Source organism: Oncorhynchus clarkii, chromosome 12 (genome assembly GCF_045791955.1).
Source record: "Oncorhynchus clarkii lewisi isolate Uvic-CL-2024 chromosome 12, UVic_Ocla_1.0, whole genome shotgun sequence".
NCBI lineage: Eukaryota > Metazoa > Chordata > Actinopteri > Salmoniformes > Salmonidae > Oncorhynchus > Oncorhynchus clarkii.
Genome location: NC_092158.1, coordinates 82,795,650 through 82,901,806, shown reverse-complemented (window position 1 = coordinate 82,901,806; position 106,157 = coordinate 82,795,650). Strand labels below are relative to the sequence as shown.

General features: G+C 44.6%; 5 protein-coding genes across 8 annotated transcripts; 4 read left to right on the top strand and 1 right to left on the bottom strand.

The window, feature by feature from the left end:
- Nucleotides 1–9,960: 9,960 nt before the first annotated feature.
- LOC139421515 (voltage-gated inwardly rectifying potassium channel KCNH6-like) lies at nucleotides 9,961–48,592 on the top strand. The gene is made up of 17 exons (XM_071172478.1): nucleotides 9,961–10,646; nucleotides 13,555–13,785; nucleotides 19,243–19,395; nucleotides 19,547–19,650; nucleotides 19,852–20,191; nucleotides 20,292–20,342; nucleotides 20,935–21,149; nucleotides 36,217–36,642; nucleotides 36,808–37,225; nucleotides 37,763–37,962; nucleotides 39,264–39,516; nucleotides 45,039–45,232; nucleotides 45,597–45,684; nucleotides 45,816–46,100; nucleotides 46,225–46,414; nucleotides 46,840–47,047; nucleotides 47,259–48,592. The coding sequence occupies exons 1-17, from the start codon at nucleotides 10,571–10,573 to the stop codon at nucleotides 47,538–47,540; spliced, it is 3,714 nt and encodes a 1,237-aa protein (XP_071028579.1). The 5' UTR covers nucleotides 9,961–10,570; the 3' UTR covers nucleotides 47,541–48,592.
- A 2,407-nt stretch (nucleotides 48,593–50,999) lies between these two features.
- On the bottom strand, nucleotides 51,000–64,958 carry LOC139421495 (DDB1- and CUL4-associated factor 7-like). The gene is made up of 7 exons (XM_071172449.1): nucleotides 63,951–64,958; nucleotides 61,940–62,098; nucleotides 61,617–61,728; nucleotides 60,599–60,717; nucleotides 59,602–59,811; nucleotides 59,365–59,482; nucleotides 51,000–52,418 (listed from the first exon to the last, which is right to left on the bottom strand). The coding sequence occupies exons 1-7, from the start codon at nucleotides 64,086–64,088 to the stop codon at nucleotides 52,246–52,248; spliced, it is 1,029 nt and encodes a 342-aa protein (XP_071028550.1). The 5' UTR covers nucleotides 64,089–64,958; the 3' UTR covers nucleotides 51,000–52,245.
- Nucleotides 64,959–65,268: 310 nt separating this feature from the next.
- On the top strand, nucleotides 65,269–69,908 carry LOC139421494 (PAT complex subunit CCDC47-like). The gene is made up of 12 exons (XM_071172448.1): nucleotides 65,269–65,472; nucleotides 66,434–66,729; nucleotides 66,856–66,948; nucleotides 67,128–67,424; nucleotides 67,511–67,576; nucleotides 67,716–67,817; nucleotides 67,944–68,054; nucleotides 68,242–68,327; nucleotides 68,494–68,552; nucleotides 68,675–68,784; nucleotides 68,937–69,104; nucleotides 69,252–69,908. The coding sequence occupies exons 2-12, from the start codon at nucleotides 66,442–66,444 to the stop codon at nucleotides 69,330–69,332; spliced, it is 1,461 nt and encodes a 486-aa protein (XP_071028549.1). The 5' UTR covers nucleotides 65,269–65,472; nucleotides 66,434–66,441; the 3' UTR covers nucleotides 69,333–69,908.
- A 2,556-nt stretch (nucleotides 69,909–72,464) lies between these two features.
- LOC139421493 (histone-lysine N-methyltransferase SETD1A-like) lies at nucleotides 72,465–86,771 on the top strand. 4 transcript variants are annotated; one of them, XM_071172446.1, is made up of 21 exons: nucleotides 72,465–72,496; nucleotides 73,379–73,523; nucleotides 73,619–73,717; nucleotides 73,827–74,097; nucleotides 74,266–74,390; nucleotides 74,557–74,813; nucleotides 74,981–76,694; nucleotides 76,831–77,775; nucleotides 78,662–78,835; nucleotides 79,053–79,134; nucleotides 79,230–79,390; nucleotides 79,701–79,737; nucleotides 79,856–80,054; nucleotides 80,215–80,270; nucleotides 80,376–81,694; nucleotides 82,078–82,423; nucleotides 82,838–83,019; nucleotides 83,442–83,552; nucleotides 83,903–84,022; nucleotides 84,207–84,344; nucleotides 84,566–86,771. In XM_071172446.1, exons 2-21 carry the CDS (start codon nucleotides 73,386–73,388, stop codon nucleotides 84,737–84,739), a joined length of 6,648 nt encoding a protein of 2,215 aa, XP_071028547.1. In that variant the 5' UTR covers nucleotides 72,465–72,496; nucleotides 73,379–73,385; the 3' UTR covers nucleotides 84,740–86,771. The 4 variants fall into 4 exon arrangements, with proteins under 4 accessions (XP_071028547.1, XP_071028548.1, XP_071028546.1 ...); XM_071172447.1 differs by having other exon boundaries at nucleotides 72,472–73,168; XM_071172445.1 differs by lacking the exon at nucleotides 72,465–72,496 and having other exon boundaries at nucleotides 73,211–73,523; nucleotides 82,081–82,423.
- Nucleotides 86,772–94,691: 7,920 nt separating this feature from the next.
- On the top strand, nucleotides 94,692–105,655 carry LOC139421492 (3 beta-hydroxysteroid dehydrogenase type 7-like). Its single transcript, XM_071172443.1, has 6 exons — nucleotides 94,692–95,557; nucleotides 98,992–99,147; nucleotides 100,477–100,585; nucleotides 102,427–102,526; nucleotides 103,099–103,261; nucleotides 103,443–105,655. The coding sequence occupies exons 1-6, from the start codon at nucleotides 95,398–95,400 to the stop codon at nucleotides 103,853–103,855; spliced, it is 1,101 nt and encodes a 366-aa protein (XP_071028544.1). The 5' UTR covers nucleotides 94,692–95,397; the 3' UTR covers nucleotides 103,856–105,655.
- The last annotated feature ends 502 nt before the right edge of the window (nucleotides 105,656–106,157 follow it).

Here is a 106,157-nt window from a genome sequence, read left to right as displayed (position 1 = left end):
CACGGCAAGCAGTACCGGAGTGCCAAGTCAAGTTCCAAAAGGGTTCTTAACAGCTTCTACCTCCAAGCCATAAGACTCCTGAACAGCTAATCAAATGGCTACCGAGACTATTTGCATTGTCCCGCCCCCCCTCTTTTACGCTGCTGCTACTCTCTGTTTATTATCTATGCATATACACTTTAACTTTATCTACATGTAATGTGTACATTACCTCAATTGCCTCGACTAACCAATGTCCCCACACATTGACTCTGTACCGGCACCCCTGTATATAGCCTCGCTACTATTATTTTACTGCTACCCTTTAATTATTTGGTACTTTTATTTATTTTTAAATTACTTAACACCTACTTTTCTTAAAACTGCATTGTTGGTTAAGGGCTTGTAAGTAAGCATTTCACTGTAAGGTCTACTACACCTGTTGTATTGTGCGCATGTGACAAATACAATTTGATTTGATTCGATGTGTCTATTTGGCCTGGCTCTTGTCAGTGGACTGGCGTGTCTCAGGTCTGGGATGGAGGTGGCCTCGAGCTGAAGGAATTCTGGCTAGATAAAACACTCCCTCCACCAGGGTGTGGGCCCTGACGCCTGGCCCACTGAAACTTTTCCAGCCAATCTTTCAGAGGTGGGGGTAAGGACTGGTTACTATTGAAGAGCTTTTTCTCCTCAGCAGCTATACGTACTGTAGAACTACGAAGAGAACGGGATGACAATGAAGAGACATCTAAAGAGTGTGCTTCTCAAAATCCTCCACACTACATCCTCTCCCTTGTTGACCCCAAACATTACACAACCCTGTACAATCCAACCATGGCTTGTTGACCCCAAACATCACACAACCCTGTACAATCCAACCATGGCTTGTTGACCCCAAACATCACACAACCCTGTACAATCCAACCACGGCTTGTTGACCCCAAACATCACACAACCCTGTACAATCCAACCATGGCTTGTTGACCCCAAACATCACACAACCCTGTACAATCCAACCACGGCTTGTTGACCCCAAACATCACACAACCCTGTACAATCCAACCATGGCTTGTTGACCCCAAACATCACACAACCCTGTACAATCCAACCACGGCTTGTTGACCCCAAACATCACACAACCCTGTACAATCCAACCACGGCTTGTTGACCCCAAACATCACACAACCCTGTACAATCCAACCACGGCTTGTTGACCCCAAACATCACACAACCCTGTACAATCCAACCACGGCTTGTTGACCCCAAACATCACACAACCCTGTACAATCCAACCACGGCTTGTTGACCCCAAACATCACACAACCCTGTACAATCCAACCACGGCTTGTTGACCCCAAACATCACACAACCCTGTACAATCCAACCATGGCTTGTTGACCCCAAACATCACACAACCCTGTACAATCCAACCACGGCTTGTTGACCCCAAACATCACACAACCCTGTACAATCCAACCACGGCTTGTTGACCCCAAACATCACACAACCCTGTACAATCCAACCACGGCTTATGCACTCACAGGGCTCCTGGCAATACAGACCTCTTCACTCCATGAGAGAGGATGTCTAAAATTACCCATCATTTGTACTCAAATAGTAATTATAATGAGGATAATGAGTATGCTGCCGTCTTCTTTCCCTGACACTTTTTGACACTAGTGTGTGTTTGTTAGCTCTCTACGCTAACAGAATCCATAATGAGCTCCCTAATGCATTTGTTTGTATCAGCGCAGAACATCAAGCACTCTTTCTCATCAATCACTACTCCAGTACTCAGCTCTTATTATGTAAAGGTACACAGAGAACTAATGCTGGTAATGAGATGCTAGATGTGTGAGCATCATGCACATGCCCTATCTCTGTGTTGCAGCCAGCACCCTTCTCCTCTCAGCCTCCTTGTCCTCTTCCCTCTTCACTACACATTCCTGCACTACTCGGCCCTGTCACCAAAGGGTCATGGGAAGGCATGTGTGCTTGTTGGTTAATTTTAGCCCTCATTTCATCAAGCCCATTGAGACAAAACACAGAACAAGCACGTCAACCCCTCCACCAAACACCACCACCCTGCAACTCTGTCTGTCTCTTTGATTCTCTAGCAGACTCCATAAACAACTGCAGTGACTTTTGACACACTAAGGCTACATTTACACAGCCTGCCCAATTCTGATATTTTTTTCACTAATTGCTCTTTTGACCAATCACATCAGATCTTTTCACATCAGAGGTTTTTCAGAGCTGATCTGATTGGTCAAAAGACCAATTAGTGAAAAAAATATCAGAATTGGGCTGCCTGTGTAAACTCAGCCACACACACACACACACACACACACACACACACACACACACACACACACACACACACACACACACACACACACACACACACACACACACACACACACACACACACACACACACACACAGAGCTACAGGAGACGACAGAGAGACATGTCAGTAACATCCACCTAAAATGATAGGTGATACTACATTTAAAGCAATGCACCAATGCATATGAACACTCTGGACACACAGGCACACTACGGACACAGACACAAACACACAAACACACACACTCACCAAGTCCATTAACACATCCAACTCCAGGCCATCTGACTGTTTAATAGTCACCAGTAGCCGGCCTCTGCCCAGTACCCTGCCCTGCCCTGAACCTTAATCACTGTTACTACCCTGCACCTTTGAGACTGCTGCCCTATGTACATTGTCACTGAACCCATTTCATATGTACAGTGCCTTGCGAAAGTATTCGGCCCCCTTGAACTTTGCGACCTTTTGCCACATTTCAGGCTTCAAACATAAAGATATAAAACTGTATTTTTTTGTGAAGAATCAACAACAAGTGGGACACAATCATGAAGTGGAACGACATTTATTGGATATTTCAAACTTTTTTAACAAATTAAAAACTGAAAAATTGGGCGTGCAAAATTATTCAGCCCCTTTACTTTCAGTGCAGCAAACTCTCTCCAGAAGTTCAGTGAGGATCTCTGAATGATCCAATGTTGACCTAAATGACTAATGATGATAAATACAATCCACCTGTGTGTAATCAAGTCTCCGTATAAATGCACCTGCACTGTGATAGTCTCAGAGGTCCGTCAAAAGCGCAGAGAGCATCATGAAGAACAAGGAACACACCAGGCAGGTCCGAGATACTGTTGTGAAGAAGTTTAAAGCCGGATTTGGATACAAAAAGATTTCCCAAGCTTTAAACATCCCAAGGAGCACTGTGCAAGCGATAATATTTACATGGAAGGAGTATCAGACCACTGCAAATCTACCAAGACCTGGCCGTCCCTCTAAACTTTCAGCTCATACAAGGAGAAGACTGATCAGAGATGCAGCCAAGAGGCCCATGATCACTCTGGATGAACTGCAGAGATCTACAGCTGAGGTGGGAGACTCTGTCCATAGGACAACAATCAGTCGTATATTGCACAAATCTGGCCTTTATGGAAGAGTGGCAAGAAGAAAGCCATTTCTTAAAGATATCCATAAAAAGTGTTGTTTAAAGTTTGCCACAAGCCACCTGGGAGACACACCAAACATGTGGAAGAAGGTGCTCTGGTCAGATGAAACCAAAATTTAACTTTTTGGCAACAATGCAAAACGTTATGTTTGGCGTAAAAGCAACACAGCTTATCACCCTGAACATACCATCCCCACTGTCAAACATGGTGGTGGCAGCATCATGGTTTGGGCCTGCTTTTCTTCAGCAGGGACAGGGAAGATGGTTAAAATTGATGGGAAGATGGATGGAGCCAAATACAGGACCATTCTGGAAGAAAACCTGATGGAGTCTGCAAAAGACCTGAGACTGGGACGGAGATTTGTCTTCCAACAAGACAATGATCGAAAACATAAAGCAAAATCTACAATGGAATGGTTCAAAAATAAACATATCCAGGTGTTAGAATGGCCAAGTCAAAGTCCAGACCTGAATCCAATCGAGAATCTGTGGAAAGAACTGAAAACTGCTGTTCACAAATGCTCTCCATCCAACCCCACTGAGCTTGAGCTGTTTTGCAAGGAGGAATGGGAAAACATTTCAGTCTCTCAATGTGCAAAACTGATAGAGACATACCCCAAGCGGCTTACAGCTGTAATCGCAGCAAAAGGTGGCGCTACAAAGTATTAACTTAAGGGGGCTGAATAATTTTGCACGCCCAATTTTTCAGTTTTTGATTTGTTAAAAAAGTTTGAAATATCCAATAAATGTTGTTCCACTTCATGATTGTGTCCCACTTGTTGTTGATTCTTCACAAAAAAATACAGTTTTCTATCTTTATGTTTGAAGCCTGAAATGTGGCAAAAGGTCGCAAAGTTCAAGGGGGCCGAATACTTTCGCAAGGCACTGTATATACTGTATTCTAGTAAAGGCTTATCCTATATAACTACTTCTGTACACACCTTTTCTATTCATATACTGTCCATACTGTCTATAAACACACCATTATATCCATAATGGACTCTGACATTGCTATTTCTGATATTATTTCACTTATTTTATTTTATTTTGGGGAGTTGTGTGTATTGTTTTGTATTTTTAGGTATTACTGCACTGTTTAAGCTAGAAACATAAGCATTTCACTGCACCTGTGATAACATCCGCAAAATATGTGTAATCAACCAATCAATCACTACGTGTATCTTTGTTGATTATTGACAACTCGACCGATCGTTATCAAGAGGTCATACAATAAGGAACTTTAGGTCAATCAATGTTGGGATGATTCATATTACAGTTTTTTACAATCACCTTGGCACTAATTTCAGAATCTTGGCGTCATTTTTCAGAACTTTAGACACAAAACTCACAACCAATGATCAAAATGAACATTTTTCAAAACTTTAACACTTTTTCCAATTGCTTGGATACAATACACATAAAGCTAAGATAATTTGTTAATTGAACTAAAATCACCTGTTCAAAATGACACAACTTAACATCAAAGTATTACCATTTCAAAATGTAATTCACACATTACATCTGAAATGACTGTCTATTCATTTCATTACAATGATCTAACTATCAATTGTACAACTGGTCAAAATGAGAAGTAACTGTTGCATTACTCTTAATGCATAGTTTTATGGAAACTGACAAACAATACTCCATGTTTAGATCATGAAAGTTTCAGGATAACGAGATCCATTGACACCAATTACCGTGGAACATGAACCAATTGGACTACATTATCTATGGATGTAATATTTCATCATCATTCCTTATCAGACCCTGTTTCTATGGTCCCATGTACCACTTTTCCAGACCATGTTTTCAGATTTGACATCATGTATACTCACTATATTATGTACACCTATCTAGGTGTGGGGGACCCCCTTTGCCTCTACAACAGCCTGAATTATTCACGGTGTTGTACGTTAAGAGATGCCCTTCTGCACACCACTGTTTTAAACGACTGTTATTTGAGTATTTGTGGCCTTTCTGTTAGCTTGAATGAGTCTGGACATTCTCCTATGACCTCTCTCATTAACAAGGTGTTTTTGCCCACAGAACTGCCCCTCACTGAATGTGTTTTGTTTATCGCACCATTCTCTGTAAACTCTGGAGATTGTGGTGTGTAAAAATCCCAGGAGGGCAGCTGTTTCTGAGATGCTGGAACCACCATGTGTGGCACCTTGTCCGTTCTAATGTTTGGTCAAACAACATCTAAAGCTCTCTACTCTATTACTCTATATATTGAGTTGCAGGCAGCCACATGATTCGCTGTTCGAAGGAGCAGGCTATTTGCGTTAACACGCAGGTGTACCTAATAAAGTGGCTGGTGAGTGTAAGTATGCATGCCCTTGTAATTTATTTTCCAATACTGCCAACTCGTTACTGATGATTGATTTCACATTGTGGTACGAGTATATAGTGAAATGAGTGGTATCCACCTACAACAACATAGCGATAACATGGAGCCGGCAGGTGATTCAGGCCACAATAGAGGTCAAGCAGTGGGAGGAGGAAGACGAGGAAGATGTAGTGGTCAAAGGAATGGCAGGGGACAAGCACCCCTTCTGAGAGGTGGTCGTGGGCCTCGTTTGAGAGGTGTGGGGGAACGTGGTAGAGGACAAGGCCACGGACCAAGCACCCCTTCTGAGAGGTGGCCGTGGGCCTCATTTGAGAGGTGTGGGGGAACGTGGTAGAGGACAAGGCCACGGACCAAGCACCCCTTCTGAGAGGTGGTCGTGGGCCTCATTTGAGAGGTGTGGGGGAATGTGGTAGAGGACAAGGCCAAGGACCAAGACAGCGGCAGCAACAGCAGAGAGTGTCCAATGAAATCTGAGCAATAGTTGTAGACCATGTCGTAAATCATGGCATGACAATGACTGTGTCAGCTATAATGATTCAACCAAACCTCAGAAGATCAACCGTGGCCTCAATCATCAGAACTTTCCGCAATGAGAACCGGTAAGTCTTCAGCATGCGCTAAACATTCGGCTACTCTCAATTGTCAAATGTCTGAAAACTGCATGCCAATGTGTACCACAGAGTAGGTGATGTGACTAAATGTGTTCTTACTGTCATTTTCCCTGCAGAATTGAGACTAGGCCAAATAGGGGAGGCAGAGGCAAAATTCTGACTGACCAACAAGAACGGGCTGTGGTCAATTTTGTTTGGGACAGAAATTACATTCACCTTACAGAAATTCGGCAGCACATCTTGAACAGTGACGACATGTTCAACAATGTGGAAGCCATAAGTTTGCTGACTATTGCACGCATGCTGAAAAGGCACCAGGTGTCTCCAAAACAACTATACTGTGTGCCTTTTGAAAGGAATGCAGACAGAGTGAAGCAACTGAGGACTGAGTATGTTCAGGCGTGTTTAGTTTCAAGATGCCTGTTGTGAAAAATTGCCCAAAAATTCCACATCATTGTAATCAGCAATTCTCTTTCCAAAATGTATTTTTAGAGGGTGATGGAGCTGGATGCTGATGAAAACCACCACAAATTCCTCTTTTTGAATGAGGCAGGCTTCAACCTGGCCAAGACAAGGAGGAGAGGTCAGAATTTTGATGGCCAGCGGGCAACCAACCAAGTACCTGGACAACGTGAGGCCAACATCGCCATGTGTGCGGCTATATTGGAAGATGGTGTGGATCATCGTATTGGATCATATAATGCAGCTCTCCTTGTAAGCTTCCTTGATGAGCTAAATCAGGTCTGTAGAGCTGATGGCGTGACCTATGCCATTGTGTGGGATAATGTCAGGTTCCACCATGCTCAAATGGTGCAAGCATGGTTTCAGGCCCATCCACAATTTACCACCCTGTACTGACCCCTTACTCTCCTTTCCTTAAGCAGATTGAGGAATCTTTCTCCACATGGGGGTGGAAGGTATATGATAGGCGCCCTCACGAACAAGCCACCCTTCTCCAGGCCATGGATGACGCATGCAATGACATCACGGCAGACCATGGATTCACCATGCAATGACATCACGGCAGACCAGTGTTGGGCCTGGATTCACCATGCAATGACATCACGGCAGACCAGTGTCAGGCCTGGATTCACCATGCAATGACATCACGGCAGACCAGTGTTGGGCCTGGATTCACCATGCAATGACATCACGGCAGACCAGTGTCAGGCCTGGATTCACCATGCAATGACATCACGGCAGACCAGTGTTGGGCCTGGATTCACCATGCAATGACATCACGGCAGACCAGTGTTGGGCATGGCGAATCCAGGCCTGACACTGGTATGTGAAAAGTGCAAATCAATCCCAGAACAACAGCAAAGGACCTTGTGAAGATGCTGGAGGAAACGGGTACAAAATTATTTATATCCACAGTAAAACGAGTCCTATGTCGACATAACCTGAAAGGCCGCTCAGCAAGGAAGAAGCCACTGCTCCAAATCCGCCATAACAAAGCCAGACTACGGTTTGCAACTGCACATGGGGACAAAGATTGTACTTTTGGGGAGAAATGTCCTCTGGTCTGTTGAAACAAAAATAGAACTGTTTGGCCATAATGACCATTCTTATGTTTGGAGGAAAAAGGGGAAGGCTTGCAAGCCGAAGAACACCATCCCAACCGTGAAGCACGGGGGTGGCAGCATCATGTTGTGGGGGCGCTTTTGTGCAGGAGTGACTGGTGCAATTCACAAAATAGATGGCATCATGAGGTAGGAACATTTGGTGGATATATTGAAGATCATAACATCTCAAGACATCAGTCAGGAAGTTAAAGCTTGGTTGCAAATGGGTCTTCCAAATGGGACAATGACCCCAAGCATACTTACAAAGTTGTGTAAAAATGGCTTAAGGACAATAAAGTCAAGGTATTGGAGTGGCCATCACAAAGCCCTGACCGCAATCCTATAGACAATTTGTGGGCAGAACTGAAAAAGCGTGTTGCGAGCAAGGAGGCCTACAAACCTGACTCAGTTACACCAGCTCTGTCAGGAGGAATGGGCCAAAATTCACCCAACTTATTGTGTGAAGCTTGTGGAAGACTACCTGAAATGTTTTACCCAAGTTAAACAATTTAATGGCAATGCTACCAAATACTAATTGAGTGTATGTAAACTTCTGACCCACTGGGAATGTGATGAAATAAATAAAAGCTAAAATAAATCATTATCTCTACTATTATTCAGATATTTCACATTCTTAAAATAAAGTGGTGATCCTAACTGACCTAAGACAGGGTATTTTTTACTAGGATTAAATGTCTGGAATTGTGAAAAACTGAGTTTAAATGTATTTGGCTAAGGTGTATGTAAACTTCCGACTTCAACTGTACATATATGGAAAAGTATCTATTCTCATTAGAATCTGAGACAAGTGTTGTTCGGGAACACACACCCCAGTTGGTCATCAGTGCCTGTCTCTTCTCTGGCACAGATCCCATGTGGGCACTTGAGCCCTCTCCTATGTCCCCTCAATAATCTACACCCGCGCCTGCTGCCACACTGTCATCATAAAAAAAAACTAGTGTCTGTGTGGGTGTGTGCATGTGTGGGTGTGTGTCTGTGGGTGTGTGCAAGTGTATGTCCAGGCCAGAGGAGGCTGGTGGGAGTAGCTATAGGAGGACAAGTTCATTGTAATGTCTGGAATGGAATGAATGGAGTCAAACCTGGTTTCCATGTGTTTGATGTGTTTGATAACGCTTCATTTAATCCATTCTAGACATTACAATGAGCCTGTCCTCCTATAACTCCTCCCTCCATCCTCCACAGGTCCAGGCCCTTGCCATATTGGTAATTAGCATGTAGTATAATGGTTAGGTTGGGGCCCTGCTATATACTGTCATCAAAACATACCCAGACTGTGTCTCTTGTTAAGTCGAAGTGCCCTCGCCGTTTCACATAATTTTCTGTGAATCTTCTCCAATCTTCTCAGCCGTCGCCAGTGTTATCAGTGACTGGTTTAAGGAGCAGAAGGTTGAAGGAGCTTTGAGATGTGAGACTGGAGAATTTGTACCAATGGTTTGACAGGATGACTTGAGGCATTCTACTTGATGTGTTGATGACACCTTCCAGCCCATGTTAAGTTTTCTCACCTTTATCTGTATCTTTTCTTATTTGCCTCTTGTCACATGACATATCAATGGGCTGTTATTCACCAAGTTGGTTCAGTGGCTGTTTATGAGGAGTGGATGCTGATTCCCAGAATTGTGATCTTGTTTGTATTTTTTAAATTAAAGGCCCAGTGTAGTCAAAAACGTGATTTCTTTGTGTTTTATATATATTTCCACCCTGTGACATTGGAATAAAACTGTGAAATTGTGAAAATGATGATAATGCCCTTTTAGTGTAAGAGATGTTTGAAAACACAGTCAGCAAAATTCTGTCTTGAGAAACGAGGAGAGGAGCTTTACAGAGGCCAAAGAGAGGGGGGGGGGGGGGGGGGGGGGGGACTATTTTGAGCGTAGAGACTTGTGATGTGCAGTGAAGCAGTTGATGAGAGTGTCTCTGCTCACTGTCAAAAAGTGGCAGGCGCGTCTGGTGGGATGATGACTCCCCCTGCCCCGCGCAGTGCTTGGTCAACCCTGTCAAATGGGGAGGGCATCCGAGATTCACCAAATAGTAGCTTCTTCTACTGTCCGGATGAAACGTAGCGGTTAAGACTTCGATTTACCCCTTTTCTTTCACTTCTCTTTTATCTTGTTGACGGGGAGGGCGGTGTTGGTTTTTCTCCTCTTCATTAGATGATAACGACTGGCAAGGCTTGACTAATTGTAGAGCCTGTTTATTATTTTGTAGGCAAAGTGAAACGTTTTTTACTTAGGAAATACCGTTTTTACACTTTCCTGTGTACCGCAAGCAAAACCCGGCTTCCAGTTCTTTCTCCTGTGGAGCGAGCGCCTTTTTTTTAAATCACCCTAGCAACTGGTCCTCGCCGCTGCTGCCTTGTGACATTTCCTTGTCGCTTTGCTCATCAGCAATCGCATATTGAATTGGACTTTTTGCACCCGCCTGTATGCGGGGCCATTTTTGCATAGGGTATTTCCCTACTTCGTCTTTAATTTGATTTATTTAAAACTCTGGAGGTTCATGCGTCGGAGAACTCTCATCTTTCTGCGTCAAAATGCCTGTGAGACGCGGTCATGTAGCCCTCCAGAACACTTATCTGGACACCATTATCCGGAAATTCGATGGACAAAGTAAGTGGACACACTTTACATTATGACTGAAAAAGTAATAACATAATGTGACCATGAGCAAGCTGTTATAACTGTATAATCCCAACAACAAACAATTAGAAATGAAAGTGAATGCCTTTTCCATGTAACCTTTCAACCATGCAAAGTGTAATAAAATGTAAAGACAAATGCATTTGTCTAGTGGTCTCTTGTGCCTCCCCCCACCCCAGTTTCTATTGATCCTAATATGAGTGCTACATGGCTGTTTCTGTAATCAAGCAGATGCTTCAGTTTATGTCTGCCTGCCTGCCTGCCTGCCTGCCTGCCTGCCTGCCTGCCTGCCTGCCTGCCCGCCCATCCGCCCCCCGCCTGCCTGCCTGCCTGCCTGTCTGACTGTCCGTCCGTCCGTCCGCCCGCCCGTCCGCCCCCCGCCTGCCTGTCTGACTGTCTGTCTGTCCGTCCGCCCGCCCGCCCCCCCGCCCCCCGCCTGCCTGTCTGACTGACTGTCTGTCTGTCCGTCCGTCCGTCCGCCCGCCCGCCCGTCCGCCCCCCGCCTGCCTGTCTGACTGTCTGTCTGTCCGTCCGCCCGCCCGCCCGCCCGCCCGTCTGCCCCCCCGCCTGCCTGTCTGACTGACTGTCTGTCTGTCCGTCCATCCGTCCGCCCGCCCGCCCGCCCGTCCGCCCCCCGCCTGCCTGTCTGACTGTCTGTCCGTCCGTCCGCCCTCCCGCCCGCCTGTCCGCCCGCCTGTCTGTTGGTGTAACCCCTGTACTATGGCCTGGGCGTTAATGGCATGGAACAGGTGTTACTGCATTGCCCTGTAAATGTCCAAGACCCTCTGGCGATACTCCTCCTATCTCGACATTTGATTTACAGTTTAAATTTAGGTTATGTCCGTATGCATGTGCTGAATATGCCAAATTGTCATGTTAATACTATAGGTTTGTGTGTTTAGTATGTCTTTGCACCTGCCTATGTTTTCCACATGTTGCATGAATTCACATGCTGCACTAGATTATATTGCATGAGTTAACATGTTCTCCATTCTTAAGATGGTCAGACCACTGGATCCTGATAGAAAGAGTACATAATGTCTTTGCTTTACAGAGTTTGCATGTGACCACTAACCACTACTACACACTCTGTTAGTGCATATAACTGAGTGATATCCTTCTTGAACAGGACCTTATGCAGCTCATCACAGCACGCTTTACACCCACAGTGCCTCTTCGTTTTCGTGCTTTTGTCTTGAATTAAATGGTATCGTAGTTGACTATTGCGCACTCAGAAACTACCCCACAATTTCTTTGCAACCCACTCAAACAAAACATTATTGATCCATTCAGCAAAGAAGAAATCCAGTTGTTTAAAAAAGAGGAATGGCTCTGATTAGCACTGAACTTCAATTACAGTAGAGGCCTATAACCTAGCTCAGTAGAGGCCTATAACCTAGCTCAGTAGAGGCCTATAACCTAGCTCAGTAGTGCCTATAACCTAGCTCAGTAGTGCCTATAACCTAGCTCAGTAGTGGCCTATAACCTAGCTCAGTAGAGGCCTATAACCTAGCTCAGTAGAGGCCTATAACCTAGCTCAGTAGAGGCCTATAACCTAGCTCAGTAGTGGCCTATAACCTAGATCAGTAGAGGCCTATAGCCTAGCTCAGTAGTGGCCTATAACCTAGCTCAGTAGTGGCCTATAACCTAGCTCAGTAGAGGCCTATAACCTAGCTCAGTAGTGGCCTATCTCTATGCTACTGTAAGTCTGACTGTGACTACTGTGCCTGTCACTGTCAGTGTTCTTCAGTCACAGTGTGAAGGCAGTCTGTTGACCACAGGGGTACGGCTCAAAATAACCTTCTCCACATTAAAGAGAGAAGATGCAATGTTCCACTTTTCACCTCAATTTCATGTTAAACGATTTCAGCTTGTTTAATTTGCTGTGCTGGCATGTGACATTTCGGAATGAATTGTGTTACTCTGGGATTTTCAAAGCTCCGTGCAGAGGGGTCCTCAGAGACAGGCCGATAAGTCCCATCAAACTGATGTCTTCCTTATCTCTGTGTGCGTAAGCACCCTGCCGGGTGATGCGTGTGCCAAACCACTGCTGCTTAGCAACAATCTGAGTCTGGGTGTCTGTGTTCTGAGGCATTGATAATGACTTAGGATAGGGTGTACTTTCCACCAAACGACCTCACCTATTTACTCTACACAGAGGAGCAAGGAGGGGGAAGGGGTTCTGCGTTTTCTGGGTGAAGCTCCAAATCGCTCTCCTCATATTTGTTTAAATGGGGAAGAATGAGAGTTGTGTAACTCAGTTTCACGAGGGGATAAAAAGAGGAGTAGAGACAGAGTCAGAGGCACAGATGTTTGAGCAGCTTTTCAACATAAACTGTACTGATTGAATATCACGCTGTACAACAATATCAGTGTAGCTGATGTGACTTCGAAGGCAATTGTCATTAGCGCTGGAGACAATAGCCACACTCATGAACCTAGGTAAGGACAGCTGAAACCTATTGCAGTATATTATAATCTTGATTGCGGACTGTCATTGCTGAGTCCAGCTGCTCCGTATTTGTCCCTCTGGGGCCATCTTGAATCATTGCACTGATATGATTTGTGCCGCAGAGGGACAGACTTGATTACTCCAGTTTCAACTTGATGTTAAGGTGAATGTGGTTAGTTGAATGCGATACTGAAATGATCACAGTCCAGACTTGAATTGGATCAGATTGAGAGACTTCTCCTTGAAATGATCATCACCTGAATATGATAACTGAATGTTTCTGAAGTTTGATCAACTTTGATTGTCTGATTTTGCATACTGCATTTGATGTAATAAGCCTTCAATTATAATTGTACTGTAACCACATTCCCACCATAATTGTACATTTTCATATCTGCTCTGACTCTCACCTTGGTTTCCTCCCAGATCGTAAGTTTCTGATAGCCAACGCTCAGATGAAGAACTGTGGCATTATCTACTGTAACGAGGGCTTCTGCCAGATGTTTGGCTTCTCGCGGGCAGAGATCATGCAGCAGCCCTGCACCTGCCAGTTCTTGGTGGGGCCTGGCACCATGAAGACTGCCTTGACACAGCTGGCACAGGCCCTGCTAGGGTCAGAGGAGCGCAAGGTGGAGATCCTCTACTACAACAAAGAAGGTAAGGAGAAGGTGGAGGGTTAGACTGAGATTCAGAGAGGAAGAGATGGAAAGAGCAAGAGAGTCAAAGTGACAACATTACTCCCCATCTTTATAGTGGGGAGTGCTGTAAAGGTCACATACAGAATATTTTGGTCCCTCCAAGTGTCATGGCTGTCTCCCTCTCACTTTTATATAATGCTACTTACTGTTTGATGCAGTGTTACAGTATGTGGAGCCAGATGCTGCAGACTCAGTGAACTCTCTTCTACTAATTTATCTGTCTGGGGAGTGGACATGGTGGAGCTGTCTTGGCCTGCTTACCTCACCTGCAACATGTTTATTCATCCCCTATAACAACACAGGGCAAGACCCAGATGCAGACACAGGAGGCAGATGGTTCGAGTCTCTGATATATATTAACAACAAAGGGCAGGCAACAGGCAGGTCGAGGACAGGTAAAAGTTCAGAACCAGGTCAGAGTTCCAAACGGTACAGGGAGGCAGGCAGGCTCAAGGTCATGGCAGGCTGAATGGTCAGGCAGGCGGGCTCAGTGTTAGGGCAGGCAAAAGGTCAAAACCAGGAGGACTAGAAAAACAGAGACAAGAAAAAGCAGGAGCACAGAAAAACGTGCTGGTTGACTTGACAAGACAAACAGAGAACACAGGAATAAATACCCTGGGAATAATTGGAAAGACGAGTGACACCTGGAGGTGGGTGGAGACAATCACAAAGACAGGTGAAACAGATCAGGGTGTGACATCCCCACTCCCCATTCCCATCCTGTGCATAGCTGCACTAAGTAGTTTGGGTTGGGGGTGCTGCAGGGGGAAAGGGGGGGGTGCAGATTTTTATTTTTTTTCCCGTGCTACGGAAGGCTACATAGGTCCGCTAATACAGGACAAGTAAAGGCCCAGTACTTTTGTGATTTTGTTTCATTAAAAAAATAAAAAATACTTGTATGCTCCTGTCTCTTGTACATGTACACAAGACCGAGGCTTTTAACCAAAATTATTTTCCGATTGTTTTGTTCTGAACAGAACCATATATAATTTTTTTCGTTACACTGTTCCGACCAGCAAACTACAGTTCTGCACCAGTTCAACCCCCCCAAAGTACCCGTTTATATCGTTACTGTTCCTTTTTAAACCTTTATTTATTTTCCATTTAGCTCGACATTAAATGACTTTTCCAATCATGCAGTATGGATAGAGCAGCTTTGTCACGACTTCCGCCGAAGTCGGGTCCTCTCCTTGTTCGGGTGATGCTCGGCGGTCCAAGTCACCGGTCTTCTAGCCATCATCGATCCACTTTTCATTTTCCATGTGTTTTGTCTTGTTTTTCCTCACTCCTGGTTTCAATTCCCTCAATCACTTGTTGTGTATTTAACCCTCTGTTTCCCCCCATGTCTTTGTGTGGGATTGTTTATTGTAAGTGCTTGTGCACGTGTTGATTGGTGCGCGACGGGCTTTTGTACCCAATATCTTGTTATTTTTTATGCCGTTGGTTTTGCTATTGAAGTGCTCCGCTATTACCAAGTTCAGCTCTCCTGCGTTTGACTGGTTACGCACCCCTTACAAGCTTGCTATAGAGTTGGCACACTATAGCTCAGTGAGTTGTTCACATGCGTTATGGAAAGACAAGTGTAGGGCGTGAATTTCAACTGAAATTTTGCGAGTGGGGAGACAGTGAGAGAGGGTGGAGGAGGAGGCTTGGCTTGAAACGCTGGGGATCTTGTGATGACATGCATTATCTGAATTAGGCCCACAGAATTATACTTACGGAGAAGCGGCTTCTATGGAAGAATTTTGAATGTCTTTGAACTTCAGAGTTGGCTTAACGTTGGACCAGAGTAGCTGGCTAGCCAACAAGCTTGTGTATGCAGAGCGGCACCTGAATTAAAAACACATCTTACCTTTTTATAGTTAATAAATCCAATGTGAACTATAGGATCCCTAACTAGCATTGAAAAAGTTAATCCATTATTCTGTAATAAAAAATCTCTCTCCCTATCTTGTAGATTATGTTTGTAATGTCCGCAGGCGACAGCTATAATTCTGAGGGGCAGATAGACTACACGCACACACACCGGCAAAGATTTTCAGCTGGCAGACTTTGGAAGAAGTTCATGATTGACAGAGGAAGAGCTTTGCATAGGCGCTTTGTTGCATTTTGTTTAATGGGACTTTTAAATAATGGTTCTGTTCCAGAACAATAAAGATAATTTTTGTTCCCTGGTCTGGTTCTGATTCTGTTCCTTAAAAATGTCATTATTTTCCAGTTTGTTTTGCGACCCCTGCAAAGGACAAGCAAACAGACCTGGCTAGTGAGGCTGTAGACACAATGCCCTTTACGTTGGTCATTTGGGCATGAGAAGTGCTGTGTCGGAGAGCTTGTTGTCATGGAAATATTGTCAGTGTGCCAGCTCAAATCCACTGAACATCTATTTATTTTGTATCCCAGTAATGCATACAGTCATGAATGCAGGTGCCCACACAAGCATGAATGAATTGTAAATGGGTACAATTTACAAAAGAAATGCATTATATTGTTGTACCTGATTGATCTTAATTGATCAATCACTGAATGCATGTGTTTGTTTGTTAATGTGTGTGTGTGAGTGTAAAACAAGGACATTTCCTGGGGACATTACTCCGGGGACATTTGCCGGTCCCCACAATGAAAATGGATGTTTTAGGCTAAGGGGTTATGTTTAGGGGTTAGGGTTACAATTAGGATTAGGGGTTAAGAGTTAGTGTTAGGGTTAGGGTTTGGTTAAGGGTTAGGTTTAGGGGTTAGGGAAAATAGGATTTTGAATGGGAATCAATTAGGCTTGGGCAGTGGACCCCGTCCGTATACCAGGGTATTTGGAAATAGCCACAGGATGATTTTTCAATATCGTCAATACCTTTGAAACTGTTTCTTTGAAGTTTTTCAATAAATTGTAATATAAGTGTCTGTTTTTTATGGAAGTACCTGCAGTCAACTTGTGCAATATGTTAGGAGAGCGTTAGGAGATAAAGCAGATTGTGTTCTTCTTTTCACCTGTTACTGTCACGCCCTGACCTTAGTTATCTTTGTTTTCTTTATTATTTTGGTTAGGTCAGGGTGTGACGAGGGTGGTATGTGTGTTTTTGTCTTGTCTAGGGGTTTTTGTATATCTATGCGGTTTTGGTATTGTCTAGGTAAATGTAGGTCTATGGTGGCCTGAATTGGTTCCCAATCAGAGACAGCTGTTTATCGTTATCTCTGATTGGGGATCCTATTTAGGTTGCCATTTTCCATTTTGGTTTTGTGGGTAGTTGTCTATGTGTAGTTGCATGTCAGCACTCGTGGTTATAGTGTCATGTTCGTTTTGTTAGTTTCTTTTAAGTGTTCTTTTTTTTAAATAAAAGAAGAATGTATTCATCACATGCTGCGCCTTGGTCTCATCGTTATGACGACCGTGACAGTCACATTATTTTACATTATGAGACTTACCGTAGTTCCCCAGAACATTTGAGCCAGTCACATGTTTGTTCGTGTTATAGCACAATGGGAGTAAGCAGGAACAGGTGAGTCCGTCTGTGTATTGACGGGGTTGTGTTTTATATTGAAGGTCAACAATGCCAAAGGTGCTTCAACAAAGTACTGAGTAAAGGGTCTGAATACTTATTTACAGTAAATGTGATTTTTAAGTTTTTTTATTTTTAATAAATTTGCTACAAGTTTTTGTTCTGTCCTTCTGGGGTATTGTGAGTAGATAGATGCGGACAAATAAGGCTGTAACGTGACAAAATGTGGAAAAAGTGAAGGGGTCTGAATACTTTCCGAATGCACAGTATCTAAGTAAGTGCTGAATTAATAAGGTGACGGAGCATCATATTGTGTTAGCTTTCTGCCAAGTTTGAGAAGTCAAAGCCCTTTGGATGAGTTATCTGTACCACTGCCACTGCTGTCTTTTGATTTTCTTGCGTTTTCTCGCCTCTCTGCTCTCGGCCCGTCTCCTCCCCCATTTTCTCAGAGCAGAGCAGGCAGGTCCGTTGCCCTAGCGACTCCGGACTCCACACAGACACAGCATATACACATGCTGCTCCTGAGCCAGTACTGTTTTTCCTTCAAACAAGCATGCGTCAAACTTTGTTCATTTGCACAATGTCTCACATTCACTTGTAAGTGTCCAAACTCACCCAAAATGTTATTCGTAAGCTTCTACCTACAGTACCAGTCAAAGGTTTGGACACACCTACTCATTCAAGGGTTTTTCTTTATTTTTACTATTTTCTACATTGTAGAATGATAATGAAGATGTCAAAACTATGAAATAACACATGGAATCATGTAGTAACCAAAAAAGTGTTAAACAAAACAAAATATATATTTATATTTGAGATTCTTCAAAGGAGCCAGCCTTTTCCTTGATGACAACTTTGCACACTCTTGGCATTCTCTCAACCAGCTTCATGAGGTAGTCACCTGGAATGCCTTTCAATTAACAGGTGTGCCTTGTTAAAAGTGAATTTGAGGAATTTCTTTACTTCTTAATGCGTTTGACCCAATCAGTTGTGTTGTGACAAGGTAGGGGTAGTATACAAAATATAGCCCTATTTGGTAAAAGACCAAGTCCATATTATGGAAAGAACAGCTCAAATAAGCAAAGAGAAACGACAGTCCATCATTACTGTAAGACATGAAGGTCAGTCAATGAGGAAAATTTCAACGTTTCTTCAAGTGCAGTCGCAAAAACCATGAAGTGCTATGAAGAAACTGGCTCTCATGAGGACTGCCGCAGGAAAGGACGAGTTACCTCTGCTGCAGAGGTCAATGCGGAGCATTTCAAGAACTTGTAGTAGGGAGTTGTAGTTTCGAACAAGCTGATATTCTACATAGTTTAGTGCATAAAACATGGTAATTAACTACAATGACTATAATCCATTGCACATCTACTTGTTCGGTCTGTTTCATTGACGCCTACTACTAATCGCTCAGTACTACGATTGATATGCCACTCTATTCCCCTCTCTTCTGTAGTTTTCTTGCTTTTTTTCTTCCTCTCTCTCTTTCTCTAGCTCTCCCTCTCGCCCGCTCTCTCCCTCCCCTCTTCCTACAGTCTGTCTACATTTTGATTGGTCTTATTCTCTATCTGTTTCTCCTATGCTAGGACATGTTGATAGCCCCTACCCTGGCTTCACTTAAACAGAAAGGAGGGTCTCATAAATGCCCTGGGAAAACATCCAGTCATGGAAAGAAACTACAAGGCTGTACTGCTGTTTGAAAGGCCTCTCCACATAAAACTGAAATGAGATGGCAGTAACAGCCCACCAACCATGAAACCTGAGACTGAGTCTAAATGTGTTCAGTGTTAAAGAAAGCACAGTCAGATAAGATTAAACAATATTTATAGTTACTTGAGCTGTCCCGAAGTCTACTTAGTTACCTTTGAGCCCAGGTTCGGATGGCCATTAGCAGCTTTATAATGTTATGTCTCTCCCCCCTGCAGGGACCTGCAGGCCCTGTCTGATTGATGTTGTTCCTGTGAAGAAAGCAGAGGGACAGGTCATCATGTTCATCCTCAACTTCCAGGAAATCATTGACCCCTCCCTCAAGAAACCAGGTCTGAGACAGAGGGTGGCCCAGGGCTGGGTATGGGCAGGTCAGTGTGGAAGTGTGTGTGTGATACTGTCTGTCTGCATCAACCTGTTTATTCCATGTTGAATGTAGCTGTGTTATAACATACAGAATGTGACTGGTAGTGTAGGTGTATTTATGTAAAGTGTATGTATAAGCACTCTGTGGTTTCTCAGGGCAGAGTCGCAGGCTGAAGTTGAGACTGCCTTTGGTACGTGCAATGCGTCGGTCTTCCCTCGCCAAAGACCAGTTTGAGGGGGTGGTGGTGGACTGCCTACAGGTAAGGTGGCCAGAGACTCCCATACACACACAGTACTCATCTAAATATGACCTTACATATAATATATCTTGATTATCTCAGTTCCTGTATCTCTTATGTTTTGTAATGAATATAGCTTCAGTCACATACATTTAGCAGTAAGTAGAAATCTAGTACAATATTTAACCTATGATTTGTCCTCTTCTTCCTTCCCTAATTCAGCCCAACAGTGAAGAGATCCCTCTGAAAGAGTTCCGTATCCCGTCCAAGGAGAGCTGCATGCAGTCTGAGACAGAGGCGCTGATAGAGCAGGACCACGAGTTCTCCCAGCCTGCAAGCCACTACTCCCCCAAACTGCTGTCCCTATTGTCAGAGCGGCTGGAACCCAGCGTGCCCTTCCTCCCCAGCAGCCCCTTCTCCAGTGCAGCCTTCCCCAGGACGGTCCTGCCCCGAAGCCGCTCCAGAGAGACTGTCGGCAGCCTCCGCAGAGCTTCCTCCCTGGATGACCTCGGCAGCATGAGGGCCGAGTCGGGCCGACCAGGAGACCCACACTCCAACAGCAGTGAGTTTGTGTGTGTGTGTACCCAGACATAAGTGTAGTCTGTTGCCATTTTTGTACCCCTTCTGACAGGAAGAAATGTGGCTGTCTCCTCTCCTCTCAGTTCCATCTGAATCAAAACAAACCAAGCCAAAGCTACCTGGGCCTGTTGGAGGTATTCTGTTCTCTAGAAAATGCGAATCCTCACTCCCATTCCTCAAGCACTGAGCATGTGCAGCAGTAGGGTCACTAATCAATGTCTCTAACCTATAGTGTGTGTGTGTGTGTGTGTGTGTGCCAGGTCTATAGGAGTCCCAGTCACTCAGAGGCCATCCTTTACTCATCACACAGCTAATACTATGGGCTATGGAGTGTAGGGCTGTGGACTTCCCATCTACCCCAGGGACATAATGTAGAGGAATACATCCATCCCTGCAATGCATTAACACACTCCCTCTCATTTCATTACTCTATCAATTCAATTTAATTGGCTTTATTGGCATGAGAAACATATGTTTACATTGCCAAAACAAGTGAAATAGATAATACACTTTCTCTGTATCTTTCTCACTTAGATGCTTTGCTCAGTATAAACCAAGATGTTTCTCACCTAGAGGAATGGAAATTGCATTATAACACATTATATTTTTAGTTCTGAATGTGTTACTTGCAGTTTAAATAAAGGATTTGAATGACAACATAATATGTAAACTAGTTGTTGAAAGTAGATAGACACAGCAATGAGAGATGAGTGTTGTTGTGTGCAGACCTGAAGGCCGGTACTCTGAGCTCCACCTCAGACTCGGACCTGATGCGACGCAGGACCAGCACTCGCAGGACCAGCACTCGTAACCCCCTCACACTCAGTTTCGCCTCCGACCTCTTGCGACCGCCCTCGCCCACTGAGATCGAGATCATCGCTCCCAGCAAAGTAAAGGACCGCCACCGAGATGTCACAGAGAAGGTCACACATGTCACACAGGTGAGACACATGGTCCTCACTAGCACTCATATCACACAACCATGTGATTGCCTGACTCTACCTGTATTCTGCTTATATATTAAGGGATTTTTAAAGTGAGCTTTTTCAGAACGGTATGTGCGATATTGTGTACACAGGATGTTGTGTAAAAGGAACGTTGGGTTATTGAGAAGTGGTGGATTGCATGTTGCAAGCTTTCTGCTGAAGAAGCAGCTGCATGTCACTCAGAAGTTTCCACATGCATCCACACACACAAACACACAAACAGGAACGATATACAGTATATAAAATTACCTTTTTTTTCAGTCACTGGTGCTATTTTCAAAATTATGTGGTGAATTTTCTTAAAACAAAACTCCAAACTGGTAACACTTGTAACAGGGCAAGTCTCATAAAGCGTTTTATTGTGCATTTATTTAGTTTGAATGCATCTTTCACCACCCAACCATTCATCCAACATATAAATGTACTGTCAAATACCATGTGAGCATTTATTTAATCATCAAAACACAACATATTAATATCTTCTCAATGTAGTTATTTTAACAGCTAGTTAATGGAAAAAGGAAACCGCACACTGCTCTTGGTAGTATCACTGATATTTAATAAGCTAACGTATCGGCCTCGCGGCCTTCGTCACAGCTAGTTAATCCAATAGATAGATACATGTTTCAAAATGCCCTTTGAATATAATATGCTACAGTACTGTTTTCACATTAGACAATACACTTGCACTATCTATTGAAATTGACTGAACATCAAATTTCAATCATTTCTATCCCATGTGTGACCTTTCACATTTGATGAATAAAATGTCTGTATTGTGTGTGTGTACTGTAATCAAATGAAAGAAACAGCATTAGTTTGCATCAAGCCTGTCTTGAGCATTTGGCCATTGGTTCTCATCGACATCGCAGTAAATGTACTCATTGTTCATGCACCTGGGGAAAAACCTTTTGGCATGGAGAATCCAAGCCTGACAAAGCCTGGATTGATGGCATTACATGATTCATTCATGGCCTGAAGGAGGGTGGTACGCTCATGGGGATGACAATCATAAATCTTCCACCTGTACTGTACTATGTATTGTACTTGTGTATTGTAGTTGTCCTGTATGTGGCTCAGTTCATAAGAGCATGGCACTAGCAAGACCAGAGTGTGTTCGATTTCCACTGGGGTCACTTACGAAAATATAAAGATTCACTGTTGCCACTTAGGATAAAAACATCTGCTACGTAAATGGCATGTACTGTACTGGCCAGATCACCATGCGCAGTGTCAAGTGTCGGCTGGAGTGGTGTGAAGCTCGCCGCCATTGGACTCTGGAGCAGTGGAAACGCGTTCTCTGGAGTGATGCATCACACTTCACTATCTATCAGTCAGACGGACAAATCTGGATTTGGTGGATGTCAGGAGAACGCTACCTGCCCCAATGCAACCCCATCAAACACCTTTGGGATGAATTGGAACGGTGACTGCGAGCCAGTCCTAATAGCCCAACATCAGCGCCCGACCTCCCTATTGCTCTTGTGGCTGAATGGAAGCAAGTCCCCGCAGCAATGTTCCAACATCTAGTGGAAAGCCTTCTCAGAAGAGTGGATGCAGTTTAGGCAGCAAAGGGGGGACCAACTCCATATTAATGCTAATGATTTTGGAATGAGATGTTCGACGAGCAGGTGTCCACATACTTTTCGTCATGTAGTGTGTAAGAGGATATTATCTCCTGTATGAACATTTTGTTGGCTACATGTATGGAGATGTTATTTAGCATCACTACTGTACTATATGCTCTTGTCTCTTTGCATGTATAAGAGGGAGAATGGGGAAAAGGCTGTTTGTATGTGTGAAAGAAAGATCCCACCTTCCATAGTGTGACATCTGTGCCAGCAGAAGAACTTTTCACACCCACATGTCATCACACTAAGTTTGAGTACATTGTCATAACCTGTAATGCCATGGAAACACTAACGCAGTGAGCTGGCCCCACAACACCACTGCATAGCACACTGACCCACATGTCTGTGGTGGGACAGTCTGAGTGGCCACCAGCCAGATGAACCCACACACTAACCCTGGCTGTTCTGACTTCACTTGTCCACTACAAGTGGAATAATGTGACTCAATATTAGGGATTTTTGTGGTATTACTAGATGTGTGTGTGTCAGGTGAACATACATGTCTTATGACAGTACATTTGAGTGTTATAACGGGGGTTTATATAATCAGAATTGAGTTGATTGACCGTGAACGGGCAGTTGGACTTGCTGCTAATGTTAGCATTGCTCTGAGTGAGAGGTGAGCTCTTTAGGTTGCCGTGTCAATGCCCCCTGTTGTCACGCCCTGACCTTAGAGAGACGTTTTATTTCTCTATTTGGTGAGGTCAGGGTGTGATTTGGGTGGGCGTTCTATGTTTTGTGTTTCTTTGTGTTTGGCCGAGTGTGGTTCCCAATCAGAGGCAGCTGTCTCGCTGTCTCGTTGTCTCTGATTGGGAATCGTACTTAGGTAGCCTTTTTCCTATGTTGTGGTATCTTGTTTTTGTACAGCTCTTGTAGCCTACGGAATGGTACGTTCGTTTTGGTTTCACTTTGTTATTTTGTTGCTGGTTCTCATTTAAATAAATATGATGACCACAAATTACGCTGCGCCTTGTTCTCCTTCAAACAACGCATGTTACACCTGTCTTGCTCACTGGGTGCACATGGGAGGTAATTTGGTGTGCCTCTAGTTCCTACCAATGGAAAAATTGATCGGGCCAATAGATGCCTCCCTCTCCACTTCCTCCAAACCTGCTCCTGGTAGAGTCCTCAGCTGCTGATCACTATAAATACCACACACATGTACTCTCAAATGATATGAGCTGTGGTGTTTGTTTTTTATTCACCCTCACCAACAAGTTCACACATCTAGAAGATAATTAGACTGGAGAAGTCATCGTGTTTGGCAGGACATGGAGTGGCAAGGAGTGAAATGTTAGCACAAACAGACTGGATTTCTCCAGGCTAATTATGTTGCCTTCCCAGGTTTGGGGTCAAATCCATTTCAATTCCAGTCAATTCAGAAAGTAAACCACGTTTCAATTCCAAATTGTCCTCATTGAAAAGCATTGAAGAGAATTGGAATTTCAGAGAATTCCTGAATTGACTGGAATTGAAAATGGAATTTACCCCAACCTTGTACCTTTCCAACTGATATTTGACGATTTCAACTATTTGTTTTAGAGATAATGTACACGAAACAAAAATATCAACGCAACATGTAAAGTGTTGGTCCCATATTTAATGAGCTGAAATAAAAGATCACAGAAATGTTCCATACCCACAAAAAGCTTATTTCTCTACAATGTTGTGCACACATTTGTTTACATCCCTGATAGTGAGCATTTCTCCTGTTCAAATATGACCCATCTACCTGACAGGTGTGGCATATCAATAAGCTTGTGCTGGGGACAATAAAAGGCCACTCTAAAATGTGCAGTTTTGTCACACAACACAATGCCACAGATGTCACACATGTGGGAATTCCTTCAAGACTGTTGTAAAAGCATTCCAGGTAAAGCTGGTTGAGAGAATGATAAGTGTGCAAAGCTGTCAAGGTAAATGGTGACTATTTGAAGAATCTCACAAAATATACATATTTTGATTTGTTTAACTCTTTTTTGGTTACTACATGATTCCATGTAGTAACTTCTCCCAACCATCCAGGAACAGTTTGGTGACGAACAATGCCTTTTCCAGCATGATGGAGCACCTTGCCAAAAGTGATAACTAAGTGGCTAGGGGAACAAAACATCAATATTTTGGGTCCATGGCCAGGAAACTCCCCAGACCTTAATCCCATTGAGAACTTGTGGTTAATCCTCAAGAGGTGGGTGGACAAACAAAACCCCACAAATTCTGACAAACTCCAAGCATTAATTATGCAAGAATGTGATGCCATCAGTCAGGATGTGGCCCAGAAGTTAATTGACAGCATGCCAGGGCTGAATGGAGAGGTCTTGAAAAAGAAGGGTCAACACTGGAAATATTGACTCATTGCATCAACTTCCTGTTATTGTCAATAAAATCCGTTGACACTTGAAATGAAATGCTTGTAATTACAGTGCCTTGCAAAAGTATTCGGCCCCCTACTGTACTGTAGGTCTTGTGGTTTGGAGCCACAGCCAGCCAATCGTTGATTGTGGTGATTTGTAAATAGGACACATCCTCATTTAACTTGCTGTTGATTCATGAGGTAACCTCCTGCTCTGACTGAGATATCTCTTGTGGATTTTGTTCCAGAGATGTGTTGTTTAGTTGGTTCATTAGGAGAGGCATGGGGACTGTTAAACTTTGGGCCAACAAAAATCACTGGCACTGTGAACTGCATTTTATTGTTATTCTCTAACAAGGGGGGGGTTCCACCAAGGGAGAGCGTTTTCATTCTATGCCGCAAGTGTGCAAGTATGCAAGCCTACACACACACAACACACAGACAGACACACAAACACAGTCATGTACCTGTATACTTCAGTATTCCATAGTAACATCTGACAAAAATATCTAAAGACACTGAAACCGCAAACTTTGTGGAAATTAATATTTGTGTTCTTCTCAAAACTTTTGGCCACGACTGTGTGTATAATGTATAATATATATATATATTTCATAATATCAGAGCACGATATACAGTATGTGGCTTGAGCCCTATTGTTAAGACGTGCAGTTCATACTCAATCCCTCCCTCTACTTCCCGTTCCCACGATTATTTCCCACTTTCATCAGTGACTGTGTATGTGAGTATTCCAGCTGTTCTGCTATCATGTGTCTGTGTGTGTTGCTGGTAGGGGTGGAAGGGGTCAAGGTGGGTGGTTAGGAAACATGTTGCTCTGGTAGGGCGGTGGCAGTCATGCAAATAACTGCCGGTCTCACAGTAATTGACCGTTAACTAACATAAAGACGTTTAGCATCTCCTGGCTTCCATGCATACTGTAGCCTACAAGCCACCGATGCATTCCTTTGGAACATGTACATTTTTAAAAAAGTGTCACGATCGTCGTATGGAGTGGACCAAAGCGCAGCGTGGTTAGAATACATTCTTCTTTATTTAATGAAAAACACTTAAACAAAAAAACGACCGTGACGCTATGATAACGAGTGCAGACACAGGCAACTACACATAGACAATAACCCACGAAATACCCAAAGAAGATGGCTGCCTAAATATGGTTCCCAATCAGAGACAACGATAAACAGCTGCCTCTGATTGAGAACCAATCTAGGCAACCATAGACCAACATAAACACCTAAATTAAAACAACCCCATAAATCTACAAAAATCCCTAAATGGTACAAACACCCTAGAATAAGACAAAAACACACATATCACCCATGTCACACCCTGACCTAACCAAAATAATAAAGAAAACAAAGAATACTAAGGTCAGGACGTGACAAAAAGTCTGATATATCCATGTAATATAGCCTACACCATCACAATAAATTCATAATTTATTTTAAACGGGTCTGAAGAAAATGTATATTTCAGAAGAACAGAATAGCATACTCTGGGTTGTCCTTATGTTAGGCCCTGATATGGGCTACACTAGTTAACAGACAAGATTTGCTTCAAATTCTGTGGCATTACATTTAATAGTATGAAGAATACAGTTGAACATAGCTTAATAAAATGGAAAGGATATTTTTCCTAAACTATTTGAGGGAGTGCTTACATGTGGCTATTCTGTGTTGAGCGGTTAACAAAGAATGTGGTCCTCCTGTACGCTTAATTTAGAGTTATTTATGCAACTTTAGTGGCGATACAAATGTTGGGCAAATGTTTTGATTTTTAATACATTCTCAGGCTGCATGATGGGACTCAAATTATGATTTGAAAAAAGGCACTTGAAAGGCATGAGCTCTGATTTGTTTATTGTGCAGGCTACACACTTAACCAGTCTCATTCACAATTTGACAAACACTTAATAATATTCTAACCAGGCCTCGGATTTCCCGGCGGCATCCCCCTTGTGTGGCAGTAATGCCCCCTAAAAAATCCATGCCTTTTGAAGGCCAAAGTGGCCGTTGTGCCCTTAGGCTGAATATAATAATTATAATTCCTGGCTGCCGTGCTCCGAAACACCTCTCACTCACATGGCTCTCTCAGATATTTCAAGGATTATTTGCCAATGCTTGTCATGTGAGTGGGTCCTTCTCACAGGCATTTCATCTAAGAAGGGGGCTACAAGTGAAGACACATCGGGGACGCAACTGTGTGAATTCCGAAGCGCATATTGAAGATGTTTAGAACAGTCCATATTTTCGTCAGCCAAGAAGATGAGTAGGCCTAACGAACAGCTAAATCACTAGCCTATGTTAATGCACATGGCAGTAGTCAATAAGTGTAAATGTTCCAAAATGCAAATTAGCGGGAAAACACTTATCGAAAATGACGGAAATGCGATAATGCATGTAAAGATTATCTTCCCCAAACTTGAAACTCATGCTCCGTGTATGTATGTCAGTTAGGCTCTAATCAAATTAAATCAAATCTTATTTGTCACATGCGCCGAATACAACAGTTGTAGTAGACCTTACAGGGAAATGCTTAAAACAATGCAGTTTTAAATAAGAAAAAAAAAATAGAAATATAATTAAGGAGCAACAATAAAATAACAGTAGCAAGGCTATATACAGGGGGTTCAGGTACAGAGTCCATGTGCGGGGACAACCGTTAGTCGAGGTAATTGAGGTAATATGTACATGTAGGTAGAGATAAAGTGACTAAGCATGGATAATAAACTGACTAGCAGCAGTGTAAAAATGGGGTGGGGTGGGGACAATGCAAATAGTCTGGATAGCCATTTGATTAACTGTTCAGGAGTCTTATGGCTTGGGGGTAGAAGCTGTTAAGAAGCCTTTTTGACCTAGACTTGGAGCTCCGGTACCTCTGGTTGTGTGGTAGCAGAGAGAACAGTCTATGACTAGGGTGGCTGGAGTCCTTTGAAATTTTTTAGGCCTTCCCCTGAGAACGGCTGGTATAGAGGTCCTGGATGGCAGGAAGCTTGGCCCCAGTGATGTACTGGGCTGTACGCACTACCCTCTGTAGTGCCTTGTGGTCGAAGGCCGAGCAGTTACCATACCCGTGCTCGGTCCTCTGTTTTTTTGTAGTCCACAATCATCTCCTTTGTCTTGATTACATTGAGGGAGAGGTTGTTATCCTGGCAACACACTGCCAGGACTCAGACCTCCTCCCTATAAGCTGTCTCATCACTGTCTGTGATCAGGCCTACCATTGTATCTTCAGCAAACTTAATGATGGTGTAGGAGTCGTGCTTGGCCTGCAGTCATGGGTGAACAGGGAGTACAGGAGGGGACTGAGCATGCACCCCTGAGAGTGATGTGTTGTTACCTACCCTCACCACCTGAGGGCGACCCGTCAGGAAGTCGAGGATCCAGTTGCAGAGGGAGGTGTTTAGTCCCAGGGTCCTTAGCTTAGTGATGAGCTTTGAGGGTACTATGGTGTTGAATGCTGAGCTGTAGTCAATGAATAGCATTCTCACGTAGGTGTTCCTTTTGTCCAGGTGGGAAAGGGCAGTGTGGAGTACAAAAGAGAGTGCATCATCTGTGGATCTGTTGGGGCGGTATGCAAATTGGAGTGGCTCTAGGGTTTCTGGGATAATGGTGTTGATGTAAGCCATGACCAGCATTTCAAAGCACTTCATGGCTACAGACCGGTAGTCATTTAGGCAGGTTACCTTGGTGTTCTTGGGTACAGGATCTATGGTGGTCTGCTTGAAACATGTTGGTATTACAGACTCGGTCAGGGTATTAAAGACTTGCCAGTTGGTCAGTTCATGCTTGGAGTACACGTCCTGGTAATCCATCTGGCCTTGTGAATGTTGACATGTGTAAAGGTCTTTCTCACATCGGCTACGGAGAACGTGATCACACAGTCATCCAGAACAGCTGATGCTTTCACGCATGCTTCAGTGTTGCTTGCCTCGATGCGAGCACAGAAGTTATTTAGCTTGTCTGGTAGTCTCTTGTCACTGGGGTCACGGCTGTGCTTCCCTTTGTAGTCCGTAATAGTTTGCAAGCCCTGCCACATCCGACGAGCGTCTGAGCCGGTGTAGTATGACTCAATCTTAGTCCTGTATTGACGCTTTGCCTGTTTGATGGTTCGTCGGAGGGCATAGAGGGATTTCTTATTAGCATCTGGTCCTCTGACCACTTCCATATTGAGTGAGTCACTGGTACATCCTGCTTTATTTTTTGCTTGTAAGCAGGAATCAGGAGGATAGAGTTATGGTCAGATTTGTCACCCATCAGACTATTCTTGATTTAATATTGTCTTTACATATACTAAATAGCATATTGGTGAAATGTGTTTTGATTTAGAATGGACCATTATCATGCACCTGTCTCGGAACAGGGGCAGGGGGAAAAATACATGTAATCAATGCACTTAATTAGCGAATGGAAAACGCTTTTCCCGTGGTCCCTTTTTATGCCAGCCAGGTCGACTATACTCCTGTGGTAAAGCGAAGCAGTGTGCTTAATATTAGGAAAGTTGATAAATAAATATAGTACGCCTAGCCTATAGAAAGCTGATGGGCTCCTCCTCTTTTTAATAGAGGCCATCAAAACTCTGTTTTCTCACACAATTGCATAGAATATATAAATGTTGCTCAACATGAGCTCATGGGCTCTCATGAAGTGTTTTATTTTTGATAACATTTGCATTGATGTCAGAGTGACTAGAGGGACAATAAAGGGCTCAGTACCAAGCAGTTAGCAAGTTTGGTAGGCTGCTAATGACCATCAGCAGCATCAGAGCTTTGAGAAGCCTAGTTACCGTGACTAGAGTCACATGGAATTTGACTGCGGTCATATGACTCGTGACTGCCGGTGTGATGGTAATACGGTCACCGTAACAGCCCTATTCTCTGGTGATGCTGGAAGGGGAGGCATTGGGAGGCAGGGGGGTATCGAGCGGCCCTCTGGTGATGCTGGAAGGGGACGCGTTGGGAGGCAGGGGGGTATCGAGCGGCCCTCTGGTGATGCTGGAAGGGGAGGCGTTGGGAGGCAGGGGGGTATCGAGCGCCCCCCTGGTGATGCTGGAAGGGGAGGCATTGGGAGACGGGGGTATCGAGCGGCCCTCTGGTGATGCTGGAAGGGGAGGCAGGGGGAGGCAGGGGGATATCGAGCGGCCCTCTGCGCGGCCTGACACTTACGATGACCTTGGCCTCTGGTACTAATGGAAGTAGAGGGCAGCAGAGGTCTCTCTCTCTCTTATCTGTCTGTCTGTCTGCCTGTCTGCCTGTCTGCCTGTCTGCCTGTCTGCTGTCTGTCTGTCTGTCTGTCTGTCTGTCTGTCTGTCTGTCTGTCTGTCTGTCTGTCTGTCTGTCTGTCTGTCTGCCCTCCACTATCTCCTTTATGTTTGTTGGTGTCTACAAGGTGTCAGTCATTATCTTCCATCTTCTCTCCTCTATCTCTCTGGTTCTCCCCTTCCCCTTCTCCCTTTCTCCACCTCCAGTCCATTCTCTCTACATGTTGTTCTTACCATATCCCTGTATCGTTTAAAGAGCTACAATGTTCTGAACAAGGAAAATCTCCACCATGACATAATGGTCTGTTTTTAGGTCAAACAGATCGTTATCACTGCAAGAGCACATTACAGAGGCTAACTACTAAACAAGTATCCATTGGTCAAAATAAATGGTCTGAAAAAGCAGTCAACATGGCAGTTACCTTATCTATTATGAGTATAGAATACATGTAGGATTTTGCCTGGGTTACGTCTCGTCACGCAACTGGGCTTCTTGGTAATCCCCTCTTTTATAATTGAATTTCGGTTTGCGCCTTACAAAAAGAGGGAAATAATCCCTGTCATTGATCTTTGCTGGTATTGATTAGTCTGCGTAAGATTAAGCACATTATGTGATTGACTGTACAATCAGTGGTCCGTAGAAGAGGGACAGATGGTGAATGTCAGTCAGTGAGAGAGACAGACCCTACATCTCCCCCCACTGCGCCCCCTGTCTCTGACTAAGTCTGTAGGGTAGAACAATTCTTACTAAAATAACTCCTGACAACAGGAGGTTGGGGGCACCTTAATTGGGGAGGATGGGCTCGTGCTAATGGCTGGAGTGGGATTGATGGAATGGTATCAAATACATCAAACACACAGTTGAATACCATTCCATCCATCCATCCAGCCATTGTTATGAGTCGTCCTCACTTCAGCAGCATCCACTGCTCCAGACGTTGTTTTTCTAAATGAAAACATGCTTCATGATTCTGCGTATACTGTATTTGTTTGAGTTAGCTATAGGTTTGTGTGCATTTGTGTGTGTCTGAGTGTACTGTATGTATGTGTTTGTATGTAAGTGTGAGTGTGTTGTGCATACTGTATTAGCAGCAGTGTTGCCGCGGGGCTCCAGCTGTGAGGGCTGGGCTGCCGGGTGCAGAGGGAGAGTTTTCTCCCGCCCTCTCTTCCAGCCACACTCCTCAACATGAGCCTGAAACAGAAACTCCAACCTGTGAGTACTCCAACTCTACTCTCTCACTCCCTATTCTCTTCTTTCTTTCTCTTCCTGTCTCACTCCTGTCCTTTTCTGCCTCTCCTCTTACCCTCATGGTCATCTGGTGGTTCGTAGCAGGCTACCTAGCTCCATCCTCCATATTGACAGTGAGGCAGGGACTGTGGCGGATGTTGTTAGTGCTGTTGTCACCTTGTTGTCGTCATAATTTGTCTTGTGTCACTTGTCGCCCACTTTTTTTTCATAGGTGATAATTATGTTGATGTTTTGTGGGCTCCAGGGTACTTTTTGGTCTCTGGAATTTGGAATGTTCGTTTGATTAGCATGAATCAAATGTAATTTTGTTCTGAAAATGAGTATTCTAATTTAAAGAGAACAGTTCACAGTGCCTGCAAGATGTTTGTTTTGGTGTATGAAATAACACTAGTGTCAGAGGTTTTTAATTCCATTGTTACTGGATTGTTACTGAAGTATTAACATAGTTAGGTGTTCTTTATGCAAATAGCTAGTGTTTGATTTTAATCTTTAAAAATATATTTGTTGTATTCTATGTCAGATGTCATTGTATTTTCCAATAAGGACTGTTAACTGTTATAAACCCTGAGTGGTTTGGGTAACACATTGTGGGCCAGACAGCATGGATCTTATTCAGGCTGTCATTATGAAACAGGACTGGAAATGATGTCAATAATCTGAAATGACCCAGATGAGTGAATCTGGTTAACACACACGCACACTGCCCATCCCTCAGCTTGCTCCCACAGGTTCATCATGTTAGATGTTAAACTCAGTCCTCAGGGGGAGAATCCTGATCGTTGGTACGAGAGCGCATCGGTCAGAGAAAGAGCACAGTGACATGTGGAATCACAAGCCTCATTTAGCCACAAACATTGGTAGCAATAAGGCCTAAGGTCCTGAGCCCGATGTAGCCCCCAGCAGTCAGGTCTCCTTTCATACGGTATGTAGCAAACAGTACTGCAGGTGTACAACCTTCATTTCATCATCCTGTTGCAGGAGAACTTTCCTGCAATGCAGAAAATGTAAAGCGAGTTGTGTATTTGAGGTTTAAAAAGGCTTCTGAAGTTTATAATTTCCACTTTGAAATGCCATTAATTATAATCCACATAATAATTCACATTTCCTGTTGCTGCAGAGTTATTTTCCTGCTGTATCGAACTGGTTAAAATGAAGATCCTACATCTGTACAGTACTTTAAATGCTCTGCTATGAGAGGTTCTGCAGTGCATTTTGACATCCCCAGTCTTCAGTCAATCGTTTCAGTTTGTTGTTTCAAATTGTTTATTCAGGGTAAGAAATGCATTAACTGAACTATCCATTTAATTAAAGCTCAGTCCTACTCGATTCCCAGTATTAGATTAGTTTACTGACTACTGGAGCAGCACCCCCTGGACTGGATGAGAGTTGGGTCATAGAGTGGGAAGTGGGCAGTGTGTAGTCTGGATGGGAATCGATAGGAGACTAACCATGTGGTGTCATTTTACCACCTCTAGGACTGACTGTATGTGGGGACTTTAGCCTTACAGGTTTGTTCTCTTACTTTGAGTCTGAACATCTTTTCCATTTCAGAATCAAAGCTGTGAGGGTTGAGAGAGATCAGATGTTCTGGAAAGAGATGGAAATTGTCATAGGAAGCTTTCACCTTGTACTCAGGTTATTTAGTAGGGCAAAAACCTTGTAGCACTGAACATGCCGCATTTAATGTACCTGTATTTTGTGATCCAGCTAAGTAGGGATATTGGAGAGGGTTGGCAGCAAGGGCACCATGGTAACGCTGTGTGTTATGACAGATTATTCTGTCACCATGGCTATGTTCATAGTTATGCAAACTATACATGCAAAGTAGTATGAGCCAGTGTTGGTTCCACCAGTCTAGCCTGCAGAACATGTTGACTGTGTAGGTTCCATCAGTCTAGCCTGCAGAACATGTTGACTGTGTAGGTTCCATCAGCCTAGCCTGCAGCACATGTTGACTGTGGAGGTTCCACCAGCCCAGCCTGCAGCACATGTTGACTGTAGAGGTTCCACCAGCCCAGCCTGCAGAACATGTTGACTGTAGAGGTTCCACCAGCCCAGCCTGCAGCACATGTTGATCAGGGAGGTTTCACCAGCCCAGCCTGCAGCACATGTTGATCAGGGAGGTTCCACCAGCCTAGTGTGCAGCACATGTTGATCAGGGAGGTTGCACCAGCCCAGCCTGCAGCACATGTTGATCAGGGAGGTTGCACCAGCCTAACCTGCAGCACATGTTGATCAGGGAGGTTGCACCAGCCCAGCCTGCAGCACATGTTGATCAGGGAGGTTGCACCAGCCTAACCTGCAGCACATGTTGATCAGGGAGGTTGCACCAGCCTAACCTGCAGCACATGTTAACTGTCATGAATCTTGAGTGAGACAACAACAGATTTAATTTATTTTCTATTGAACCTTTATTTAAATAGGCAAGTCAGTTAAGAACAAATTCTTATTTACAATGACAGCCTATCCCGACCAAACCCGGACGACGCTGGGCCAATTGTGCTGCACCCTATGGGACTCCCAATCCCATCCGGATGTGATACAGTCTGGAATCGAACCAGGGACTGTAGTGACTTCTCTTTGCACTGAGATGCAGGGCCTTAGACCGCTGCACCATTCGGGAGCCCATATGGGTGATATCAGAGAGCACATTGTGCACCATGGTCTGCCTATGTCCAGAGCTGTAAAAATACTTGAAAGCACTACTTAAGTAGTTTCTTGGTATCTGTACTTTGCTTAACTATTTATATTTTGACTACTTTTACTTTTATTTTCCAAAATAAATTATGTACTTTTTACTCCATACATTTCCCCTGACACCCAAAAGTACTCATTACATTTTGAATGGTTAGCAGGACAGGAAAATGGTCGAATTCACACACTTATCAAGAGAACATCCTTGGTCATCCATACAGCCTCTACGTCAAGCACACAGACAGTTTTGACCAATACTGCCCTCCTACACAAGCACTCACAAAAGGTGTTAGTGAAATTAAACCAAAATCACCCAGCTCTTTGCAACAATCCCTGTCGATTTGCTTGTAAATTAGGGCACTTACCCTGCTCTGCCATTGGCCGAGGGACAGTGCAGGGGGTCACATGGTGTGGCAGGTGAGCTGCAGCAGGGTCTTTTAAAAGGCCAGTGAGCGGGGTGGGGCGGGGGAGAAGGGTACAGACAGCCAGGCAGCCAGAGAGGGTCCACTCCCCAGCAGTGGTCTGTTAGAGCTGGGCACATAGGCACTGGGCCACTGGGTAGCTGATCTAGAGCATTGTGCTGGACATAGCGGGCTAGGATGGAGCAGGGGAGGACCTATATGTTCCGGGAGAGACAAGGTGGGCTGCTGGGGAATTTGAGGGGGACCAGGGTGTCGTGCTCCTCCTCCTCCTGCTGCTGCTGTGGTCGGGACCAGGATAGACTGGAGCTCCTGGATATGGAGGCTCTCATCGTTGTACCGGTTAGTAGGAGCACTAGGCTCAGACTGATTGAAATGGTCTATGTGAGTGTGTTCTTATGGGTTATTGTTGTCCATTCAGATACTGTGGTTTCGATGATGGTGTGTGAGGAAAATATACATTTTTAGGTAATATTATGGTCTGTGCTGTCACTATGAGAACACTATCACTAAGGTCCTCTCTGTATTTGAATTTGCACCTATAATTTACATACTGGTTATTATAGTTGATTTGGTTCCTACTTGGCTGTACTGACTGTGTTGAACACTCAGAAATCAGACCCCCGTCAACCATGTAGATATTTGTCTCATGAAAAGCTGTGCGTTGGCTTCTACATTGTTTGTGTTGAGTCCATTGAGACAGATATTGTTTATACTCCAGGACATAATTGTCTTCATGACAACATGACTGGCTAGCTGTGAGACTGAGAGATGTTTGTGTGAACATTTACACTCATTGCATTGTATTACACATACACACACATACACACACACACACACACACACACACACACACTCCTTCTCCCTCTTTGTCACTCACTCTCGAATACACATTAACTCTGATTGATTTGTGACAGGGCTTGAACAGCTAATGGAGGGTTGTTGTGTTTTTTTGTTGCTGCTGTTCTAGTTGTGCTGAGGTGATAGACATGTGGGTTGAAGGCCCGCGGTGTCAGACACAGTAGGTAGTTAGACAGAACACAGATGCTCCCCTTCCTTCCCCCAAAGGGCACAACAAAGACAATATCAGGTCCTGTTCTGCTCCTCTCTTCTGAACTGCCTTCTGCTCTGGTTCCCTGAACCCACGTCCCTCGGGTTTCCCGGCACAGTTCTCTGACATGACTCACTCTCTTTTCCATTTCTTATACTGCTTTCCATTTTGCTAAGGCTGTTTGGCTTAGCATCTCATATTCTTGGGGTTCTAATCAAGGCCTTTTCAGCAGGGTGGTGAGGGGCCATTGTGAAGATATTCCGTTTCAATTCTGTTTCACTTTTACTGCCCGTGATTAATCTAGATTCAGCAGGACTCTCTGACCATCTCTGCCCTCTCCCCGTTTAGGTACTGTCCCTAGGGGCTGATGTCCTGCCAGAGTACAAGCTCCAGGCGCCTCGCATCCACAAGTGGACCATCCTCCACTACAGTCCCTTCAAGGCGGTGTGGGACTGGGTCATCCTCCTGCTGGTCATCTACACGGCCGTCTTTACCCCCTACTCCGCTGCCTTCCTGCTCAACGAGATGGAGGACGAGCTCCGGCGCTCCTGTGGCTACACCTGCAACCCCCTCAACGTGGTGGATCTGGTAGTGGACGTCATGTTTATCGTGGACATTCTCATCAACTTCCGGACCACATATGTCAATCACAATGACGAGGTGGTCAGCCACCCGGGGCGCATCGCCCAGCATTACTTCAAAGGCTGGTTCCTCATTGATATAGTGGCAGCCATCCCCTTTGACCTGCTCATATTCCGCTCTGGCTCTGATGAGGTGAGATGCATGGAGGAGAAGGTGGATCATTTACATCTATGTGTAGTAATGGTCCTTTTTTTGCAGTGTTGGTCAGTGTACCGATTCAACAAAGACTCTCTCATAAATCTTCTTGTTCTTTCATATGAATTGCTTTATTTGTACATTGAACCTCTCTCCTCTCAGCCCCAGACAACCACTCTGATTGGCTTGCTGAAGACTGCTCGGCTGCTGCGATTGGTGCGTGTGGCGCGGAAGCTGGACCGCTACTCAGAGTACGGCGCCGCCGTTCTCTTCCTCCTCATGTGCACCTTTGCCCTCATTGCCCATTGGCTGGCCTGTATCTGGTACGCCATCGGCAACGCGGAGCGCACCAACTCGGCCCGCATCGGAGGCATGAAGATCGGCTGGCTGGACAACCTGGCTGAACAGATTGGTAAACCATACAACGACACAGACCCTGCCTCCGGCCCCTCCACCAAGGATAAATACGTCACAGCGCTTTACTTTACCTTCAGCAGCTTGACCAGCGTGGGCTTCGGCAACGTTTCCCCCAACACCAACCCTGAGAAGATCTTCTCCATCTGCATCATGCTAATCGGCTGTGAGTACGTCACCAGTGTGTCTGAGTACGTCACCAGTGTGTCTGAGTACGTCACCAGTGTGTCTGAGTACGTCACCAGTGTGTCTGACTCCGTCACCAGTGTGTCTGAGTACGTCACCAGTGTGTCTGAGTACGTCACCAGTGTGTCTGAGTACGTCACCAGTGTGTCTGACTCCGTCACCAGTGTGTCTGACTCCGTCACCAGTGTGTCTGAGTACGTCACCAGTGTGTCTGAGTACGTCACCAGTGTGTCTGAGTACGTCACCAGTGTGTATGAGTACGTCACCAGTGTGTCTGAGTACGTCACCAGTGTGTCTGAGTACGTCACCAGTGTGTCTGACTCCGTCACCAGTGTGTCTGAGTACGTCACCAGTGTGTCTGAGTACGTCACCAGTGTGTCTGAGTACGTCACCAGTGTGTCTGTATTGTGTCTGTGTGTCCAGAGTGTTCATATGAATTGCTGCATTACTTTAAGTGTAGTACCACCTATCATTTTAGGTGGATGTTACTGACATGTCTCTCTGTCGTCTCCTGTAGCTCTGATGTATGCCAGTATCTTTGGTAACGTGTCGGCTATCATCCAGAGGCTGTACTCCGGCACGGCCCGTTACCACACCCAGATGCTGCGTGTCAAAGAGTTCATCCGCTTCCACCAGATCCCAGAGGGACTACGCCAGAGACTGGAGGAATACTTCCAACATGCCTGGTCCTATACCAATGGCATCGACATGAACGCTGTGAGTCACTCTCAAACACACATTCATATACAGCCAAACACACACACATCCATACGCACGCGAAAAACACACACGTTGTAGTGGCTTCCTTTCGTCTTTACCATAGCCACTGCCCAAGCCTGAAGCGGGGTTGTTTGGTACGCATACAGTCCACACTCAAGGTTTCCAAACGGCCAAACATTCAATGACATCCAGGGATATGGTGCAACAAAAATGTTTATTCTTCTTATATCTAACAAATACATGATTCTCCAATCAACTTAAAGCATAGAATACTTGATATGGAAAATACATATTATGACCTGTCTGTATGGTCAAAAAACTATACCGCTCCCGCATCTAGCAAGGACTTCCTCCCCCGAAGGCCCAACTTCCTGCCTTTATCCTAACACACTTACCACAATACAATGAACAGGCAAGAGGGGGGGCCAAAAACTGAGTTACACTAACAGATGAATATATCTCAATCAGGTAAATAAATATACATCATAAAGGTAGGTCCCTAATATTTCATCATGTACATTAATATTTCATATATTTACACAAATATACATGGAGCTCCATATGTTCGGTCTTTTATACAAATATGTCCAAATCGGCTCTAACACACGTTCATATTCACACAAAAAACACATATTCCCTACTTGCCACCTGAGTTTTTCCGTTATTAGGTGCTCAGACAGGGAGACCTAACAGTGGAAATGATGTGCGTCATATCCTTTGTGTTAGTAGATAGATAGCATCCTGCTGGTTGCAGAGAAGAGAAAAGCATTAGCCCTCTAACACCACAGGAACATGACGTAGCAGAGAGTACGCCTGTCAATTCAATCTGAACAGAGTTGATCGCATAGACACTGTGTGTGTGCATGTGTCCCCTTGTCAATAGTGAGCATCAACTGAAACAGCTCTCTCCCACTCTCTCTCTCTGGCTCTCTCGCTGTCTCTCTCTCTGTCTCTCTCTCTCTCTGTTTCTCTGTCTCGCTCTGTCTCTCTATCTCTCTCTCGCTCTGTCTCTCTCTATGTCTCTCTCTCTCTCTGTCTCTCTCTTTGTCTCTCTCTCTGCCTCTCTCTCTCTCTCTCTTCTCTATCTCTCTGTCTCTCTCTCTCTGTCTCTCTCTCTCTTCTCTCGCTCTCTCTGTGTCTCTCTCTCTCTCTCTGTCTCTGTCTCTCTCTCTCTGTCTCTCTCTGTCTCTCTCTCTCTCTCTCTATCTCTCTCTGTGTGTCTCTCTCTGTGTGTGTCTCTCTCTCTCTGTCTCTCTCTCTCTGTCTCTCTCTCTTCTCTCTTTCTCCCATTTCTCTAGGTGCTGAAGGGTTTCCCTGAGTGTCTGCAGGCTGATATCTGCCTCCACCTGAACCGCTGTCTGCTCCAGAACTGCAGGGCCTTCAAGGGGGCCAGTAACGGCTGTCTGCGGGCGCTGGCCATGAGGTTTAAGACCACCCACGCCCCTCCGGGCGACACCCTGGTCCACATGGGAGACGTCCTCTCAGCTCTCTACTTCATCTCTAGAGGGTCCATAGAGATTCTGAGAGACGATGTGGTGGTGGCCATACTGGGTAGGCTGAAGGGTGGTGGTGGTTACTGGGTAGGCTGAAGGGTGGTGGTGGTTACTGGGTAGGCTGAAGGGTGGTGGTGGTTACTGGGTAGGCTGAAGGGTGGTGGTGGTTACTGGGTAGGCTGAAGGGTGGTGGTGGTTACTGGGTATGCTGAAGGGTGGTGGTGGTTACTGGGTAGGCTGAAGAGTGGTGGTGGTGGCCATACTGGGTAGGCTGAAGAGTGGTGGTGGCCATACTGGGAAGGCTGAAGGGTGGTGGTGGCCATACTGGGTAGGCTGAAGGGTGGTGGTGGCCAAACTTGGTAGGCTGAAGGGTGGTGGTGACCAAACTTGGAAGGTGGAAGGGTGGTGGTGGTTACTGGGTATGCTGAAGGATGGTGGTGGTTACTGGGTAGGCTGAAGGGCGGTGGTGGCCATACTGGGTAGGCTGAAGGGTGGTGGTGGTTACTTGGTAGGCTGAAGGGTGGTGGTGGCCATACTGGGTAGGCTGAAGGGTGGTGGTGACCATACTGGGTAGGCTGAAGGGTGGTGGTGGTTACTGGGTAGGCTGAAGGGTGGTGGTGGTTACTGGGTAGGCTGAAAGGTGGTGGTGGTTGATGGGTAGGCTGAAAGGTGGTGGTGGTTAGTGGGTAGGCTGAAGGGTGGTGGTGGTTACTGGGTATGCTGAAGGGTGGTGGTGGTTACTGGGTAGGCTGAAGGGTGGTGGTGGTTACTGGGTAGGCTGAAGGGTGGTGGTGGCCATACTGGGTAGGCTGAAGGGTGGTGGTGGCCATACTTGGTAGGCTGAAGGGTGGTGGTGACCAAACTTGGAAGGTGGAAGGGTGGTGGTGGTTACTGGGTATGCTGAAGGGTGGTGGTGGTTACTGGGTATGCTGAAGGGTGGTGGTGGCCATACTGGGTAGGCTGAAGGGTGGTGGTGGTTACTTGGTAGGCTGAAGGGTGGTGGTGGCCAAACTTGGAAGGTGGAAGGGTGGTGGTGGCCATACTGGGTAGGCTGAAGGGTGGTGGTGGTTACTGGGTAGGCTGAAGGGTGGTGGTGGTTACTGGGTAGGCTGAAGGGTGGTGGTGGTTACTGGGTAGACTGAAGGGTGGTGCTGGCCATACTGGGTAGGCTGAAGGGTGGTGGTGGCCATACTGGGTAGGCTGAAGGGTCGTAGTGGTTACTGGGTAGGCTGAAGGGTGGTGGTGGCCATACTGGGTAGGCTGAAGGGTGGTGGTGGTTACTGGGTAGGCTGAAGGGTGGTTGTGGTTACTTGGTAGGCTGAAGGGTGGTGGTGGCCATACTGGGTAGGCTGAAGGGTGGTGGTGACCATACTGGGTAGGCTGAAGGGTGGTGGTGGCCATACTGGGTAGGCTGAAGGGTGGTGGTGGCCATACTGGGTAGGCTGAAGGGTGGTTGTGGTTACTGGGTAGGCTGAAGGGTGGTGGTGGTTAGTGGGTAGGCTGAAGGGTGGTGGCGGTTACTGGGTATGCTGAAGGGTGGTGGTGGTTACTGGGTAGGCTGAAGGGTGGTGGTGGTTACTGGGTAGGCTGAAGAGTGGTGGTGGCCATACTGGGTAGGCTGAAGAGTGGTGGTGGCCATACTGGGTAGGCTGAAGGGTGGTGGTGGTTACTGGGTAGGCTGAAGGGTGGTGGTGGCCATACTGGGTAGGCTGAAGGGTGGTGGTGGCAATACTTGGTAGGCTGAAGGATGGGGGTGGCCAAACTTGGTAGGCTGAAGGGTGGTGGTGACCAAACTTGGAAGGTGGAAGGGTGGTGGTGGTTACTGGGTATGCTGAAGGGTGGTGGTGGCCATACTGGGTAGGCTGAAGGGTGGTGGTGGTTACTTGGTAGGCTGAAGGGTGGTGGTGGCCAAACTTGGAAGGTGGGAGGGTGGTGGTGGTTACTGGGTAGGCTGAAGGGTGGTGGTGGCCATACTGGGTAGGCTGAAGGGTGGTGGTGGTTACTTGGTAGGCTGAAGGGTGGTGGTGGCCAAACTTGGAAGGTGGGAGGGTGGTGGTGGTTACTGGGTAGGCTGAAGGGTGGTGGTGGCCATACTGGGTAGGCTGAAAGGTGGTGGTGGTTACTGGGTAGGCTGAAGGGTGGTTGTGGTTACTGGGTAGGCTGAAGGGCGGTGGTGGCCATACTGGGTAGGCTGAAGGGTGGTGGTGGTTACTGGGTAGGCTGAAGGGTGGTGGTGGCCATACTGGGTAGGCTGAAGGGTGGTGGTGGTTACTGGGTAGGCTGAAGGGTGGTTGTGGTTACTGGGTAGGCTGAAGGGTGGTGGTGGCCATACTGGGTAGGCTGAAGGGTGGTGGTGGTTACTGGGTAGGCTGAAGGGTGGTGGTGGCCATACTGGGTAGGCTGAAGGGTGGTGGTGGTTACTGGGTAGGCTGAAAGGTGGTGGTGGTTACTGGGTAGGCTGAAGGGTGGTTGTGGTTACTGGGTAGGCTGAAGGGCGGTGGTGGCCATACTGGGTAGGCTGAAGGGTGGTGGTGGTTACTTGGTAGGCTGAAGGGTGGTGGTGGCCATACTGGGTAGGCTGAAGGGTGGTGGTGACCATACTGGGTAGGCTGAAGGGTGGTGGTGGCCATACTGGGTAGGCTGAAGGGTGGTGGTGGTTACTGGGTAGGCTGAAGGGTGGTTGTGGTTACTGGGTAGGCTGAAGGGTGGTGGTGGCCATACTGGGTAGGCTGAAGGGTGGTGGTGGTTACTGGGTAGGCTGAAGGGTGGTGGTGGCCATACTGGGTAGGCTGAAGGGTGGTGGTGGTTACTGGGTAGGCTGAAAGGTGGTGGTGGTTACTGGGTAGGCTGAAGGGTGGTTGTGGTTACTGGGTAGGCTGAAGGGCGGTGGTGGCCATACTGGGTAGGCTGAAGGGTGGTGGTGGTTACTTGGTAGGCTGAAGGGTGGTTGTGGTTACTGGGTAGGCTGAAGGGCGGTGGTGGCCATACTGGGTAGGCTGAAGGGTGGTGGTGACCATACTGGGTAGGCTGAAGGGTGGTGGTGGCCATACTGGGTAGGCTGAAGGGTGGTGGTGGTTACTGGGTAGGCTGAAGGGTGGTTGTGGTTTCTGGGTAGGCTGAAGGGTGGTGGTGGTTACTGGGTAGGCTGAAAGGTGGTGGTGGTTAGTGGGTAGGCTGAAGGGTGGTGGCGGTTACTGGGTATGCTGAAGGGTGGTGGTGGTTACTGGGTAGGCTGAAGAGTGGTGGTGGCCATACTGGGTAGGCTGAAGGGTGGTGGTGGTTACTGGGTAGGCTGAAGGGTGGTGGTGGCCATACTGGGTAGGCTGAAGGGTGATGGTGGCCATACTTGGTAGGCTGAAGGATGGGGGTGGCCAAACTTGGTAGGATGAAGGGTGGTGGTGACCAAACTTGGAAGGTGGAAGGGTGGTGGTGGTTACTGGGTATGCTGAAGGGTGGTGGTGGCCATACTGGGTAGGCTGAAGGGTGGTGGTGGCCATACTGGGTAGGCTGAAGGGTGGTGGTGGTTACTGGGTAGGCTGAAGGGTGGTTGTGGTTACTGGGTAGGCTGAAGGGTGGTGGTGGCCATACTGGGTAGGCTGAAGGGTGGTGGTGGTTACTGGGTAGGCTGAAGGGTGGTGGTGACCATACTGGGTAGGCTGAAGGGTGGTGGTGGCCATACTGGGTAGGCTGAAGGGTGGTGGTGGTTACTGGGTAGACTGAAGGGTGGTTGTGGTTACTGGGTAGGCTGAAGGGTGGTGGTGGCCATACTGGGTAGGCTGAAGGGTGGTGGTGGCCATACTGGGTAGGCTGAAGGGTGGTGGTGGTTACTGGGTAGGCTGAAGGGTGGTGGTGGCCATACTGGGTAGGCTGAAGGGTGGTGGTGGTTACTGGGTAGGCTGAAAGGTGGTGGTGGTTACTGGGTAGGCTGAAAGGTGGTGGTGGTGGTTACTGGGTAGGCTGAAGGGTGGTGGTGGTTACTGGGTAGGCTGAAGGGTGGTGGTGGTTACTGGGTAGGCTGAAAGGTGGTGGTGGTTACTGGGTAGGCTGAAAGGTGGTGGTGGTTACTGGGTAGGCTGAAAGGTGGTGGTGGTTAGTGGGTAGGCTGAAGGGTGGTGGTGGTTACTGGGTAGGCTGAAGGGTGGTGGTGGTTACTGGGTAGGCTGAAGGGTGGTGGTGGTTAGTGGGTAGGCTGAAAGGTGGTGGTGGTTAGTGGGTAGGCTGAAGGGTGGTGGTGGTTAGTGGGTAGGCTGAAAGGTGGTGGTGGTTAGTGGGTAGGCTGAAGGGTGGTGGTGGTTAGTGGGTAGGCTGAAGGGTGGTGGTGGTTACTGGGTAGGCTGAAGAGTGGTGGTGGCCATACTGGGTAGGCTGAAGGGTGGTGGTGGTTACTGGGTAGGCTGAAGGGTGGTTGTGGTTACTGGGTAGGCTGAAGGGTGGTGGTGGTTAGTGGGTAGGCTGAAGGGTGGTGGTGGTTACTGGGTAGGCTGAAGAGTGGTGGTGGCCATACTGGGTAGGCTGAAAGGTGGTGGTGGTTACTGGGTAGGCTGAAGGGTGGTGGTGGTTAGTGGGTAGGCTGAAGGGTGGTGGTGGTTACTGGGTAGGCTGAAAGGTGGTGGTGGTTAGTGGGTAGGCTGAAGGGTGGTGGTGGTTAGTGGGTAGGCTGAAAGGTGGTGGTGGTTAGTGGGTAGGCTGAAGGGTGGTGGTGGTTAGTGGGTAGGCTGAAGGGTGGTGGTGGTTACTGGGTAGGCTGAAGGGTGGTTGTGGTTACTGGGTAGGCTGAAAGGTGGTGGTGGTTAGTGGGTAGGCTGAAGGGTGGTGGTGGTTAGTGGGTAGGCTGAAAGGTGGTGGTGGTTACTGGGTAGGCTGAAAGGTGGTGGTGGTTAGTGGGTAGGCTGAAGGGTGGTGGTGGTTAGTGGGTAGGCTGAAGGGTGGTGGTGGTTAGTGGGTAGGCTGAAGGGTGGTGGTGGTTACTGGGTAGCCTCTCCTTCTTTTTTAAGTATTTCCCTCATTCTTCCCTTTCAAGCTTATGTGGTTTAGTGCATTCTCTGTCTGTCTGCCTATCTCTGTCTGTCAGTTTCTCTCTCTCTCCCTCTCTCACACTCACACTCACTCACACACACACATCCACACACACACTGCTGTGTTGTGGTGTGCTGTTTAGCCAGAGGTGTTTGGGCACGGCTCCACTTCCATTCCACAGTGTCATTGATTTCCGATCACCCAATTGCTCAGACCCACTCTCTCTATGCTAGCCTGTCTCGCTTTGATTCGTCTCCCCTCTGCATTTAAGTGGACACAAAGTCAGGCCTATCTGGAATAATGTAGAGCATTAGTGTTATTGTTCTACTCTCTGAAAAATCTAGAAATAATCCTGAAGAAATTATCTATCAGTGTAGTCTTGTCGACGGAGGCTTTCACTCCCCCTGGTGGTGTATGTGTTTTTAATGCATATGTTGTCCAATTATTTTTGTTGTTGTTCAATCATTGCTTTCTCCATTGTCCCTCTATTCACCTCCGTTTCCTCTTCAGGTGTCACACCTTTCAACCTCTCATCTCTCTCTCTCTCTCTCGTTCTCTCCGTAGGTCAGAATGATATCTTCGGGGAACCCATCTATCATTTTGGGCGTCCAGGGAAGTCGAGTGCAGACGTCAGGGCTTTGACCTACTGTGACCTCCATAGGATCCTGAGGGAGGACCTGCTGGAGGTGCTGGACATGTACCCAGACTTCTCCGACTGCTTCTGGACCAACCTGGAGATCACCTTTAACCTCCGAGATGTGAGTACCATCAGGGGGGGGACAGATAGCACCCTCTCCAACCACTAGTAGGTACTGTTCATGTTGGGCCGGTTTCCTGGACACAGACTGTGTAGCCATGGACTAAAAATCATTCTCAATGGAGAATCACCTTTGAAAGGGCTCTTTAGCCCAGGACTAGTCTTAATCTGTGTCTGGGAAACAAGCCCTTAGTCATAAAGAGAGTTTAGCACAAGGTCAATGAGTTTTAGTTAGACAAACTAATGCAAAAGCATTACTTCTTGAATATTTAGTGTGTATAAAGCTGAGGATTGATGATGTGTGTGTAATGTGTTGTAAAGTGTGAGTTGTTTTTTGTTGAGTTACTGAAGCTGATGTGTATTAGGTAGATAGAATGAACCAGGCACCTCCCAGTGAGGATTCTGAATGTGGATACCGACGGCCGCGGCCACGACGCACGAGAAACCGGCCTGGTGAGTGTGTGTGGTTTTGCTCATTAAGAAGTCGTGGATTTCTTATACATTGTTAAAAGTTAAAGTAGTGTTACAATCAATGATATGTCTAAAGTTGTGGTGAACATTGTACCTGTCCTGGTTGTGTGTAGACGGCATGGACCGTGAGGACTCATTTCCAGACCAGTCGTGTCCTTTGGGGAACCACAGCGGCCCGGACACAAGCTCCCACTGGGAGGGCATGTGTAGCAGCGCCAGCGCCTGCTCCCAGTCCAGTGACGATGAGATGAAGCCCCTGGGACATAGCAAAGCAGAGCTGTACCCCTCTGTGGACGACACCGATGACTACCCCCCTGCTGTGGTCAGCCTGCTGCCTCCCAGTGGACCCTCAGCCGGCATGGGGCCGCCCCTGGACCGAGGAAGTCACCAATACACAGGTAAAGAGAGACTGAGATATGGAGTATCTCAGTATTACGCATGAAATAATAAGATCAGTGGACTGTACTATGTTATAACCTGCATCAAAGCATTCCCACAGGCATCTCTGCTCTTTCATCCCAGCTGCAGCCCCCATCAACATGCCAGGCCCAGGGGTGTATGGGTATTGGCCTGACCGGAGGACCAGTCAGTTGTCAGATCCCCAGCGGCGCTGCTCCTCAGTCAGGGGCACCTACCACTCTCCTCCCTGTGCAGAGGACAGGCCCAATGAGCTGGAGTCCAGAGTGGAGCTGCTACAGTCCCAGCTCCACAGGTATAGAGGAGATGAGAGAAGAGAGGAAAAGTGAGGAGAGGAGAGAAGGGGAGGGGAAAAGGGATAACAGGCAAGGAGAGGAGGGGAAAAGGGATGACAGGAAAGGAGAGGAGGGGAAAAGGGATGACAGGAAAGGAGAGGAGGGGAGGGGAAAAGAGATGACAGGAAAGGAGAGGAAAAGTGACGAGGGCACAGCTAAGGGGATCTTTAGAAAGGAACTGTGAGGAGAGGAGAGGAGAGGAGAGGAGAGGAGAGGAGAGGAGAGGATTTACAGAAAGGTAAAGGAAGATAATAATTGGAGAAGAAGCCAAAATAAATAATGGAGGAAGACCAAGAAATGATTGAGAGAGATCACAGAGGAAGAAATGATTGACTTTATTCATCTATTCCTCTCCCACCCTGCCTCCATCCTTGGCCCTGCCCAGACTGGAGACTCGGATGACTGCAGACATCCACGTGATCCTGCAGCTGCTCCAAAGGCAGATAACCCCAGTGCCCCCAGCTTACAGCACTGCGTTGCCCAGCCCTCCCCCTGCTCACCCCACCACCCTGTACAGCACAGCAGCCCCCATCATCCACACTGTCCCCTCCATGCCCCCAATCAAGATTGACAGCATGCTTTCGCCAATGCAGGTGGGTACTGGTATAGTGTACAGATAGCACAGTATATATCCGTTTTTGCTTGCTACAATGCGCTGTCCTCGAAGAGCTATATGATATTGTGAAACAGTGGGCTGATAAAATGAGTGAGAGCGAGGTATTGGTATTAAAGGTTGTCCAGTATACTGAGTTACTGAATCGCTTTTGTGCTTCACCTCTCTACCCCCTGTGTCTTTCTTTGCAGAGCCCGGACTCAGAGAAGCACAAGTTCAAGGACTCCCTGTCCAGTGGGATCCACCTCACGGTGGCCTCTGATGACACCATGTCCATGTCCCCTGAGACAGAGCCCCTTCCAGGGTCCTCCATGGGCCTCAGCCCCCCCCATGTCTCCTGCCAAACCCTGTGGCCCTCTGGACTGCTGTGTGGCAGCCTGCGTTTCCCCTCCCTCCCTGACAACCTGGAGACCTCCACAGAGGTGCAGGAGATTCAGAGGCATGTTTCTGACCCCATCCTGCCAGGCAGCTAAAACCCTGACCTTTAACCTTTAACCTGATCATCCCTCACTCCTAGCACCCCCTGCACCACCACAGGAGGACAATCATATGTTGGCAGAGTCACTTCTCTAATCATCCCCTCTCTCATTCCTCCTCTCCAATCCCCACCCAACCCCCTAACCTGTACCATGCTGCTGATCAACGTGGGTTGCCTTCCACGTAGCTGAGAGGAGGTTCTATGGAGGGCCCCCTCTCACTGACTCACAGTGCCCGGGGCTGAGGCACCTCTGGTCCTGTGCGACAAACAACCTCTCCTCTCTATCAGGGTCTAGGGCATTATTGAGAGGGGGTTTAGGATTTCTGCAACCCAGACCCCACAAAGCCTGGGGGCCTGGCACTGCCTATGGAGATCTGATATGAAACTGGGCTGACTAGAAGCACACGTCACACGGACACTAACAATAACCCCAAGCCCCCTTTTCCCTGGATCTCAAAGCTGTAGTATTGTCATTCCTCTCTCCTTTTCCTTTTGTTAAGTGATGGTCCTTTTATGCCATGGTCCTTTCTGTTGGGAGATACATATAACTGTGTGTACTGTATGTTTACACTGTAGAGGAACTGCACATTCAGGCTCAGTGCTGTTTATAAGTTGAACTGAAACGTATTTTTATAGTATCATGAGGATCTTACCGTCAATCTGGAAACCTAATAGTTATGAACGCACACATGTATTTCTTTCACACTATTGCTGTGTTGGTGTAACATATTATCAACAGATGATATAAAGAGATGGTATAAATGCCATCTAAATACTGTTTATGTCTGTATGGTAGGAATGACTACTGTAAAAGTGGCCATTTTGAATACACTAATTCTACTCTCATGTTCTACCAATCATATGACTTAATGGAAAGCAATATTTGTTAACATGAAGTGACATGTCTCATTATTGAGTCAACATTGTCAGGGGTCATGAGAACAGATAATTGACATGGGAAAAAAGCAGACAGTTTTCTCATCTCTTTTATGCTGTAGTTATGTAGCACTTGTGAAGCATTATAAACACCTTTCATTTATACAGCCATTACTGCTTTGCTTGGGTCATCATGTTTGTGTATGTCTATATATCTGTTCTGTTTCACAGGACTGTTGTTACACCAAGGATGCATCATCTCTTTTTCGTGTGTGTGTGTGTGTGTGTGTGTGTGTGTGTGTGTGTGTGTGTGTGTGTGTGTGTGTGTGTGTGTGTGTGTGTGTGTGTGTGTGTGTGTGTGTGTGTGTGTGTGTGTGTGTGTGTGTGTGTGTGTGTGTGTGTGTGTGTGTGCACGCGCGCAGTGTTTGTTGACTATGTTTGAGTAAGTGACATGGTCACATGTTTAACATCAGCCTTTTGGAAGGTCGGGATTCAATCTGATTCTACAAGACAATGTTCCCGCTTTTGAAGAGACCACATTAAAGGTAAACGCTGCATGTGTCGGCTCAATCGGAAATTACGCTCAAGTGGTGCATTGTCCAAATCTGCAATCAGATTGAATCCTGGCCCAAATGTGTGTAATGACTCAAGGTGCCAAAATTATTGCATGTTTGATGCCCACCTGGGAGGAAGTGATGTGGATGGAATCTGCCAATCAAGTGATGTCACTGGGATGTCACTGGTGTCATTTTCCCAGAATCCCAGTGTCAAGATGTTTTTGACAGTTTCAGGAGAATGTAACTCTGTTTTTTAAGCCTTTATTGTTCTGTAAAGGTTTCTTGAAGCACAAAATCATAATTCTTATGAATCTTTTTTAGATTAAAGATTATTTATAACAAATAATACAGAAACTTCAACTACTGACAAGTTGTTTATTTTTGGTTGAGGGCTTAAGTGGTTTTCACCATTTACTATTCTTCAGTTGGGCTTACTTTTGTGGAATTCATAGACATCAATTTATAAACCATATTTTAAAACCAGGGATTCATTCAGTTGGGCCATGTTAAAGGCCCAGTTCATCCCAAAGATGTTTGATGGGGTTGAGGTCAGGGCTCTGTGTAGGCTAGTCAAATTCTTCTTCCACATGATCTCGACAAACCATTTCTGTATGGATCTCGTTTTATGCATGGGGTCATTGTCATGCTGAAACAGGAAAGGGCCTTCCCCAAACTGTTGCCACAATGTTGGAAACACATAATCTTCTAGAATGTCATTGTATGCTGTAGAGTTCAGATTTCCCTTCACTGGAGCTAAGGGGCTTAGCCCGAACCATGAAAAACAGCCCCAGACCATTATTCCTCCTCCACCAAACATTACTGTTTGCACTATGCATTAGGGCAGGTAACATTCTCCTGGCATCCACCAAACCCAGATTTGTCTGTCGGACTGACGCGTTTCTACTGCTTCAGAGTCCAATGGCAGCAGGCTTTACATCACTCTAGCCGGCGCTTGGCATTGCACATGATGATCTTAGGCTTGTGTGCGGCTGCTCTGCCACAGATACCTATTTCATGAAGCTCCCGATGAAGTTATTGTGCTGACGTTGCTTCCTGAGGCAGTTTGAAACTCGGTAGTGAGTGTTGCAACCGAGGACAGATGATTTTCACCACTCAGCGGTTTCGTTCTTTGAGCTTGTGGAGCCGTTGTTGCTCCTAGATGTTTCCACTTCACAATAACAGCATTACAGTTGACCGGGGTAGCTCTAGCAGGGCAGAAATCTGACAAACTGAGCGCTTCAGTAAGGCCATTTTACTGCCAATGTTTGTCTATGGAGATCGCATGGTTGTCTGCTAGATCTTATACTCCTGTCAGTAACGGGTGTAGCTGAAATAGCCAAATACACTAATACTGAAATTGTGAAAATGATGAGTGAGAAATGTTGGTGGGATGGAGTTTTGGCCTGCCTGGTGACATCACCAGGGAGTAAATTAGTTAATTGACTAATAAGAGAGTTCCCAACTTCTCTGCCAATAACAGCTAGTTTTCAGCAGGTTGACATTTATTGTCATGAATCTTGCCCTGGAGGCAGAACTGAGCTAGTTGCAAAGTCAAAATTGGTTATATCGTAAAAAAAATGAAAACTAAATTAGCTTTTTGGTCTTAATTTAAGGTTAGGCTTTAGGGTTAGCAGTGTGGTTAAGATTAGGTTTAAAATGAGATGTTATAACTAAGTGGCTGTCAGCAGCTAGTGACAACTCTGTAGAACTGCCTCTAGTGCAACATTCATGACAATAAATGCCAACCGGACAGTTTTCCCCTACATAACAGAAATGGCTCTTTTTGACCATTTTAACTGTTACCCAGAAATGATTTAATGTTGAGATCAAAACAGCTGTATTGGACCTTTAAGAACACTGCAGAGAGAAATGTAACGTTAGGAGCTGACAGAACTATACCTGCTCACTGCAATACATTGCCATCTGCACATTGAAGTGATGTTATGACCACCAAAATAAATCATGACATCCTGACCTATCAGTGTGTATTCAGTGATGCAAATAACACTGACAACTACATAAACACATGAAGGAATATTTATTAGTTAGAGCAAATTTGGTAATACAAACTTTTGTGAAAAAAAGCTACTACATGTATATTTGCCTTATCAATATCTTGGTTCATATATTTATAAGAATGTACATTTCCCCTTGTACAAACATGCGAAAAGGTGGTTGACCTTCGAGTACAGAGAACAATAAAAAGATAGGGAGAGCGAGATGAGAAAAAGGTTTCACTCTCCTTCAGTACTAGGCTAAGTAAACGTATTTGTTTCACACAGTCTTGAATAGGAACTGCAGTTGTTCCAAGCAACTCTACTCAAAATGAAGAAAACATTATGAAGCTTGTTTTTGGTAGGTTCTGGTCTAGTCCAAAGGGGCTGATGGCAAAGTATCCAAACTGAGACATGCAACTGTGTGTTGAACACAGGAGGCTGCTGAGGGGAGGACAGCTCACAATAATGGCTGGAACGAAGCAAATGGCATGGCATCAAACACCTGGAAACCATGTGTTATATGTATTTGATACCATTCCACCCTTTCCGCTCCAGTCGTTAGAACAAGCCTGTTCTAAAGTACCACCAACTTCCTGTGGTATTGAACCATAACACTTCAGTCACTTCACTATATGTCAGATTATCACAGTATAATCATGGAAGTGATCTGGTACCAGCAAACCATGTAAAAAAACACTTTAAATAATTATGAGGCCTTTAAATTAGCCTTATGGTTTCAAATTCAGAAGTCTACAACTGGATTCAAACCCGTTCAGAAAGACACCCAGATGATCCTAAATGACATTTTCTGACAGTGAGTGTCATTTTAAATCTAGTTTTCTGACCCTAAATATGTCGTTATGTCATATTGCTGGCTAAAACAGGTTAAACACACTCAAGAGGCAGTCTTCAGTTGGAACTGCACTGTTTCACTCCATAATGAATTGACCATCTAGAATTGTTGAACCCAGTGATGCATTATGGCGCTGTACAGACACTGATGATTACCAAAACAATAAATAAAGACGACAACATACTCCTTTTGACACAGGGATTAGTTCTATCAAAAACAGAGTAAACCAGGACATTGTGGAGTGGGACAAAGTTCTCACCGCCTCCCATACGTACATCAATCAGCCAGGACAGAGTAGTGGTTTGAGGCAGTCCTGCAAGATTTACTTACACTCAAAAAAACATGTCCAAGTTCTGAATCCACACATTGTCCTCATCCTCCACCCCTTCACATCCACACCTGAGGTGAAGGTTGGCTTTAGACCCGCAGGATCTCTAGGCAGTTGTTGTAGCCGATGGCGATCCAGTCAGGCTGGGTGGAGGCCCACTGGACGTTGTTGATCTCCCCCTCGGCTGTGTAGGCCAGAATAGGGTCCTCGATGGCCCTGGGCATCTGCTGGATGTCCCATATCAGCGCCTGGTGGTCGTCGGCTGAGGAAAAACATTATTATTACGCTGAAGGGAGAAGGTGAGAAGACTTAGAATGGGGTCTGAGGAAAGGTGAACTGGTGAAGAAGCGGTTTGTGCCTTATGTCGTGGAAATTTCCTCTATTTACCAAATCATGGGAGCAAACCACACACACAAGTCAGAGTTAGTTATAAAAGTCCATCTTTAATTATATGAGCTCTATCACAACCCTGTGACTCTCAGATTGATTCAGTGTCTCCCAGTGAATCCTCTGAGAGCCCCCTTACAATGCAACTGAGTTCCTTTAATAGCAAAGACACACATAGTCAGACAGCATAGACATAACTCATCGTTCAGCTTTGTCTCCTTTCCCAAACCATAAACCAATCCTCCAAATCAACAGGCATATATCAAATAGTCATTTAGATACAACCCACTCTAAATACAAACTCCTGGACAAACTCACGGAGAGGAGGGTGAGGCTATAGGTTAAGATAGAAACAACATAAGAGGGAGCATAGAATGATTCCAGACACTGCAACCTTCCTTTCCCCACTATGGGAAAGGTAGAGAGTGAAAGATATGTTTACACATGATGACACTTTGACCTCTCCCCTCTCAGCGGCCATGCAACTTAGTCTTGACATAGAACAGATACTGCAACCCTCACCACAGAATAACACAAAAATACCATTCTGATGAGAATTAACTTACACACATTTGATGAATATAAAACATCTTACATATGTTACCAACAAATTCTGAATCTTCCCTAACATTCCCCTCTCAAGGGACTCAGTCCCTTTTGAAGAATCAGAATAGTAACATACTCAATATTTTAAAATTCAAATCCCCTCAATGTCAAATACCTTAGCTTATATGTAAACTTCCTCCCTTCTGAAACTAAGATTACAACAACCTTTATTCTACAAGACAACCTTGCACATGTTTAATAACACAGAATAATCCATTTGAGGAAAATAAAAACATAACATATTTATGCTCTTTAAGTTACATAAGAACCAGTGTCTAAACACAGGCCTCCTCACAACATATAGGACAGACATCCCTCTAAGTACTCATGCTCAGAAATATACTCAGGAATAGAGAATAGGTCATTGAAATCATTCATATTACAAATCATAAGTAACAACCCAACTATTTAGCAAACCAATATTTAGAATAGCACTCCTCAGTGATTCAAATTTGTCTTATCACTCAAAGTAAAAACCTCAATTTAACACACATCAATATTAGCAGATTTACATTCAGTATAATTATCCCATAATTCTACTATTAACTTTTTTAATCATGATTTTAATACAGATCAGTATCTCAATGCATTCTTAATCTAAATTACTACAATTTACATGGTGTAGACATCTTCAATCAATCTGATACCACAAAAGTATAAACTATTTTAATGGCACAGTTAGATTAAACCCCCCCCCTCTCAGGCACGGCATCTTCTGGCATCTTCGTTTTTCTTCAAATAGCTTTACAGTTCAAAGTGGACGGCCCTTGATAATGTCCCAATTTCAATGTCTCATCTTTACCACTCATGTCTTGTCCATTCGTCAACCAACATACCAGCATCATAAGAAAATGTCAGAACAGATCTTTCTCCATGATCACTCCAAGTGGATTCTCACAGTATGAGAGAACCATGAAAGAAAAGCAGTTGATAGCTTAGATCTGATACTGTACACCAATTTCTGGCTTGGTTCTTTTCTCTCGGTAGAAGTGGTTAGGAAAGCCTCCTTCAATGCCTTTGTCTCTCTTCTTCAGCCAGTTAGAGGGGGTTTTGAGGTACACACACCATTCGGTCCAAATTATCTCTTCCATGCATTAAGATACCGTCTGATGTCACCCTTCATGATCACCTCGAAAGAACAGATCAGAACAACAGTTTAGTTCAGTTCATTAACTACATGATAAATGATTACTTTTACCAATTATTCTTAACACACATATCTAAACATATTTCACAGAGAATATCAAAACATTCTATTGAAACTATTCTTTCAAATTGGTTTATACTCCCCATCTCACTGTCAACTCCATCGTAGAGCCCAGGATCAAGAAATTAGACCTATACCCCTCGGGAATAGAACAAAACAAACACAACAAATACAATACACTCAACAATACAATACACTCATTCACATATCACTTAAGTTGCATAACTTCAATTCAAACCCTCAAAAAACTGAATCCTCCCCCATGTTTTACACACATCTCTCCATATGAGAGTAATGTAAAACAAAATGTCAGCTAACCTAATCAAATTAAAATCACTAAACTGAAGAAGAAAAAAAAACACTCCACAAAGAAAAATTATTTAACCCCTATGGTCATAGGAAAATAGACTTAAAGCAGCATACCCTTAGTTAAAAGCAATGCCCTCTTCACACTGGTCCAAATTACAAATATGGATTAAGAAACATATTTACCAATTACACAAATTATTTTGAAAGCAGTATTACAAATGACCATACATTTATTTTCCAAATGGCTTTCCAATGCGGGTGATCAAGCCACAACGGAAAGTCATCAGAAGGTCATAGGTCATACAAAACCCCCCAAAGCAGTGTTTTGCACTATATAAAACAATTTGCAAACAATAATCAACTAGTTCCAAACATTTTCGTAATTCCATGTTCCCAGAACATTCCTTTATCAAAAGAATTTGCGTGTGTAATGAAAAGTCAGAAAATAAAAACTCATTACAATCCCAATGTGGTGAGTGCCCCAATTTCACTCACTCTCCCCAAGAGTATATTCCCTGGACACATTCCAGAGAGAGACAGTGAAATATCAATTTTCCCGAAGAAAACACAAAAACACTTAGTATTCATTTACACTACATTGATTCAGAAACTCAAACGTGAACTATAAACCAAACCTAATGATAATTCCACTGTACCTCAAATCATTAATCATACGTTTTAATCAAATCAATGTATATGCATGATACAATGTTTAATCAAGTTAAATCAACTCCTAAAAAAAAACTCTTAATCAGCAACCTAATAATTTCAATCTGTTGATATACATTTTGTAAAAAAACAATTCTGATTTTTTTAAACAAATCTAAAATCCTTCAAAAGTCGGTGCTGTCTCATCATCGTAAAATAAAAATAAACTTATTTTTTTCCCCCACTGATATCCACAAAAGTCAATACTGTTCAGCACATCCATTAATGATCTTCCTTTAGTCTGTACAGGGTCTGAAGTTTCCAATGTATGCAGATGATACAGTGATAAATTCATGCAAATAACAAACTACACAAAAACTCACTACTATAATGATTCAGATGACAAAATTGCTCAGAGACTCAAGTTTACATCTCAATAAAATAAAACACAGTCTGCATGTTCCTCAAAAAACAAGTACTGATGTAAAAAGCTCCTGGTGGTATCTGATTTTAAGTGCCTGGAATCATACTTGATTCCAACCTCTCTTTCAAAAAGCAAATCATAAAGGAACTCAAATAACCAAATTCAACCTCGCTAATTCCCAAAACATATGAAATCGTTTTGACTACACTATATAACTACTATAACAACACTATAATTAAAATCTATGATACTCCCCCACTTAACATACTAGTTTACTAGTTTTTTGCCCAATCTTGCTTTTCAACATTCATACCCATTCAGTCTTCTGTCAACAGGTTGGCGTACTATTCAATCCAGCAATCACCTTTAATGACCTTACATTGTTCCACATAATGGAAACATACCATAACCTTAGAGTACATGAACTTTCCTGCTCAAATTTACTGGTGTTACTTAAACAATCAAACCAAGAATCAATAACAATCAGAAGCTATCCTTACGATGTTTTATGATTCAGACATCCAGTCTCCCAATTCTCATAGCCTAATACAGTAAATATAAACGCCACAAATCTATGATGCCCACCTAGCGAATCAGCTGCTAGAAATACAGACAAAAATGTACCTGAACAACGGTTAAAACAATTAGAGTAAGGTTATTGTATATTCAAACTAATAACGCAAATGTACGTTATTCTACAACAATCTACCTGCCTCCAGCAACTTTCCCTGACAATGAGCAGCCAACATAACAACTCACTCTCTTCCATACTTTCAACTCAACTTTCCTATTTCTTTTTCCCCCAGTTGGGCAAAAATATAACCACTCTCATTTCAACGTTTTTCCTTACCTCTATCGTAAGATTAAAACCCCAACTTTATAACTTCCTCTTCTCTTTGCTCTCCACACTTATGAAATGTATCATATTTCTTTAAAAATAACACACACAGCGCAAAAATTATAACATGCGTCAGTCAATCTATAAGAATGAAAAACATTTCGGTAACCACTTTCCTATCGCCATTCTCTCCCCGCTATCATTCAGAGTGTCTTTAACTTAGGTAACTGTCTTCTCTATTGATACAGTAATTTAAATACGACCCAATTCTCAATACATTATTCCAGCAGATAATTTAGTGAACAGACATCGTCTTGCATCAGAATTCGCTTCGTTATTATTTTAAATTGAATTATCCTATCAATTTAACCTAAACAATCTATTGAAAACGTTAAATGTATCTCTTATACAAACACCAGCGACCATAACTTTCCAGGCAAAACATACAAATAGATTATTTACAGTCAAAAAGTCTGAATTCAGCCAGCGCCGTGACTGGGAATGGAACTCGGGCCTCCCGCGTTGCAGGCGAGATTTCTACCACTGAACCACTAATGCTATTGTCAGTAACCAAAATTCTCCGGATATAAACCCCATCTACAAAGTAAAATCAAAACACGTCACTATCGGTAATTCCCAGAAGTATAATAGCCCAATTTTAATAGTACAAACATTGCTCCAGCTATGATTCTCAAATTCCAAATGAATATATTAGCAATCAAAGAATAAAATCGACACTAATGACTAGGAAACAGTAAAAGTAGATTATGTTTACTTATGCAACATATTTCAATTACTTTACTACATCACATTAATCACGCAAGGATAATTCGTTTGATGGACAACCTTAGGCTTTGTACAACATTATAAATTACATCGAGCATCCCTCGAATTCTATTTAACTTTATGGAAAACAGTTTATTCAATAAATCCCGCAACTTCTCTCATACTGGGAAGAAAAAGTATAACATGTTCAGACCTTAAGGGCAGTTTAATTTTAAATGTTTCCCCCAGACGGAGATACTCCAATATGCGTTCTATAGTTACATCGTTAGGGTAAGATAACCAAAAGTGGACACACTCTAAATCAGTTTCTAGAGCTCAATTTCCCAGATTTTGTAGATTACTTTAATAGTGCTTAAAAACTTCATCTTTATCAAATTATCCATTTAAGATATCAACTCAAAACCTACGTACGTCTACGAATGGGTGGTTTAAATTGTATCTAATCATTTTCAGCATTACTTTATACACACATACCATTTATCATAATTTCAAATAATTCACAGAATCCATATAAAACTTTAAGAAATCTTAGGTACTCACACAGAACTTTCAGGATCATCCACACAGGATTGGTCAGATTTTTCACATAGAACTTTTCTGACGTCCACACAGAACATCAAAAGGTTTGCCCACACAGAGTAAACCCTACCCCGCTCACACAGAACGGTCCGACTCACACAGAGTAACCCTACCCCGCTCACACAGAACGGTCCGACTCACACAGAGTAACCCTAGGGCATACCTGGCTAGCACATTTAAAATAATTGGAATTCACCACATCTGAGGGTCACTTAGACAAATCACACAGACACACAGAATGAGGTCCTTCTTCCAATAGGGCTTCACCAAGTGCCGTGTTTCACCTAGAACACACAGACCCCCTGGCCCCTCACCCCGACAGACCTCACCAAATCCCCACTGTGATCAATTCAGTGTCAGGAGGGCTCTTGGTCACTGGCAACCGGACAGCGCAGAGTATCTTTTGAGTCCATAAAACCCCCAGATTACTCTCCTCTGACTCGGCCCTGCTTACGCCGCCAAGGTGCCTTCCTTACAAAGGAATTCACGCTCAGAGTATACGTAACAGGCATAATAAAAAAAAACTCGACTTCAAATCTGTGTGTGGTTCGCTCACCTTTTTCTTAAAAAAAAACTCAGTTCGAGATGTGGTATCCACTCGGCTCGCTTCCTCTTAGATCAAAGGTTGGTCCATCTGCTTCGTTTCCCGAAGTGTGGTTCTCCCTGAGATCCCAAGTTTAGGGGATCCCTCGTGCACGACTTATTTACCTAGATCGTAGGAACGGTCACCGAGTGAAGATTCACATCCCCTCCTCGTCGCCAAATGTCGTGGAAATTTCCTCTATTTACCAAATCATGGGAGCAAACCACACACACAAGTCAGAGTTAGTTATAAAAGTCCATCTTTAATTATATGAGCTCTATCACAACCCTGTGACTCTCAGATTGATTCAGTGTCTCCCAGTGAATCCTCTGAGAGCCCCCTTACAATGCAACTGAGTTCCTTTAATAGCAAAGACACACATAGTCAGACAGCATAGACATAACTCATCGTTCAGCTTTGTCTCCTTTCCCAAACCATAAACCAATCCTCCAAATCAACAGGCATATATCAAATAGTCATTTAGATACAACCCACTCTAAATACAAACTCCTGGACAAACTCACGGAGAGGAGGGTGAGGCTATAGGTTAAGATAGAAACAACATAAGAGGGAGCATAGAATGATTCCAGACACTGCAACCTTCCTTTCCCCACTATGGGAAAGGTAGAGAGTGAAAGATATGTTTACACATGATGACACTTTGACCTCTCCCCTCTCAGCGGCCATGCAACTTAGTCTTGACATAGAACAGATACTGCAACCCTCACCACAGAATAACACAAAAATACCATTCTGATGAGAATTAACTTACACACATTTGATGAATATAAAACATCTTACATATGTTACCAACAAATTCTGAATCTTCCCTAACACTTACCTGCAGTGCAGATGTGACAGGAGGAGTGGGGAGCCCAGGCGATGCCGTTGACACAGGCCCGGTGGTTGTTGAGGCGGGCCACCGGCGTGCAGGGAACACGCACGTCCAGAATCACAACCTGAGACACACAGCACAGGAGAGAGATAACACATTAGATAGGGATAAGGAGAGGGAGCAACAAAGATAGAATGGACAATACCAAACTGAAAGAGGAATGAGACAGTAAAATAGACTGACCTCCATGCCGTCCATAGCCATGGTGGCCAGGTAGTTGGGGTCCTGTTTGTTCCAGCAGAGGCGCAGTAGGGGGTGGTGCTGGGGATCTTCATAGATGATGGTGCTGTGTTCTAGGTGCCGCAGGTCAAACATGCGTACTGAGCCGTCCGCTCCGACCGACGCAAACATGTCCCGACCACCGCCTGCACGGCTGAATGCGATGTCATACACCTACAGACACAGAGAACACCACCAACATACAGAGTTATTACACTGGTATACCCACGGACACACATTCAGACTTCATGACCTCAGGACCAGGGGTTGGAACCAAAATTATTTTCCAATCGTTCTGTTCTGAACAGAACCCCTATTTGTTTTGTTCCAGTTATCCGACCAGCATAAAACAATTCTGAACTGGTTGGAACCCCAAAAAAGTAACGGTTCATATTGCTCCTTTTGGTAAAATGTTTAGGCTGTAAAATAAACTGTATTCACATTTAGCTCATTAATTTGCTTCATAAATTAGTTTGGATGGAGCAGCTTGCGGTGTATGTGTAAGCTATTTGTTTACATGTTTAATTGGCCATTTAAGTGCAGGCGCTGGATAAGACAATTTCATGGGTGAGGAGAGAGAGAGGTGGACATGGAGGGGGCTTGGTTTGAAGCGCTAAACATCACGTGAATTGGGATGTGTTTAGGCTATTACTAGAATACCTTTAGAGTTGTAACTTCACTGAATTACATAATATTAGACATTAGGAATATTTTTTGAACAAAAAATAACATTATTAATCGGTTCTCAAGATGTGGAATGAAGGATTCTGTTACGAACACTAGAGACCAGTTTCGTTCTCAATTCCGTTCCTCAAAAAAATGTCATTCTTTTCCGGTTTTCGGTTCTGCTCCCTGAACAGGTTCTAGCCCCTGCTCACGGAAACTAGCCTTTACTTACTCATTCATACAAGCAAACTAAACTTCAAGGCAAGGTTTATATTCCCCCTCAGCCCTCACACACCTCTTTGTCATGAGCAATGAGCTGGGTCTTGACGTGGCCGGATACGAGGTTGACTCTGCCCAGCACTTGGCCAGTCTCCAACCCCCAGATAGTACAGGTGGTGTCAATGCTGGAGGTGCCTGTAATGGACAGATCAGAACCAGGATTAAAAGCAGACACTCACCAAACAAGACATACTGTAAAACTTCAACGTTTATTTGCATTAATCACTCTACACAACCAGCGCTCATTTGAGACAGGCTTCTTTTATACCCAGCATCTATTTCCATTATGCCACAGCTCAATAGAATGTTGAAAAGACTACCAGTATGACCTGTATAAACATTATAACAAATGCATAGCAGATCAGACCTGCAAAGGCTGCCTATCACACACCCCCCATTTCACGCTTTAGCACCATTCATTTGATGCTGTGTTTTATTTTTGGTGGCGCCATGGCTTGTAACATTGACAGAATAGAAAATGTAATGCACGACTGTGGGAATATCAGAGCTGTGTCCATGGTAACAGTTGTAAACAATTCATTTAGACCCAGTATTTATTTGATGAAATATGTGACGATGCCCAGATTTTAAAAGTGACAGGCAGCTATTTGAGATTGTATTTAAACTGTTATACGCTACTTACTCTGACACACATGCTGTAGCCACTGACAGCAAACCAATAGACTATATGCTAGAGCTGGGCAATATGGACAAACATTCATGTCACAATAAATGGACTAAATTATCACGATAACTTGAATGACAAGTTTATAACATTAATGTGCACCACAGTTATTTTTTATATTACTCTTAAATCTACTACTTTGAATGTTGTAGCTATCAATTGTTGTATTAACAATCACCCATATTAGCAAACTTATTTCATTTGAAACTTCACATTTCTCTACTAGGGCACCTATAGGTTATTTGCTGTAATGAACGAGATCAGCAAAATGTCCATGATATTTGGTCGGTGTCAATCATTTTCGGTTTATAGTCCCAGCTCTACTATATGCATATGCCCCATCTCTTACCCAGTAGATTAGGATCCACTTCATTCCAGTCAAACGAGGTGAGTGGGGCACAGAAGTCAGAGTTCTTGTTGTTATTCAGTAAGCATTCCAAACGCGTCTCTGTTTCACTGACCTAAGGGGTAAGATTTAACAAGCCATGAGATGCTATACAACTACGTAGAAAAGAGTCCCTCCTGGGCAAGTAACTGAGCTAGAGTGCAACTTCAGATGCTGCAGGAGGGACACAATAGTTAGAAGAGGGTGCAGGCCAAGGAGCGCCCAACATGACATCTATTACGTTTACGAATGATTTAGTATCAAGGAGGCTGTGGGTGCATGCATACCCTCCAGATGCGCAGGTAGTCCCCGCTAGTGGCAAGCAGGTCTGGGTAAACACCCTTGCTGTCCGGGATCCACATGATCTTGGTGGTGGGGTAGGGGTGGTCAAAGGTGTTCCTGCAGATGAACTCTGAACTCTCCTCCTCCAGACCAACAATCGGCACCTGAAGAGAAACAAGAATTAAATCAGAAACCGCTCGATATACAGTCGTGGCCAAAAGTTGAGAACGACACAAATATTAATTTTCACAAAGTCTGCTGCCTCAGTTTGTATAATGGCAATTTGTTTATACTCCAGAATGTTATGAAGAGTGATCAGATGAATTGCAATTAATTGCAAAGTCCCTTTTTGCCATATAAATGAACTGAATCCCCAAAAAACATTTCCACTGCATTTCAGCCCTGCCACAAAAGGACCAGCTGACATGATGTCAGTGATCCTCTCGTTAACACAGGTGTGAGTGTTGATGAGGAAAAGGCTGGAGATCCCTCTGCCATGCTGACTGAGTTTGAATAACAGACTGGAAGCGTCAAAAGGTGGGTGGTGCTTGGAATCATTGTTCTTCCTCTGTCAACCATGCTTACCTGCAAGGAAACACATGCCGTCATTAATGCTTTGCACAAAAAGGGCTTCACAGGCAAGGATATTGCTGCCAGTAAGAATGCATCTATATCTGCCATTGGATCATCAAGAACTTCAAGAAGAGCGGTTCAATTGTTGTTAAGAAGGCTTCAGAGCGCCCAAGAAAGTCCAGCAAGCGCCAGGACTGTCTCCTAAAGTTGATTCAGCTGTGGGATCAGGGCACCACCAGTACAGAGCTTGCTCAGGAAAGGCAGCAGGCAGGTGTGAGTGCATCTGCACGCACAGTGAGGCGAAGACATTTGGAGGATGGCCCGGTGTCAAAAAGGGCAGCAAAGAAGCCACTTCTCTCCAGGAAAAACATCAGAGCCAGACTGATATTCTGCAAAATGTACAGGGATTGGACTGCTGAGTACTGGGGTAAAGTCATTTTCTCTGATGAATCCCCTTTCTGATTTTTTGGGGTATCTGGAAAAAAGCTTGTCCGGAGAAGACAAGGTGAGCACTACCATCCGTCCTGTGTCATGCCAACAGTAAAGCATCCTGAGACCATTCATGTGTGGGGTTGCTTCTCAGCCAAGGGAGTGGGCTCACTCACAATTTTGCCTAAGAACACAGCTATGAATAAAGAATGGTACCAACACATCCTCCAAGAGCAACTTCTCCCAACCATCCAGGAACAGTTTGGTGACGAACAATGCCTTTTCCAGCATGATGGAGCACCTTGCCATAAGGAAAAAGTGATAACTAAGTGGCTCGGGGAACAAAACATTGATATTCTGGGTCCATGGCCAGGAAACTCCCCAGACCTTAATCCCATTGAGAACTTGTGGTCAATCCTCAAGAGATGGGTGGACAAACAAAAACCCACAAATTCTGACAAACTCCAAGCATTGATTATGCAAGCATTTGCTGGCATCAATCAGGATGTGGCCCAGAAGTTAATTGACAGCATGCCAGGGCGGATTGCAGAGGTCTTGAAAAAGAAGGGTCAACACTGCAAATATTGACTCATTGCATCAACTTCATGTAATTGTCAATAAAAGCCTTTGACACTTATGAAATGCTTGTAATTATACTTCAGTATTCCATAGTAACATCTGACAAAAATAACTTTGTGGAAATTAATATTTCTGTCATTCTCAAAACCTTTGGCCACGACTGTACTATTTAATAAGGAACATACTACTAGCTTAAACTACTAGCTTAAACACACGTCATACTGTTTTTATTCAGTTTTCGGTCATGTTCATTCTTTGGGGATGAACTATTATAACATAGAAGCGAAGATCTGTTCTGGGTTCTGTTTATAACGAAGATCTGTTCTGGGTGGCCCACATCACAGCATTGAGGGATTCACGGTGGTCCCAACTAATTAGTTCTGATTCTACACTGGGACTGGTTAACAAAAATATACAGTTCATCTTCTCACTCACCTTATTGTTATATTCTTCAACGAAACTTCCAAGGGCCAGGCGAAAGCGTTTGTCGGGACGAACGCTCCAGTTCATTGCATACACCGTCCATGGCGCTTCGTATTTGTAGATCTCTTTTCGCTTACCGTGGAGCGACATAGCTAATTAAACGAGCTCGTATATCAAATCCTTACCTATATAAAGCAAAACAACTGTTTCCTTGGAACAAAATATACCCCACGGCTCGTTAGACTTTCCGAATTGAAGATTTGAACAGTTCAAATGACAAAGGCTGTCAAACGACAGCTAGCTAGCAAACAGTCGTTAGTTATGGATACTACACTAGCCCAGTTAACGCCATTAGCTAGCTAGTTGCGCGTTGTACCGCGTGATAGCTATTACTGTCGGACAACGAAGGCAACCTTAAAGCTTAAATGTAGCTTCGAGACAGACACACATTAGCTTACGGACAATAGTCGGAATTTGCCATTCGCTCGAATTTGATGATCCGGGTAAGTGAGCCTGCTTTTCGAATTGAGTCCCCTGCTAGCTTTGACCCGACTGCGACTTCAACAACACTGCTGCTGTAACCACAAAGAGGGGTGGGGGATCACTCTCCTCCCATCGAAGAAAATGTCGGCGGTGTGACGCTAGCTAGCTCATAGACCACAATTAACCCATTAAAGTGTGGAAATCATCATACCAGTCTGAAAATATGCAAAGATGTTTTTTAAAACTATTTTAACAGCGTAACAGGGGTGGTGGACTCTGTTTAGCGATTTTGTCTGGAAGGGATATAGTTTATGTCACAATTCACTTTTCGTAGCCAGGTTAGGGTAATTTACTCAGCAGGTTAGGAAAAGAGTTAGGCTGAGGTAAAATGCACAAAAATATATATTCGTCAATTTGATAAACTCTATACAATTGGGAAACTACTTTTGAACAGTCATGCAACACGGAATTCTCATTCTGAAACTCTGGCATCTTTCTAGCGCTCCGACTTTCCGACCTGAAGATCACTGGTGTTATTATTTGACCTCGTTTTCCCCGAGTTCCCAGTTGTCTTGAAAGCACCATAAACTGATTATCCAATAGAAACCCCTAATCACACTTGTAGGCGGTGTCATGGCGACGTTAGTAGGCTAGCTAAACGTCAACGGGTAACGTCTCGGCCGAACTGCGCATGTGCAAAGCATCATCTCAAAGGCACTTCTTCGCTATAACGTTGTTTTTAACGAACATGAAAAAGTGTCAGTTTGTCACTTTCACAGGGTTGGAGTGATAACATATTTAACTACTTACAACATTGGCTTGAATCTAGGCTGTATCTTTAGATTTCGAGAAAATCAACAAGGAAGAATATTTGACTTCTCAAACCCCGGCCTGGTCTGTTTCGCAAGCGGTCCAGGAAGTCTCGCGAGGTTGCTCCTCTGGGTTTTTAGAAACTCTGTGGTATAATCTACTGTCAAGAGGACTGTATTGAACAGTTAAGCTAACGACGACCTCAGCGGTTTCTATAGGAACATATTTTAACCCTCCATAGGTATTCATACAGCAAACGTTACATGTGTTGTTTTGCTTTAGTTTGATTCAACTTGATAAATCCGGCTATTGTTATATTGTCAACCACTTATTAGCTATAGCGTAGCAATAACTTGTTTGGTAACGTTAGCTAGCTTGCTCGGTTAGAATGGGAAGAGATGGGGGGGATGGGACACGTTGGCTAATCACTGAGTTATCCAGCTAGCTAGACTAACGTTAATTAGTTAACCAGAAATTGTCAACTGTGGTTGCATATTTACTAGCACTTTTTGTAATCTTAGCCATCTGAAATGTTCTATGATTTCAGCTAGCCACTCCAAGTCAAGCTAGCTAGCTAACAGTCAGAGAGTGGATTTGGCTAGCAGCAGACAGCTAACGTTAGTTAGCTCACCTGAATGCGAAGCAAGATATTTGTAGCTGTGGTTAAGTTGGTAGTTAACTAGCATAATCGGACTACAGTGTCTAGAATGATGATGTGTCAATAAAGAAAGCAACGCGAGACATATATTTTTAGAATATTGATGACCTGTGAATGATAGGGTCACTGGGTCATTACCAATAACCACAGTCCTATTGATGAATAGATTCTATGGCGTTCAGACTGACACCTTTTTGATTTACGTCATTTGACAGTGTCCAGACCTAGCTACCACTCTCTTGGGATGTTGACCTTTTCAGTGGGAGTGGATGTAATGAAATTATAGATATGTGTTGTAAAAAAACAAGTTACTATCCTGGGCATGTAACTAAATCAACTCACAGTAATGCAGGTATTTATTGGAAACATCTTTGTGACAGCCAGCCTGTGTGAGAATGACTGAGGCATTCTGTCTAGTGCTGGTTTGACCTTCTGTCACCTCCAAACCCACCTGGTTTGACCTGAATTTACCTTTCCCTCCTTATCTTCCTCCTGCTCTTCTCCTCCCACCTGTCCTCTCCTTTTCCGGCCTGTGCTGGCACAGCTTCAACCATGAGGAGTGTGTACCTCTTGCTGCCCGCACTGCTACTTCTCCTGGCACTGCCTGTCTCCAGGGGACGCTACAACGATGACTTTGACGACGGGGAAGACCTGGCAGACTTTGCAGATGACAATGACTTTGCTGAGTTTGAGGATGTGAGCGAGGACACTGCGGCTGAGCCAGAGACGGCCCCTCCACCCCGTGCGGCCCCCCCTACTCAGCCTGATGATGAGGATGAGGCCACAGTGGAGCTGGAGGAAGATGGACAGGAGGACGGCTTTGAGGATTCCGATACACAGGTTAGGGGCTGCTGTGGCCTGGTAGCTTGCATATGACCAGGGACAACTTAGTTGGCACACTATCCCATGCACTGTGTTTTTGGTTTGTGCCAGAACTAATTGATATTTCTTTTTGTATTGCTGTAGGATCAAGACATGTACAGCAAGTACGATCCAGACGAGTTTGATGGCATGGAGAAGCCCAGCCAGTCCCTTAAAGACCCTCTGATCATCCACACAGTAAGTTCACTGTTAACACCAGACTAGTGACCATTAGGAAGCCATTGATTACAGACCTATTTCTTAAACTGTACTCTGACAACCAAGAAGAAAATCCTTCTTAAATGTGAGTGCCAAGATAAAACATCCTTAATGTTGTGGTTGTCAAGGTGATGAGTCTGTCCGTCTTCCCCTTCCAGGTGCCGGCCCACCTTCAGAACAGCTGGGAGAGCTACTACATGGAAATTCTAATGGTGACGGGCCTGCTGGCCTATATCATGAACTACATCATCGGCAAGAACAAGAACAGCCGTCTGGCCACAGCCTGGTTCAACTCCCACCGAGAGCTCCTGGAGAGCAACTTTGCCTTGGTGGGTGACGATGGCACCAGTAAGGATGCAGTGAGCACCGGGAAGCTGAACCAGGAGAATGAGCACATCTACAACCTGTGGTGCTCAGGTCGAGTCTGTTGTGAGGGCATGCTCATCCAGCTTAAGGTATTCACAGTGTGTGTGAGTAAGAGAGAGAACGTGTTTGTGTGAGAACTAGCTGCTGTTTCAATGTTTTCTCTGGTCTGTTCCAGTTTGTGAAGAGGCAGGACCTGCTGAATGTACTGGCCAGGATGATGAGGCCTGTCTGTGATCAAGTGGTGGGTACATATGATGCCTGCATACATGTACATCACCAGTCACATTGTCACTCACCTCAGCGCTTACAAATACTTTCCTAAAGGTAGACCTTTTCTGTTGTCTGACTTGCTGTATATTTCTGTCTCTTTTTCTTTGTAGCAAATCAAAGTTACTCTGAATGATGAGGACATGGATACGTTTGTGTTTGCTGTGGGCACCAAAAAGGCCATGGCCCGGATGCAAAAGGAGATGCAGGACTTGGTGAGGGGCGGGCCAACATCACTGTACATTCATTCAGCCTTCCAGACACTATTAACCATCTATAAGCCTGAGGCTGCGTGGGTGTATGTATTGACTCGTCTTTGTTTGTGTGTCTGTCTGTCCCAGAGTGAGTTCTGCAGTGACAAGCCCAAGTCAGGGGCAAAGTACGGCCTTCCTGAGCTCCTGGCCATCCTGACAGAGATGGGTGAGGTCACGGATGGTGTGATGGACAGCAAGGTGAGCAAGGGAGGGGACCTCTGTTGTGGCCTACTCACCACAGTGGGGACTTTGTCACTAGGCTATTGCAGAGTGGTCTCTTATTGTTTGTAGTGGGAGAATTTGACTTGGAAGAGTACAGTGTGCTACAATTTGACAGACCCCTTGTTTTTCTTTCATTCACCCTTCCACTGTCTTTGTCTTTCAGATGGTTCATTATATCACCAACCATGCTGACAAGATCGAGTCCATCCATTTCTCTGACCAATTTTCTGGTACAAAAGTTGTGCAAGAGTAAGTGTGCCTGCAAGCAAGTCAGTTTTTCCACAACATATTAACTATATCACACCAATGTCCTTACTCCACCCCTACCTCTGGTCTTGTATTAAAGTCTCTTATGAAATGATGTACAGTTGTTTCTGTTACCTGAAGCTTCCTTCTCAACCCTGTTGTGTTTCAGGGATGGACAGCCCTTAAAACTGCCTGAGACCAAGAAGACGCTGCTGTTTACATTTAATGGTCAGCCAATTGTCTCCACTTGAAATGCTTTCCAACACTTGGCATGCAGCCGATTCACCATATTTGATACGTTGTGACTGAATGAAATGTTAACAAATGTTTTCCTGTGTTTGTGCATGTAGTGCCTGGCATGGGGAACACGTCTCCCAAAGACATGGACACTCTGCTACCCCTGATGAACATGGTCATCTACAGCATCGACAAGGTCAAGAAGCTCCGCCTCAACAGAGAGGTGAGAATGGCAGGATAATTACACTAGTCTCCTAGTACACCCTCATTCTGGCCTATTGACAGAGTTTTTATTTATTTTTTATCTACAGTCTTCCTTTCATCCATCACTGCATCTCCTTGCTCCCCCTCTTTCTCTCTGTATCTGTCCTCCAGGGAAAACAGAAGGCGGATAAGAACCGTGCCCGTGTGGAGGAGAACTTCCTGAAGCAGACCCACAATCAGCGCCAGGAGGCTGCTCAGACCCGACGGGAGGAGAAGAAGAGGGCTGAGAAGGAGAGGATCATGAGCGAGGAGGATCCTGAGAGACAGCGCCGCCTGGAGGTCAGCTCCACCACAGCCCACCTTCCAGAATAACACACTGGAACGCTACACACTTTAACATTACACATGGGAACACAGCACACTGTTCATCTTGGCCTTCTTTGTACCTCTTGCTCTAACTGTCTATGGTGTTTCCCCCTTTTCCAGGAGGCTGCTCAACGTCGTGATCAGAAGAAGATTGAGAAGAAGCAGATGAAGATGAAGCAGATCAAAGTCAAAGCCATGTGAGGACAGACAGCTACAGGGATTCAATCACACAGCTCAGACGGTTTCCACTGCTTCCATCCATCTCTCTCACTTCAGCGCCCAGTTCTGGCTCACAGGCTCACACAGACATTCCCTTCTCCATGGGTGTGTCAAGCAGGTTCCCTGTTTCTGTTCTCATGGAAACACTTTGTCCAGTCAGAGTGGGGTTTTCCTTGGCTGTGAGTGAGCTGCTAGTGACAAGCGAGAGGGACAGGAGTTTTGCATATCAAGTCTGTCGCCATGACGACCCGTGCCAGTTTTTTTTTCCTGTTTTGACTTTCTTCTGCCTAGGTCTTCATTGCTCTTTTCAAAGCAAGTCGGCTCAATGAGCTTATTAATCGAATCGACAGGGATTGGGGTTTGCACCTCTTGGTGGGAAATAAAATGCTCATATTTTAATAGGAATGAAGGCATGTGAGGCCTGTTTGAGTTAACACTGTGGATGCTACAAGACGAGATGCAAAGTATCCAATTTTAATTTATATCTAAGTGACAGTCCTTACAAGCTATGTCTGTCTGGTGAATTTCTAAGCAAACAATAAAATGCACTGGAAGCTATTGAACAATCTCATTTCTGTCTTTTTTTAGTAGAGTTGTGTCTTGTGGTTAGGTGATTATAAATGGACCAATGGGACGGTAAGTCTAGCGCTAAATTTGACCCAAAGATTGAGTCCGCAGAGAGATTGTCTAGGCTACTGAGTTCAAACTAAGCTGTCCTAGTGGGCTTAATGTCAACTCCCTTGTCTCCTATACTGTACAGTAGCCTTTTTTGGAAACCACCATTTCTGCCAGCATTTTGATTCTTATTGGTGAGTAAGTATTGTAATTTTTCTGACCTAGTACAAAGGTTTAACAAAAACCCACCTTGGAAGTCATGTTGAGGACAATTTAATTAGGGGTGCTTCAAGGTCAACGAAGAAAATCTGCAGTAATACATACACTATTTTCTATGTCTTCCTGCCTGTTCTTGTTTATTTTTTAGCAGAAAAGCTAGTTATCACACCCAGACACAAAGATGGTCAGCATTGGACAGTATGTGTTACCAATGCAGAGAGCTGAATGCCAACTGATGCCAACTGATAATGTACTGTACTACATCTTGGCCAGGAAGGGTTCCTTGATGTTGTCATTGAGGTAAGCGAAGGTCACATCCTTGAGGGGAATGGGGCCCACGTCAAACTCATCCAGCTTTGTGAACAAGAGACAGAAATTAGAGATGGCAGAGCCATCTTTGTGTGCCAGGACCAGATCCTTTGAGGTCGAGGGTCCCGCGAATCTGGAGAAATGACTGAAGTCAAAGGCTCATGTGGCAATACATGACATGTACAACAACCCTACTCCGACATAAAAGTAATGTAAAAACAATACCAACCATCAAACTGAAATGCACACAGTCCTTTCGGAAAGTATTCAGACCCATTGACTTTTTCCACATTTTGTAACGTTACAGCCTTATTCTAAAATGCATTAAATAAATAAATCCTCATCAATCTGCACAATGAATGACAGAGGGAAAACAGGTTTATAGAAATGTTGACAAATGTACTAACAATAAAAGTATTCAGACCCTTTGCTATGAGACTTCAAATTTAGCTCATGTGCATCCTGTTTCCATTGATCATCCTTGAGATGTTTCTACAACTTGATTGGAGTCCACTTGTGGTAAATGCACATGAGAAGGACCTTGGTCAGGGAGGTGACCAAGACCCCGATGGTCCCTCTGACAAAGCTCCAATGTGGAGATTGGGGAATAACCCAGAAGGACAACCATCTCTGCAGCACTCTACCAATCAGGCCTTTATGGTAGAGTGGCGAGACGGAAGCCACTGCTCAGTAAAAGGCACATGACAACCCACTTGGAATTTGCCAAAAGACACCTAAAGACTGTCAGACCATGAAACAAGATTCTCTGGTCTAATGAAACCAAGATGGAACTCTTTGCACTGAATGCCAAGCGTTACGTCTGGAGGAATCCTGGCACCATCCCTACGGTGAACCATGGTGGTGGCAGCATCCTGTTGTGGGTATGTTTTTCAGCGGCAGGGACTGGGAGACTAGTCAGGATCGAGGGAAAGATGAAAGGAGCATAATACAGAGATCCTTGATGACACCTGCTCCAGAGCGCCTCAGGACCTCAGACTGGGGCGAAGGTTCACCTTCCAACAGGACAACGACCCTAAGCACACAGCCAAGACTACGCAGGAGTGGCTTTGGGGCAAGTCTCAATGTCCTTGGGTGGGCCATCCAGAGCCAAGACTGGAACCCTAACATCTATGCCAAACTTGTAGTGTCATACCCAAGAAGACTCAATGCTGTAATCGCTGCCAAAGGCCTTAAACAAAGTACTGAGTAAAGGGTCTGATTACTTATGTAAATGTTGTGTTTTATTTGTAATACATTTGCAAAAATGTCTAAACCTGCTTTAGATTTGTCATTATGGAGTATTATGAGAAACAAAATGTGGTAAAAGTAAATTGTTCTGAATACTTTCTGAATGCACTGTGCCATGTATATTTTGCAAGGAATATTTTGTTATTGTCCATTCACACAGGAGTAATGTTTTCGTTTAAGGGGGTGATGCTGCAACCCGACTTCCCGCAGCTCTGAACATAACCCTTGTTACTTGTGTGACGTATGTGATCATGTGTCTCGTTTCCCTGCGGTGCCATGTTTGGCCACACGATGGCAGTGTTGTCACTGAATTGTTTCCTTGTGCAGTAGTTCTTTTGAAACTTCTTTGGTACTCCGTATGCATAATATAACTAAGTAAAGAAGTTCAAAACTGAAGGTACGAGGATAATTAAATAATACATTTTTCGGTGTCAATGTCCTGCAAGTTATACTATGTGGAATGGGTATCTCTAAGGCCACATCTGATACATTGATCCGTAGATTCGCCACAAGTAGTACTAGACAAGAGAAGGCACATACAAATAGTTTTTTTTAAATCTTATAACTACCTGTGTGTAGTAGGCACATCCAACATAAATTTTTTTTAATGTATTTTTAGTCGGTGACGTTTGTATTTTGACTGAGTTGACTGTTCCCTTTATTTTCGTGGATCTGGATGGATTGTGAGGAAAGTGCTGACTTCGAATGACAAAATGTATTCGCAAAGACTGATGGAGTGCAGGCGAGGCTTTCAGGTTTGTTTCGCGATGGCCGCTCGTTTAACATTATTTTGTTTTAGGACATAAACAAATATTTCTTAAAATATTACGCTTTGTATGGTAACTACACAGCACCGGGAACGTATCGACATTGTTATAACTGAGCTATTGTGCCCACTGGCAAAAACGGAGTTATCTTTTCAGTTTGGTACTCAGTGTTTTTCCCCGTTCGTCCTAGGCCTAGCTTCACTTGAGCGGCGGGTTGGTAGTTTCGGATGAAACGGGCAATCGGTTTGAAAGAGGCAGGTTCGGTTAGGCGAGTGAATGACGTTTAGCAAGCTAACTTAGGTCGATCTTTGCATCGCTGTACATAAATAATATTTTGAATAACCACTTTCAAATTTATGAAACTTAACTAGCTAGTTGGGATTTGAATAGCTAGCTAGGAAACAAGTTAACTTGTTAAATGAAACTGAGTATGATAGCAGCTAACGCTAGCTACCATGCTAATCTAGTTTAGATATAGCTAGTTAGTCAAGGTGATCCGAAGTATATAACGAACGTTACAATAAGCTACCTTAGTTATCTAAATCATAACTATCGGATTGAAAATAGTGGAATCATATCAAAACACAGCTAGCTAGCGTGTGACGTTGTCATTGTTTTGACAGCAGCACCAGGCTGGAGCGAGTTTACAGTATGCCAGAGGTAGGTTACCATGACAAGAACTGACGTTTGATGCTACATTGATGTGAGCTGTTTTATCAAAGAAGTTTTTTTTAAACATGGTTTATTTAACCAAATACGAGTATGTAGCTAGCATCATGTATACTTGTGCCTGTTATGAGGATACAAAATGATGTTAACGTTAGTGACAAAACACTTAATTCAGTTGCATCTCCCACTTCACTCTTCCAGTTATAGCATGGATCCAGACAGTGAGCCGGATACACAACGAGCTCTCAGTTTGCAATGGAAGAGCTATAAGCTCGTCCAAGACCCAGCCACCCGGAGGGTTAACAACAAAATATACCGATATGATGGGGTGCATTTCAGTGTGCCGGTTGGTATTGTTTTTACATAACTGTTTTTATTTTGGAGTAGGGTTGTTGTACATGTCCTGAATTGTAACATGACTTTTACTTGTCATCTCTCCAGGACTCGGGGTTCCCCCCAGTGGGAGATTTGCGGGACCCTCGACCTCGTAGAATCTGGTCCAGGCACACAGAGATGGCCCTGCCAGTGCCCAAGTTCAAAGTTAGAACCCTATCTAACTTGCTGACTCATCATACACTCACACCAGCCTCACTCTCTAAAAGCTGCACTGTAGCATGCTATCTCTAATTTCCTTATTTTGTTCCCAAAGCTGGATGAGTTCTACGTGGGCCCCATTCCCCTCAAGGAGGTGACCTTTGCTCGCCTCAATGACAACATCAAGGAACCCTTCCTGGCTGAGATGTGTGCAAAGTTTGGAGAGGTGGAGGAGATGGAGATATTGTTTCACCCCAAGACCCGTAAGCACCTGGGCCTGGCCCGCGTGCTCTTCACCAGCACCAGGGGGGCGAAGGACACGGTCAAACAGCTGCACAACACCTCCGTCATGGGTAACATCATTCACGCTCAGCTGGACATCAAAGGTATGACATGGATTCATGGCTTAATATCTGTGGTTTGATTTGATATATATCTATTATTTTGTATAAAAATAACTTCTATTGCAATTACTATTGGAGTATAGAGGTGTTTTATGGAGACATAATTGTTAGCTACATCCTTGTCTTATGGGTATGTTTGTGTATCTGCAGGCCAGCAGAGGCAGAAGTATTATGACCTGATAGTGAGTGGCTCCTACACGCCCCAGACTGTGCCCACAGGAGGCAAGGCCCTGACAGAGCGGTTCCAGCCCCCAGCGCCAACACAGCCAGACACGGTACACTCACCAAGGGCTCATCACAACCATCCTACTGACATTTTCATGGAGGATTTACCTTTATGGTCCATCATTCTTGAGAGGCTTTCATAATTTTCTACTGTGTAATGTTTTTTACTTTCTCTGTCTAATTCTCCCATCTTCCTGTTCCTCTCTTTCTGTGCAGTCGTCAGATATCAGGCGGAGACTGTCCTCTGAGATAGCTGGCCTGGCTGCGGGCTTGGCTACAGGGGTACCGGCTCTCACCCCTGGGAGCACCACCCCCTGCTCTGTGGACACAGGCTTCAGTGAGCAGCGTCTAGATACGACCCCCTCCTCCATGGGGGGGCCCTACACCCCAGGCTCCTCCGCTTCCTCACAGGGAGGAGGAACGCCCTACACCCCTCGCTCTGTCTCACAGGACTCGGGTTACGCTGTTGCCAGGTCAGTATTGGGGAACAAACACCCTGCATAATAGCTCAGTTGTTCATTTATCCAAACATGTGTTTGTCATTCCAAAAAGGTATACACATTTCTCTTTATTAGGATAGTAATAGTCAATGTGGTAACTTGTGTTATATATAAACCCTCTTTCTCCTTTTGTTTCTTAGACAAGTTGGATACAGTGCTGGCCCGTTGACCAGTGGCTACCCTCCCCAGGACATGCTTCCCTCCTCCTCCTGCTCCTCCTCTACTGTCTCCTCCTCAGTCGGGGCATACAAAGCTCCCCGGTACTCGGAGGACCCCCATGCACCTCCTCAAGACCCCTACCAAAGGTGTCGCCCCACATACCCCCCTACCGGCCCTTTCCGTCCAAACGAGCCCCCGCTCTACCCCACATACCCAAACGCTGGAGGGGCTGGACAGCACATGGCACACCACCCTGCAATGCCTCCCCCACCTCCTGCACCCCAGTACGAGCAGCCCCCTCTGGCAGACCGGGACAGAGAGCGGGACAGAGAGCGGGACAGGGACTCAGGAGGGCGGTACGGTGCCGGTGGGACTGGCTCTAGAAGGTCATCTTACCAGGAGGCCAACTCTTCCTCCAAGTATTCCCACCACTCGCATCACTCAGAGAGGGAGAGGGGCTACAGACGGGACAGCCTGGGCTCCAGAGAACACGGCAGACACCGTAACCACCACTCGCACAATCACAGCAGTAGTAGTAGCAGCAGCCGGCGACGGAGCAGCCACGACCGAGACAGCAGGGAGAGGGACAGAGACAGCGACTACTCAAACAGCTCCGACCCCAGATTCAACTCCAACTCCCACCGCTCCTCCTCCAACAGTCTGTCCCCGCCTCCATCTGCCTACCCCTCCTACTCCTCCTCCAAAGACCAACCCCCTCCCCACAACCCCTCTGTCTCCTCCCGCCTAGAGCCCGCCTCAGTGTATCGTGCCCAGCCTAGTGGTGCTGGTTCTGGGGAGAGGGGGTCTGTGTCTGACAAGGACCCCCGATCCCACCACACCCCTCTGCCGCCCCCTCCACCACCTCCCCTCCCCCCTGCCTCTGTGATAGCCGCGGCTGTAGCAGAGACGCTCAGCGCCCTTGACTTTGGCCAGGAGAGCCCAGTCAGAGAGGAGACATGGACCAAGCCCAAACGCCGGCCCACCACCCCACCTCCCCCTCCTCAGCATCCCTCCACCCCTCCCTCTTCTCCACCCCACTCCTCCATGGCTTCCTCCTCCACTTCACCCTCCTCCACCTCCCTCCCACACCATCTCCCCTCCTCCACTTCCCTCTCCCCACCCCCCCAGCGAGACTCCTCCTCCCCGGAGCCAGATTCCACCAATGAGAGCCTGCCATTTGTCTACCACAGCAGCAGCTTAGACTCTCGTATTGAGATGCTACTGAAAGAGCAGAAAGCTAAGTTCTCCTTCCTGCCCTCCGATGAAGATGAGGAAGAGGACAGAAAGGAAGAAAGGCAGAGAGAGAAGGTGGCAGCAGCAGGAGAGGGAGGAGCAGGGAAGGGAGGAGCAGCAGGTGAGGGCAGGAGCAATAAGCAGAGGGAGCAGGATGGGGAGAAAGACAGGCGGAGGAGACAAGGAGGAGATGGTGGAGGCCAGCAGAGGAGGAAAGGAGAGAGGGATAAAGACGGCCGTAGAGGGAGGAAGCAGAGAACGGGGGGAGAGGGGAGGAAGAGTCCCACTGTAGTAGCACAAGCCCCCTCCTCCTCCACCTTCTCTCCCCGCGTCCCCACCACAGATGACCATACTAGTCTCCATGGAACAGGACCTCTGCGGGAGGAGACAGCCCAACCTGAGCCTATTGATCCAAGGACCAGACAAGGGGCACAGACACCCCCCTACAACGGAAAGAGTCAGGTAAGAACATCTTACTCTGTTAATGGAAATATTGTAGGAATCAGATTGTATGGAAATGTTGGTGTATTGTTAGCAGGGATTGTCAGTTGATACAAGAGTGTGGGGAAATTGTGAATTCTCTCTTTCCTTTCTGCAGTCATCCCCTCATTCCTCTGGGGAAGACATGGAGATCTCCGACGAGGATGAAGAACACACCATTACAGCAGTGACCACCCACCACGCCACTCCTTCCTCCGTCTCTTCTCCATCTTCAACCCAGGCCCCCCTGCCCTCCCAGACAGACCCCTCTGCCTCCCCCTCTGACCCCACACAGCACTTTGGCACGTCCATGCCTGCTCCACCCATCCCCTCTTACCCCCCTCACCTCCCTCCCCCGGGCTTTTCCCTACAGCCCCCTCCACCCCCCTGCATCCCCCCACCGCTGGGCCACATGGAGCTGCACCCTGAGTACCCTCCTCACATGCCCCCACACATGTATGACTATGCCAGCAGTATGGAGCTGATGAACCAGTACAGTGGCGGAGCCCCCATGTCCTTCCAGATGCAGACCCAGATGCTGAGTCGGCTGCACCAGCTGAGGATGTCCTCCTCTAATGGCACCGCTGCACCTGGCGACGCCCCCCCTTCAGACTACTACCACTCCATGCCCCCTCCCCCACACCCCCACCACCCCTACATGGACCAAGAAGGGGGTGGCTATGAGCAGGATCAGCACTACATGCCCCCCCACATGCCCTACGCCTACCCTGGCCCCTCTCAGATGCCCCACCACCACGCCATCCCCCCTCCACACACGGGCTGGGCCCCGCATGTCTTACCCGAACACTACGCGTACCACACCCCTCCGCCCTATGGGACAATGCCTCCTGTGGGGGGAGAGGCCCAGTACGGGGCGGAGGGAGACCCCCAAATGCCCCTGCTAACAGAGAACCCCCACGAGGCCACAGTGCAGCTGGTGCTGGCCACCCTCATCCAGGAGATGAAGAGCATCATGCAGAGGGACCTCAACCGCAAGATGGTGGAGAACATCGCCTTTGGAACCTTTGACGAGTGGTGGGAGCGCAAGGAGACCAAAGCCAAGGTAAGAGAGTGGAACAACATGTTCAGAAAGCACAGACAAAATGCCCTATACTACATACCTGGTTTGAGGAGTTAGTGAGGTAACTTTGGTCAACCCTTGAGTTCAACTCGGGATAACTGGTACCGTGAAAGTGACTCACCCTTCAGCCAGGTACATTTCTATGGCAACGAATCCTTCAGAACTAACCTGCAGGCTAACTCAGGGCTAACTCCATTTATCCTGAATGAAGTGTCTGCCATGAGTTGAGGACCAAATAAATCAGATTCCCTCCCTCTCATCAAGATTCCCTCCCTCCATCATCCCCCTCATTTAATTAATCTTTTTTTTTTTTTGTATGTTAAACATAAATGTTAAAATACCTATCACATTACAATTAGTAATGACAGAATGCATTTGAAACTTGACGCACAATACAACTTTTATCTGTAAGAGTGGGGAAAAGGTGTTTGTGCATTGATAAGCACACCAAAGATGTTATTAACACCATAGCCTGCTGAATTTGCAAGATAACCTTTCTTGCAATTTGATTTTGGGACAAATTAAAATGTGTCACTTACTCGCCCATGGATTGATGTTTCAGTATTGTCTCGATGAGTTTGTTGTTTGATTATTTACGTGCGACATCCACGGGCAGTTACAAGCCTGCTAGAGTTAGCGACAGGCAGACAAGCAATATCCACTGTTGTATTACGGATTAAATCTGAGCTGGAATGTGAAGCTAATTGAAGCTGGCTAGCTTCAGAAAACTGATTAGATCTAGCGTTGTAGTATACCCATCTGGTCAATTTAAATTGGTTTCTGATTTCCGTTTTTCAAGTCGTACATGGTTTTCCTGTTATTGTTGTCCATTATTTGATTTGCCGTGATACCCGTCCTCCCTCCCCAGCCGTTCCAGACCATGGTTCGGGGTGTGGCTGCAGTGAGGGACGAGGACAAGAAGGAGGAGAACAAGGCCAGCAGCAAGCCCCGGGAGCCCCTCATGTCTCTGGTGGACTGGGCCAAGAGTGGAGGAATGGAAGGCTTCTCACTGAGAGGGGCACTACGACTACCATCATTCAAGGTAAACAAGTACACAGAGGCAACAGTTGGAACTCGGCAATTGTCCGTTACTGATGTACATACATTTTTGTACTGAGCATAGGAAATAGAGATGTATAGACATTACACTAATACATGTTCATGAAGAGATAATACTCCAATGTATCCAGCCATTCACTTAGGGATTTTTTCCACTATAAGTTATCATGTTATTAACTGTCTGTGTGTATTGTGTCCAGGTGAAGAGGAAAGAACCTCTGGAGCTAGCAGAGGTAGGAGAGATGAAGAGACCCAAGACACCGCCAGAGGATGACGACGAAGGTGAGCTTTTCATCAATGACCCTCTCCTTTGGGGATTTGTCACCGACCGTCTTTGTGTTTCCTATGTTGGCTCACCATCTCTCTCCTCCCCCCAGACTCGTACCATGACAAGGGTCTAGAGGGAAGAATGGCAGATGGGGAGAGCCACAGGGCTGAGAGGGACAGCAGGCGGAGGAAGAAGAAGACGAGAAGTCGTAAACCTTGGGACCTGGACAGCGAAGGAGAAGAGACTTCTGATGGTTCTTCTTCAGATAAGGTGTGTGTCTGCATGTGCAAGGGATAATTTAGCATGAAAATAATGTTTCTCCACATTATAAAGTTTATCTTATCTCAAATTGAATAAATGGCTACAGAAACAATAATGCATGATTCTTCTAATCAGTTGATGATTTCCGCAAGCAGTACATACTGGCAGTGTTGTTGTATTTCCCCATAGTGCTGGCTAGATGGCAGCATTTCACTGTGTGCCTCTTCATACTCTGCTGTACTTTGGCTTCATTGACTTGGATTGAACCTGAGACACTGTTGTATATTATCAAACGGTGTCCTTCTGTTCCTCTCTGTAGGACGATGAGGAGGAGGGAAGTGACAAGGGGTCTGAAGGTAAATCTATCATTCTTCATGTTGTCCTTATTGAAGCCAATGTGCCCCCGTCACAGGTAGATAGATACCTTTTCCATCATGCCATCTTATCATCTCTCACGTCATCTCACTTCTTCAGATGAGGCCTTGAGTGCGGACAGCGATGATGAGAGCCTCTCCTCATCCACAGAGAGTTCTTCCTCCTCAACATCATCATCCTCCTCTTCCTCTGAAGACGAGGATGAGGAGGAAGGAGAGCAGGCCGGCAGTGGACTGGACACCATGGATGAATCTACGATGGACAGCACAGCTCTGGACACAGAGAAGGGGGATGACCGGTACGTTTTGAACAGTGTTCCTGTTTTTGAATATACCTGTATATAAGTATCCAAAATGTTTTCTATATATTTCCTTTGGAAGTGTCTTTATTGAAACTTGATTTCTTGCTCAATGTGTGTCTGGGTTGATACTGACCATTCCACTTGTTGTGCACTCCAGAGAAAAGTCTGCAGCTGCTGTTCCAAAAGCACCGCTCAGCGCCGAGATCAAAGCTGGTTAGTCACACATTTAGTTTCTCTGTTATGGATGTTCATTTCCATGGCAAGTGCCAATGTTGTTTTTCACCTGATTCATAATTCAAATATGTGCCCATATCTCAGAAATTGCTGCCAGCAAGAAGGATTCATCAACACTCAGCTCAAACGCTCGTCCTCCAGCCCCCCGCCCCTCCTCCCCAATTGTCATTGTGCCTCCTCTCAAGAAGCGAAGGAAGACCGTCTCGTTCTCTACCGGGGAGAGCGACTACAAACCCCACCTTCCAACTGTCCCCTTGTCCCCACCTCCCTCCACTGCCTCTCCTCTCTTGTCCCACATGAAATCTCACCTTCCAGACTCCATTTTCATCGCCTCCACACCTGGAACCACCCCCTCCAAGACTCTCTCACTCCTCCCCTTTGCCTCCAAACCAGGCGAAGGCAATGTCCTCTCTCCCTCCCCTGTTCTCACTGTTCCCTTGCCTGTACGCCCCGAAGACTCAAAAAATAGCCCTGTCCCTCTGGTGTCCCCCCCAATCACCCCCACCAAGTCCCCCAACAAACGGGGGGCCTCCCCCAAATCCCCCGCTCCAGTGTGGGTGTGTCGCACCGTGCAGAACCTCCCCCTGGACCACGCCTCCATGGTCAAGATGGCCTTTGAGGAGGCCCCGCCCCCTGTCACAAAGGGCCGGGGCAGGGGACGCCCCAGGACTGTCAGCCTTTCGACCCCCACCCCTCCCCCCTCCTTCCACACCCTCAGAGAGGAGGAGGAGGAGGAGGAGGGGGGACTGCTGAGACTCGGTGAACAGCTGGGAGCATCCAGCCTGCTACAGCTGGGCTCGGCGCCTATGGCCGATCTGTCTGTCCTGGCTGATGTGGCCCTGAAGCTGGACCCAGACGCTGGAGACTCAGAAGAGACGGAGACGTCAGACGAGGCAGAGGAGCAGAAGATGGAGGAGGAGATGCTCCTCTCTCCCAAAGCCCTCCCCCTGGTTATGGACCCACAGGGCCTGTCTGCCCTGCAGGAACACAACTATTCCAAATCCCCCTTCCACCTCATCCATGCCCAAAAGAGGAGTGTCTCCAAACAGGAGCCTGGGGTGCTCCTCCCTGCAGACTTCAACCATCACGCCATCTCTGGGGTGCTGGAAGCTCCTGAGGAGGTCATAGGGGAACCCCTGCCCTCTAGGGACAGACACCAGGCTGAGTACCTGTCTGGCATGGGGCTGCTGTGTGAGGATGGAGACATGGCCAAGGCCTCTGTGCTGACATCTCTCACCCCATCAGCCAAGAGGAAGGGAATGGTGGCGAGGGGCAGTGAACTGGAGGAGATGGGGAAAGAGAAGAACAAGAAGAGGAGGAGGAAAGATAAGGAAAATCTGGAGTTGCAGCAAACGAAAAAGCAGAAGGAACATCAGACCAAGAAACAGAAGAGGAAACTAGAGGTGTGAGATTTTGTGGGTTTGTGCTTGAGTCAAGTGTCACAACTAAGAAGTGTTGAGCATGGTGTGTCAACAACAGCTTACATTTACTGTAACTTTGTCATCTTAAAATGACATGCAAAGCAATGTCTTTCCTCAATTGCATAAAGTTTCACAGCTTGACAGTTACATGGTCAAATTGTCATGTAAATATATATTAATAATGTCAAACAAATTGCTAGTAAATTACAGTCTAATCTAGAAAGTCCCATCCTATGGCCTGTATTGACCAGTGTTTAAGAACCTGTTACAGGCTAATTTTAGTTCCTGAGTTGACATCTCCAACTCTCTCCTTGTTCCTGTCCCTCTCCCACTCTCTCCCTCTTCCTGTCCCCGGTTCCTGTCAGGAGGTGGACCTGGAGGAGGATGTGGACGTGGAGCAGCTGGAGCCGGGTGAGCTGTCTAACACGGAGGACGAGGAAGAGTGGGACGATGTGAGGAAGAGCGAGCGCCTCTTCCTCCAGGAGGCCGGGTTGACTTCGTCGCAGCGTTGGCCCAAGCCCATCCCTGCCCCGGAGCCCGTCACGTTTGACCAGCGCAGCGAGTTTGAGCAGATGACCATCCTGTACAATATCTGGAACTCTGGTCTAGACATGGAGGACATGACGCTGCTGAAGACAACCTATGAGAAGCTGCTGCAGGACGACCACAGCACCGACTGGCTCAACGACACACACTGGGTCCACCACACTGATATCCTTTACTACTGGCAGGGCAGGGGGTTTGGAACGAGGGTTAGAAGCCCTGCTTGTGGTTTAGGATATTCCATGTGTTGATGCCTCTTATGAACAGTTGAGCTGTGTTTAAGTAATGTACCGGTATGTGGAAGTCAGTGGAGGCTTCTGAGGGGAGTACGGCTAATAATAATGGCTGGAGCGGCGCAAATAGAATGGCGTCAATCACCTGGAAACCATGTGATTGATGTATTTGATACCATTCCACGTAGTCCACTCCAGCCATTACCACAAGCCCATCCTCTCCAATTAAGGTGCCACCAACCTCCTGTGGTGGAAGTAGATGAAATGGTGTGTAATGATGCATGTGTATTTAGATGGACTGGTGTGTGTTCATCAGTAACTGTTGTTAGCCTTAACGTATGGCCTGCACTTACCAACATCCCCAACCCGCGGCGTAAGAAGAAGAGTGCAGACGGGCAGCTGCGGGAGCATGTGACAGGCTGTGCCAGGAGCGAAGGCTACTACGCCATCAGCAGGAAGGAGAAGGATGTCTACCTGGATCTGGAACTGCCTGAGCAGGCCCTACTGGAGGCTGCCGACTACGACGCCTCGGTACGCACACCTCTCTTTACCATCTCTCTACTTTTTATATTATATATAGTCTCTGGCTTTTCATACAATGCTGTGATGTTGTTGCCTGTCATAGGCTCTGTGGTCACAGGTTTTGTTCCAATAAGATTGATGACCTTTGGTCATTGAATACAGGGAAGTTGGTGAACAAGTAGTGTATTTCTTATTTTAGCATATGCTTCACAATGCTGTAGGAAGTCCCGCATAGTTTGTCATGCAGATGTATTCAACAGCTTTGCTGCGTCTGCTCGAGGCAATGAAAATGAACTCGCTTAACACGATATTGGGCGTTTAGGGCAAAGTGCCTCTGACTCAGTAGTATTTACATCGAGGCCATGTGATGGTGTGTGTCACCGTGTGTGTGTCACTGGCCCAATGTAACTCTCCTCCTGTCCTCCCCTCAGGGCTCAAACCGGCTGCTGTCAGAGAGACGGTCGGAGCAGCGCCGCCTCCTCAGTGCCATAGGCATCCCTGCAGTCATGGACTCTGACCTGCTCAAACTCAATCAGCTCAAGGTACACAACAGCAGCCTGAAACTGTGTGTACCACTGATATTATGTAACTGCTGTGTTACCTCTGCTCTTCAACCACCATGTTATTTCCCATGGGTTTCATTCTGAGAACTCACTTCTGTTACTGTGTAATGAAGACCTTGACCCTTTAAACCCAGGCCAGTGTGTTGAAAATGAGACTTTGATCCAGGACTATGGTGAAATCTAGAGCAAAGGCTGATAGTGCATTCAATGACTTGGTTATTTTAATCAGTTGTGTAGTGCTGGGGGGTGGAACTGAGTTTGTGAAACCCTGGACTAGAGTAACTAAATTATTGCACCACTATGGCACTAACTCTTGCTTCCTTCCTCAGTTCCGGAAGAAGAAGCTTCGATTTGGCCGCAGTAGGATCCATGAATGGGGCCTGTTCACCATGGAACCCATTGCTGCTGACGAGATGGTCATTGAGTATGTGGGCCAGAATATTAGACAGGTACTGGTCATTGTACTGCTTGAGGACTGTATGTGTGTAGGGCCATATTCTAGTCTGTACTTCATTCATCCATAGTGTGGTGTCATAGCATTAGCAATAGACACATGGCAAACATCAGTGTTAGTCTTTCCTGGGTGTTCAGCTGGCATCATTGTTTGACTGTTTGTGCCCGTTTCTTTGCCAGATGGTGGCTGACAACAGAGAGAAGCGTTATGCCCAGCAGGGCATTGGGAGCAGCTACCTGTTCAGAGTGGACCACGACACCATCATTGATGCTACCAAGTTAGGCAACCTGGCACGCTTCATCAACCACTGCTGCACTGTGAGTCAGCCTATACCTGCACAAGCAAAACAATACAGGATATAACAATGGAGTGAAGCAACGTGAAGACTAAATAGAAATACACACATTTCCATCATAGATATTTAGTGACTCTGATACACACACAATGTTCACAGTAACATTGACGGGTAAGATCCTCTTAAGTCGTTTTTTTTTCTTTGAATTACCCATAACTGGTCTCCGTCCTCTTCCTTCCCCAGCCTAACTGCTATGCAAAGGTGATCACCATAGAATCCCAGAAGAAGATCGTGATCTACTCCAAGCAGGCCATTGGCATGAATGAAGAGATTACCTACGACTACAAGTTCCCTCTAGAGGAAAATAAGATTCCCTGTCTGTGTGGAACAGAGAACTGCCGTGGGACGCTCAACTAGATACCACAGCATGACCACTCTCACACAGGTGTGGCAGTACCCCGTGTTTCAGTCCCTCCTGTCCGCCGCACCACAACCCCTGACTATAACCAAGAACAAAGCCACACCCACCACCAACAGCCCCCCTCCAGACCCCAAAGCCCACCTGCTCCTCCAGACTGTCAAACAGTTGTCTGTACCATATCCAGAAAACAGAGAGAGAGACATGCAACGTTTGCACTGTTCACACGCTTTAATTTACCTGGGGTTATGGTTTATTATCTTAGGGGCTGTGAGACTCTCCTTCCCAGGGGTGTGATTAATAATCGGGCCCCCTCTCCTGTACCCCAAACCCCTAAAATGCAGCATTAGTCTCCGCTGTCCCCCTCTTCCAACAGCCTTTCCTTGGAATTGAGAATGCAACCGTAACCTATCAAAACTGGTGTTGTGGGTCTTGTCTGCCTCCGCACAGATAGGGAGTGGTCCGGAAGCTCCCGCTAACCCAAACCCTCTGCCCACACACACCAATCCGCACATAGACGCACAGGATTTACAAACAATATTCAGGGTTTTAAAGGCGTTCGTTCGCAGTGTTAGTTACACACTCTAATCCATTGGGACTTCAGTTATGCAAGATTTCCAAAAATTAAGATTGTTAGAGCTTTGTCATTTTATAGTATTGCATATTCTTATTACTATTCTTGTTCTGATTTAGTTGTGCGAGCTGTAGGTGGGTGCGTGACTCCCCTCACCAGTTTGTTTGGAGGAGAGACCATAGACTTAAATATTTGTTTTTCACCATGCTACATAAGAACAAATCATTTGTAGATCAAATAGTCTATGGCGTCACATCAGTTTATCTTTAAAGCTTAAGATGGCTGCCGAGTTTTAGTCTGCAGGTTTATCTCCATTTGGAATGCTTCGTTTGTTCCTTTTACGTTCCCCTTTCCCCATTGTGATGTTGTCCCTCCTCACGTTAGGAAGCAGAGAAAGGCCCTGACCCATGTGTGTGTGTGTGTGTGTGTGTGTGTGTGTGTTTTAAGAGAATGTATTCTTACGGAAGCGAGTAAGTTTTTATTCCTGTCGTGTGAATGTGCTCTCACTGTCAATGAGTAGTTTTGTGCTATTGAACAAGCTGCAAATGTCAGGTTGTCTGCGCTTTTTGTATGACATGGTCAAGGCACACTGTCAGGAACACTGTTTCTATGAAATCTCCCTTATTTGGCAAACCATTAGACAAATCTGTTCAAAAAATGTTTTTAATTTAAATGTAACCTTTATTTAACTAGGCAAGTCAGTTAAGAACAAATTCTTATTTACAATGATGGCCTACCCAGACGACGCTGGGCCAATTGTGCGCCACCCTATGGGACTCCCAATCACGGCCAGTTGTGATACAGCCAATAATCGAACCGGGGACTGTGGTGACGCCTCTTGCACTGAGATGCAGTGCCTTAGACCGCTGCGCCACTCGGGAGCCCGAACATAACTCTGCCCCATTGACCCCAATACAAGTGTTGAGGTCTGCGTATGGTTGGACATTGTCATTTAGTGTGTGTTCTGAATGGTTTTAAAGGGTGAACTTATGTGTAGATCAGAACTGGTAAATCTAGTTTCTAGCTTGAGTTGCTCTCTCAACTCAAGCAGTCGCTGTCCCAAGTTTTAATCTCTGATTTAGATGTTTTAAATGTCACAAGGCCCCTCGGTGTTCTGTTTTTTCCACAGCAGAAAAGTTATCTATATTTCTTGTTGCAACAGGCGCTTTTCAGTAAAAACCAACCCTCTAACTTTAAAAATAAAAAGATGGAAAAAAAAGTTCAGACAAATGTACATATTGTAGAGGTGTTTGTTTCTCGTAGAAACACACTGGTTCCAGTCTGTAAATACGTTGTTCCTTTCCTACTTCCCATGAGGAAAACTGTACATACCTTCCATTGTTCTTTTTTGTTTTTCCTTTTAATTTGATTTTAATATTATTTGCAATATTTCTCTTGTATTAATGCGTTGGACTCTTTTATTAATGGTGCATTAAAATATTTTTTAAAAAGTAAAAGCTTTGTTTTTTTAAAGCCTTGGTTGAGTGTCAGGATTTTCCTCTAGCCTCTGGGTTGTCTATAGGTGTTATATTCATTCTGGCTATCTAATGCGATTTCAGAGCACTCTCGTCGAAGTGCAGAATAACTGAGGAATTTACGAAAACGCAACAACGGTTGAATGTGTCAGTAAAACTCGGCAAAAAAGATAACGTTCCTAGAGAATGCGTTTAAGAAAATGCAATCCCAAATAATGAGCTGTGTGAGAATGTAGCTGAACTTCAAAAGGTACTCTCGCAGGTGGAATCTGAAAATCCAACGTGTAAAAGAGGTAGAGGGGGAGGATATTAGGGAAACAGTCATTAATATCCTGGGAAAGGTGTCTCCGTGCATCAAAGACAGGCTAAGAGACGTGATTGATGTGGTACATCGACTTAGGAAACAAAGATCTGATGGACCCCCTCGCAATATCATCTTGCCCTTAATTATGCGCCATTACAGGAACATCATCTGGAGAATGGCCAAGGGTAAAACGTTTCTGGACGAAAAGAAGCTCTGATACCTCAGGATCAGGCTGCCAGGAAGAAACTGTGGCCACTTATACAGAAGGCGCGACGAGGGAAAGAAGGCTGGGTTCAAAGGCCCACACGGGTTTATCAAATGAAGAATGTATACTGAGTAACTCTGATATTAACCAAACTGGAACTGTGAGTACTGCCATGAGTACAGTTAATGTACTGTTCAAACTACAAATGATGAACACTTGCCCCCCCCAAAAAAAGGAAGTAAATAGATTTCTTATACTGTTAACCACCGCTACCTCAGCTGAGTGTAGTTTTCCGTCGGAGTAATCCTCTCAAGGTTCACTTTGTTTTATTGTTCACATTACTATTTGTGTTATTTTTTAATGCAGGATTTCATTTTCAATTCACTCAATATCTTACAAAAGGGAAAGCTTTATTTTTATGCTGTAAACGCAGTAATGCAGATTTTGTCCTTCAGGAAACTCATTCGGGTGAAAGTGATTTGAAATTTTGGAAAGCACAATGGGGAGATATGGCCTATTTCAGTCATGGATCAAATCACTTTGCTGGTGTTTTGACACTTATTCACAAGTGTAAAGGAATCCACATCTTCACAAGATGGGAGATGGGTCATAGTAACTTAAACTTGACTGCTATTTTCATCATTTGTAATGTATACGGACGGACATAACTCACATTTTCCAAATAAAACCCATTTTACCCAATTTACCAGGAAAGTACAGGATTTAAGCATCAAATACTCAGATGCTTTTCTAATTATTTCAGGGGATTTGAATGAAACACCTGATGCATCTGCTGATCGTTTTCCTCCTAGAATGAGTCAAAGCCCTCAAAATAGAAATATTATCACTACATTATGCAAGGATCTCTGTGTTGAGGATGCTTGGCGTTATTTCAATCCGGATGAAAACATCAAATCGTTAGCTGAAGATATTTTTGCATTAAAAGACTTGGGTCATGGAAGTAGATGAGAATTTTTCAAATATAAAGTCAGAGTGGTAGTCATTAAACGCGCCAAAGAGCTGATGCACTTAAAGAACCTTAGAGAAAAAGAGATGATGAGCAAGTTTGACAGTTTTCTAAAGAAAGATAATCTATCTGAAGAAGAGGAGTCTGTATTCAAGTCTTTACAACTAGAATTAGAACAGCTTTACAAGGATCTGGCAAAGTTACTTTTTTTGCACTTGAAAAGAGAAACTACAAAAGAAGATCTATAACTGCACTCAAAATTAACAATGTTTTATGCAAAGATCCCATTACAATATCATCATTTGTCAATTCCTTTTATGAAAGCCTTTGCAGCTCTCAATTTCAGGAAGATGGTTGTGAAAGCTACATTTGCCACATTCAGAATTATGTCCCTGTAATTGAGGATGATTTCCACTCAGTTTGTGATTCACCTGTGTCAACTGAAGAAATTAGAGAGGCTCTGAATTCAATGAAAAAAGGGGGAAATCACCTGGCCCTGATGGCCTGTCAGTTGAATTCTATAGACAGTTTTGGGAGTTACTAGAAGACCCGATTTTTTTAATGTTTCAAGATTACATTAATAGTGGGTCTCCACTATGAAACTGGGCCTTATTTCATTGATTCCGAAGCCTGATAAAGACCCTTCTCTCATTGACAATTGGAGACCAATTACTTTATTAAATATTGATTACAAATTGATTGCTCTGGTTTATGCCAAAAGTTTAAAGAAAGGAATAGATACCATTAAAAATTAGACTCAAACAGGATTTATGAAGGGCCGTCACATAAGCTCTAACATTCGTTTAGTCTTGGACCTTATAGATTATTCAGATGCAATTGACTCAGATGCGGTTGTCTTATTTTTGGACTTCTGTAAAGCCTTTGACACAATTGAACATTAATTTATCTTTAGGTCTCTTAAACTTTTTTGGATTCGGTGAAAATTTTATCAAAGTAATTCTCATGTTTTACAAAGATATAAATAGTTCTGTGTTACTAAACCTTAATACGTCCAAAAGATTCAGTATCAACAGAAGTATACGACAGGGATGCCCAATTTCGCAATTTTTATTCATTTTGGTTGTGGAACTTCTATCTCTAGATATTCTGAATAATGCAAATTTGTATGGCTTAACCATTTTTAACAAAGAAAATTTCCCAACTGGCTGATGATACTATTTTTTAAGAGACAAAGACCAGGTCGCCCATGCCCTTAATGCTATAACTGCATTTTATATTGCATCAGGATTAAAACGGAATGTTTCTAAATGTGAAATCTTATGTGTATTTAACTCTGATGATAAACAAATAGAATATATTCATGTAAAGGACTGTGTTAAATATGTAGGAATACATCTGTCATCTGTTTCCTGCACATCTGTTTCCTGCACAATTTTTCCCCACATGAAGCTCTTTTGTTGAATAATTCAGACGTAACTGTAAGGAATAAGTCATTGTTCTACCCCAGCTGGCATGAGAGGAATATTGACTTTGTTCTTGATTTTGTCAACCACAAGGGTAATATTCTCACATATGAACAATTTATAACATTGAAAGAGTTTCCAATACCTTTCAGAGAGTTTATTTCTGTGATCAAAGCTGTTACCAGTGGTCTAACTACACTAATGAAAACTCATCTTAGCTTTGGTAATGATCACAAAGTTTATCCAGAACTCAGATTGGAAGGTGTGGGCTTACTTGAGAAATTTTGTTGTAATAAATATACAAGACAAATTCTTCATTCACAAAACCAACTTACACCGAGAGGAACATTTTTCTGGAACATGCTTATTCCTGATATTGTCTAGAAAAATGCATGGTTAAGGCCTTACAAATATTGTATACCAAACAAAGTTAAGGAAGTGCACTTAAAATGTTTACATAAGATATATCCATGTAATTCTATGATTTCCACATTTTTGGCTATTGATGATATCTACGTTTTCTGTGAAAAAGAAGGTGAGAATCTGTCTCACTTGTTCTTTGAATGTAAATTTGTGTCAGAATTTGGGGAAAACCTTGCAAAGTACTTATTTACCATCATGAACACTACCCATGTTTTTGACATGAAAGATATAATATGTTACTATTGCAATGATAACAAGACCATTGAAATGATTGTGATTTAAAAAAATTATTGTTTTTATACACAAACAAAAATATTTTATACACAAACAAAAATTCTATACCAAAATTACACATTGTTTTGATTGAATTTAACTATTTTATTAAAACAGTAACCCTAGTGAATAATAACAAGAATAACACCCTCATGAATAATAGAGAGGATACAACAGAAGGTACAGTCAGTCAGTCAAGTTCCACCTGAAAAACGGAGTGTTTCCTGCGTGTGTGAGAGCGATAGAGATGGAAAAAACGTGGTGCTTTCTAAATGAAGCCAAGTGTATTGCAATGTGTAGTGTCAGAGGAGGAGGGAACACAAAATAAGGAAGACGTGACCTTGTATGGAACTGGGTTAACAGACACTTAGACCATTATGTGGCGAAGAAGTATGCATTTTCTGAGCTGGTTTTGTTATTTTTTAACTTCATGAACTCTGCTTCTATAACAAGGGTGATTGAACTCACTCATGATAACCAATATGTTATAATGCAAAGTTGCATGTTGTAAAATAATTTACAAAACTAGGTGAAGCCAAGTTGTAAAACCCTAAATAGGACATTTTAGAAGTTATTTATTGAATGTTAATCATTCATCCATTTAGGACATACCTCACTGAATAATATAACCCAAAAATAATGGCTGAATGATTTACTGGAACTGCATCTGTTTCACTTTGTTTTCAAGCATCTAGTGGCCTTCAAAATGAAAGCAATGAGGCTCGGAGGGTTCTCCCTACCTAGGACACTTACAAGCTTGGTCTGTTCTTTTGGGGGCACTTTGTGACATGCATTTTAAAATAATAATTTGCATTCTTCATTGATAGTTGATCTAGAGATTGTCAATCATCAGTTATAGTCCACATTCAACCAAATCAGTGAGACTGTTTAGCAGATGGTCAATGGTAACTTAAAGTTCAGGATGGGTATAACGAGGCTGTTTAACCAGTAAATACTGCCTGATTCAGCGCTGTGAGAAATATGCTCTCATTTAACCTGGCAATGACAATGTTTTGCAGTCTGTAGCTGAGACTATAGGTAACTTGTCTGTGAATCATGTGACTGTCTGGAAATATGCAAGGAATGGAAATACAATACTGTTTGTGTCACTTTCCATGTAGGTCTACGCTAGTACAATATCTGTTTCACAATATGTTGTCCATTCAAATGATGCTGTGAGCATGACTTACAGGGCTGTTCAAGAAGTCTATTATTGGACACAGAGAGATGTTGGATGAATGGCCACGTTGTTAAAACAGGAGAACAATAAGGCTTCTGACATTTGACATGATATTCAATCCAGTCTAGTCAGAGAGAAAGAATTAAAGGAAGACTTTTTCAGACCACTGGGGCTGTCTGCTTCATTGCCCCAGACTGACAGGTAGTAGAGTTCCGTGGTTAAAATCATTGAGCAAGCCAAGCCAAGACAGTAAAAAAGCCATATTACAGCCTGTTGTCACAATTGCGTTGTTTGCTCTATAGCCATTAGTTCATACACTACCGTTATATACAATAAGGTCGTGACAGCTAGAAGACAACAAACTACTGATTTACAACCACAGAGTTACCACACCAATTCAACTTAAACATCATAAAATCAACAAGGCTATATATGCTTAGTTTAATAGACTGAAAACAAACTTAAAGATACCAAAAACAATTTAGTTCAATCAATGTTGTTAAATATCATGTGGCTGTCCATGGTACTGATTTCTGTGTGTGTGTGTGTGCGTGCGTGCGTGCGTGCATGCGTGCGTGTGTGAGCAAGTAAAATAAAACATGTTAACTCACCCTACTTGTAGACCAGTTGAACGCCAATGCCATCCTCCTCTCTTTCATGTTGGGAAATCGGTCTGACTCTGTCATACACTTTTAGACAGACATTGATGACCAACTGGGTTGTGAGTTCTGAACAACACTTGTCTCAGTTTATAATGAGAATAGATACTTTTCCATATATGTACAGTTGAAGTCAGAAGTTTACATACACCTTAGCCAAATACATTTAAATTCAGTTTTTCACAATTTCTGACATTTAATCATAGTAAAAAATACCCTGTCTTAGGTCAGTTAGGATCAGCACTTTATTTTAAGAATGTGAAATGTCAGAATAATAGTAGAGAGAATTGTTTATTTCAGCTTTTATTTCTTTCATCACATTCCCAGTGGGTCAGAAGTTTACATACACTCAATTAGTATTTGGTAGCATTGCCTTTAAATTGTTTAACTTGGGTCAAACGTTTCGGGTAGCCTTCCACAAGCGTCCAACAATAAGTTGGGTGAAGTTTGGCCCATTCCTCCTGACAGAGCTGGTGTAACTGAGTCAGGTTGGAAGGCCTCCTTGTTCATACATACTTTTTCAGTTCTGCCCAAACATTTTCTATATGATTGAGGTCAGGGCTTTGTGATGGCCACTCCAGTACCTTGACTTTGTTGTCCTTAAGCCATTTTGCCAAAACTTTGGAAGTACGCTTGGGGTCATTGTCCATTTGGAAGACCCATTTGCGACCAAGCTTTAACTTCCTGACTGATGTCTTGAGATGTTTCTTTAATATATCCACATCATTTTCCTACCTCATGATGCCATCTATTTTGTGAAGTGCACCAGTCCCTCTTGCAGCAAAGCACAACCACAACATGATGCCGCCACCCCCGTGCTTCACGGTTGGGATGGTGTTCTTCGGCTTGCAAGCCTCCCCCTTTTTCCTCCAAACATAACGATGGTCATTACGGCCAAACAGTTTCATCAGACCAGAGGACATTTCTCCAAAAAGTACAATCTTCGTCCCCATGTGCAGTTGCAAACCGTAGTCTGGCTTTTTTATGGCGGTTTTGTAGCAGTGGCTTCTTCTTCCTTGCTGATCTGCCTTTCAGGTTATTTCGATATAGTACTCGTTTTACTGTGGATATAGATCATTTGTACCTGTTTCCTCCAGCATCTTCACAAGGTCCTTTGCTGTTGTTCTGGGATTGATTTGCACTTTTCGCACCAAAGTACATTCATCTCTAGGAGACAGAACGCGTCTCCTTCCTGAGCGGCATGACGGCTGCGTGTCCCATGGTGTTTATACTTGCGTACTATTGTTTGTATAGATGACCGTGGTACTTTCAGGCATTTGGAAATTGCTCCCAAGGATGAGCCAGACTTGTGGAGGTCTACAGTTGTTTTTCTGAGGTCTTGGCTGATTTATTTTTATTTTCCCATGACGTCATGCAAAAAGGCACTGAGTTTGAAGGTAGGCCTTGAAATACATCCACAGGTACACTTCCAATTGACTCAAATTTTGTCAATTAGCCTATCAGAAGCTTCTAAAGCCATGACATCATGGTCTGGAATTGTCCAAGCTGTTTAAAGGCACAGTCAACTTAGTGTATGTAAACTTCTGACCCACTGGAATTGTGATACAGTGAAATAATCTGTCTGTAAACAATTGTTGGAAAAATTACTTCTGTCATGCACAAAGTAGATGTCCTTACTGGCTTGCCAAAACTATAGTTTGTTAACAAGAAATTTGTGGAGTGGTTGAAAAACGAGTTTTAATGACTCCAACCTAAGTGTATGGCAGCCTGGTATGGCAACTCCACCGCTGCTGACGGTAAGGCGCTACAGAGTGTGGTACCCTCAGCTGAACCATTGGGTGCACACTGCCTGCCCTCCAGGACACATAGAACACCAGGTGTCACAGGAAGGGCAAGAAGATAATCAGGGACTTCAGCCACCCGAGCCACGGCCTGTTCTCCCCGCTTCCATCACTCGGACGCGGGCAGTATAGGAGCATAATGGCAAAAACTGACAGACTGGCCAATAGCTTCTACCACCAGACCATAATGCTGCTGAATAGCCCCCACTAGTCAGCTATTTGCTCCCTCACCCCAATGAACATTTCCCCCCTCAACAAACATGTATCCTGCCCCCACCCCAATTAACATTTCCCCCCTCAACAAACATGTATCCTGCCCCCACCCCAATGAACATTTCCCCCCTCAACAAACATGTATCCTGCCCCCACCCCAATGAACATTCCCCCCCTCAACAAACATGTATCCTGCCCCCACCCCAATGGACATTTCCCCCCTCAACAAACATGTATCCTGCCCCCACCCCAATGAACATTTCCCCCCTCAACAAACATGTATCCTGCCCCCACCCCAATGAACATTTCCCCCCTCAACAAACATGTATCCTGCCCCCACCCCAATGGACATTTCCACCCTCAACAAACATGTATCCTGCCCCCACCCCAATGAACATTTATCACTGTTAGAGGTGGAAATGTGTATATATGTTTTGGTGTATTGTTTCAATAACTTCCCTTTGACCTGCACTGTCGGAGCTCAGAGTTGAACAATTTCACTGTACCCTGCAATTACATCTGCAACCCCGTGCATGTGACTAATAAACTCTAATCTAATCATGGTGGCATATAGCCTATCTACAGTAAGCTACATTTAAACGAGAAGACCAATCGAGTAAATTTTGCATAGTGATCTTTGCCTTTCTTTGATGATAGAACAAACACTAAGTCGAAGGTCACTCATTAAGTCCAGTGAAGCGGAGCAGTTTACGATCGCTGTGTACAAACCGATCAGGGTTGCGTTAAGTAAGTTTTTACGTTCTGGAACGTTCAATTGAACGGAAACGGTGCCGTACTGAACGACGAGGGTTGGGGAACACTGTTAGCATGACCACTTCCCTTTAAACACGTCACTCATTGTTTCCAGCCACACCTCGCCACATCTACCAAACGGTAGTATATTCAAGAACGTACAATAACCTTTTGGGGGAGCGTGTCGTTCAGTACAAACGGTTGTTCAACGTAGCAAACGTTTAAGAGGACTGAACGCACCTCTACCTCTCACTGTCTTTTTTCATTTAGTTCTTTCTCGTTGTTTATCTCCGCTCGTTTAGAACGTTAGATCGCAGAGGGAGTTGGAGAAAATCAACAAGGACGACTCAGTAACTAATCAACCAAACATCAATTGTTGATAGTAGCAACTAGCAACCGTGAAGAATGTCGACTAAAGAACGGGGACTGGTTTATCTCGTCACCGGGGGTTGTGGGTTCCTCGGACAACACCTGTTACAGGTCCTTTTGGAGAAAGAGGATGCGGTAACGGAAATTCGACTTTTTGACAAACACATCGACTCAAGTTTAAATGGCCACAGCACAGGTAAAACAAAAATATATGCTTGAAACATAAATTGTAAATGTCTGGCAGTTCACTGACATGCTCAAACTCCATTTGTAGTTTTCTTGTCTAATAATGTTTTATGCATATTTCATTGGCATAACCATACACCACACGAGGCTGCTGAGTTGAAAACGGCTCATACATGTCCAGAATGATTTGCAGTTGTGGGACTGGTGGAGTTTTAAACATGAGAGTTAAGCTACTCTTAATGCTTATTCATGGTTACAATTATTATTGGACTCAGCTACTCCTAGTAAGATATATAGAGGCTCAAATGGCAAGACCTCTAATATTGAATGTCCAGGGGTTTATGCACTGAGAAGAGGTGGGGTGTCAACTCCTCAGTGAAACAGTTCGGGTCTGTATCTACCTTAGCACATTGAAATGACTGAAAGTGAGAACCTAGACTAGCATCACAGACCTTTACCCACATACATACCCAATCAAATAGATTCTGGATATCAGCTGTATTCCTTAAACTCGTTTCTGACACCCTTTATCTTTGGCTTACACCTTTCTTACTCATATATTCTCAGGCATAAGAACATGCACATTTTAATTGACTAACTTTGTACAAACTTTTATTCCATTGTCAGTCTTCACTACAGAAACAGAGCCATTTATGGGATAGAGGTGGAGAGTGGGCAGTAGGTAGATGGACTGAGAGGGAGAGATGGGAAAGCTGAAAGTCAGATACATACTAGAGTGTGACAGAGATGAGAGTTAGCGAATGTCACTGAAAGGGAAATGTTAGGATAGTAAACAACACATATCTACACTCCGCTGAGGTCACTTCTACATCTGAATTGCTTGCTGTTTGGGGTTTTAGGCTGGGTTTCTATATAAGCACTTTGTGACATCTGCTGATGTAAAAAGCTCTTTATAAATGCGTTTGATTTGATTTGACTGCATCGGTCTGCATGAACAATGTCATGATGGGGTCATGGACACAGATGGCCCACACCCAACAGGTTTGTTGGACAGAGCCTTCCTCCAAACTCAGTGATAGAAGATCACTCCATAGATGTGTTTGACTGATGAGCTAAATACATGGCATTGATTACAAATGAAATCGCCCACATAGGCTTACATTGTTAGTCTTTAACCTCTATATTGCCATAGGCTACATCCAGGTAATATTAGAACACCTTGTTTTCTCTTAAATACCAAACATATATATTTCTCCCCTGGTGAGAATGTGCTTTTCAAGTAGAGGAGATGTAGGGGCTGAGGAAAAATTGAAAAAATAATTTTCTTACCATTTATTATGTAGGCCAGTGGTATTCACCTCCTACTATGTCTGGAGCTTGCTGGTTTTCTGCTCTACCTGATTAATAATTGCACCCACCTCTTGACCCAGGTCTAAATCAGTCACTGATTAGAAGAGGACATTGAAAAACCGCAGTGGGGCAGGCTTCGAGGCCCAGACTTGAATTTGAGGGATGTAGGCTATTCCAAAGCGTACACAAAGCCTGGTGGCTAGTAGTATTCATATAGCCCAGCCAGGGGGAGGCCAAAAGTACACTTTATGTAATCAGAGCTCATAGTCTAGTTCTAATCTTGCTGTAACAGTGAACTGAAAAGACCAAGATGCCGTGATTGAATGAGATTTGCAACTTAACATTGAGCCTTTGCTTGAAATGTTTCTAAAGTATTTACGTTCTGTAGGTTCTCTTTAGATATGAAGGTGTATGAGTGATTAAAACAATAACCAAAACAAACCAAGAATTGAACTTGGTTATTGGTGTATATGTTGCGTAGCATGGGATCTGCTGCTGCATCTCATGTAGTTACAGTAGCCTAGTAAGGGAGGGGCTTGTAAACTTCAGAGGACAAGGTTGACTGAAGCTTTCACTTCCTGTAATTACTTCAATTACAGTTACTGTAGTTACTGGGTAATTACAAAACCCAGCTTTGGTTTGGTTCAATGGAAATCATCAAATAATGTCAGATCCTTAAAAGGTTCTACAGCTGCACCATCGAGAGCATCCCGATGGGTTGCATCACTGCCTGGTATGGCAAATGCTCGGCCCCCGACAGCAAGACACTAGAGGATAGTGCGAACGGCCCAGAACATCACTGGGGCCAAGCTTCCTGCCATCCAGGACCTCTATACCAGGCGGTGTCAGAGGAAGGCCCTGAAAATTGTCAAAGACTCCAGCCAACCTAGTCATAGACTGTTCTCTCTGCTACCACACGGCAAGCAGTACCGGAGCACCAAGTCTAGGTCCAAGAGGCTTCTAAACAGCTTCTACCCCCAAGCCATAAAACTCCTGAACATCTAGTCAAATGGCTACCCAGACTATTCACATTGCACCCTCTCCACACCACTGCCACTCTCTGTTGTCATCTCTGCATAGTCACTTTAATTAACTCTACCTACATGCACATACTACCTCAACTAACCAGTGCCCTTGTACATTGACTCTACCGCCAACCCCCTGTATATATTGTTATTTTATACTGCTCCTCTTTAATTACTTGTTACTTTTATCTCTTATTCTTATCTGTATTTTTTTTAAACTGCACTGTTGGTTAGGGGCTCGTAAGTAAGCACTTCACTGTAAGTATTTGGCGCATGTGACTAACAGAATTTGATTTGATTTTCTACTTAACCAAGCCACTGAGGCAGAGCTAAAAGAGACAGCTGCAGTAGTGTGACTTCAAGGCAAGTGTGTGTTTTTTTTAAGAGTCAGGACCATTCCTGTGGTTACTTGGACTCCAGCCCCGTCCTGGCTTCATGGTCATCAGATATATTTCAAGGCCATGATCTAGATAAGCCAAGCCAGGGACAGCACATTGAGAATAAGGGCAGCTTCTTTTCCATCTTATCATTCCAAGAAGGAAAGACGGAACAAACAGACAAATGCTCTCAAAAGACACATTTGTGAAGAACGTGATTTTGTTGTGACCCACCTACCGGTGTTCCGATAAACATGAAGACCTTGTATGAGAAGACATTAATTGTGGTGGGGTGATTGGGTCTTTTATAGCAACAATCAGATGACATGTTTTTCAGAAACAGAGACAGAGAGTTCCTCAGTGGACCCAGATTTGGTTCTGTAGCTAGGCAACGTAGGATCTGATTTAGAGGAAACAAATTAACACTCAAATCAAAGAATGAAAGAATACTTCATATAGCCATGGAAACATGCATAGAAAGACTTGGTTCCTCCTCACACAACATATGTGCCTTCTAACCACAATATGTCTGATTCTTCTCTTAGGCTATTATTCTGTACATGATGTCCATGTCTTGTTGTCCAATCTCAATCTAGGATCAATTGTATTATTGTGCATTGTAGATCAGTTTATAGATATTTCATTCTGGTGAAAACAATCTCTTTTACACTATATCTAACATCTTATAACCCCCCCCCCACACACACTTTTCTCCCTCTCTCCCTCGTCAGAGCGGGTAAAGGTGGTGGTGACGCAGGGGGACATCACAGATTACTCCAGTGTCCTGGAGGTGTCCAAGGGGGCAGACCTGGTCATCCACACGGCCAGCCTGGTGGATGTCTGGCACAGAGTCCCTGAGACAGTCATCCAGGCTGTGAATGTTCAAGGTAAGGGCTCAGACGCAGCAATAGCATTCACTGGCCGAGAATACGCACCAATTTGTACATGTAGAATCGCAAAAAAAATGTGGTCAGTCAGACGTCTACAGCGGGTGGTCCCTAAAACACAGCGCGCTGAACGGTGGGCAGACGAACACTAGACCCACATTCGGTGCGATGTGTGGAAGCCTTAAGACACAGGAGGATTTACAAAGAAGGGAATGGAAAATATGTTGAGGGAAAGGAAAAGAGAAGAGGGAGAAATGGTTGCCTTCGAGATGATTGATGATAGAACGAGACAAACATAGGAGGGGTGGTTGCCTTCTCTTGACTGTAAATTAAATCGCAGCAGGAACTGTTATGGAGACTCATGAAAACCCATGAAATAGTATTCCCGAAAGTTATTGTGATTCATGGTATAACCCACGTTTTTCCTGTTTGCCTGTCGCCTCTCCCTTCCTATAGTGCCTGGTGTTTTCCTCTGAACATTCTGACTATAAAACTGCCCCTTGAGTCTGTTAAAGGATGACAACTACAACAATGGTTTTATAGTCAGCAATCATAGACATACACAAATAAGGTCATTATTTATTTATGTAGTGGGTAAATGTGTGTGAGTCTCTGAGAAGGTCTGTTTATAGAAATTGTGTGTGTGCTTGTCATGAGAATGAAATGACTGTAAAAGACTCCTCTCAAAAGGTTTCACATCTCACGATAAGGTTAGTGCCAGCCTGTCAGGTGGTTTTCATGCAACTGAATTACCTACAAACTCAACTTATTGAAGGGAATCAGCTGCTCTCTGTGATCCACTGCAAGTCATCTGGTTTCTATTAAACTATAACATCATCAAATTAAAATAGCAAGCCCTTTGAACCATTATATAAGCCCAATTGAACACCGACACTTTGTTTCCAGTTTGTGGTTATTGTATCTATTCCCCGTCTGGTGGGTGGCCTACTGTGTGTGTGTGTGTGTCACTGTCCCAGATCTGGGTATCTGTCCCATATTTCTGCTCTTCATCTCTTGGAAAATGTGACATTGTCCTCACAGGAATAGTTGTTTGTATTAGTTAGTGTAATTACTGTATATCAGATCCTTCTAGGATGTTTGTGTTGAGCTCTGAGAAAACACTTATCATCCCGGGCTAGTTCCTAGAACATGCTCCTCCAGGTGCTTGTGTACTCATAGTCTGCCAATGTCTCTGTCCAGATGTTCTGCACGCACTTCCTGTTGACCGCATCACACCCTAGCCCTTTCTTTCTGCAATTAAATCAATGATTACCTCTAGTTATTGGCCTCTAGAATGTTTATCTTTCTCTCTCCTTGTCTCTCTAACAGGAACTGTGAATGTGATCAATGCCTGTGTGGAGAATGGTATTCAGTATCTGGTCTACACCAGCAGCATGGAGGTGGTTGGCCCCAATGTGAAAGGAGACCCCTTTATCAGGTAGAGTTTTACTTCACAAACATCTGTTTCTCCTTTAGGCTTTCGTTGTTTTTTTTCCTCTTTCCACTAAATCACTACCTCTCCTCCATCTGTCTTTTGTCTGGCCCGTACGGTAGATATTTCTCTTATCTGCATTATATCAGGCATGTGACCTATTTCTTTTCTTTTCTGATTTCTCTATGAACTCGTATGTCTCTATTCTTCCCTAATTCTCAATCGAGATAGACCGGTCAGGGGAAAGATGGGAGACAGGAATAGAGAGAGACTATAAAGATTAGTATTATTATTAGAGAGACATGAAAGATAGAGAGCATTCCAGTCATAGTGTTGCGTTAAGGTCTAGTGGATGATGGATATTAAGCAGAGCCCACATCAAGGCACACTTCCTTCATCCCTCTCTCTCTCATCCCTCCCTCTCTAACACAGACAAAAGCACTAGCCTCTGATGTGGCAGACATGTTATGCTCTACACTGAGTATACAAAACATTAAGGACACCTGCTCTTTCCACGACAGACTGACCAGGTGAAAGCTATGATCCCTTATTGATGTCAAATCCACATAAATCAGTGTAGATGAAGTGTAGATGAAGGGGAAGGATGTTTAAGCCTTGAGATTATTGAGACATGGATTGTGTATGTGTGCCATTCAGAGGGTGAATGGGCAAGACCAAATATTTAAGTGCCTTTTGAACGGGTTATGGTAGTAGGTGCCAGGCACACCGGTTTGTATCAAGAACTGCAACGCTGTTGAGTTTTTCACACTCCACAGTTTCCTGTGTGTGTCAAGAATGGTCCACCACCCAAAGGACATCCAGCCAACTGTGGGAAGCATTGGAATCAACATGGGCCGGCATCCATGTGGAATGCTTTCAACACCTTGTAGAGCCCATGCCCCGACAAATTGAGGTTGTTCTGAAGGAGAAAGTGAGGGAATGAAACTCATTATTAGGAAGGTGTTCCTAATGTTTGGTAAACTCAGTGTATGTCATTGTGTGTTATCATAGGTGTGTTTAGGAATGTACTTATCGCATATGGTCCCTATAAGAAGAATAGTGGATATGTGATAAAGATGATGACAGTCAGTAGTAGCTATGAGGAACACCATTGAATTGAAGCTGCACATTGCCAGTTCAATATGAACATATCCAGGCCAATGTACTTTGCAATGCTGTGTGATGATGTCAGGAAAACTGTGCGGCAACAATAACTAAATCATAAAGACAGCCCTGTGTTAGGTAATAGGCTCAGGTACACAAAGCCTATAACTGTCTGGTTATACCTGTTTTAGGCTGGCAGGTCCTGGGAGCTGTAGATGTTTTTGTGTAGCGTCGTTATATCTCTTTCGTAACATTTCAGATGTTAACAAATGTCTGTCATACCAAGGAATTAGAGTGACAGAGAGAGAGAAATGAGGGAAATAGTTGGTCACCAGCCAACCCTGAAATCGTCCTGCCAGTTGACTCGTGTTGAAAATATTTTCCAGATGCAGACAGACAGACAGACACACACACACACACACACACACACACACACACCTCGGATTTGCAGATGTGTTTGGCATTCTCTTCCTTTCACATCAGCTAAAACAGTCACAGTATCTGTAAAAATGTCTGTCAGTCTTTGCATGCATGACTGACTTTGCTAAAATATTCACAGAAACAACAGGATATGAATCCTGCACAGCCAGCAAGGAGAAACAACATCATGAAAACTGCCAATGTCCATCTGGCTATTATACTGAATCATACCACATTCCACATGTGAATGTGATATTCTGTTCCAAGATCATCAAATAATAACCCCCCCCCCCCCCCGTTCCCTCTCTCTCTTTCATGCACAGAGGTGATGAAGACACCATCTACAATGTTTATCACGATATGCCCTACCCCAGGAGCAAGGCCAAGGCAGAGAAACTGGTGCTGGAGGCCAACGGCAATAAGGTACTTGTATTAACACATCGCATCTCATACAAAGACGTGGTAATAACACACACAGACCAACTCACACACTTCTATTTGATGGACATTTGAAAGATCCGGGGGATAGTTGCCTTTAAATGTACCCTCATTAATAGCCTGATTCAGATAGGGAATCCCTTCATGGACCATAGTCAGATACTTATTCTCTCTCTTTGACTGAACTGCTCCAAAAGGTACCGCAGAACACAAATATACTATAGTAATCCATTACAAAAAATGTTTTGGAGCTTATGTTGCATGTAAGATTTTTTCGCCCAATGGCCATATTTGTGCTGTTACTCTGCGCAAAAAAAAACGTATATTTCTGAGTTATGATAAATGGTAGAATTCCTGTCGACTGTTACTCTGCCAAAAAGCTGTTGAAGTGTTCCCTTGTGGCCTTGTGTGTTAGTCTACTCCACCCTTCTGTTAACATGTTGAGTTAAAACAGCATATTTGGGATACTGGGTTTCAAAAGTGTTTTCATTTCCCATCCGCTCCCATCAGTTTCTAATGCTCTGTTACCACATCCTTCCTCTCCTCTCTCTGGCCAGGTGAAGGAAGGGGCCTGCTTGTACACATGCTCCCTCCGTCCCACAGGGATCTATGGTGAGCAGCACCAGCTGATGAGGGACTTCTATCAGATGGGTGTGAGGACAGGGGGCTGGATCATTCGAGGCGTCCCAAAGGACACAGAACATGGTCGTGTCTATGCAGGTGAGTCCTGAAACGCGTGCTGATACCTAGCCACACCTACAAGATCTTGAGTTGTCATTTTAGCTGATTTTCTACTGGGCTCTTGGTTATGTACCAAGGTGGCTACTTAACTTGTTCAACAGCCCTAATGGATTAGGCTAGTGGTATACACGTTCTCAGCATAGTTTTCTATTTTTTTCAGGTAATGTGGCTTGGATGCATCTGCTGGCTGCTCGCTCCCTGAGAGAGCACCCCCAAAGGCTTGGAGGGGAAGTTTACTTCTGCTATGACGACTCACCCTACAAGAGTTATGAGGATTTCAACATGCAGTTCCTGTCTGGGTTCAACTTCCGCCAGGTCCATGTTCCGCTATTGGTGCTGTGGTTTGTGGCGTGCCTGAATGACCTGCTCCGCTGGGTGCTGAAGCCTGTGTGCAGCTACACACCATTACTCAACCGCTACACACTCGCTGTGGCTAGCACCTCCTTCACAGTGGGTTCAGACAAGGCCCAGCGCCACTTCCAGTACCGCCCCCTCTATGACTGGGACCAGTGCAAGGCCCGCACACAGAGATGGGTGGACACCTTTCCCTTCGCAGGCACCAAGGACTCCTGATCTGGGCTGATCTGCTGGTCTGGTGGAACCTTGGGCTGGGCTAAACCAATGCACCACACATCATTACCTGGGATGGATGGAGGAGTGAGAGGACTATCTCAGATTTATATTCTCACTATGTTTGCTCCATCATAAGCAGTATATTCATTACACGTATGCAAACAAACTCTTGACCCCTGAACTCTTAAACCCTGAGCTATGACCTCCTGCACGTGTTCTTCAAAAATGGTTATGTCCTCCTACCTGTCATTACTTGTGGCTAGCCTGTAGCTCCTCAGGCAAAATGATGACAAGGCATGTTCCACACTGAAATGGGTCACTTATCCATCCCATGATCTTCTGATTCACATGAGACCCTTCCCAGCCCTAAATAAGAGATAATATATTGGATATTCAATATAAATGTTTGGGGCTTTATCCGACATTGCAATATTCATCTTCTTAAAAAATGGGTAGATATAATGTGATAGTCATAAAAGGGCATATAGATATGTGATATAGGAAAGCTGCTCCTGAATTGTTTTGAGTCTATTTCCAACCATACATGGTGCAATACATTGCTATACATATTTTGCAATACATACATGAAAATGCAATACATTTTTCACAAGACATCATCACTACATAGACTTGATCTGTTTTTGTTGAAGAGCACTAGTGCAGAAAATAAGTACTCACATCTTAAACATGCACTAATGCACACAGAGAATATTGTCTGATTATGTTCTATGTGATTTTAGAGTTTTATAAATCACCTGCTACACATTAAGGTGATTTTATAATCTGAATGCACTGCCAATTTAAAAACAATAATAAAACAAATCATTAAAGATAACATTTCCCAGTGCAGTCAGATTTAAACTTCAGACAGAGAAAATGTTAATTTTATATTTCATAATTGATTATTATTATAATTTTGAGAAGCAGCATTACTTAAAGAGGAACTGAAGGCAATAAAAAACGTATATTCTATTCTCTGTTAGAAAATGGCCTGTCTCAAACCAACTACATTAAAGAAATGTAAGCATTTCATGAGACGCCTATAAAACATGTGTAACATGAACATTTTGTCCCATTTACAATGTGTAATTTATTGACAGTCCCAAACTATCCCCAGAGATAGGCTATCCAAAGTCAAAACAATTTTGACACTGTCGCACACCAGCCGGCAAAGAAGTTGGATAGCTTGCTAGCTAATTTAGGCTTCTTCCAGACACAAGACCTTGTTTGAATGTTTCAAGTTATCTCAAAGGGTGTGTACTCTTTTAGCACAGTGTAAGTAGAAATGCTTCCCATGTCGGAACAAACACAAGAGACACCCACATCAAAGAGCGCCTCCGAGACCCAAAACTCATTTAGTTTAATTTCCTAATGAGGAGAATTGAAATCAGGAAGTTCAGCCCCCTTTAAGAAAACAATTGACATACTTGGAACACAGAATTGGTTGAATGGTATCAAACACATGTTTTCCATGTGTTTGATCCATGTGTTTGATCCATGTGTTTGATCCATGTGTTTAATCCATGTGTTTGATCCATGTGTTTGATCCATGTGTTTGATTCATGTGTTTGATCCATGTGTTTGATCCATGTGTTTGATGCCATTCCATTAGCTCCATTTCAGCCATTATTATGAGCCATCCTCCCCTCAGCAGCCCCCTGTGACTTGGAAAGTATACTCTTTCTGTATTGAATATTGTATTGAATATGTATTATGTATTTATGTTTAATTCCAAATACAACTATTTTAATTAATTCAAAGTTGATTTGTTTTTTATAAGGTAAACATGATACTATCAAAGACACAACGCATGATTTTTCCTGAAAACGGCCTAGGTCCACTATGGTGACCTCGGAAACTGCAAAAGAAACTAAATGGAGAAACATATGCAATATATATTAACAACCCATTCATTACATGTCCTTTACACAGTCCCAGTCGGTAGTAGATCAAACGTTGCGCCCCTGCCTGCCTGTGGGGAAAACAGCTTGTGGTTACTTTCTTGTCTGCTTGTTTTGGTCAATTACAAAACTACATTTAAGAAAAGTATGTCTAAAGATTACTTTTCAGCATTGCCTGTGATGGGGGTCACCTTGGTCATGATGGGGGTCACCTTGGTCATGATAGGGGCTACACCAAATGATTGATGTATTATAATAATTGATTATGCTTATGATGTATTAATAGAAGGGGAAGGGTTATAAGACACTCCCCCACTACATGTATAGGGTCCTGGACCACAGATTAGCAATATATATATGCATTATAAGGTTTAGTTATTTTCTAGTCTCTGCCTCTTATA

Coding starts and splice junctions, on each gene's coding strand:
- LOC139421493 (XM_071172444.1), top strand. CDS start 73,317: ATGATGTTAACGTTAGTGACAAAACACTTAATTCAGTTGCATCTCCCA. Junction 78,836..79,052: donor TACGACTACCATCATTCAAG/GTAAACAAGTAC, acceptor TATTGTGTCCAG/GTGAAGAGGAAAGAACCTCT. Junction 83,553..83,902: donor TCAAACTCAATCAGCTCAAG/GTACACAACAGC, acceptor TTCCTTCCTCAG/TTCCGGAAGAAGAAGCTTCG.
- LOC139421495 (XM_071172449.1), bottom strand. CDS start 64,088: ATGTCGCTCCACGGTAAGCGAAAAGAGATCTACAAATACGAAGCGCCA. Junction 62,099..63,950: donor TTGAAGAATATAACAATAAG/GTGAGTGAGAAG, acceptor GTTTCTCTTCAG/GTGCCGATTGTTGGTCTGGA. Junction 60,718..61,616: donor AGTGGATCCTAATCTACTGG/GTAAGAGATGGG, acceptor TGTCCATTACAG/GCACCTCCAGCATTGACACC.
- LOC139421494 (XM_071172448.1), top strand. CDS start 66,442: ATGAGGAGTGTGTACCTCTTGCTGCCCGCACTGCTACTTCTCCTGGCA. Junction 67,818..67,943: donor AAAAGGAGATGCAGGACTTG/GTGAGGGGCGGG, acceptor TGTCTGTCCCAG/AGTGAGTTCTGCAGTGACAA. Junction 69,105..69,251: donor AGAGACAGCGCCGCCTGGAG/GTCAGCTCCACC, acceptor CCCCTTTTCCAG/GAGGCTGCTCAACGTCGTGA.
- LOC139421515 (XM_071172478.1), top strand. CDS start 10,571: ATGCCTGTGAGACGCGGTCATGTAGCCCTCCAGAACACTTATCTGGAC. Junction 36,643..36,807: donor TCCGCTCTGGCTCTGATGAG/GTGAGATGCATG, acceptor CTCTCCTCTCAG/CCCCAGACAACCACTCTGAT. Junction 46,101..46,224: donor AGGAAGTCACCAATACACAG/GTAAAGAGAGAC, acceptor CTTTCATCCCAG/CTGCAGCCCCCATCAACATG.
- LOC139421492 (XM_071172443.1), top strand. CDS start 95,398: ATGTCGACTAAAGAACGGGGACTGGTTTATCTCGTCACCGGGGGTTGT. Junction 99,148..100,476: donor CCAGGCTGTGAATGTTCAAG/GTAAGGGCTCAG, acceptor TCTCTCTAACAG/GAACTGTGAATGTGATCAAT. Junction 102,527..103,098: donor TGGAGGCCAACGGCAATAAG/GTACTTGTATTA, acceptor CTCTCTGGCCAG/GTGAAGGAAGGGGCCTGCTT.